A 120,028-nucleotide genomic window follows, 5' to 3' on the forward strand; every position below is an offset into this window, starting at 1 on the left:
TCTCTACCTGGGAGAAAGGAAATGGTGGGGGGGGCAGAATAGGGCACCCTGCTGATGAGGGGTGAGCCCCCTTCCAGTCAAGACCCCCCAAACTGCTCTTCTTGGCCCCAGTGGGGAATTGAGGATATTCTGAGCTGCAAAAGGCAGGGTATCCTGCCCCCTAGTATGCTGCAACCCCTTTCTTGGCCAACAGGGACATCCCCCCAGGGAGTTACTGAGGGGGGAGGTATGCAACTTTAGGGAGAATTGGGTTTCCAGTTACTCTGTGGGCCCCGACTTTTATTGTGAGCAGAGGAGGGATTGGGAAGAAAATCCGTAATGGGGCAATGGGTCTCAGGGATGGGGCTCAGAATGGTGCCTGTCCCTGGGATGTTGGGAGGCATCTACTGCCCTAGGAGTCCCATTGCCCCATGTTCTGGGGCCCTAGCAGCCTTTGGGGGGTCTAGGAGAGGAAGCCAGCAGAGGGGCAGGGGCTGGCTACTCCTCAGTTTCACTAGATGCAATGTAGTCTTTCAATGCCAGTTATTTCATATGAAACTGCTGCACTGCCTTGTATGGCATATGGAAAATAGGCACATTAACTGTGCTCACCACATTTAAATGAGGGATGGGGTTGAGCCTCGGCTTATGGAGCATAGCTTGTAAAGGTGCTTGGAACACTAGATCTACAGCAGCTCCTGGATTGTGGTTGCAGGCGTGTCCCAAGTAGGATTCTGCATCTCATCTTGTTCACTGACTGCAGCTGCGTCTTCTCAGAACTTGTTACAAGGCAATTATGGGTTGGGGAAACTAACTTCTGTACAAAGCAAATTTGCTGTGTACTTCTACTATTTGAATTTAAATGCTACATGGTGGGTTTCTTCGTAACTCCCAACCCCAGCCCTGCTGTTAAAATTAAGTACATTATGGTTGCTGCTACCAACCAATTCAGTTATATTCAGTGCTGGAACCAAATTATTTGTTCCACTTATCACTGAATCAAGAATTTTTTCTCTCCTTGCGCATTCCAGTACAAGCTGCTCCAACATTCAATCCAAGCTGGCGGCTGCCATTCCCCCAGCATGCGGGGGAGGGGGAGTGACGGTGCATAGTCACTTCCTGCACTACGAGGCAGAGCCTGTGGTCCAGGTCCTGGCCCTGCATTGCCAGGACCCTGTCCGCAAGGTATGGGGCTTCTCACCCCTGCAGCTAAGGTTATTCTCTCACTGCAGCTGAAAACCTGTGCCGTGGGTGACCATCCGGCCTGTTTTTACTGGGTGAGTCCCTTATTGAAGCTGCTTCACACACTGCGGGACTATTTTAAGAAATGGGCAAATTGTCCCCTATTTTGCAGGGCTCCCGTTCTCCAGCTGCAGGTCAGCTGCCCAGCTCCCTGGCACCTCAGGATGGCAGCTCCTGCTGCAGGGGAGCTCCTCCACAGGGAAGCTGCCCCCATTCCCCACCACCCCATAGTGGTACTCCCCGCTGCTGGGGAGCTCCACCCTGGTACGACTGCCTCATTCCCTGGCATCCCATGCCTAAGGGAGGCAGCTCCCGCTGTGAGGAAACTTCTCCTCAAGGAAGCTCCCCTGTTCCCCAGTGCAGCAGCCCCTACTGCCAGGGACCCTGCCATGGGGCAGCTGCCACATTCCCAGATGCCCCCTGCATAGGGTGATCATCTGTTGTCCCCTTTTCTCTGGGACAGTATTTTAGGCAGGCGTCCTGACTTTTTTTAACACAGGGGCTAATTGTCCCATATATTTACTCCCCCACCGCCTGGAGCTGCCCTGCTCCCAAGTCAACACAGCCACGGCTGCAGGTAAAATCAATCAGGGGCTGGCCAGACAGCATGTGCAGCACAGACTGACCAGCCAGGTGTGCAGGTAGCAGTAGGAGAGGGAGATGGGGCCCCTGCTTTACAGATAACGCAGGTTATGTTGGGCAGGGAGGGGGGTATTGTGTGTCCCCCCTCCTCCAAGATTTTAAGGGGGACTGCAGGAGGAAGGACCCCAGCAGGGACGTAGCTGCATCTCCCGTAGTGCAGGGCAACTAATCCCTCTCCAGCTGGCAGCTAAAGTGGAGTTGTGAATATCTGAAAATGGGCCACATCCTCCCTGACTGAACTGACTTTGTCAACTCGGGCCCTCCCCTTGACTGGGACTCCCACCTCTTCATGCGCCCATATATTTAAACCCTCCTCTGGAGCCCCCCACTCGCGTGTCTAATGAAGCAGGTCTTTACCCACGAAAGCTCATGCTCCACCTTGATCATTTTTTTCTGATTTGTCCTCCTTGATTACTGTCTTTGGTTCTCTGTGCCTTAAATATTGAGTCTGTTCTGGTTCAGCTATGGTCTGAAGCACTGGGTCTGTCCCACGCATCCCCTAATAAATTATTTTGCTTGTCTTTACAGTGCTACTGGCCTGCTTTTTGTTCCAAAATACCTGTTAAGTCTATAAGGTGCACAGGACTTCTGGCTGTTTTTGCAGACACAGACTGAGCGACCCCCTCTGACACTTGTGCCTTGTGGGCACCCTACCCGCGCCTGGCCTGCCCACTGAGGGGCTCTCTAGTTGTGAGCACCCCACCCAGGCCCGGGCTGGAGTCTGGGCTCTTGGCTGCTGGAGGCGCTCAGGCTACAGCCCAAGCTGGAATCCTCCCGAGCGCTACCCCGAGGCGGCGCTGTTGCAGCGGGCAGCTCACCTCGGGGCCGGGCCTTGCAGGGATGCATTTGCCCTTCCACCCCCAGCTGGAGGGCCTGATCCTGAGCGGGGGAGCGGCAGATGCAGGACAAAGCAACGCTCATCATGGCGGTACATGCCGAGGGTGGCAAAGGAACGCGGGGCAGCGGGAATGCTACATTCCGCCCCCCGCCGCCAGGCATCGCCCGGGCAAGGGCCACTGCAACCCGGGCTCGGCCAATGGCAGCGCGGGGCGGGAACCTGGCGCGAGCACTCTGCTTCCCCGGGGCCGCGGGGGGCCGCGCCGCTCAGTAAGTACCGCGGACCGGGGCGCCGGGCGGTGGCGGGAACCGGCTGGCTGCGCGCCACGTGGAGAGCCGCCGGCCCCGGCCCGGGAGCGCGGAACTGCGCCGCGGGGCCCGGCCGGGGCCAGCCCTGGTCTGGCTGCCGCCGGGTCGGGACTGAGTCTCCTGATCCCCAGGGCTGCCGCTGAGGTGCCGGGCATGGTGCGCTGCCCTGGGCGGGCCGGAGCCCCGCTAGGAGGGCGCTGGGGTCGGGGTGGGGCGGGCCAGTGTGAATAAGAGATGGCCCGTACCGCGCCCGGCCGGGGGGCGCACGTGTGCGGGGGCCGCCTGAGGGTGCGTCTGGCTGTGCGGAACCATGAAAGCTGCTTGGGATTGGAAGCAGGGCCGGGGCCCTGCAGGAAGGAAGGTCAGCTCAGCTCAGCGGTTTGAGCGGTCTCCCTGCTAAACCCAGGGCTGGGAGCTCAACCCTTGAGGGGATCATTTAAGGGTCTGGGGCAAATATATTTAAAAAGAAAAAGGCAGGGATGGTGCCTGGTCCTGTCCAGAGGACAGAGGACTGGACACAATGATCTTGGACTATCCCTTCCTGCTCTCAGAGAGGGGTGTAAGTGTGTATCTCCAACTCCAGATGAATCAGGGCTCTTCTGCGTATGCCAGAAAGGCCCATGGTGATCACCACCTTGTCTCACCTCCTGTATAACACAGGCCAGAGAACTGCTCCAGAACAATTCATCAGAAAAGGCCCTCTATGGAGAGTCCACCATGACCCTTGGTAAATTAGCCTGTTACAAATGTTTGCCTTATTTCCAGTCTGAATTTGTCCAGCTTCAGCTTCCAGCCAGTGGATTGTTAGATCAGTGATTTTTTTTTCCAGCTTTTTTTCATGCGCAGGGCCAGACTCAAAGGGAATTACTGACGTGATCCCTGAGGAATGGTGGACTGTATCTGCTACTAACTGGTCGGGTGTCTCAGGACAAGCTAAGGTTGCAATGTGTTGATGTTTGACATGTAACAGCTCAGTTTAGTTTTTAAATTGAATTGTAATCCAATAATCAGAGGATGTGGGAGGATGAGTAGGGAAAGGGGGCATTTGCCCCCAGGCCAAGCATTTCAAAGGGGCCCAGTTTCAGCCCATGCCACTGCAACTTTGGCAGTGGTAGCCAGAGCTCTGGGCTCCTTTTAAAGGCTGCCACAGGGCTGCTCCAGCTGTGTGCTGCTTGTCCCACCCATTCTGGAATATCAGAATATCTTTTAGAAAGACATTTCCAAACTTAAAGACTTCAAGTTACAGAGACTCCATCTCATCCTTAGGTAATTAGTTAAACTTTCGCATTTAATTTCTTTTCTGAATTTATCTACCTCCACCAAATCTTGTTTTGCCTTTGCAAGATTATAGAACTTTCTGCTACCAACAATCTTCTCCAGATAGGCACTTGTGACTATCGCACTCTCTGTTCTTTTCTTTCACAAACTGAATAGACTGAGCTTCTCTGTAAGGCATTTTCCCTCTGTTCTTGACTAGTTGTAGCTCTCCTCTGAATCTTCACTATTTTTCATTGTCCTTTTTAGTTAGCAGACACCACATCTGGACAGAGAATTCAGTTAGAGTGTCAAATTGATTGTTGCAAACCTTGGTCCAGCGTCAAGAATCACATGAAGTTTCCTTCATCCTCTTGCATTCTGGTTCCTGTATTTATTGTAGATTTTCAACGGTGGTAGGCATGGAACATCTCAGTGTTTGTAGTAGTAGTAGGCATCCTTCAGTTTACGTAGACTATGGATCGCGCCCTTCGTAGTTCCATTTGGAATCATCATTTGCAGCGTCGACTGTGACTGAAGGCCCACACGAGAGTGACAGTCCTTGCTGCATCTATTGCATGTGTAATGGGTGTCTGGCAGGTCCTTACTGTGCTTTCTGTGGGCTCACTTCTCCTCTACTAGCTGTCTGATCCTCATCTCACCCTTCTGAAGGCCCTTGTGTAGTTCCTGCCTCCATCTGCTGTGATCGTCTGCCAGCTCCTCCCAGCTGACCGGCTCGATATCTACCTCCCTGAGGTCCCTCTTGCAAACATCTTTGTAGCACAACTGGGGGCATCTGGGAGGTCTTTTGCCAGAGGCTAGCTCACCATACAGGATGTCTTTTGGGATCCTTGCATCATTCATCCTGTAGACATGGCCAAGCCAGCGGAGCCGCCGCTGCCTGAGGAGGGTGTGCGTGGATGGGATTCCAGCTTGCTCAAGGACAGCTGTGTTGGACACTGTCCTTCCACGATATTCCAAGGATGCGCCTGAGGCAGCGCAAGTGGAAGACGTTCAGCCTCTTTTCCTGGCGGGCGTACAGGGTCCAAGACTCACTGCCGTAAAGGAGGGTGCTGAGGATGCAGGCTCTGTAGACTTGCATTTTGGTGTGGGTGTACAACTTGATGTTATTCCACACTCTCTCTGAGTCTGGACAGAGTTGTGACTGCTTTTCCGATCCTCCTATTTAGCTCGGTGTCCAATGACAGGGTGTCAGTGATGGTGGACCCGAGGTAAACGAACTCGTGGACAACCTCTAACGTATAGTTGTCAATGCTGATTGATGGAGGTTCAGCAACATCGTGACCAAGTATGTTTGTCTTCTTTAGGCTGATGGAAAGCCCGAAGTCCTTGCATGCTTTGGAGAACTGATCCAGCAGTTTCTGAAACTGGTCTTCTGTGTGTGACATTAGAGCAGTGTCATCTGCGAACAGCATATCTCTGATGAGGACTTCCCGCACCTTAGATTTAGCTTTCAGCCTTGCAAGATTAAACAGTTCCCATCAGATCTTGTGTGCAAAAAGATGCCCTCTGTTGAAGATCCAAAGGCATGCTTCAGGAGGAGTGCGAAGAAGATCCCAAACAATGTCGGAGCAAGGACGCATCCTTGTTTGATGCCACTCCCGATGCTGAAAAAATCCGATAATGTGCCGTCATATTGGATGGTTCCTCTCATGTCTTCGTGGAAAGACTGGATCATCTTGAGTAACTGAGGAGGACAGCCTATCTTCTGGAGCAGTTTAAACAGTCCATTCCTGCCGGTCAGGTCAATGAAGGCAATATAGAGTGGCTTCCTCTGATCCCTGCATTTCTCCTGTAGCTGCCTCAGAGAGAAGACCATGTCAACGGTAGATCTCTCTGCGCGGAATCCGCACTGTGATTCGGAATACACCCTCTCAGCAATCTTCTGGAGTCTGCCAAGGATGACGCGAGCGAACAGTTTGCCAGTGATGCTTAGGAGGGAGATTCCACGGTAATTGTTGCAGTCGCTTCTGTCTCCTTTGTTCTTATACAAGGTTACGATGTTAGCATTGTGCATATCTTGTGGAACGTCTCCCTCTCTCCAGCAGAGGCACAGTAGCTCATGTAGAGGTTCCAGGAGGGTGTCCATGGCACACTTGATTACCTCTGGTGGTATACCATCCTGGCCTGGGGCCTTTCCTACTGCAGTGTTGTCCATGGCTTTCTTCAGTTTGTCCAGAGTTGGTTCCTGATCCAGTTCGTCCATTACTGGTAGGAGCTCGACGGCATCGAGGGCTGAATCAACCACAATGTTCTCGTGTGAGTACAGCTCGGAGTAGTGCTCGACCCAGCGCTCCATCTGTTTGGCTTTGTCAGCGATGGCTTCACCAGATTTGGATTTCAGAGGTGCCATCTTGTTCTGGGTGGGTCCTAATGCCTTCTTGATGCCCTTGTACATTCCCCTGAGATTACCAGAGTCAGCACTGGTCTGGATGCTGCTATATAGCTTGAGCCAGTAGTTGTTGGCACAGTGCCTGGCTGTCTGCTGTACTGTTTTTTTTCTCTGCTCTGAGTGCTTGCAGGGTACTCTGGCTCGGTGAGCGTTCATGCTCCAGGAGTGCAGCATGCTTCTTTTCGATGGCTGGAATCATCTCATCGGAGTTAGCTTCGAATCAGTCACTTGTGTTTCTAGCTCTTCTTCCAAACACCAACAAGGCCATGTTGTAAATTGTATCCCTCAGATGCTGCATTTGGATGTCACATTGGCATGCCCAGGGCTGCTGCACAGATTCTCCTTGAGGGTCACTCTGAACTTTTTGGCTCTCTGAGTTTGCTGTCTGTCTGGCATCAATGCGAGGCCTTCCAGTAGGTTTAGAGTGGTACAGTTTCTTGGGTCTCACGTTGAGTTTGGAGCAAACTAACGAGTGATCTGTATCACAGTCAGCACTATGATAGCTGTGTGTCAGAAGGACATTTTTGAGGTTATCGCATCTAGCGATGACCATGTCTAGTTGATGCCAGTGTTTCGAGTGTGGGTGTCTCCATGACACTCTGTGCTGTGGCTTAGTTTGGAAAAATGTGTTTGTGATGCACAGATCGTGGCATGTGCAAAGTTCGAGAAGACGCTGTCCATTTTCATTCATTTCTCCCACACTGAAGTGGCCTAAGCAGGAAGGCCATGGGTCACGATCGGCTCCAACTCTCGTATTGAAGTCACCCAAAATGTACAGTTGTTTGTGAGCAGGTATTTGCTCTAGGGCTGCACGAAGCATGTCATATAACTGGTGCAAGTTTGAAGTATGACCTGAAGAAGTCTTTCTGATCTGCCCATGACTAATTCCACCATTTGTAGAAGGGTGTTTCTGATGGCAAAGCCAACACCATGCTCCCTGGGTTCATCTTGGGCTTTACCCTGCCAGAAAAAGGTGTAGTCCTTTTCCTTTAGAGATCCCGAATCTGCGAGTCGCATCTCTTGCAGAGCAGCAATGTCAACTTGGAGCCTCTTCAGTTCCTCAGCGATGACAGCGGTCTTTTGGGTGTCGCTGATGTCCTGAAGATCTTCAGTCAAACCGGTCAGCATGGTCCTCACATTCCAGCAAGCAAGCTTAAAACTTTGATGCCTTTTCTTGTTGATTTTCTTATTGGTTTGCCTGGTGCTCAAATTTCAGTCACTTGTCAGGTTTGGGAACCTTAAGCCTCATGCACCCAGTGACGCAGGTGAACTGTGGCGGGACAGTACCCTTCTGGCTGGGGGCTGCCCAGCTTGAGGCGGGTGGTGACTGTCCAGTGAGATGCGATGATCTCTCACTGTCAAAGGCAACCCCGGCACTCGTTCTCTACGCCAATCGAGCAAGAGCTTATAACCGGTATCTCTTACTTCCCGTGTTGGTTCAACGCTGTTAAGCGATGCTGGAGTACCTCTCCAGGCACGAGCCTGGGCAATTTTTTGGGACCCTGGGCTGCCCAGACGCCAGTGTCGCCCTCTCGGCTTTACTGATATAGTCCAAAGGAGAGGACAACCTCTACGCCTGGTACCAGCTCAGCTGCAGGAGTTGCCGGGTCAATGCCAGAAGTTGGCACAGAACCGCCTTAGGACTCCCCTCTGGATTTTCTGTTATGGTTTACTCCCTTAGCCTTGCTCCTTCCCAGGATAACCCACAAGGCAGTGGGGCAAGGAGAATATGGGTAATGATCGCACTACCTCTTGCACCTCCCTGGCGCCACGTGTCCCCATAGCTCCCCGTGGCCTGATGGCCTCCTCCCCTCCCCAGGACCCTCCTCCCCACCCCTCTGCCTCCCATCAGCTACCATCACCCCTAGATCCCCCATCCACTCCCATGTCCCCCCACCTCACCACACTGCCCCCCCCACCCCATCAGCTCTCATCATCCCCAGGTCCCCCGTCCCCTGGCCTCTCTGCACCTGGCCATGTGCTCCTGCAGCCCCACGTGCTCCAGGAAGGTGCCGATCTCGTGGCCCAGCAGCGCCCTGGGTACCCGCCAAAGCTACCAACTCTTCTTCTGGCTGCAGCTGCCCACGGAGCCCCACGAAGCTGCTGTGGGATGCGTGTGCAGGGATTGCAGGACTGGGCCTGAAAGCCCAGGCAATCTGAGCCGGGCGTGCCACCACCAGCCTCTGTGGGCACCGCCATACACACAGCCAAACCACATGCCCACCACCGACACCCCTCAGTCTCGCCTCCCACACTCCCCCAAACCCACCTGTGTCCTGCTGCCCATGCTGCACCCTGGGGGCAGAGCGTCCCTCAGCTCCAGCCAGCAGTTGGGAACGCCGCCACCGTCCCCATCTTGCCACCCCTTACCCCTGTAGAAGTAACTAGCTCCCTCTAAACTCCCCTCTCAAAACTCTCTGCTGTTAGCAACCACCCTGTTTGCAGGCTCCCTGGTTGCTTGACAGCAGGGTTTAAAAAGCCCTGGGCTTCCTGAGAGCCCCTCCCTCTGCCTACTGCTCAGCCAATCGGCACGCAGAGTTTAGATTTCAAACCTAATCAAGGCTAACAGCTTCCAACTGACAGCCTGAGTGCACAGCCTTTCAAACAAACAGACCTCTCAGCATTCCAAACAAACAGACAAGCCCAGGCCCAGATACCCACACACTCCAGACAGCCACTTACCCGAAAGTGCTGTAGTTTGCCCCCTCCTTCCCCAGGAGAGCCCCTCTCAAAACTCCCTCCTGTTAGCAACCACCCTGTTCGCGAGCTCCCAGTGTTTGTATTGAGACATGTATTGTGCATTGTGGTTAACATTTCCAACTTCATGCTCTGTGATTTTGACACAGTGTTCTTTCTGCAGAGTCCCATTATGGGGATCCGTTTCATCTTGGTAATCTCAACACATTTTTACCTCAGGTGGGAAGTCGCCGGCCTTTTTTCATTTGAATTATGCACTTAGGCTACGTCTACACGTGACGCCTACATCGAAATAGCTTATTTCGATGTAGCAACATTGAAATAGGCTATTTCGATGAATAACGTCTACACGTCCTCCAGGGCTGGCAATGTCGATGTTCAACTTCGACGTTGCGCGGCACCACATCGACATAGGCGCTGCGAGGGAACGTCTACACGCCAAAGTAGCACACATCAAAATAAGGGTGCCAGGCACAGCTGCAGACAGGGTCACAGGGCGGACTCAACAGCAAGCCGCTCCCTTAAAGGGCCCCTCCCAGACACAGTTGCACTATACAACACAAGATACACAGAGCTTACAACTGGTTGCAGACCCTGTGCCTGCAGCATGGATCCCCAGCTGCCGCAGCAGCAGCCAGAAGCCCTGGGCTAAGGGCTGCTGCCCACAGTGACCATAGAGCCCCGCAGGGGCTGGAGAGAGAGCATCTCTCAACCCCCCAGCTGATGGCCGCCATGGAGGACCTGGCAATTTCGACGTTGCGGGACGTGGATCGTCTACACGGTCCCTACTTCGACGTTGAACGTCGAAGTAGGGCGCTATTCCGATCCCCTCATGAGGTTAGCGACTTCGACGTCTCGCCGCCTAACGTCGAAGTTAACTTCGAAATAGCGCCCGACGTGTGTAGCCGCGACGGGCGCTATTTCGAAGTTAGTGCCACTACTTCGAAGTAGCGTGCACGTGTAGACACAGCTTTAGACTACTGTAAGGTTGAGTTAGTTTGTGTTTCTTGTTTGAATTTGTGAACATTTACTTCAGAGGGTACTATTTGAGCCACACTTACTTTAGACGCGTGCTTCTCCAGTGCCTTTTTAATTGCCCACAGGCAGACTTAAGCCTTGGACCTATGGAGCTTAGTGCAGGTACCTCTACAGCTTGTGCTAAAGGCCAGCTGACTCTCAGCTCAGCTGTAGAGAACACTTGTTTTTTTCTCTGTGACTTGGTCTAGGTACCACTACATGGGACAGTGAACCACACATAGGTATGTGGGTTACACCTTCATTTCACTGGTTGTAGGGTCTCTGGCATAAAAGGCTCCATGCTATGGCTCTGTTTTGCACAGTGGTTTATGGTCCGTTTGTGCCTGGGCCATTTTTCTTCTTGCCAACCATGTCCTGCAGCACACAGCAAAAGCCAAATGACAAATCTCTTTTAGTAAATTGGGCAGAGTCCTTATATATTTGTATCTAAATCACTTGTATAACACTTCTATTCTCTGCATCACTCTGCAAGCCTTATGTAATTTCTCTCTAGCTATAGGAATGTAAGTTACTGTTAGTTTGCTGCCTAGGATAGGCTCTGTCTTTCCCTTATGCACTGTCAACAATTTGATGTTGTTGTTCCATGCCAGCCACCTTAGCAATCCTTTCTGCTACTCTTCTGCAGAACTTTTCCCATTGCCTGCCCTCGCTATCACATCTCCTTATCCAAAAGCCGGTTAAATGTGGCTGGATTTCACCATCAAGCACTGACTGTGCCCGTCTGTATCCATGGGTAATGATCTGGTTTTTCATGTTGTGGTCCTGTCAGGTTCTAAGTTGTAATCACTAAGATCTGGCAGCTCACCAGAAAAATACGTGCTGGCCTTGCTACACTGCCCAAATTGAAGACCAGCATCTCCCACAAGAAGAGGGAGGCTGCCAAAGCCTGCCTGTGGGTTGATGGTTCCCAGACCAAGGCCAGCAGACAATTGCAGGCTCAAAAAAGGAACAAACGAGCAGTCTTGGATTCAGTGATTTTTATGGGCTTGTTGGTTTTTTCAGCTTTACAAATAATTTTTTTTATGTGAAAAAAGTTTACTTTCCGGCCTTTTCATTCCTGATCATTTGTCCCCTACTTCCTGGACATGTCTGCGTTAAGTCAGATCTCCCTAGCTTTGCCTCTGTAACTGATTTTGGCTTATCCTCTCACCACAATAGGAGAATGAGAAAATCCTGTGATGTTGCCCCCCATGGTCATGTTGTTGCTGTGATGGAAGTTCTTTAGTTGTTCTCTTTCCCACCGAGGCACTGAGGGATAGCTGCTTGGGTTTGCCCAGGTGACACGGACACATTCAGGCAATGTAGTAGCCTAAATATGGCTTTGTGGTTCACACGTGGCTGGGCAGTGAAGAACGTTGCTAGGTTGACATAACTCCATTGTGTGCGTTGTTACTGGTGAGATGAGTGTATGATGAGCTGGCAGTCCTGCTAGTTTAGGTCTGACCTGAGGACATAGCTAAACCCAGAACATTTGACCTAATAAAACCTCCACATGGATGTGATGGAGCCTGGGTCTTTCCTGGCAGATGTGGGGCTTCAGGGGCAGTTTCCATAGCAGTAGGTTTCCCTGCTCAGCCCCTCTTATGGAAGATGCCAAAGCTGCCTTCTGATCCATTGTACCTTAAACTCCTAGACAGGCTCTGCTGGAGTAGAGGGGAGTATGGTGAGCCCAGGCTTGCCCACAAGGCCCTGTGTAGTCACGTCGCCTTAGAGCAACTCTGAATGGCAATGGGCTATGTGCTGTCAAGAGGAGCAGCTCACACTGGCTCCTAGCTCATTAGAGAAAGTGAGCCAGAGGGGAGGTCTGTTCCTAGCACTAGCGCTATCAGGCCACCTCCGCTGTGAGTTCTCTGATCTACTTTCAGGGATTGCTCCTGACCTAGAAGAAGTTAGAAGTGGCCCCTAAGGAATCTCACAGCTCAGGCCCTGGAGCTCATGGAGCCTAGTAAGCAGCGACGTTAGGGAGCCAGGGGTGTGTCAGCCTCAGAATCAGCCCAGCCAGCTGGAAAATTCCACTCTTCTTCTTAGAGCACATTTGCTCTGGGCTAGATGCATTTGGGAAAGGGGCCTTGAAAGCATCCCTTGCTGCTGCCCCACATTGTGCCACCTCTGTAAATTGTGTCCCATTTGTCCACTGACCCTGCCTCCCACCAGGCAGTGGGTTGCCTGTCTCCCGATGGCTTAGGCTGACACAGAGGAAAGAGTGAGCACTGTTAAAAGTGCTAGCTTCCCCTTAACCCTCTAGTGACTCAGCCCTGGTCAGGGTGTGCAGGCCCCATAGCCCACGCAGTCACTGTCTTCTCTGTTGAGGAGGTGTTTGTGAAGTGACACCTGGCGCACTAGAGCTGGACTGAGACCCATTAACACATTTTGAATTGGTCAACCAAGAGCTTCCAGATGGGAGCAGTGCTCCCAAACCTGGGCTGGAGCTGGATTTTTGGGTCTTCATTCCAGACCAATGAGTTCTCACGCCTCATCTCCAAGATCAGAGCAGCCAAGTGACAGTGGAGAAGAGGTTAATGTGGAAGCAGTCACCACAGCCAGGAGAGGGGCAGCAGTGTGTGCTGGAGCAGCCCAGGCCCAATGTGGGGAAGGCTGACCAAAGTATATGAAGAGTTAAAGCCTCCCCAGCTTGTTCCATCTCTGCCCAACGCTCAGATGGTTATGGGGTGAGTCCTGGGTGTGCAGGGTAAACCTGCTGCAATGGGTAAACACAAGGATGATGCCAACATCCTGAATTCCAGGTTTCACACATGGAGATTCCCCCTATACTTAAGCTCAGGGCAGGGCTGGGTGTCAGACTGCTGATTCCTTATGTCTCATCTCCATCCCACTGACCCCTGTCAAAGTGGAGGAGCTAATGGAAGAGGATGCAGATGCCTGGCATGGAGTGTGGGTGACTCCTGGGGTTATATAAGGGAAGGAGAGCTCCCTGCAGGTCTGTGGTTTGGTGCCCGTGCCCCAGAAACCCAAGAGGCTGGTGAGCCTGTGAGTGTGGAAAACCTAGTCAAGATGGATGAAATGTCACTGGTGCCTCTTCCTTGTCTCTCTGAGTACACCCATCTTTCAGGTCTCTGGCCTCAAACACACACCTGCTTAGGCTGGGATCACATGGTTCTCTCTCAGTGCTACCCAGGAGTTCTTCAGTAGGGATGCTAAAAGTTTCACTGGTTAACCAGTAAGTCCACTGCCGACAGGGGTCTGCTCCAGCCCCACCAGGCCTGCTCCAAGCGAGGGGTGCCCCAGAACGGCCAGAGCAGCCCTCATCTGAGGGGTTGCCAACCTGCAAGTGTTACAGGCAAGGGCACTCCAGCCAGGCCGGAGCAGCCCTTGTCTGTGGCAGCACAGCTGGGTGGGAGTGGGCCCTGCGGCCTCCCCTCTATTTAATCTGCTAACTGGTTCATTAATTAAATGGGATTTTACATTGCTATTCTTCAGCAGACCTAATTCAGCCCCTGCAGTTGAGTCCTCTGGAGCAATGACAGTGATAGGCAGTGATAAGAGAGCTTCCTGAAAGCAAAATATTGTTTTATGTAGAACCAAAGTATTTAAGCGAAAACAGATCTTAGTACAGTGACCAGCCCATCCAAATACCTGTCTGTCCCTAGGGATTACCATTCTCTGGTTGCTGCGGAGGCTAGCAAGCTGCTTCAGACTGTCTTGTTTCTATCTCAATCAACATTGTTCTACAGGGACTCACACTCCACCCCAACGGTCCTTTTAACTGGTTAAATATACAATATACTGGTTATGGCAATATACAAAAACCCGTAGGAGAGCACTTCAATCTCCTGGGCCACACAGTAGCAGACTTAAAAGTAGCTATCCTACAGCAAAAATATTTCAAGACCAGACTCCAAAGAGAAATTGTTGAGCTACAATTCATCTGCAAATTCGACACCCTCAGCTCAGGATTAAACAAAGACTGTGAATGGCTGGCTAAATACAAAAGCAGCTTCCCCTCCCTTGGTGTTCACACCTCCAGATCAACTACTGGTAGCAAGCCTCATGCTTCCTGACTGAGCTAACCTTGTTATCCCCAGCCTTGCTCTGTCTTATTTATACCTGGCCCTGCAGATTTCCATGACCAGCATCTGATGAAGTGAGTCTGTGCTCACGAAAGCTCATGCTCAAAACTTTTCTGTTAGTCTATAAGGTGCCACAGGACCCTCTGTTGCTGTTACAGATCCAGACTAACACGGCTACCCCTCTGATATTTAACTGGTTAGTGTCCCTTTGACTTCTAGGCTCTCCAGCTGCACAACTAATGGCTGGAGCAGGAAGTACCATCTTAATGGCTAATAGCAAAGCCATTGTCTTGGAATGGCCCCCGTGTGTGTTGAGAGTTAGGCTTACTGATCTGTAATTTCCAGGGTCACATCTGAGGCCTTTGTTTAAAGAAAAATCAAGGTTACATTAGCTACCGTCCAGTTATCTGGTACAGAGGCTGATAAAATATGTTCTGTGCCATGCTTTGTAGTTCAGCAATTTCATATTTGAGTTTCTTGAGAGCACCAGGGTGAATAACATCTGTTCCTGGTGACTTACGACAGTAAACATGTCATTTTGTTCCAAAACTTCCATATTGGCACCTTAATGTGGGACAGATCAAGGTGAGCAAATCAGAGAGTGGGGGGAGCAGGGAGTCAAGAATTAAATTAAGCCAAGTTTGCAACCTATTTTTGGTTCTGTATGCGTTAAATATTGAGTCTGTTCTGGTCTGGCTATCGTCTGAAGAAGTGGGTCTGTCCCATCAAAGCTCACCTAATAAATCATTTTGTTAGTCTTTAAGGTGCTACTTGACCGCTTTTTTGTTTTGATAGTATATAGACTAGCACAGCTTCCTCTCTGTTACTAATTTAATTTTGTTTTTGCTGTGTTTGTTGCTGGTTTTCGGGTTTTTTGTTTTTGGTCTGCCAACAGTTTTTTCTTTTGAAAAAAATTCATGGGTATTTCACACAAAAATATTGTTGTTTGGTGTTCTGTGGTCTCAAAAAGTTTAAGAAACACTGCTCTGGTGGATGTTGTGCTCACTCTCTTTGCATTTGGTTTTCATTATTCCTATCCAATGTCTTCATTATAGCCACAAGATCCTGCTTGTTTTGTGAAGGTTGCCAGGTTTTCTGTGGGTGAAGATCCTCCTACAATTTAGGTGATAAAATATGTTAGATACTTCACCAGTGTTTTTATATTGCATAATGGCAGCACAGTTTTGATCTTTGTGTCTGTTAAAAGATTCTTCCGTGAGTTCATGTTTCTTGGTTTGGTCAGTTCTGCATAAGGAGACTCCACATCACATATCACACATGTTTTTAGACCTTTGCGTGGATGTCTTTTGGGAACCTCTGACTTGGTTGCTTTTGTTCCTTCAGGAATCACAACTGCATTCCAGTCAAATCTGAAGGCAACTGAGGAAAAAATACATAAATCTTAGGTCACAGTGCCTTACCCTGCACAACAACAACCTAAGAGCTGGTTTTAAATTGAAAAATAGTTATGGTAATGCCTGCAGAATTAAAATATTTTTCCATGTGAAGAGTGACCCCCTGGTTTTTTGTTGCCATGGCAACAGTGATGCAAATGAGACTTTAACTAAAATTTATTATTTTTATGAGAAAGTAATTATCTAAAATTGGATGAAAATATTAATCAAAGTATGGTTCATATCCATTTTTAACCCATTGCCTGCTTTCACATGTACCGTTTCCATGGAAAAAGGCCTAGCTGCACCTTTAAGCTACTGTGCAGAAAAGTCCACCACATATATTTGTAATGTTATGCATGGACCTTTCAAAAAAAGATGGTTTATCTGTCTCTTTTTCTCCTCCAGAACGTTTATCCCAGATCTATGAGAAACCTTGACACCTGCTTTTCCAAAACCAATATATTTCCCAGAAAAGTTTCAGACAAATCACCACTTTTGAACAACAAAAAAAAGTGCAGAAAAATTCCCAGCCAGGTCCACTGTTGAGGGCCTTCTCCAGGACTCCCAAGACCTTGAAATTGACATAGGGAGCCAGCCTAGAGAGGGGAACTCAGATCTTCATTGTTTGTGATCTCTTGTATTGCTTGGGAGATGCACTGTCCTGCACTTGTGGAGTTTCCCAAGGACAGGTGGTGGCAGTCCAAGCCCAGGGGTTTGCCTTAGCCCAGACAGGATGGGACAAAAACATCCTTCTGTTCACCATGGGAAGGCACCACCCAGCTGGCACCCAGTGAAATGCAGAGTGCACGCCTGCTATTATCACTGTCAACTTGGATTCAGTTTAAAGAAACCGGAGGCCTGTTCTGTAACTTTGTGGTGTCCTCATATAGATCTGGTACAAAACTCAGTAGTAACTGAGTCTGGCTATCACAGGGCACAGCTGGTGTGAGGAAAGCCATTGTAAGTGAAATTTGTCTGGTGTCAGTCATTCTCTGCAGATGAGAGACAGTGTGACTGGGGGAAGTAAAACAGGTTATGAAGGGCTAAACTCAGAGTTAAATTTAAACTGAGCGGTGGGCGGTGGCAATGAACTGTTGTCTTATGTCAGTTAAAGGTTAATTACTAAGAATAAATGTATCCAGTCAAGTAGCTGGTGTTAGGTACTGCTTAGTGTAGATGTCGCCTCTCCCCACCCCTGCTGAATCAGAACTGCTCCCCTATCAAAATGAAAAAGCAGTCAAGTAGCACTTTAAAGACTAACAAAATAATTTATTAGGTGAGCTTTTGTGGGACTGACCCACTTCTTCAGACCATAGCCATACCAGAACAAACTGAAGACTATGATCTGAAGACATGGGTCTGTCTCACGAAAGATCACCTAATAAATTATTTTGTTAGTCTTTAAAGTGCTACTTGACTGCTTTTTCGTTTTGATAGGGGAGCAGTTCTGACTCGGCAGGGGTGGGGAGAGGCGATATCTACACTAAGCAGTACCTAACACCAGCTACTTGACTGGATACATTTATTCTTGGTAATTAACCTTTAACTGACATAGGACAACAGTTCATTGCCACCGCATATTTTACGCATTCTATTTCCTGACACTTTACATGTGTGCTTGTACTTGTCTTCTTGACTTTCACTCCCAAACCTTCTCTCTCTCTGGCGGATGCTGGATTCTGAACTGTTTCATTTTTGTTTTTGAAAGCACTGGACAGCTGCTATTATACTTCGATAAAGCACTCTTTTATATATTCGCCATCTGTGAATAGCTTTCCTTGTTTCATGGTCTCTTGAGTGGTCATAGAATCAGATACAGGTATGCTACTTGGGCTAGGTCTACACTCACCTGGAAGATTGACCCAGTCAGGGTCGACCTTCCAGGGTTTGATTTCGCACATCTAGTAGGACCCTTGAAATTGACCTCCCAGCTGTTGCAGTTGCTTTTAGGTGTTCACTGTTTATCAGAAATAATCAGGAGGTTTTTTTTTTTTCCCACTTTGCAATTTTAATGTTGGGGACCACAAAGGAGTCCTTAAAGAGCTGCATGTGGCTCCGGAGGGGCAGGTGGCAGACACCTGCTGTAGATGATCTCCTGTAGCTTCTGAAACATCACTGTTGTACTGTGTGTGTACCCCAGCTGGGACCCATTGGGCCACACCACTGATAGCTGTCTTTGCTCCTTTTACTGCAATGGTAAAGATGACTTCCCAGACCTAGAGTGTGTGTCTGGTTTCCTTTCTCCTAAGCATCTGTTTTTAAATCAAAATGGTGTTGATTTGTTAAAGTTTGAAACTTCAGTTTGTTAAAGTTTGAGACCTGCAGCTCTAGGCCAGTCTCTCTATGGTAGGCAGTGGGTGATGGAGGGCACCTGAGCTCCTATAGGGCATTGCGAAGGTGCCAGGGAACAAGTCCAGCTTCTTCACCAAGCGAAAAGTTAAAAAACTTCAGAGATTAGGCGAAATACCTGAAACCAAAGAAGGGAGATGGGGAGCGGAGGGGGAAAGGAGAGGGCAGTTCTGGGTGAGTTCTCGGAGCCTGGAAATGTCTAGGGTTTTGGTTTAGATGTTGCACTGGGCCAGTAACATGGCACTGCTGTAAGACAGCTTTAAGAGTTACTCAGGTCCGAGGGCCTGGGCCTGCCCCCAGGGGTGCAGTGTCCAGCAGAATTGCTCTCACAGAGGTGTGCTGCAGCCTACTGCTGCTTGGTGCTTGGTTAGTGTGATGCTGGCAGCTCAAGAGCCAACCGCGGGTTATTTTCATTGTTTGAGACCAGGTGGCTGTTGGGAGAAATGAGTCTGGAGCAGGAAGGTAGGTACAGGGCACAAAGTGGAGAGGCAGAGAGGTGACAGGACAAGCCCTTCAGCACCTCCACCTTAAGAGTACATAGTGGTCGTCAGCTGAGACAGGCCCTCCACCTCCAAGGCTGGAGATGGAGCATGCTTGGCATTTAATGCATTTCGACAGGCTGCTGGTGTTTCTGCTGAGTATGAAACCGCTGCACAGAGCGGAGCTGCTGGGGGTTAAACAGCTGCTCCATCAGAGAGATTTGTCTGTGGGGTTTGTTGAGTATGTGCCCCAGCAGTGGCAATAGATGCATGGAGCTGGGAGCCGCTGTCTTTCCATCAGTGCTAGGCATGCAGGAATGGCTCCCTGGGGTCTGTGCTGGTTCTGCTGCTGGAGCAGCGTGGGCGATGCCAGTGCGATTCTCTTGGGCAGGTGAAGCAACTCTTAGGTCTTGGCTCCTTCCTCACAGAGGGCAGTGTTGGGTAATTGCTTGGGATTGCGGGCTAGATATGTATATCCCGGCTGAGAACCGTTGGGCTAGACCACTGATTGCAGCAGTGGTAACAGAAAAGAGGCATAAACTGCTATGCCGGGGTGGCCATCCTTTTCTCACTGGGGGTCACATGGCAATTTTTTACGTATTCTAGTGGCCGAACACAAAATAGTCCCAAACTGCTCCCCCCTCAAGGCTTAAACCCCTCCCAGCCCTAACCCCCCCGCCCCTCTCAGCCCCAAACTGCCCCACACCACTCCCCAGGCTTAAACCCCTCTCAGCCCCAACCCCCCCGCCCGTCTCAGCCCCAAACCGCCCCACACCACTCCCCAGGCTTAAACCCCTCTCAGCCTGAAACCCAGGATTAATTTACATTACACAGGAACTCTGCATGTGGCCACCCCCTGCTGCTCCTTCATTGGGCTGCCATCTCCTCCTCACTGTGGCTGCATGGCTGCCAAAGCCCTTCTGCTCCCTTCCCCCACATACAGAACAGCAGGGGCAGCTCCCTGCCCTGCCGTGCTGAAATAATGGGAGTCAATTTAATTGGTTTAATGGCCAGATCCCTCCTGCTACCTCTTAAACTAATTAAACTGAGTTCTATTTTGTCAGCCGAGCAGGGCATGGAGCCAGAGGAGGAGTCCGGCCGCAGCAGCGGGAGCTGCAAATGGCTCCTTAAAGAGCCACATGTGGCTCAGAGCCACCCAGCCGGCTTTCAAAATGGCACCGCTGCCAGCTCTGTGGACCAGATGAAAACGCTCTGCAGGCCAGATTCTGGCCTGTGGCCCATGTGTTGGCCACCCCTGTGCTATGCCAAAGGTGTTTCTGAGATGTCTTCTTGCCTCCCTTCCTTCTCAGGGTTTACATGGAGCTGTAGAGGGGAAGGTGGGTGGGGAGCTGAAAAGTGGTCTGCAACTGGACTGTTGCGGTTCAGCTCAGCTCTCTTCCTTTCCAGTGAGCACAGACTATGGTATCGGTAACTGGCAATAATTGGATGGGCCTGGCTGGATCTCAGGTTGGGTGAGGTGCAGCTGGTGCTTGCTGACCCGGGAGTGGTGGGAAGTTAGGCCTTGGACACACACGCCAAGCCAGGGTTTTATCTCCTCTCCTCCAGACAATTCATGTTGCTCACACAAGCTCACCTCCCACCCAGGCTTTGTAACTACTTAACTTGTGGGTGTTGGACCCCAAGCATTCGGCACAAGCCACCAGGACTACAGGAAAAGTCCACTAGCAGTCCCAAGTCACTAGTAGTTTTTGTTTTTTTTTTTTCAAGAAAATTTTCATTGGTGTTCTGTATTCAAAGTATTATTGTTTGGTGTTCCGTTGTATGAAAAAATGTAAGAAACACTGATTTCGAGTGTCCAGTTCTCATGGGAAAGGGAGCTCTGGGAATCTGTATTTAACAAAGAAGTGATGAAAGGCAGTGGGAGCTGTGCCCATTTCCCTAAAGGCAATATCGTCCTACAGCTAAAATGCATTAAGGGTATATTTCGTTTGCAGAAGAATGCATACGTGACACCTGGCTAGTGACATAGCTGATACACTGCTTTAGATCCCACATTTGGACAAGGGCAGAACATTCACATTTCCAGTTTCCTGGGCTTAGGTGTGCAGGTGGAACTGGCCTTTGGAGGTGCTGATTGCAGAGATCAGGTTGATGACAGAAGAAAATCTGGGGTCCTGATCTGGTAACTCTCCAGCTGTGGGATCCAAGCAGCTTTCTGAATGCAAGGCAGCCTGAAGAAATGGGGTGGGATGGAGCTGGGGCCTCCTGGGGATGCCTTGCATTGTTCTCCTAGTCTTTTCTCTGTCGCTAACTCTTTGCTGCAGCTTGTGTGTGTGTGGAGGCAGAGGAGCTCAGCCAAGCACTGTCAGTGTTAATTGCCGTGTGGAATCGACGAAGCACCTTAGTGGCGGGTGCCTTGAGTCTCTGGCTCCCCCACAATCCGTTCAGATCCTCGCAGTCTCCTCCTCCCTGCTGCCCCCACCCCCACTGCCTTGTAGCTTAGGAATAACACAGCCATCCTTTCTGCTTTCAGAGTCGGCTGCTGAGAGCTCTGTGCTGGCGCCGAACCTTCCCAACAACCTTTTGCCACCTTCCTTTGTGCGGGAGGAGCGAAGGAGGGAAGAACAAACGGACTCAGACTAACCCCCAGGAGCACCGGCGTAGGTGAGTTGGCTTGCCGCTGGAAGCTGTGGTTTTCCCAAGTGCTTGGGGGGAAGCTGCAGGAGCCAGGCGGACACAATGGGGATGTGTGAAGGCAATAAGGGAAGGGGAGGATTTTCCGAGGCATGTGTGCGAGGGAACTTTGCTCTCCGTGCGCTTCAGAACGGGAACTAACCAGGACGGTGGTGTCAGGGAAATCAGCCGGCCTTGGCTCCATGGAGGGGTTGTACTGAGGTGTGTTTTGTGGGGCTGGAGGCTGGTGTGAAGCAGATTCCACTGGAGGCATCAGTCTGAAAGGGAGATAATTTTCTTTATGGAAGCCTGTCTCCTGGGAACTGGACTCGGACCCTGGATCAAAGCAGGATGGTCTGGATTGGAACCTAGCTCTCCAATCCATACAATTCCAGGGGGTTGTTTCTGTTCCCAGCTCTGCTACTACCTTGTTGTGTGACCTTGGGCAGATCCCTTACCCTCGTCTCTGTTTGTGGGGGACCAGAGCTAGCCAGGCCATACGTGTTGGGACAGGCCTGGGTGAGGTGGCTGCACAGTCCTGGCTTACAGGCAAACAGAAGGGGTGATTGTGTCTGGTATGGAGAAGAAAAAGTAAATGGGGGAAAGGAGGTGTTTCCCAGATCTTCGCAGAGAGCTGGGCAGGTACATTTCTAGCCCAGAGCCAGCTGAGCTCTTCCACCATTCTGCATGGAAAGGGGCTGCTCCATTCATCTCATAGCAGAGATACTGCTCTTTCCAGTGACCCTTGAGCTTGACCCCATAGAGCCCTCAGGCAAGTGTGGGAAGGCACTGGCTCAAGCCCAGCCCAGCAGTGCCCCTCCACCTCTTTTCTGGCACCCCAAGAAGGGCTGGGTTAGTGCCACAGCGTAGGAATTGCTTGTTGCTCACACCAGCTCCCAGGCAACTGACCAGAGCTCCAAGGGTGACGGTCTGCCTGTCTTCTCCTTGTGGGGCAGTGTTTCCTGTAATCTTTTCAATCCATGTGTGGAATAATTTTGATGTGCACTGAAGCATGTGGAAATGTGCACCACTAGTAGAAACAAAACCTGTGCTGTGGGCACTCTGCTAATCAGCTGGGCGACTTTTGAATCTGCTCTGAGCAGCCTCGCGAATGCACAACTTACAGGGAGCACAGCATGCAGGGACTACGGCACTCCTTCCCTTTGGTCAGCTGGCTGTGTAATCCCCGCCCACAGCCAACTGACTTTTTGCTCATGCTGTAGAGGCTCCTGCAGAGGTCCTATGTTTGAGTCTGGCTGTCGGGTGGTTACAAGTGGGGGCTTATCAGGGATTTTAATTGAGTCTCTGAAGCTTGGGATGTGGTTCCTCAGCTAAGGGAAGTTTGTAACCTGCACACCTCCTGGGTGTGGTTCACTTACACTGAGAAAGAATGGGTCTCCCTCTGCAGTCTCAGCTGAGAGCCAGATGGCTTTTAGCTCTTGCTGTAGACAGAAGCTCCTACACTAAGTTACAAAGGTCCCAGGTTCAGGTCCACCTGTGGGCGTTTACACCCGGAGAGCTCTTCTCTCCACTGCCCCCAGCACCAGAGAACTCCCCTCTTCTCTGGCCATGGCACTGGAGAACTCCCCTCTCTACTGTCCTCTGCCCGCAGCACTGGAGAAGTCCCATTTCCCCAAAGGAGTTGGTTCCCCCCTCCAGGGAGCAGCCAACACACATTCTCTCTGTCACCCACTCTTCCATGCTAAGGAGCCTCTCCCTTATTATCTGTCTAATATGTGCTAACCCCACTACCCTTTGGGGTCCCAGGTTCCACCTCCTACAAGGGCAGTTCAGTACTGCTGCCTGGGAGAGGGTTTGTGGCTTCCCCCACAGAACACACTGCTCCTACGTAGGGCACTGTAGCAGTGTCACCTGGAGATGAGAGAAGTGGTCTCAAATGGTGTTGACTGTTCCAAGATCTCTGGCTACTTCCTGGCTGCAAAGAAAGCCTGGGCAGAGGGAGCGGAGGGGAGAGGTTGGGAAGTGCTGTCTTGCTGAGGCGAGGTGGGGTCAGGTCCATCCCTAGCAATACTGGTGCCCTGCGTGGCCGACACGGGCAGCCTCCGACAGAAAGTGGCTGCTCCACAGGGGAAGGGAGCAGCGGGGGCAGAAGCTGTGGTGAGAAGGAGCTAGGAGAACTTTCCTTAACTGGATGGACCACGTGCCATTTGCTGCAGTGGTGTCCAGTCCATCTGGTCTGGGAGAGTTGGCCACCCTGGAGCAAGGCAGGCAGCCCCAGGGGAGCATTCAGGAGATACGGGGGGCAGCGTGAGTGCAGACAGGAGGGCTCAGGAGCAGCAGAGTTGTGGCCCAGCAGCTGACCAGAAAGAAGCAAAGCTTTCTAGGAGAAACTGCTGCTTCCCTCCTGCCGCCGGCTGCGTGGCTGCCTCTGCCTCTAGCTCTCACCACCACCTGATGAGCAGGGACTAGGGGCTGCTGGAGCCCATACATAGCATGTAGCTGCCCAGGGCACCATGACATTTGGGGCAATTTGGTGCCCCAAATCTTGTGGTGCCCCATGTGGCTGTGTTTTGCATATGGATAGGGAGAGCCCTGGATGGGGCTGGTGGCCTCAGTTGGCTCTGGGATCTGTTCCCAGGGCTGAGCTCTCTGGTGGCAAACCAGGCAGAGTGGAGGAGGGGAGGTTCCTTTCCTGGGCAGAGAGCACTGGTATGCCTGCTAGCCTCAAACAGATTAGACTAAAAGGTTGCTGCCTTAGGATGCTGAACCATTTCTTTCATTGAATCCCACCTGCTCTGATTATTGTGTTTTTTTGCAGTGGGCACTTCTAATTGAACTGGCTCTGGCAGGTCTTGGGGAGAGGCTGGGTGGTCTGCTAATTAGAGTGACGCCCCTATTGCTCTAGTTCAGGTTCACTCCTATGGGTGCTAGCAGTGATAGGAGGATGAGGGTATACCAGCCACCATCATATGGACCTGCTCTGAGTAAGAAGAGGGGCTCTTTTACTTTAGTGTTCCCATCACAGTGCTAGAGCTCACCAGGGAAAAGCTCCAGAGCTCCCCGGGTGCCCAAGCCTCCGGAAGGCCACAGTTCCTGAGTTTCAGTTTTGGCATTGCTGTAGACTCCTGGGAGACCTTACTTGAGACACGTCCTCTCCTGGTACCTCCTTTCCCCCGCTGTAAAATGGCAATGGTCCTTGTCTGCCTTTGTACAGCGCTTTGAGATGTAAATGGGAAGTCTACCAGCAGCGTGTCATTATAATTCATTGTCCCATTAAAATCCTACAACGAGCCCTTCTTGGTTATTCTGCAGTGTGGGAGAAGGGAGAGGCGCTGGGTGTCTCTCTAGCCTAAAGACCTCACGTGCACTTAGTTCAATATGTAACACAGGTCAAAGCTCTCAGCGATCCCTTCTTGCCCTGTGTCCCTGCATGCTCAGAACCAGCAGCTGGGCCTCTGGCCTTTACTTCCATCCGGACAAGACCACAGACCGGGATTTCACAGCTGAGGGCCCACAGGTTTGCAGGAGTCTTTTGCTGGCTCCCTTTAAGTCTCCATTTATTCCACATACTTCACCCCAGAGGGACTTTCGGGGCTCAGTCGCATGCTTCTTGATGGATTGAATTGCTGCCTCCTTTTGCTCATGTAGCTTGGTACTGGTCCTTTCTTGGAGATGCAGGGCAATGGGTCGGGTCTGGGATTTTGGGGTTTGTACTTGTGCCACAGCCTTGCTTTGGGCTTGGCATGTAACGTGTTGCTGCTGGGGTTGGGCTTGGTGACTGTACAACACAAAGCTACCTCCAGCAAGTGCCTCACTGGTGAGGTACCCAGTGATACGGACAAATGAAGTCTGGCATTCAGTGTGTCACTGCCATGAGAGTATTGTGGGGTGGGGTCAGGGAGAGAAATTGATCCCTCTCATTCACATTGCACCTTTCACAGGCCCTTCAAAGGGGCAAAGACAGCAGCAAACTCCTTGAGATTCTGTGTAAACCTTTCCTTGCAAGTAATGTTCTGAGCCTCTGAGCCATAGCCTGTCCGTCCCGCTCTCTGGACACCCACAGAAATGACCAAATGCTCTGCCTCCAAAGAGGCAGGGCTCGCTCCAGCCTGTGAGCTTTGATACAGAGCACTGAGATGGTTTATGATCAAACTAAGAGTAAGTTTACTTATAAAGAACATGGATTTAAATGGCACAAAGGTAGCACAATAGAGACAGACATGGTTACAGATAAAACAAGTACAACAAGCTTTGTAGAGTCTAAAATGTAACAGATTATGATCCTGGTCACCGGCAGTTTTTCCGCTATAGGCAGTGCTCCTCTGGCAGCCCCAGCCTCAGGGACCCAGCTGGGACTGGGGGAACCCCGGCAGCCCCAACCCCAAGGACCAAGCTGGGACTGGGGGAACCCTGGCAGCTCCAGCCCCAGGAACCCGGCCAGAGGAACCCCAGCAGCCTCAGGGCTGGAAGCCAGCTAGGGCAGAGCTCTGCTGGCAGCTCCAGCTCTGGGGATCTGGCCAGGGCTGGGGGAACTGGGAAGCCCTGGGGGCTGTGAGCTGGCTCTGGTGTGGAGCCCTCTCAGCAGCTTCAGTCATGGGACCCCTGGGGAATGGAGGGGGCGAGGAGCCGGCTGCGTACCGACTCCTCTTTTTTTACAAGACTGTATAGAGTTAGTTCTCACTGTCTTCAACCCACATGGCTGAAGGATCCAAAAGGATTCACAGATTCCAAAAGTGCTGGTCTGTTTATCCCTTAAATGATGGATAATCAAGGGATTCTCTCCCCTTCTTTTTATGGTCCAATAAACCTTTGACAGGAATTCTTCTTAAGTGTATCCCCAGCTGATGAGTTTTTCCCATGCTGCTAATGCTCCAGGAAGCTGGTGCCATGCTGTCTTCCTCACCCTCTGGACAATCTTCTTTTTAAATTGGCTTAATCACTTTGTTTACCTTAGGTGTAGATGTACTTTCATTCTCTTTGGCATCACCTTGCTCAGTTTACAATGGAGATGGAGGCAAATGGACAAAAGAATGTTCCTCTGTGTAGGACAGGGGTGAGCAAACTTTTTACATTGGGCCCCACTTTTCATCCCTTGAATTAGCAGAGCTTCCACGCCGCCCCCCCGTAACTTGTCTGATGTAATCCAAACTGATGAAAATTTTAGTTTTGCTCATATGAAAAAAAAACAAAACCCAACAACCTTTTGGAATGTGCAAGAAAATAAGTTTGTATAATACAAAAATGTTATTAATCAGTATGTAAATGTGAAGACACATACATAAAAAGTCATATATTTAAAAATTTTTTTTTAACAAGATGGTTAAGCCTGAGACCTAGCAGCCGATCATACAGTGCCCCCCTTACAAAATTTCATGCCCTTCCCCGAGGGAGCCTGCCCCCTACTTCACAGGCCCCTGGTCTAGGAGAGACTTGTTCATCAGCTCTGCTTGGATTGTGCTTAGACTAAACACATTAGTAGTGCTTAGTCGAAACACACTCATTTTTCTCCTATGTACATAATACTTTACACACAATTTGTATATATCCCATGTGATGATATTCATGATCTCTGTGTTAGTTTTTATATACTACTTTGCAAGATACTATTTGGATAAATATTACGACAGCAACATGTTACATGTAGTGAGTTTGTCAGGCCTGACCACAGTTGTCGTTACTGACAGTGAATCTTTTGCCAGGGGCAGTGAGACCCCCTGCTATGCTGGTTGTTCTGGGTTTTTGATCCCCCTGAACAACCTCTCTCTTTAAGGTGAAGCAGCTTCGGCCACTGGGGATTTACTTTTCTGGTTAGCAGCTCCCCTGTCCTGGTGGGGAAGAGGAGGAGTAAACAGGTTGAGGCACATTCTCTTCTGTCCCAGGACAACAAATGGAGGTGTGTTGTGTGCACAGAGCAACTGTTTTTCTCTGCCTGTGTTATCTAAGTGCTGCACAAAATTAAAAAGCAGGAGAGAAAAGGAGCATGGATTACAACACAGCCATGTGCCATTATAACTGGGCACCTATTCCTGCCAGCATGCTGTGTATCAGTACGTGCTGGAAAAATCTGGGCAGCTATCCCATAGTGCTGTTTCAAAGTGACTGCAGCTCATGCATACAGACTGGGATCAGAAAGTGCAGAGGAAAGATAATGAAAAGAGAACAGTAATCTGAATATCACTGTCACTGAGACTCTCACAAGCTTTGGCTTGAAAGTTGGGCCAAGATTTGAGATCTGGGGAAGCAGCATTGTCTTTTGGTCAGACTGGTTCATCTCAGTCTAAACTCTGCTTCATTCTCACCTTCTCCACTGGGCCCCTCTCCTGGTGTCCTAGTGCGGGCAGAGAAGAGGGACGCTCACTTCATGGTTACAGCTAGAGGCTGGATTTGAATGTGAATTTGGGCCGCAATGTGCAAAACAGGCAGATCGCATAAACTTTGGCTAAAATCGCTTTTCTTCCAGCCATGTCTAGCTCACCTCAGAATCCGTCTCTCTTCCTCTGTATCGTGGTAGCACCAAGAGTCCCCTTTGAGTGTCCAGGCTCCATTGTGCTCAGCACGGTACCAGCACTGGAGAATAGACAATCCCCACCCCGAAGAGACAGAGTTTTGTGAATTCCGTGTTTTATATCAGAGACTAAACTACAGGGATTATCGTTAAGGCCATTGATTTGCATAAGGCAGTGCAAATTGAGTCTGTTTTCCTAACTTGTATCCAGTGCCTTATCCTCAAAAGCAATGAGGAGTCCTATAGAGGTTGGGGTTCTGTGCATGAAAGATTATGCCCAATTAAATCTGTTAGTCTTTAAGGTGTCCCAGGACTTCTCATTGTTCTTGTGGATACAGACTAGTACGTCTGCCCCCCACCAATCTTTACCTTCAAAAGTACACTTGTTTCTCCAGCAGTGACTCGCCTGCCTTGCTTCCTCTGGGTGTTGCTAGGTTTGGACTGTGCAAATTCTGCTGATCACATCCTGCCGGCAATGTCTGCACCCCAGTCAGTGGAGAAAATTGCTTGGTCCTTTTTTAAAGAATCAGGTCTCTGTAAACTGCCTTCTGAATGGTCGAATCCTGAGGTTAACACCAACTGCCAGAGAGATTTCTGTTTGGCTTTTACCACAGAGCTCACAGAATGCATAAGACTCTGCTGACTACGTAGGTGTCACTCAGTCGTCTGTTGTAGCTGGAGTCATTCTGAGATCCGGAGAAGCAGGGCAGCTCAGTGAAATAAAACTTCAGTTTGTGAAATGGATTACGTAACAGGCCTCTCCCCGCTTGCATTGTCTGCAAAGCTCTTGGCCCTTCAAATGCTTGTGGACCTGGGCATGTGTTCATGCTTCTTGTGAAATTTATAGTGTTATCCTCGGATTGTATCTTAGCTTCCACCCTGGGCTGCAGGGGACCCACGGCGCACCAGAGCCTGCTCATTGCAGCTGCAGAATTCTGGGTGAGAAAGGAATTGCTGACCCCTCTTGTAGCAGCAGGTATGTTAGAGTTCTGCGAGGCATTTTGAATGGACTTATTTCTGAATCTTCCTTGACTCCTCAGGGAGCTTCTTGTGCTAGGAAGAAGCTGTGTCTGTTCTGTGGTACTTGTGGAAGAGGCTCCTCTCCAGTGGGGTTGGCAGAATTGCAGTGATTTCCTTGCTGTAGAGACAATTGAACGTTGTGCCCCAGAGTCATTCTTGTGCTGTTTTTCTCTCTCCAAATAGATCTGCTCTTGGAATGAGCCTGGGGAAGCTCTGTGGCCTGTGCTGTCTATGGGTTTGGTAGAGCTCCATTTGTTTCTGATTTTGACAATATGGATTGTTATCTTTTTAATATATTTCATTTTAACTCTTTTTATTTGTGCAACGGCTGGAAATAAGGGGCCAGGGCTGGGCTTAGGACAGTTCTGACAGCTTAGGACAGCATTTCTTAAACTTTTTGAGATCATGGAACACCAAACAATAATATTTTTATGTGGAAAGTTTGAAAATGTTCTTCAAAAAAATTGTTGTCAGACGTCCTCCCCCCCCAAAAAAAAACAAAAACAAAAAGCCCCCCCGCCCCCCGAATAGAAACATACACAGCAAAACCAAAATAAAATAATTTAATCGGATCCCATAGTAGTAAAGAAGTAACATTTGGTTCTGGTTTTAATAACAGAAAATGTAGACCATCAGTGTATGGTATCAAAAAAGTGTCAAATGCTCACGGCACACCTATGAGTTGTTCATGAACACTTGTGTTCCACGGAACATAGTTTAAGAAACACTAGCTTAGGGGAATCCCAGTGTTAAGAGCTGGGCTCCTGAGGGCTCCCTGCATAGGGCAGGGGCCTAGGAAAACCAGGCATGGGATGCCAAGGGGGCTGCAGAGCAGAGCCCCCAGCCAGGGCTGCAAGGAGAATGAGATCTTGCCCATAGGGAGCGATCCTGTTCCTCGACAGCTCCTGCCCAGGGATGGTTTCCATGCCTGTGACTGGTGAGTGAGCAGGGCCATCACATTGGAGCTGCCTGGTCACAAGACCCTGCTACACTGGATCTGTGAAGTCACAAGGGTGTAGGGAAGCCAGTAATCTTGAAAGGGCAGAGCAAGTAGGAAGAGTCCCTGCTGTGGAGGAGGCCTCTCTGCTGCTGAACAGGACAGAGCCACTCAGCAGTGGGAGTGAGGGGAGCTCTTCCTCTTAATCCTGGCTGCAAGTTCCTGCTTTGCTGGGCCAGGCTGCAGCCATCCTTGCATTTTGCACCTGTGGAGATTGGGTGCCACTGGCCCTGCAGCAACACAGGGGGGCTTTGCAGCTTTCAGAGTGAGGGCTGGGGCTGTGAAAATTGAACCAGGGACACTGGATCACTGCAGACCCACAGCATGGGCGGGCGGGGAAGGAGGGCGGCAGTCCTGTCCACTGTTACTGGGCAAGAATTCTTTTGTTGATTACAGTCACGGGAAAGCGATGTTTATGGACATCTGTCAATTAAAATCCAATCCTGCCAAGCCTACTTCTTTGGGGGCTTGGACAAGAGGATCACAGTGTTCCTGGCTGGACTTGCAAACTCGGGATCTGTGCTGGTTCCTGGACCAATAGCACGCCTCGGAGAGGTGACTGTTCTGCACTGTAGCTTTGAAACTAGTCTGAATCTAAGTCATTCAGCACCCACACTGGTAGATCCCAAAATGCTGTTCAGCCTGGGGCTTTCCAGAACAGCTTCCCAGTCAGCCTGAGCAGCGCTGGCTGGAGGGCTGGGGAGCACTGACAAGGGGAGGGCGATGATATGCTACCTTCTCTTTCTCCACTCTGCTTTTCCTTCCTAGCTTCTAGTGTCTCCTGGATCAGGGGCTCGATCTGATTATGAGTGAGCAGCAGAGCCGTGTGAACAGCCTCTTCCTGAAGGAGGGGTCTGCCAAGAGGCTCAGCTCCAACAGCCAGGTGCAGCGCTTCCGACAGGCAGTGCAGGAGCGGGCAGCACGGGCCAAGAAGCGGATGTACAGCATCACCAAAGACAGTGCCAAGGGCTTTCTCCGGAGAAATGCCTTCGTCCTCTTCACCATCACGGCTGTGCTACTAGGTAGGGAGCAGGGGCGCGCAGGGCAGCGCTGTGCTGCACAGAGAGATTCATTAAGCCAACCCAAAGGGTGATTACAGAAGTGCGCGGGGGAAATGGGGCTCTGCCACAAGCACACTCTGTGCCCTTGGGCAAGTCCCTTCATGGCTCGGTGCCTCCATTATCCGTTACACTACAGGAGCGTCCACAGACCCCATGACGGAGCAGGGCCCTGCTGTACGGCACGCGGTTCCCTCCTGGAATGGCAAGCCAGGCGTTGCCCCACAGACCTGACGCTCTTCGGCCAGCTCTGCGCTAGGCATGGTGGCTGATGTGAGCACGCTGGGCAGGAAGGTTTCTCTACAACATTAAATGCTCCTTTAGCTGCAGTTATTCCATCAAAGAGGCCCTTTGGCTGGAATTGATCGTGTTGCTGGGGAAATGCAGCGCGTTATTAGCTGCTCCATGCTGCCTCTCCTCTCAGAGGGTTTGCTGCCCTGGAAAAGTAAGGGTGAGATGAAAGTCTCAGGCACAAGGCCCTGCTGCCTATGTGCCAAGGAGCCCTGGCGTCAGCTCATAACAGCCAGCTCAGAAGGGAACCCTAACTTCTGCAGAACAAGGCTCCCCGAGAGCTTTGCAAACATGCAACGAGCCTCCCATCCCCCCGGGGCAAGTCTCCTTAACCACGCTGCCCATGGAGGAAACTGAGGCAGCGCGTGGTCCTGTGACTCTGCCAGGACATGGTAGAAACTCTGTCACTTGGATCCTTTGGCTCAAAACAGGACAAAGACTGACTTTGGCTCAGCACTTCAGCTGGCTCTCTGCAGGCTCACGGGATGACATCTCTGGCCTGTGCGTTGCAGGTCAGCTAGAACTGTTTGCACGGGTGAGCTGCATGGTGGGAAATCCAGCATGAGAGAAGTAGCCAAGTTAGTCTGTAGCTTCAAAAGCAACAGGAAGTCCTGTGGCACCTTATAGACTAACATATTGTGGAGCATAAGCTTTTGTGGGCAAAGCGAGTCTTTGCCCACGAAAGCTTATGCTCCAAAATGTCTGCAAGTCTGTAAGATGCCACAGGACTTCTTGTTATGCTTGGAAATGCAACCCCAGGAGTGCATCAGGGACGTTTAGAGCTGTGCTCTTCCCCCTTTGCGGAGGGCTGGCTGGTTCCCTCCCACACCCTCCTGGTGTGGCTCCTCTTTACCAGGGAGGGCCCCTGGAATTCCTACCCTTGGGCAAGGGCCATTCTCCAAGCCTGGAACGTTCCTTGTTCCTCAGGCAATGGCTCACAGGAGAGGCTGTGTTTAACCCTTTGATTGCACAAATTCAGCCCCCCCCCCCCCCCCCCCCCCCGCCAAGTCAGTCTCTCATTTCTGCTTTTAGTTTAGATGGGGTGGGAGCCCAGAACCTGATATCCACCAAGTTGGCTTGGAGCTCTCAGCCTCAGCTCAGAGCAAGAGCTGTGTTGCCCATGGCTGCACTAGGAAGCAAGAGGAAGCAGAGGAGGAGGAGGTGCCTCTCGTCCCTGTAGCCTCCCATAAGGAGCTAAAAGGCAGCTCAGCTGAGGAAACGGGACCCCACTTTTTGGGGGAAGTAATGGAGGGAACTGGGGGGACCCTGTCAAGCTTGGGGAGCTGGCTGGAGGCTCTGCTCCCATGGGGGGACACCCTGTAGTGCTGAACTCGTGAGGGAGGCTCATTGGGTTTGGCACCCCAGCACTTTCAGGCTGTGTTGCCCATTGCGGCTAGGGTCCCAGCTGCACCACGTCTCCAGAGGGCTTGTACCATGACGCTAACGGTATCCCCACATCTCTGCAAGAGCCAGCATGACTGAAGGACCTCCTGGTTCTGTGCCATTGCAGGGGGAGGGCCAGGAGCCCACCAAAGGTCCTACATGCATGGTGGTGGATGGGCCCAGGAGGGAGGACAAATAGACTGCAGGTGGCATTGTACACGTGGGGAACGGTTCGCAGGGGAGGCCAATCTCTCATTAAAGATTAGCTCATGTGATGAAACCTCCTGGAAGAGATCCAGCCAAAACTGGCAGCCCTAGGCTAGCAGAGACAGGTCCAGTACCTGCCCTAGACGCAGTGTGTGAGTGAGCAGCAGGGCCCGCCCTTGGGCCAGTGTGCCTGGGGAAGGCAGCAGGGCAGGATCCGCAACCCACACCGCAGGTGCTGTTGCTTTAGGTAGGATTTAAAGGTATTGCTGGGGCAGACACCATCTTGTTTCCCTTCTTTCCCAGGGATCGTTTTGGCCTTTGCCCTCCGACCCTACAAGATGACCTATCGCCAGATCAAGTATTTCTCCTTCCCAGGAGAGCTGTTGATGCGGATGCTCCAGATGCTGGTTCTTCCTCTCATTGTCTCCAGCCTGGTCACAGGTGAGGAATTTTCCTGCTGCTGGCAGCCGTCAGCATCCTACAGGCCATGGCAGCGCCCTGCCAAGGCACTGCCAGCCACAGACTCAGCTCTCGCTATAGTGGCTGCAGGTCCCTCACTGACCAAGGCTGTGGCTGTGCCCAGTGGGGCTGACTCATCTGTCCTCTGCCTGGCTTGGAGTGGAGGTCAGGGGAGCAGGAGGTCTCAGGCCTTTCTGGGAAGCGGGAGGAGGAAGCATGATGGTCCTTCCAGCCCCCAGTGCTGAGACCCCATGATCCAGGCCTTTCAGGTACATAGAGAAGGTGGCAGAGAGGGGCTGGGCGGGATTCATTTACCTTCATAAGCTTCCAGCATCAGGAGGACGTGCCCACAACCAAAGTGTGTGTGGACATTGCAGGGTCGCAGTGAATCTGAGATAATGGGGGTGGGGGGGACATGATAGCGGTTTTCAGGTATCTAAAAGGGTGTTACAAAGGGATAAAAGGGATAGGAGGGATAAAACTTGTTCTTCTTGGCCTCTGAGGATAGAACAAGAAGCAATGGGCTTAAACTGTAGCAAGGGAGGTTTAGGCTGGACATTAGGAAAAAGTTCCTAACTGACAGGGTGGTCAAACACTGGAATAAATTGCCAAGGGAGGTTGTGGAATCTCCATCTCTGGAGATATTTAAGAACAGGTCAGATAAATGTCTATCAGGGATGGTCTAGACAGTACTTGGTCCTGCCATGAGGGCAGGGGGCTCAACTCGATGACCTCTCAAGGTCCCTTCCAGTCCTAGTATTCTATGATTGTATGATTCTAGTATTCTATGAAAACTGGTTGTCCATAGGCTGTTCAGAGGGGCCTCTCTTTCCCTCTTACTAACAGCAGCCATTCCAGGCCCCTACCTCTTCCTGCAGCCAGGCCTCGCCCCCCATCCCATATCTCCTTGCATATCAAAACCTGCCTTACGCCCCGACATCTCCAAGCTTCCACTGCAGGCGACTAGTTCCTTCTTCAGTCGGTAGTCCCTGCACTCCCACGGGCTTTTTCCTCATCTTGCATCCCTGTAGAGCCCCACAGTCTGCTTCCTGCATCTCACATTCCCTTACATCCTCGAAGCCTCCCTTCAGGATTTCCCTTTAAGAGCTCTTACCTTTGTTCTGTGTGTGGCTGCCCAGGCATGGCCTCGCTGGATGGCAAAGCCTCTGGGAAGATGGGGATGCGGGCTGTAGTCTACTACATGGTGACCACCATCATAGCAGTCTTCATCGGCATCCTCATGGTGATCATCATTCATCCAGGCAAAGGGTCCAAGGAGAAGCTGCACCGAGAAGGCAAAATTGAGCAGGTGCATACAACTGATGCCTTCATGGACCTGGTCAGGTGAGTGAATATGTTAGTGTGTAGTAGGAACATGCCCCTGCGGTAAGGTCACCATCTGCACTGAAAGGCATTTAAACCCCTGCGCTGCTCTGCACATGGAGACCAGTCCCTGAATAAGCTATGAAAGCAGAGACGTCCAGCTGATGACGGGTCTTACTGGCTTGTTCAGAGGCAGGCTGCCTGACAGAGCTGCTGCCTGTGGTAAAGTGCAAGACACTCTGTTGTCTGAGGTATATTAATTACACTGATTATTTAAGAATTACTAATTTATGCTCTGAGGGTTGGTGGATTCTTTTCCCAGGATCAGACCCTGTGTTACTAAAACTCCTGTGAGGTCGGGAACCCTGCCATGGTTACAACTCTGACAGTTAAAAAAGACATTTTGAATTTGCAGTAGTTTTATTAAAACAATTAGTAAATTCATAAACACACCAACCCAGAAGGGAAGGTAGAAATAACATAGAATCACTGACTCGTACGGTTGGAAGAGACCTCAGGAGATCATGGAGTCCAACCCCCTGCTGAAAGCAGAACCAGACCCGACTAAATCATCCCAGCCAGGGCTTTGTCTAGGTAGCCCATTTCAGAGTTTCACCACTCTCCCGGTGAAATAGTTTTTCCTAATATCCAGCCTAGACCTCACCCATTGTAACTTGAAACCATTGCTCCTGTTCTGTCACTCCTGAGAACAGCCTTTCTCCAGCCTCTTTAGAACCCCCCGCTTCAGGTAGTTGAAGGCTGCTCTCAAATCCTCCCTCAGGCTTCTCTTCTCTAGACTAAATAAGCCCAGATCCCTCTGCCTCTCCCCATAAGTCATGTGCCCCAGCCTGCAAATCATTTTTGTCACCCTCCACTGGACTCTCCAGTACATCCACATCCTTCCTGTAATGGGGGACCCAGAACTGGATTCAGTATTCCCAGATGCAGCCTCACCAGTGCCAAATAAAGGGGAATAATCTCCCCCATAGATATGCTGTCGGTGCTCCTATTAATGCACGCCAGTCTGCCATTAGCTTTCTTGGCAACAAGGGCATACACTGGACTCATATCCAACTTCTCATCCACTGTAATCCCCAGATCCTTTTCTGCAGAACTGCTGTTTAGCCAGTTGGTCCCTAGCTTGTAGCGGTGCTTGGAATTCCTCCACACTACATGCAGGACTCTGCCCTTGTCCTTGTTGAACCTCATGAGATTTCTTTTGGCCCAATCCTCTGATTTGGCTAGGTCTCCTGGACCCTATCCCTACCCTCCACCATAATTATCTCTCCTCTTAGTTTAGTATCCTCAGCAAATGGCTGAGTATGCATTCCATCCCCTCGTCCAGGTCATTAATAAAGATGTTGAACAGAACTTGCCACAAAACCAACCCTTGGAGAACTCTGCTTAATACCTGCTGCCAACCAAATAAAGAGCCCTACATGTTAAGCCTGAAGATCACCAGCTTTCTATCCACCTTACAGTCCATTTATCCAATCCATGCTTCTTTAACTTGCTGGCAAGGATAGCATGGAGATCATATCAAAAGATTTGCTAAAATCAAGTTATTTTATGTTCTCTTACTTCCCTATATCCACAGAGCCAGTTACCTGTTAGAGAAGGCAATCTGGTTGGTCAGGCACGACTTGCCCTTGGTGAATCTGTTTTCCAAATAGTTCTTAACCTGTTCTTTCTCCACGGAGGGCTGCCCACCTCCTTCCCACACTGCGCTGCCTAATGCAGCATTCTGGGAGCCGACCTTCCCTGTGAGTACTTCAGCTTTTTCCACGTCATCTGTCACCAGGGTACCTCCTTCCTCCAAGAAGGGTCTCACACCGTTTAATTTATCAGTTTGTTTCGAAAGCGCCCAAACCGACCCTGTAACAGGGTGTGGGACTTAGCCCTGCAGCACCTCCTGCCGGTCACGCTGGGGATCAGCTCTTCTCCTCAGCAGGGGGGCTTCTCCTGGCCAGTGTGCTGCCCACTGTCTTTCTGCTCTGTCTCTGCACTCTGTTCTGGACCCACCTCGCTCTGTGGACCATGGCAGCCTATTCTGGACACTGTGCTCTGGCAGTGCCGTCCATGCCGATCTCTTGCCCCCCTTCCGGGGGGTATCAGCAGTCCTGCACCTGCCACTGTGACCAGCTGCAGTCAGGGCCTAGCCCCTCACCTCAGGGTGGGTTGGAGTCTATAAAGGCCATGCCTCAGTGTGGCTAGATGCCATGCAAGGGGGAATGGGGGCCCAGGCCCGCCCACTACTCTGGGTCCTGGCCCAAGGACCCTCTGACGACAGCCTTGTCATGCCTTCCTTCTGTCCCCCTCTAACTGCCTCTTGCTCCTGGGGCGACTGATCAGGCCTCGGGCTGGAGCCTCTCTCCCGCTCCCTTGAGCCTGCCCAGCACTGCTCTCTCCAGGTGCTTCCTCTCTTACTGGGAGCTCGCCCTGCACCTTCCCTTGTCAGACCCCCAACTGCCTCCCGTCTGCTGAGCAGCTCATTAAATACAGAGCTGCCCCAGCACCACTCTCATTGGCTACTTATAAGCCCTTTCCTGACTGGTCAGAGCTCTGTGCGGACTCTCTACAGCTTGCTTTTCAGCTGGAGCAGGGCAGCCGCCCCATGATGGACACCTTAGTATGGGACAGTTCCTAAACTTGTCACCTAACATGGATGGCTCGTGTGTGAGGATCAGCCCTATGTCTTTTGCAGTCAAGACTGATGCAAAGAATTCACTTATCTTCTCTGTAATGGCTTGGTTTTCCTCGAGTGCTTCCTTAGCACCTTCATCAGTCAGTGGCTGCACTGACTGTTTGGCAGACTTTGTGCCTCTGATGTGCTCTTATTTGAAGCCCACAACCAGCTGTCCTTTAAATTTGTGTTTGGATGGCCTACTTGTACTTTTATAGTTGACTTGCCAGAGTTTGTGTTCATTTCTCTTTTCCTCAGTAGGTTATGACCCCAATTTTTAAAAGATGTCTGTCTCTGATCACCTCTTTTGCTCTCTTATTTAGCCATGGTGGCATGTTTTGGTCCACTTTCTATTTTTTTTTTTTTAATTTAGAGTTGCAGTAGTCAGATGGCACCGTTGGGGTGTCCTGACAGGTCTCCTGTTCTGTCAGTGATGGTAGCCATTTGGCTACATGTTTGGTCCCTCTGTGTGTGGTGTTGGCTTGCTCAAGAAGCTACCACAGCAGACTCCAAGAGAGCCCCCCCTAAGACCACCAGATCCCATTAGGCTCAAAGAACCAGGTCAGGTTTATTGTAAACGAAGCACAGTAATAGGTCCCCCAAATCAAATGTGTACAGCTAGGCTAAGAATTTGCATCCATGACAACGGACACAACTCAGTCAGTGACATGAGGTCAGAGCAAGACAACTGTTTGGGGTACACTTTTATACACAGGTACAAGCAAGTTTACATATCACTGCTGCCGTGTCAGGTTGCCACCTCCTGTTGCTTAGTTACTGCTCTTTACCTCGTACATGCGGGTTCAATCTCTATCTATCACAATGTCAGTTTGGACCCTGCCCTGAACTGGGATTACAGCAGTCCCTTGAGTTACGTGCACCCTCGAATTTTGCATAAGTCGGGGGCGACTTTTTTTCCCTGGCAGAACACACATTCTGCAGCTGAGGAAGCAGCAGGAGCACCTGGAGCTCCTTCTGAAAGGTAAGTCCTGGGGTTGGCAGGGGCAGCTGGGGAGGGTTAAGCCTCGCATGGGCTGGGGCTGTGGGAGTGGGGGTGGGTGGGTTAGGGCTGTGTTGGGGTGGAGTTGAGCTGGGGCCACTCGGTCCTGCAGGGGGTTGAGCCGGAGCCACGTTGGGGGGTGGAGGGTGTGAGCTGAAGGCGTGCGTGCGGTGGGAGGGGTGAGCCAGACCTGTGCTCATGGGTGGGGAGGGAGAGCCGGAACTGCATGTGAGCGGTGTGGGGCTGAGTGGGGGTGTTTGAACCGGGGCCGTGCCGGGCTGCGGGGTTGAGACAGGGCTGGGGGGAGCGTGATTTTGTGTCGCGCTTGCCTCACAATGCAAGTTAAGTGCAACTCAGAGCCGTGCATTTCAAGGGATTACTGTATATGTCTGTTATTTGTGGGCAATGTTGACACCAAGATGTTTTTTCATGAGGTGTTCTGTTACCACTGCTCTGGAAGGTACTCCCAGTTTGTGGCTTGCACCTTTTGGTGTTTTATACCACTAGCCCTGTTTGTACCAGATTCTGTTAGCAAAGCCTGACTCTCGCTCACAGCTTTAGCATTAGCAAAGTCTTGACCATTATGGCTTGGGCTGTGGCCCTCATAGCAGGCACGTGCATGTAGGCAGAACTCATCTCGCAGGCAGCAGTGAAAGCTGCACAGCTTGGAACACTTAAAACTGGACTGTGCCAGAGAATGGGCCTCTGGGAACATTCCTGCTCTGGCCACAGGGAGATGGAGAGGATGGTCTAATAGGGTTTTTTTCCTTCTCTCACTTGGCTGATCCTAGGACACTGGGTAGCCACAGTTGCGTAAAACCTAATTCACACAGATAAGCCTCCCAAGGCTGTCCCATGGGAGCACAGCCATGTTTTCATAATGCAAGTCCAGAGACAGGGAAATTTGTCACTTGGAGGTATGTGGAAAAGTGCTGAAGAACCTGAAAGGAGACTTGCTGCTGTTGGCACTGAGTTCTTACTAACCTTGACTGTCTTGCCTAGAGCCAGTGCTTAACCATGAGAATCAGGCTGGACCTCCTGACCTGGCTCTCAGCTAGATGGTAACGCAACTTTCTCCTTGTTTTTTTCTCCTGCAGGAACATGTTCCCACCGAACCTAGTTGAAGCTTGCTTCAAACAGGTATGGACACCAGTTTCCCTGGCCTGCTTCCGCCTGCCCAGCACTCTGTGTTGTGCTTTATGCTTCTGCACAATAGACTACTTCCTGAATTGCCCCCTTCTGGAGAAGCAGCCCAGGGCCATCTTTGCACCTCCCAGCATGCAGTGCTTCAGTGACCGCTGCCGCCACCAATACAAATGAGATCAGCTCCCAGGCAGCCTTACCCCTTTGTCTGTAGATTGGTCAGCAGCCTGGAATTGCTGGAACACAAACTGCTCTGGCCACTATCTGTCCTACTCTTGGCTTGCTCCTCTCTAGGGCTTGTCCGGGGCAATGTGGGGCCCTGTATGCCAGCTCTGTGCTGTCTGTGAACTAGGGGAGCTCCCTGGGGGCTGCTCCCCTACCTCTTTAAAGCACCTGTGCACTCAGGAGCAGTATAAAGGGTCCATAGCAGGAGCCTGTTTATCTGGCCCAATGGTGCCATTTGGGTGTAAAGTGACAACAAATGGGATGCCCCACTCCAACTGCTTGCCATTGCGTTATCCCCAGGTGAGCTGTAGAAGAGCCTTCTTTCCCTGAGGGTAAGTAGCACAGCATCTGGGTTACATGGTGAGCGGGTCCCATTCAGACGAAATGGGTTGTAATACTGTCAAATGCAAAGTCAGATGTCTAGGAACAGGAATGCAGGCCACGCCTCTGGAACAGGGGGCCTGATCTTGGATCCAGGGGTCATAGTAGACAAGCACCAGAACCTAAGCTTCTTGTGCAAAGCTGTGGCAGGGATGACTCATGCGACCCTTGGGTGGGATAAATGGATGCAGTGAATTGGAGCAGGGAGATGTTTCCATCTCTGTAACCAGCAGTGGGGAATGCTGCATCCCGTTTTGGGACTTACATTTGAAAAAGGGTGTTTTGAGAGTCTGGAACAAATGATTTGAGCCCGCAGAAGATGTTTAACAGTAAGAGACTTAAGAATTTTGAGCAGCTACCTAAGGAAATGGTGAATTCTCCTTGTTTAATTGTCTTCAGATCCAAAGCAGAGGCTTCCTGGAAGTTCTGCATTGGCTAAACCCAAGTTATTGCTCTTAACACAGAAGAAACTGGGGGTGTGTCTACACAGTAAAGTTATTTAGAAATAACAGCCACCCTTTCGAAATAACTGTGTCTACACAACGCACCCGCTATTTCGAAATAGAGGTTGGCTTATTTTAGAATTGGTAAACCTCATTTCACAAGGAATAGTGCATATTTCAGAAGAGGTGTTTTGTAATAGAGGCTGTGTAGACAGGGGCCGTGTCTACACTTATGAAAAAGTTGGAAATGGCCATGCTAATGGCCAAATCAAAGAATACTAACGAGGCGCTGAAATGAATATTCAGTGCCTCATTAGCATGCCGCTGGCCGCAGCACTTCAAAAGTCCCACCTTTTGCTCGCCCTTTTCAAAAGGACCCTGCAAACATCAGCTGATAGGAATAAGGGGATTTTGATGAGTGCAGGGTCCTTTCGAAAAGGACCCCAGTGTAAATGAGCCATGGGTGAGCAAAACACGACACTTTTGGAATAATTACTCCAGAATAAGTTATTTCTGACTAACTCTTTAGTGTAGACATACCCTGAGTGAATATAAGGGCTTGTGCTATACAGGAAGTGAGGCCCAATGATTTGAGGGTCCCTTCTAGCCTTACCTGGTAGATTCTAGACACCTGTGAATCCTTGCATTGAGCCAAGGAATTAGGCAGGCCCAAGCAGTTATCAGTTAAGTCCCTGGGAGTTCAGTTCAATTCTTTGCCTCTTTCTAGCTCTGGCACTAAATGTTGCTCAGCAGCTGTGGAGAGGTGCAGGGTTATTGTTCAGAGGCTTGTGGGCACAGCTCATAATTGTGTATCATTTCAGTACAAGACACAGTACAGCACCAGGGTCTTCACCAGAACCATCCTCCACAGCAGCAATATCACCGCTGGGACCACTGCCAACCTGCAGGTTTCTGTGCCCGAGAATGTCACTGGCACCCTAGAGAACGTCACACGAATCCCTGGGAGCCTTCAGGAAGTGCTGAGCTTTGAGGAGACCATTCCCGTCCCTGGCTCGGCCAATGGAGTGAATGCACTGGGGCTGGTGGTGTTCTCCGTGTGCTTTGGCCTGGTGATTGGCAGCATGCAGCAGAAGGGACGGGCCCTGCAGGAGTTCTTCAACTGCCTCAATGAAGCTATCATGAGACTGGTGGCCATTATCATCTGGTGAGGAGCGGGGTGGGTGGGGCAAGGAGATCTGATGAGAGATGGGAGGGAGTTTTAAAGGTGACGTGCACAGGGAAAAGAAATGGAGAAGGAGGGAGAAGCCTGGATAAGATTTTCATTCACAAGTGGGAGCTGGGTTTTGTTTGTTTGTTGTTATATCAGGGAGCCAGCACATGCCTGCCTTGACGCTGCTTGAGGCCTCCTTAGAGGACCAGAGAGCTGCTGTTGGGGGGTCCCATAGCTGTTACCATATGGGGCAGGCTGCGAGCGTGAAACACACAACTTTCCTCCTACCTCTGTTCCAGGTGTTTTCGTTAATGGTGAACGGTGTTGGGCCAGGTACCAAACCTTTCTGGAAATATCCCCATTTAATGAATTCCCCATTGACAGCTACTCTCTGAGATTGTCATAAGAACATAAGAATGGCCATACTGGATCAGACCAAAGGTCCATCCAGCCCAGCATCCCATCTGCCGATGGTGGCCAATGCCAGGTGCCCCAGAGAAGGAGAACAGAAGACAATGATCAAGTGATTTATCTCCTGCCATCCATCTCCTGCCCTTGTTCTGAAGGCTAGGGGCACCATACTTTATCCCTGGCTAATAGCCATTTATGGACCTAACCTGCAAAAATTTATCAAGCTCTTTTTTAAACCCTAATAGAGTCCTGGCCTTCACAGCCTCCTCGGGCAAGGAGTTCCACAGGGTGACTGTGCGCTGTGTGAAGAAAAATTTCCTTTTATTAGTTTTGAACCTACTACCCATCAATTTCATTTGGTGTCCCCTAGTTCTTGTATTATGGGAAAAGGTAAATAATTTTTCTATATTCACTTTCTCCACACCATTCATGATTTTATATACCTCTATCATATCGCCCCTCAATCGCCTCTTTTCCAAACTGAAAAGTCCCAGTCTCTCTAGCCTCTCCCCATATGGAACCCGTTCCAAGCCCCTAATCATCTTAGTCACCCTTTTCTGAACCTTTTCTAATGCCAATATATCTTTTTTGAGGTGAGGAGACCAGATCTGCACGCAGTACTCAAGATGTGGGCATACCATAGTTTTATATAGGGGAAGTATGATATCTTTTGTCTTATTATCGATCCCTTTTTTAATAATTCCTAACATCCTATTTGCCTTACTAACTGCCGCTGTACACTGCGTGGATGTCTTCAGAGAACTATCCACTATAACTCCAAGATCCCTTTCCTGATCTGTCGTAGCTAAATTTGACCCCATCATGTAGTACGTGTAATTTGGGTTATTTTTTCCAACATGCATTACCTTACACTTAGCCACATTAAATTTCATTTGCCATTTTGCCATTTTGCTGCCCAATCACTCAGTTTGCTGAGATCTTTTTGTAGTCCATTAGCCAGTTTTTTTTTTTTAATCAATTTAACATGTGTTCTGTTGATATTTTATAGTGCTAATTTTTTAATTAGAATGCCACGTGGCACTAATTCAGATGTCTTACCAGTTTTGTAACATCTGCAGATACTTTTATTAACCAAGCTGTAATCACATCAAAGAATGAAATCACTTTTGTTAAGAAGATAAATTTTCTATTGAACTATGTTGGCTTCCATTAATTGGATTCCCCTGTACTTGGATTCTTTTTTGATTGACTCCTGTATTAGTTTTCTATTCTTTTGCCTTCTTGAAAGGCTAACTTGTCTACAGTTATTCTTCCACTGATTTGGATTTGTCCTGGTTTTCCAAAATAATGCATTACGTGCCATACAGAAGTAGAATGTTTGGTATCAGGACCCCTGGGTGCTGTTTCTGAGCCTGAGACAGGAGAGTTTAGAGCAGCTCTTTCAGAGCAGAGAGGCTCATCAGACTCTGGTTTTAAGGATGACTGAATCTTGGATCTAGATATTAGCAATCTGGCATCTTTTCCTAATTGCCAGGAGTCCTGTTAGCTTTAAAATGTGGGAATGGTACTGGCCTCCAGGCTGTGAACAAAGACAGAGAGAGAGCCATGTTAGTTTGTATTCTACCAAAACAAAAAAGCAGTCACGTAGCACTTTAAAGACTAACAAAACAATTTATTAGGTGATCATGAAGACGTGTGTCTGTCCCATGAAAGCTCATCACCTAATAATTATGTTGTTAGTCTTTAATATGCTACATGACTGTTTTTGTTTTGGCTGTGAACGAAAAAAGTGTTACATCCAGCATGAAGGATTTTTCCCTAACAGCTGAACAGGGAACAGAGCACAGAAGTAAAGATGAATGGTAGCTGAGGTAAAAGTCATTGTGACGAACCACATTTATAATATGCAGACAGAATAGAGGCCAAACAGGTGGTAGAAATACTTGGTGCTTTTAAAAGGGACAGTTTTATAATTGTTTTCAGCTTTGTGAGCCATGTCAGGTGGGAGGAAAAATGGAATCTGAACAATGTGAATGCCTGTGAAATCAGAATATTTCTCTAGGCTATTTCTACAATAAAGGCCTGTCAGTGGCACAGCCGTACCACTGCAGCTGTGCTGTTGTAAGGCTCACCGCATGGCTGCTCTGTGCTGACAGGACGAAACCCTACCTTTGGCATAATTACACCACCCTTAAGGAGTGGCACTAGTTGTATGGGCAGGAGCTTCTCTTGCTGACACAGCACTGTCAACACCAGCATTTTTGTTGATGTAATGTATTTTTCACGACCCCCCACCGCACCCATGACCATCAAAAGTGCTAGGGCAGATGTAGACCTGATTAGTCCAAAAGGCCTGACTCCACAATTAAGGAAGAAGACCATAGAATTATAGAACACTAGGGCCGTGTCTACACTAACCCCAAACTTCGAAATGGCCATGCAAATGGCCATTTCGAAGTTTACTAATGAAGTGATGAAATACATATTCAGCGCCTCATTAGCATGCGGGCGGCTGCGGCACTTCGAAATTGACGCGGCTCATGCCGACAGGGCTCCTTTTTGAAAGGACCCTGCCTACTTCGAAGTCCTCTTATTCCCATCTGCTCATAGGAATAAGGGGATTTCGAAGTAGGCGGGGTCCTTTCGAAAAGGAGCCCCGTCGGGATGAGCCACGCGGCGACGAGCCACATCAATTTCGAAGTGCCGTGGCCACCCGCATGCTAATGAGGCGCTGAATATGTATTTTGGCGCTTCATTAGTAAACTTCGAAATGGCCATTTGCATGGCCATTTCGAAGTTTGGGGCTAGTGTAGACATAGCCTAGAACTGGAAGGGACCTTGAAACATCATTGAGTCCAGTCCCCTGCCCTCATAGCAGGACCAAATACTGTCTTAGACCATCCCTGATAGGTGTCTGTCTAAACTGCTCTTTAATTTCTCCAGTGATGGAGATTTCACAACGTGCCTAGGTAATTTATTCCAGTGTTTAACTCCCCGACAGGAAGTATTTCCTCATGTCCATCCTAAACCTCCCTTGCTGCAGTTTAAGCCCATTGCTTCTTGTCCTGTCCTCAGAGGCTGAGAAGAACAACTTTCTCCCCCTCCTCCTTGTAACACACTTCTAGGTACTTGTAGACGGCTATCATGTCCCCTCTCAGTCTTCTCTATTCTAAACTAAACAAGCCCACTTCTTTCAGTCTTTCCTCATAGCTGATGTTCTCTAGACCTTTAATCATTCTTGTTTTTCTTCTCTGGACCTTCTGCAATTTCTCCACATCCCTTTTGAAATTTGATGCCCAAAACTGGACACAGTACTCCAAATGAGGCCTAATCAGTGCAGAGTAGAGCAGAATGACTACTTGGGTCTTGCTCACAACACTCTTGTTAATGCCTCCCAGAATCATGTTTGCTTTTTTTCCAACAGACTCATATTTAGCTTGTGGTCCATTATGATCCCTAGATCCCTTTCTGCAGTACTCCTTGCTGAATGGTCGCTTCCTGCTCTGTATGTGTGAAACTGATTATTCCTTCCCAAGTGGAGCACTTTGCATTTGTCCTTATTGACCTTCACCCTACGTACCTCAGACCATTGCTCCAGTTTGCCCGATTCATTTTGAATTATGACCCTATCCTTCAAAGCATCTGCAACGCCTCCCAGCTTGGTATCATCTGCGGATTTACTAAGTGTACTCTCTATGCCATTATCTAAAACGTTGAAGATATTGAACAGAACCAGTCCCAAAACAGACCCCTGCGGAACCCCATTTGTTATGCCCTTCCAGAATGATTGCGAACTGTTATCCAGCCAGTTATGCACCCACTTTATAGTAGCCCCAGTTTATTGATAAGATCATCATGTGAGACCGTATCAAATACCTTACTAATGTCTAGGTATACCATGTCCACCGCTTCTCCCTTTATCCACAAGACTTGTTATCCTGTCAAAGGAAGGTATCAGAATTGTTTGGTATGATATGTTCTTTACAAATCCGTGCTGGCTGTTACCTATGACCTTATTTTCTTCCAGATGTTTGCAAATGAATTCCTTAATTACTTGCTCCATTATCTTTCCTGGCACAGAAGTTAAACTGACTGGTCTGTAAGTCTCTGGTTTGCTCTTATTCCCCTTTCTGTAGATGGGAGCTATATTTGCCCTTTTTCCAGTTTTCTGGAATCTCTCCAGACTTCCAGGACTTTCCAGATACTTACTTTATCAGCTCCTTCAGTGTCCTAGAGTGCGTTTCATCAGGCCCTGGTGACTTGCAGAAATCTAACTTTTCTAAGTAATTTTTAACTTGTTCTTTTTTTTTTTTATTTTATCTTCTAAACCTACCCTCTTCCCCCTAGCACTCACTGTGTTAGGCATTTTTTCATCGTATTTCTTGGTGAAGACCAAAAGAAAGAAGCCATATTTGGTAACAAATGACCTTTTGGATAAACTTTTAGATAGCTGTATAATGAACATGGCATACACTAAACAGTTTAAAAACTGACAACCAGCAGGTTTAAAACTAATAAAAAAAAGTTCTTTTTCACACAGCGCACAGATGAGGCTGTGAAGGCTAGAACTCTAAGAGAGTTCAAAGAAAAGCAAGATAAATTCATGGTGGTTAGGGCCATAAAAGGCTGTTAGGGTGTCTCTGGGCTCTGTTTGTCAGAGGCTGAAGATGGATGGCAGGAGACATGTCGCTTGATCATTGTCTTCATTCCACCCCCTCTGGGACACCTGGCATTGGCTACTGTTGGTAGATGGGATGCTGGGCTAGATGGCACTTTGGTCTGACCCAGCAGTGGCTGTTCTTATGTACCTGATAGGTCTTGATATGTAACTGTAAATGCAGAATATTTGAGTGGGTATGTTTCTAGTGGGAGTCCCACAGGGATCAGTTCTTGGCCCTACACTCCTTAATATTTGTGTCAATGACTTAGGAGAAAACAAAATCATCAATAATAAAGTTTGCAGGTGACATGCAAATCGGGGAGAACAGACTTGGATCACTTGGGAAGCTGTGTGCAAGCCAAATATATGTCTAATACAGTGGTTCCCAAACTTTTTGGCATCACAACCCCTTTTGATTTTTGAGAAACTGTCAAACCCCCCCGGGAATTTCTTCATCCCCCACCCCCAGTTTGGGAAACCATGGTCTAATACAACTAAATATAAAAGTATACATCTGGAAACAAGGCCTGCAGGCTAGAGCTAAAGGATGAGGAACATTATCCTGGGAAGCAGTGCCTCTAAAAATGATTTGGGGGATCATGATAGAAGTGGACAATCAGCTGAACATGAGTCACTTACACACTGTGGTGAGAAGATCTGATGCGATCCTTAGGTACATGAAAAGGAAAGTTTCACGTAGGAGCAGAGAGGTTATTTTACCTCTGTTTTTGGCACTGGTGTGACAGCTGATGAAATAGGGTATCCAGTTCTGGCGTCTACAATTCAAGAAAGATGTTGCTAAATTGGAGAGGGTTCAGAGAAGAGCCATGAAAATGATCGAAGGGTCAGAACACTTGCCTAGTAGTGACAGACGCAAGGAGCTCCATCTGTTTTGTATAACAAGGAGAAGATTAAGTGGCAACTTGGTTACACTCTGTAAGTATTTACATGGGGAACAAATATCTGAGAATGGGCTCTTCATTTGAGTAGAGAATATCTAACACAAGCCAATGGCTGGACACTGAAAACATCGAAATTCAGACTGAAAATAAGGATGTTTAATGGTGCGAGTAATTAACAATGGGAACAATACACGCTGCAGGTGACTGTGAGGGATTCTGTATCATAAACCATTTCTAAATCAAGGCTGGATTTTTTTCTAAGTGATCTGCTGTGGAAGTTATCTTGGGGCAAGTCTCTGGCCTGTGCTATGCAAGGGCTAGGGTGAGTGGGACAGAGCCATGGCTGAGAGCGCTGCCATGGAGCATGGGGCAAATCAGGTCAAAATCTCCGCAGGACAGGCTTTGTAGGGGTGCCCTAGCTGTTGCCTCCTGTGGGGAATGTGCTTTCACAGGGAGGCCGGAAGGGACAGGACAGCAAGGTGCCAGAACACTTGGCTGAGCGGGAGCCCTGAGCCTCCTGATTGTGAGCACTTGAGTGCCGTGAGGACAGGCTGCCTCCATCTGCACTTGTCGTCGAAGGGGCGTTATGCACCTGGCTGGGAAGAAGAGTGGTGGGGTCTCAGCCACTGGCTCTGGACTTCCTGAGCTCATGTACTACTGGCCTGGCCTAGGGGTGCCTGCTTAGCCTGCCCTGTCCTTTCTCCACCCCCACCACACCAGTGTTCACACTCGCACACGTGTACACACTCACGTATACTCACACTTACACATACTCTCCAACATGAGCTTGTCGGAGTGTGAGTACAGGTGAGTGTGCGCGTGTGCATGGGTGAGTGTGTACATTGGTGTGGGGGGCAGGCTAAGCAGGCTCTCACACACCTGCCCTCTCACTCATATGCACATTCCCAGAGGCACTCTCACTTGTATACACTCACAGGCTCTCTCATACATGCTCATATACAAGCACACAATCACATCGGCTCTCACACATTCACATATACTCCCCCACTGGCTCTCAAGCGTGCATTCACCCACGTGCTCACATGTCCTCCTGAATGGGAGGCCCTGGGGTGAGTCTTCAACCCTGCGTGTGAGCCCCTGAGCCACAGGCCAAGCACTGAGTGGGAACCAGGAGTTCTGAGAGGAACACTGAGCACCTTAAGTCTGTGCCCATACAGCCATAATTCTCTTATCACAGAATCATAGAACAATAGAGCTGGAAGAGACTTAAAAAAGCCATCGAGTCCAGCCCCCTGCTCTAAGCAGGACCAAACTCTTCTCTCTGATACTTCCCTCATTTCACCTGTCTGTCATCTCCCCCGTCTAGGGGCTAGGGCACCTCTTCCATTGAGGCAGCTCTGTGTTCACAGGATAGATGAGAGTCCTGTGGCCATGGGACAGGCTGAGAGCCTGGCTCCTGTGAGACTGCCTGCAGGAAGGGCTGGGAGCCAGGAGTCCTAGCAAGGAAGCCCGGTCGGTTGAGATGGGAATGGAGGAGCAGAGGAGACAGGGCCCAATGCAGGATGAAGGTGGAAGGGCTGATGCAAACTAATTCAGTCAAAATGTTTTCTGACCAGCCCCTCCTTTTGACTTCTCTGCTTGGACCTGACTGCAGCCTCTCTAGCAATGCTGGCACCTCCGAGTCCCACAGATATGTCAACAAGTGTTTACATACAAATATCTGTGTAGCCAGTGTTTGGCCGGTGCTCCTACCTGTACCTTGCCAGAGCTCCTGCTGCCTTCAGGGGTGCGGGGAGTGCGGGTGGGGCGGGGGGAGAGACACTGGGCCCTCATGGAAGACACTGGGTCCTCATGGGCCTGGGTGGGAGGGGACAGGAAGGGATTTGAGGAGCTCATGCTGCAGAAATTATTGCCCTCCCCCAGAGTGGATTTTGGTGGAGGAAGAGTCCAAGAGTCCCTGTACGGTCAGCAGAGGACTGAGGCCGCTGCCAGACCAGTAGACATTGCGTGGTCATTTGAATCCACAGGCCAGCTCTCTGCTCTCCCTGCAGCTTCCCGGAGGGGTCAGCCATCACCCCGTCGGGTGTCTCCATGACTGGCCAGTGTCTATGGATGCCCCAGCCGCTTGTGACTTTGTCCCACGACGGGGAGCCCATTAAGTTATGTGCGAGTTCGGGGGCCAGTCCTGAGCTCCGGTCCCTGTATCCTGTGACAGGTACGCGCCAGTCGGAATCTTGTTCTTAATCGCTGGCAAGATTCTGGAGATGGACGACTTAGCCGTGATGGGAGGCCAGCTGGGCATGTACACCCTCACCGTCATCGTGGGGCTGCTCATACACTCCCTGTGCGTCCTACCACTGCTGTACTTCATCGTCACTCACAAGAACCCCTGGGTGTTCATCGTAGGCCTCCTGCAGGCCCTCATTACTGCACTGGGCACCTCTTCCAGGTATGTCGGGCTGTGCTGGGCAAGGCACAGCCGCCGCGGGGGCGGGCTGGGGAGCTAATTAGATACCATCGGCCGCATGCTGAGAAGCTCCCACTGTTCTCAGTGGATGCTGAACTCTTGTCACCACCAGGCCATGGTGTGGGAGTCCCACCCAGCTCCTTGCCCTAGGACACAGGCACAAGCCCAGCATGGGTTTCCCTGGGCTCGGGGCTGTGACTGGGAGGGCAGGCTGCCTCCACCTGCACCTCTTGTATGTCCCAACTGTCCAAGGGGCGTTACGCACCTGGCTGGGAAGATGAGTGGTGGGGACTGTGCCACTGGCTCTGGACTGCCTGAGCTCAGGGGCGGAACTTGTGTACTACTGGCCTGGCCTAGGGGAGCCTGCTTAGCCTGCCCTGTCCTTTCTCCACCCCCACCACACCAGTGTTCACATTCACACGTGTACATGCACTCATGTATACTCACCCTCACATGTGCACTCCAACACAAGCGCGTGTCAGAGTGCATGTGTGAGTGCGAGTATACGTGAGCGTGTATGCCTGTGCGAGTGTGAACGTTGAGGGTGGGGAGGGCGGGGACAGGGCAGGCTCACACACACATGCTTTCACATGCACACGTACACATTCCAGAGGCACTTTCACATATACACTTGCACACAATCACATGTACACACTCTCACCCACAGGCTCTCAAACGTGCATTCGCCTGCGTTCTCACATGCCCTCATGGGCTTGCCCAGTCTCCTACACCTGTTGTGACACAATCGCATATGTACACTCAGACACATGCACGATCAAGTGTGCTAGCACACGCTTTCCCCCACTCGTGTGCACTCACACAAGGCTGTCTGGCCCTTCTCAGTGATGGAGAATGTCCTCATGACCTTTGTGCAGGACAAGAAGCTCAGGGTGTCAGCACCCTCCTGCATTACAGAGGTTCTTGGAGGCACCAGGCCAGGACACACCCTTTGTCCTGTCCGGAAGCCTTCTGGGCTTGTTGCTGAGGGGAGTCTCCATGGCGCAGAGCTTGGGCTCATTCGCAGTGTTTGGGGTTTCCTTCCAGCTCGGCCACGCTCCCCATTACGTTCAGGTGCTTAGAAGAGAACATAGGGGTGGACAGGCGTATCACCAGGTTCGTTCTGCCTGTGGGCGCGACCATTAACATGGACGGCACAGCTCTGTATGAGGCCCTGGCAGCCATCTTCATTGCACAAGTCAACAACTATGAGCTTGACTTTGGGCAGATCATTACAATCAGGTGAGTGGGCCCGTGAGTGGGAATCTGTGCCGCAGAGAAGTTGTCAGGCATCAGGGGACCTGGAGGGCTTGGATCTGGCACTTGTTCTGCTTTGAAATGGGATAGAGAAAAGACAGAAACAAGTTCAGTCTAGAGAGGGGCCTGCTGGTGCCAGCCATGTGCTGGGAGGGAGTTCTACCCCAGGCCAGAGGTCAATCTGCGCTTTTCAGACGTGAGGGCTCTCCCTGCGGTGAGCAGAGTGAGCCCTACGAAAGCCAAGCAACAGAATGTTTGCAGGGGACAAGGGCTAGTAGCGTTGTGGCTCCCCACTTCCTCAGGTTCTGGGGTTCATTGTGAGAGGGGGCTGCCAGGAAGTGGGCTTGGGGTGTGGGGTCTGGGTGGGAGGGAGGTTGCAGGAGCAGGCTGGAGGTCTGGGAGAGTGGTAGGGTGCAGGAGTGAGCTGGGGAGGGGGTCTGGGTGGAAGTGGGGTGCAGGAGAGGGCTGGGGAAGGGGGGGTCTGGGTGGAAGTGGGGTGCGGGAGTGACCTGGGAGTAGAAGGTGGGGATAGGAACAGGGTTCAGGAGCGGGCTGGGGGTGGGAGGTGGGGATAGGAGTGGGGTGCAGGAGAGGTCTGGGGACGGGGTCTGGGTGGAAGTGGGGTGCAGGAGTGGGCTGGGGTGGAAGGTGGGGATAGGAGCAGGGTGAAGGAGGGGGCTGGGAAGGGGGTCTGGGTGGAGCTGGGGTGCAGGAGCAGGCTGGGGGTGGGAGGTGGGCATAGGAGTGGGGTGCAGGAGTGGGGTGGGGGTGGAGAGTCTGGGCAGTGGGGGTGGGGTGCTTACCTGACACAACTCCCTGAGGGCTCATGTGGCTCCATGTCCCCTGCTGCTTCCAGGCACTGTCCTCTCGTACTTTGATTGGCCACAATTCCACCCAATCAGAGCAGCAGGGGGGAAACCATCTCCAGACAGTGCTGCTTAGCACTGCCATTCTCCCAGCTGAGGGATGGGGAGGCAGAGCAGCAGCTGCGACTGCAGCATTAACATGTGAATCTGCTTCTTCCCCACCCTCCCCCAGGCTCCTGGGGGCCGGATCTGGCCCCAGCTGGCCTTACTGCAGTCTGCGAGGTTTGGGGCTCCACACACCCTACCCTGCAGTGGGTCAGATGCTAGGAAGGGGAGCTGCATCCTGGCAACCCTTGGACTGGGTCCAGACCGCAGACCATAGGTTCCCTACTCCTTACCTAGCCCGTCCCTGACTTGTGTTTGTCCAACCCCCCTAAAAACTTCAGTGACAGAGATTCTGCAACCACCCTGAGCACTTTATTCCAGCGCTTAACCATCTCTGCAGTTAAGGAGTTTTTCCTAGTGTCCTAAACCTCCTTTGCTGCAATTTAATCCCATTGTTTCTTGTCCTATCATCAGGGGTTAAGGAGAATTATTTTTCTCTCTCCTCTTTGTAACAACCTTTTAGGTACTTGAGAGCTGTTGTCATGTCCCATCTCAGGCTTCTCTTTGGAGTTTGTTTACTCTGGAATTCTTTCAGTTCTCACTCACAGGTCATGTTTTCTAGCTCTTTAATCATTTTTGTTGTCCTTCTATAGACCTCCCATTTGTCCACATCATTCCTGAAATGTGCACAATACTCCAACTGAAGCCTAATCAGCACAGAATAGAGCAGAAGGATTACTTCCCTTGTCTTGCTTACAACACTTTTATTGCTAAATTCCAGAATGATATTTGGTTTTTTTTCTTTTGCAATAGTGTCGCACTGTTGACTAATATTTAGCTTGTGGTCCACTATGACCACTAGATGCCTTTCTGCAGTGCTCCTTCCTAAACAGTCATTTCCTATGTTGCATGTGTGAAACACGTTGTTCCAAAGTGGAGCCTTTCCGTTTATCTTTGTTGAACTTCAGCCTAAATAGCTTTTCTCCAGTTTGTTCAGATTGTTTTGTATTATAATCCTATTCTCCGAAGCACTTGTCACCCCTCACAGTCTGCTGTCATTCTCAAACTTTATAAGCATACTCTCTGTGCTATTTTCTGAACTGTTGATGAAGGTATTGAAGAGGACCAGTCCCAAAACTGATCCCTGCCGATCCCCACTTGTTAAGCCTTTCCAGCATGACTGTGAACCATTGATAATTACTCTCTGGGAATGGTTAGCCAATCAGTGTTGCACCCATCTTAGGTTGTATTTCCCTATTTTACTAATGAGAAAGTCATGTGAGATTGTATGAAATGCTTTACTAAAGTCTAGATATATCATATCTACCACTTCCCCCTTGTCCACTAGGTTTGTAATCCTATCAAAGAAAGCTGTTAGGTTGGTTTGACATGAATTGTTTCTTACAAGTCCAAGTTGGCTGGTAATAACTAATTGCTCAGATATCCTTTCACTCGACTCTTTGAGTATTCTAGGATGCATTTCATCAAGCCCTGGGGACTTGAAGACATCTGAGCTGGCTAAATAATCTTTAAATTAATGAAGCAGCAAAAATGTAGCACTTTAAAGACTAACGATTTATTCAGTGATGAGCTTTTGTGGGACAGACCCACTTCTTCAGATCCATCATCACTGAATAAATCATTTTGTTAGTCTTTAAAATGCTACGTTTCTGCTGCTTTGTTTTGTTGGAGTACACACTAACACAGCTACTTCTCTGTTACAAATTTTTAACTTGCTCTTTTCCTATTTTAACTTCTGAACCTACCTCATTTTTACCAGCATTAACTATTTTAGGTATCCAATCACAACCAACCTTTTCAGTGAAAACCAAAACAAAGAAGTCTTCAAGCACCTCCATCATTTCCACATTTTCTGTTTATTGTTTTTCCTGCTTCATTAAGTAATAGTCCTATTCTGTCCTTGGCCTTTCTCTTATTTCTAATATATTTATAGAATGTATTCTTGTTGCCCTTTATGTCTTCAGCTAATTTGAGCTCATTTTGTGCCTTGTTCTTTGTAATTTTGCCCCTTCATAAGTCTGTTATTCATCTGGAGGCTCTGGTGTGGGGCTGGGGATGATGGGTTTTGAGTGCAGGGGAGCTCCAGGCTTGGTCCAAGGGGTCAGAGTGTAGAAGGGGTAGTGGTCTCCAGCTGGGAGTGGAGCCAGGGATGAGGGGTTTAGAGCATGGGGGGTTCTGTGTTGGGGCCAAGGGGTTCAGTGCATAGGTGCTGGCTTCCCCTCTAGCTGGACATGCTGTAGCCCTCGCCACCCCTTCCCCCAAGACCTCACCCTTGCTCTGTTTCTTGCCTCCCTGCTCCATCCCAAGTCCACTCCTTCCCCAAAGACCCCACTCTGCCTCCTTCCTCGCTCTCCCGGAGCTTTTGGAATACAGTGAATCAGCTGGTCAGAGCATTCTGGAAAGGCTAGGAGGGCAGAGGGTGAGTTGGTTATCAGGGTCACTAGTGGGCAAGAGGCATAGAGCAAAGGGGGCAGAGTGGGAGCTTGGTACTGGTGGGTGCTCCATGCCTACTAATTTTCCCCCTTGGGGCGCCAGTGCCAGAGTGCCCACAGAGTCAGCACCTATGATTGAGAGTGCAGAAGGTGGTGTGGGCTCTGGCTGGGGGTGGTGCCAGTGGGCTCAGGGCTGGGCTGCAGGGTTGAGGTCATGGCGGCACTTACTGCGCCTCCCCAGAAGTGGACGCCAGATCTCTGCAGCCTCTAGGTGCCCAAAGAAACGCCACATGCTGTACTTGCACCCAGAGTCCCTGCCCCCCACAACTCCCATTGATCACAGTTCCCAGCCAATGGGAACTGCAGAGCTGACATGAGGGATAAGGAGCAGCATGTTGGAGTCTCTGAGTCCCTGGCTGTTCATGTGCCTAGGGAGCCACAGGGACCTGGCAGCTGCTTCTGGGACCAGTGAGAAGCCAGGGCAGGCAAGGAGCCACCAGCTGGACTTTTAATGGCTGACTGGAGCTGAAAGAATCCCTTTTTGGTCGGACACCTGGCAATCCTGTGACAGTGAGTCTGCCACAGAGACCACCCCCATTCTCAGCTCACATTCAGCACAGGGCTTGATGGCAACAGTGAATGAAGCAGGGGCTAAACACTGAATATAGAAGGTGCCTGAGCCTCACCCATCCTTTGCACTGGCTGCAGTGCACTCCTGGGAAAGACATAGTGCATGGCTATGTAATTAGAGTTTATCATGCTAATAGACACAGGGGCAGAGCTGGGCCACCAGCAAGCAGGCATTTCCTACCCTTTCAGCGTGTAACTTTCCAGCTGGAATGGCTGACCATTGGGTTTTTTCATGCAGTTAAAAAAGACAGATTAAAAAAAGTAATTGTGGAACCAAGTTTGGGGCTCGAACCTGTTCCATTGATGCCAAAGGTAAAGATCTCACTCGGTTCCAGGGCGGCAGGAGTGGTGCTGACTAAATGCAGACCTGACGCTTTGGCAGGGCATGTCCTACACCTTTCTTTGTCTTGCTGATAACTGTGCTTTCCTGCCTCTCCCCCTTCCCACACAGCATCACTGCCACTGCAGCCAGCATTGGAGCAGCAGGCATCCCACAGGCCGGCCTGGTGACCATGGTGATTGTGCTGACATCCGTGGGGCTGCCAACCGAGGACATCACACTCATCATTGCGGTGGACTGGTTTCTGTAAGTGCCTTGCTCAAGGCAGCATTGATGTAGCTGCAGAGTGGGAACCTCCCTGCTATGTGCAAGAGTTTGCCGTGCTCAGTCCTGTTCCAAGCTGAGCAAAGACTGTAGGGCAGGGATTCCCAACTTATGGGAAGGGACCCAAACATGGTTGTCATTAGTTTTCTAAGGGTGGCTCAGAGCCACATGTGGCTCTTTAAGGAGCCATTTGCAGCTCCAACTGCTGCTGCTGACTCCTCTGGCTCCTAGTCTCTGCCCTGCCACGCTGAAATGGAACTCAATTAAATTGGCTTAGTGGCTGGCAGGAGGGATCCCGCCATTAAACCAATTAAACTGAGTCCCATTTCAGTGTGGCAGGGCAGGCAACTGCTCGTGCTGCTGATGGGGGAAGGGAGTAGGAGGGCTGGGGGAGCCACACGGAGGAGGCAGTGGTGGTGGCGGCGCCCTGGTGAAGGAGCAGTAGGGGGGCAGCAGTGGCACTCCTGTGAGGTATGGGGGTGAAGTTTGGGGCTGTGACGGGTTTGAGCCTGGGGGTGGGGGAAGGGGGAGAATCAAGACTGATTAAAAAAAAAAATTCCCGGGGAGAACCATCCCTCCCCCCACTGTTTTTGACTTGTCTTGGGACACAAAGTCTTACTGAATTGTCAAAATGGGTGACTGTCTCGAAAAGGTTGGGAACCGCTGCTCTAGGGTCACCCTGGAGCACTAGCCTCACAACCTACATCTGTATTCGTGGGCTCCTCAGCCCATGTGCTAGTGACCTTACTCAGGTAGGCCATTTGCTCTAAGCTGGCTGAGTCCTAAGGTCTCTTCCTAGAGTATCAGGGCCAGGGTGTCCCCAGAAGGTGCAGGCTGGCTCTGGGGCAATACTGCACAAAGGGAACATGGGGAGAGATTGTGCCTTGAGGAGGCACAGGGCCTTCTGAGGACAGGTGCGTGGCATCAGTGCTGGAACATGGAGAGCTGGGGGATCAGGGGACCAGCCACCCACCAGATTTTCACCATGAGCCTCCCCTGCCCCCACCTCTTTGCTTCCCCCAGGCTGGCAGCTGGAGCCCAGCTTGGGAGCCCAGACAGCAGGGAATGTCCCTCAACAGACCAGCCACCTGTCTTGGGTGGAGGGACCAAGAGCAGCCCCTGGCTTGTGTTCCTGCCCTCAACCCCTCTCCCAGGGCAGGGATCCGCAGCTCTTCACAGCTACCTGGCCACGTGGCTTTTCCCATGGCTAGGCTGTGCTTCTGAGGCCCCATCTCCCAGCAGGAGCTGGACTGGCCTAAGAGCTGCATGCATGGGCAGCTGTTGGAAGCTACGATCCCTCCAGCTGTTGTGGGCAGGGGTCCCGCAGGGCAGGAACACCGGCCATTGGCTGCTCTCAGTCCCCATCCTGGATAAGTAGGTCTACAGCTCCCAGCTTGCTCTGGCTTTTTGCTTGGCCAGGGAGGAGGCTCAGATGGGAGGGGCGTGACCGAGGAGGGGGCAGGCACTGGTGTATGGCCCCACCAGACAGCAGCAATATTTTGTAAATTCTGCATTCACTGTGACATAGACCAGAGTGGGTCACGCTAACTGTGAGCCCTATAAATGAACATCTCAATAGACTGATGGAGCAGCTTCCAGTCCAAGGAGTGCATTGGTCAGAAGGGAGCTGGCCATCTGCCTGTGGCCCTGGCCATGGGTGCATGGCAGAAAGTGCATCCCTGCAACTGCGAGCTGGGGACGGAGGCTGGCTGAGGGCCTTGGGGCTGGAGTTTGGCTGAGGAAAGTGAAAAATAAGGACCTGGTGAAATTCTGTTGGCCGTTTCAAAGTTCGTGCTGTGTAACAGCTCAGTTGCCTCCTGAGTGCCCCCCACCCCTATGGCTGGAGATCATGCCTCAGCCCCTGCCTCCCCTTCTTTCCTCAGGGCCCTTCAGTCACTCGCTCAGTTAAACTGATGCTCAGATGTTTTCTGCTCTCTGCTTCAGAGGGATGACTTAGAGCAAGAGGGGGGTGGGCTTGTGCTAGGGTGTTTGTAGTGGCCACTCCGGAACTGTGTTAGTGCAGCTTGGGGGTCTTTTGCCAGTGAAGCCCCAGCACCCTCCTGCCTGCACCCCCTCTGCCACAGATCTAGCACGCCTCTGGTCCCCTCTTAGCCTGGCACACAAGCACTTCAGCCTTCAGAATGAGGCGGTTCACTCACAAACCCCTTTGTTGGAAAGCTGTTCCAGCTGCCACACATGCAACTTAGCTGACAACCCACAAAGCACAGAAATTAAAAGTCATGGCACCAGGCAGCACGCACTTCCTTTTCTCTACGCCATTTACCGTACCCCCACATGCGTCCCACAGAGGCATCCCTCCCTTTTACCCCCACCCCCCATTTTTCAATGTGTAACATATAGTGTCATCTTTATAGCAGTGTGTAGTCATGAGAATGGCCCTAATGGGTCAGACCAGAGGTCCATCTTGCCCTGTATCCTGTCTCTCGACAGAGGTCAGTGCCAGGTGCCCCAGAGGGAATGAACAGAATAGGTAACCATCAAGTGATCCCTCCCCTGTTACTATTCCCAGCTTCTGACAAGCAGAGGGTAGATACGCAGCCCTGCCCATTCTGGTTAATAACCACTGATAGAGCTGTCCTGCTGGACCTTATCTCCAGTAAACACTTTTGTATCTGGCAGCCCCAGGACTGGGAGGTTGCTGATACTCCAATATTCTGGATAATAGAGAGGTACATCTAGCCATGCCTAACACTAAAGAAAAACAAGATTAGATACTAAGAAACAATTAAAATGTATTCAGAGTAATTTATTTACCAACAACAGTCGTATTGTACTCTGTAAACTCACACTGTGTTTACTGTATTTATTTCTATTTACTTTCTCTGTACTGTACTTACGGAAAATGTAACTAAAATTTCCTCTTCGAGTGGTGTCCCTGTGGGTGCTCCACTCTGGGCATCAGTGCGTCCTCGTGCCAGTGCTTAGAGATTCTTCCATAGCTCTAGTTCCTGTACCGCACATGTGTAGTAGCACCTCCTCGTGCTCTCTGGCTTGTACACGGCATGGACTCCTCAGTTCCTTTTCTACTGTGCTCAGCTGCAGACGGAACGTCGTGTCTCTCTGCAAAGCAAGTTGGAGTGAGTTAGTTTACAGTTAGGTTAGCCCTTAAGCAGACCCAGTGCTTTGCCCTGTTAGAGTTAGTTTAGCTGCTGCGTCACGGCGAAGCTGGGCTCCCCGGGCTTCAAGTGGTGTGAATCCCCCAAGGACGCCATGCTGGTTTCTCAGGACCATGCGTCCTGTATTAAGCATCTAGGCAGAGGCCGTCAGACGCAATTCTGTGTTCACTGCTCCAGCCTCACAGTGAGAGCCCGCAGGGACCGAGCCAGTCGGCTCAAAACATTTCTCTACGAGAAGTCCCTACAGCTGGCGGTCCCTGACAAGCCACCTGCTAAAGAGCCAATGGCTAAGTCTAAGGGTCTGGACTCTAAGTGCCTCCAGGTTTCTTTGGGATTTCCTGCCACAGAGCTAGGCTCATCCACCACCCATTCCTGGCTTCCACTGTCGTCTTCATGTGCCATGCCAGAAGGCAAGGCCACTGTGTGCTCACCGGCCCCGTCTTTAGTGGCACTGCTCAAACGAGCACTCTTGGAGCCGAGATGCAAACGCTTGGCACCGGCACCAGCATCGGCACCATTGGCTATACTGAGCCCAAGCAATGGCTAAGGTGACGTGCTACACGCACAAGGACAACGGCTCTGCCCTCGGCACCCAGCAGCACTGATCGTGATCCCTGCACTGCTCGGCGTCGCCTCGTAAATCCAGAGTCAAAATGCCACCCACTCCTGGGCGCAGACTACCACAACACTGCAACGACACCAGGCTAGTGACTCCCCAGTACCCTCTGCACCAAAGCGTGTGGCACCAAAGAGAATGGCCAAAGCGGTACCATACATCCATGCACCGGGTCCTCTTGGCACCGACTTCTTTTCAAGGCTGCCAACTTTCCTGTGCCTCTTCTGTTGCTTGGCATCATTGTGCACCTCCTGCACCAAGCCCCCAACACATGGTGAACATGGCTCTGAGTGCCCAAGCATGTTCTTTTCGCAGCGCTCCAGTCCGGTGCACCCCGGGTGGCAGGATATGCTGTCCACCATGCCATATCCACCGCCATCGCTACCATCATTTGCTCATCACTGTTCTCACCCAGAGCAACAGTACCTGTCTCATCCCAGCGACTCTCCAAGTGGATTTCTTCCTGCATCCACACCTGTTATGCAACTCATCATAGTGAGCTGCCAGGTGCCATGACCACCCACTCAACCTGGACAGTGTCTTCTACTACCGCCTTTCTCAAGAACGTACCCCTCATGGACATTTGCAGGGCGGCTACGTGCTCTTCCAGTAACATGTTTGCTTGGCACTATGCTCTCTCGTCCTACCATTGCTTCTTCCATCCGAGTGGGCCAAGCTGTGCTGTCTACTGTAGTAGTGACTGAGCTCCAAACCCACCTCCGTTCTGTGACTACTGCTTGCTAGTCACCCAGAGTGGAGCACCCATGGGGACACTACTTGAAGAGGAAGAGGAAGTTACTCACCTTGCGCAGTAATGATGGTTCTTCGAGATGTGTGTCCTCATGGGTGCTCCACTTCCCTCGTCCTTCCCCTGCTTCAGAACATCCTGCTCCTATTGTCAGGTAGGGAAGGAATGGAGGAGCCTGCACCATGCGTGTGCCAGAGAGCATGAGGAGGTGCTACTGTGCACGGACAGCGTGGGAAACTACGGTTGTGGAAGAATTTCTGAGTGCTGGAGCAAGGATGCAACCGACATCCAGAGTGGAGCACCTATGGGGACACACATCTCAAAGAACCATTGTTACCGCACAATGTTACTTCCTCTTACTTGATTTTTAATTTGAACAATACCATATAATGTGTTTATTTTAACTTTCACTATACACATATGGTTCTTATATAAAAACAATGCTTTTTTTCTGTGTGAAAAGGAACTCAAGCCCCAAACCGCCTCCACTGCAGCCCCAAATCATCCCCATACAATCCCACCCCCCCTCAACCCACCCATACGGCCCCAGCTCAACCCTCTGCACAGCCGTGCAGCCCTGGCTCAACACGCAACACGTCTCCGGCTCAACCCACCCCCTCCCCTGGCTCAGCCCCCTGCATGGCCATGTGTCCCCAGCTCAACTCAACCTCCCCAGCCCCAGAGCCCTAATGCACCCCAGGCTTAACCCCCTGCCTGCCTCCCATGGTCCCAACCCACCGCCAGAATTCCAGCCCTAACCCACCCTCCCCAACTACCCACCAAACCCAGGACTTACATTTCAAAAGGAGCTCCTCATGCTCCTGCTGCTTTGCTGACTGCCCAGCTCCTCCCACGTACAGCCACAGAAGCAGTTCCCTGACCTGTGTGCTGAAAGAGCACGAGCCAGTTTAATTGGTTTAATGGTCTGACTGGTCATTAAACCAATTAAATCGAGTCGTGCTCTTTCCTCTGCAGGCAGGGGGCTGGAGCCAGAGGTGAAGCGGCGGCAGCGGCACCTTTTAAAAATGGCGCTGGGGAAAAAAGGTGGCAGAACGTTCTGCTGCATTCCACTGGGGAAAAAAGCCCTGTATACAACTTAATTAAAATGGACTTTAACGTCAACTCTGCTTTTGATGCCGGGAGATGAAGTAATGAAATGTGATGTGTCTTATGGTTAAAATACCAGTTATATGAGAGTTCCAGATAATAGAATGCTAGATATGAAAGAGTTTACTACAGTTCTTTTTTAAAACCAGTTCAAGTCTTGGCTTTCACAAGAACCTCTACTCAATTCAGAATATGACAAAGCTGGGCTCTGCTAGTCAAGTAGCAGTTTTCACCCCTTTTTCTTCCAGAACTGGTGCTAGGCTAGCTGGCCATTCTACATAGCGGGCCCACCTTGCACACAGATACCCACCTGCATCAGCTGATTTTCCTTAGGCAGCTGCCTTCCCTGAGAACAACTCTAAGGTTTTGGGGGAGATATGGCAGTCAGACATGTGCCCATGGGTGAGAGTGGGTGTAGTAGTTTGTGGCACCAGACCTCCCTCCGCAGCTTTGTGTCAGGAGTGTTTTGTGTGTGGCCACCTTAACTATTTCACAGTGACCTTGTTGTGTGTGTATCCATAGTAGAATGGTGACATAACCAGTTCCAGGAGTGAAATCAGAGCCCTTGGGTGGATGTTTAATGAGTATGTCAAAGCCTTGGTGGGGGACGCGTTGGCTGGTTGGTTTTGTTCAGCTTATTTCAAGCACAGCTCTGCCCAGAGAGCTTTGTGGGCGATGTCCTTGTTTGTCTTTCAGTGGATGCGAACCCAAAGCTGGCTGCCAGCCCAGGGCCCTGCAAGTCAGGCTTTCATGTACTATCCTAGTGGAAAAGGGCGTGAAGGCCAGATTACCCCTCCCACTCAGCCATACAGCCCAGTGCTTGAAGTGGGATTGCACAAATGCGAAGTGCCAGGAAGTGCTGCTGATGCCAGATGGCAGTTCTGTTTCCTCTCTCTCACCCCCGCTGGTCTGGCAAATGAAAAACAGCAAGTTATTGGAGACACCCAAGCTGGCAGAACTGAGACCAATACCTAGAGCCTGATTTCCCCCTCACACCAGTTGTAAACTGAGAGCATCTCCTTTGAAATCGGTGGTGTTATAGTGATGCAAGGGAAAGGCGGGAGTGGATGAGCTGAGTGATAAGGAACCACTTTAAAATCACTTTTCTGAGTCAAACCAAACTTCAGGTGTCTCAAGTTGGTGAGGCCATTCCACAGTGGCCTAGATCTGCATTAGAGATTTTCAGCACTGTTTCATTTTCACCCTGTCTGTAAAGCGCTAGGCAGGAGAGCTGCTTGAGAAAGGGGGAACGTTTCCCAGAAATTGTGAAAAATGTGCCCCTTTAGTGTTGAAATTCTGACGTTTTTCAGCCCAAAAAGGGACAACAAACTTCATGGTCACTCTTCTCTGCTGCTTTCCAGGGACCGTCTGAGAACCGCCACCAATGTGCTGGGAGACTCCTTGGGAGCTGGGATTGTGGAGCACCTGTCCCGGCATGAGTTGGACGCACAAGATAGTGAACTTGGGAACTCTGTGATTGAGGAGAACGAGAAGCCCTACCACCTGATCTACCAAGCAAACGAGGCCCACAAGCATCGCAGCAGCGAGACCATCATGTGATGACAGGGAGCCCGATTCAGACTGAGCCTTTAAAAAGGTCAAGGCTGGAAGACTAACCTCTCAGCAGTGGGGGTTGGAGAAAGAGCCAAGCAGAAGCAAATTCTCCTTCGTCCCCCATTTCCCCATGTAGCCTCCCTGCCCCGTCTCTTTAAGCCTAAGCTAAAGAGAAAATGACTTATTCCTTTTCTTGCCCAGAGAGCTGGATGTTCCTTGTGACACCCTTCCCCCATTAGAGAAGCAGGATCAAGAGGTCCTTGCTTTGTGACCCACTGCCTCCCCACTCTCTGGACTAGAGTAGCCCATCTCACATTTCTAAACATTGCCTGTGGCACCATGTTTCATAAGCATCTTACATCAAAATTGTACCTGCCTTTCTTGCGTGCTTGGCATATGAAGGATTAAGGATCAAGACAATAGGCACCTCCCTAGAATTAGTTGGCATTTTGTAGTAATGAGCTAGGTTCTGGTTGCTACCATGGTACATCCCTGCCTCTATACAACATCATTCGTATTGTGAAGTTCTGGCTTTCCAGTGTCTGTTGGGATCCAGGAATCAGGCTTAAGTATGTTATATTCAAAGGTAGAGTGGGGCTAGAAACCACCCTGGCTCTAAGCTAAAGCATTACCCAACTAATAACGGGTTAGCTCAGTGATTTGATTCTCACTGTGGCTGCACAGAAGCATCATCACAATACCCTTAATGGTAATAGAGAGATAGCCGGGCTAGTCTATGTACTATCAAAACAAAAAAGCAGTCCACTAGCACTTTAAAAAAATACTTTATTAGGTGATGAGCTTTCGTGGGACAGACCCACTTCTTCAGACCATAGCCAGACCAGAACAATCACAATATTCAAGGCACAGAGAACCAAAAACAGTAATCAAGTTTGACAAATCAGAAAAATATTATCAAGGTGAGCAAATCAGAGAGTAGAGGGGCAGGAGGAGGAGGGGAGTCAAGAATTAGATAAAGCCAAGAATGCATAAGAGCCCCTGTAATGACCTAGAAAATTCCCATCCCAGTTCAAACCATGTGTTAATGTGTCGAATTTGAATATAAAAAAGAGTTCAGCTGCTTCTCTTTCCAAACTTTTTGTTTTAATACTCTTAATGATTTGTCATGTAGAGATGCAAAGCCAACCTGTAGTTCAGGCTCTACAGGTCACAGGATCACCACAGGGAAGCCAATTTACATTAGCAAAGGGCGCACAAAGAATCACTGGGGAGATCCCAGGAGAGCTGCCCAACTGCACAAGTGACACTTATATTTATGTTGTGATATCAGGAGTTCCTGAGCACCTGTGTTGTTGTGACAGGAGGCTCTTAGGACCACGTGGCTTTCAAGGGGCTGGGAGATGGGGAACAATATGGACATTTTTGCCTCTCTTTTATTCTTTATTTGGGAACAAAATATCGTTACATGTTGGCCTCGGCAAATATGGGCTGGGCTGGCAAAACTAGGAAGGGGCGCAGTGACTCCTCTTCATTTGAAAAGCTGCTAGCGGAGGGTGCACAAGCACAAAGAACTGATTGGAGCCTTCATTCCAACCTCTTCCCAACTTTCACTTTCACTGAGCTTTGCCAGATACAAGGAATCTTGTTTTTCTTTTCATGAAACTCTTTGCCAGCGGAAGTCTGAAATGGGGGGTGGGACAAAGAGAGAGAGAGAAAGCAGGAGAAATCAGGGCGTTGTTGTGCAGTCATGAAGCGTTTGTTCTTATTAGAGTTTCACTTGTTCTGACTAAAAGAATTCAGAGACATTCAGGTGCTGCACTACTATCTGAAGTGAGGAAAACTTTGTAACCTATTGAGGTTTGAACATCAGTAGAAGCAACTGGTTTGCCCAAGGATGTCCTAGCCCTAGCTGGGGAGAATTAAGGGTCTTCCAGGATTTCTTTGAGCTTTTCAGTGGATTATTACTGAGGAACAGACTGACAAAGTTAAAATTGAGTCACTCGGGAAATTAGGGGAGGGGTGAGCTGGAGCATTTACTCTGCAGAAAGTAACCAGAGAGGCAACCATCGGTGGCTTCTCCCGAAGAATGTTGGTTATTACAGGAAAGCAGTGACAGCAGAAAACCTGCACAGCTTGCAGCCCTGGGGGGTGGAGCATCCCCTCCCTCCCACACCATACAGTCATGGCCGAGCCCTCTCTCAAATCTCTGTGCAGCGGAAGGGGAAGCTTATCTGGAAGTTGTGCCTCTGTTCAACAGGGACTAAAGTGGATTAAATGGGGGCTGCACATGACCACATGGGGTGGGAATGTCAGTCTGGACTTTTACACAACATCTTAAAGTCCTGGCTTTAAAAAAAAATGGTTTTCCCCTTGTGGGGGAAATGGGAAGTCCCAAGCTTGGAAACAGATTTTTTTGGGGTAAAGAGGGGCACCATCTTTTCCGGCAGATGGAGTTATAGCTGCGATAATTGTTCCAGCTGCCCAGTTCACCAAACCCCGAGGGTGCCCAGAGCATGTCAGGTGTACTGCAACTTTGAGACAAGAACTGTGGGTGCTTCAGCAATGAGGCCTTATGCACATTAGTCCTGGTGGGTATCAGTGACTGGGATGTGGCAGTCATGCCGACTGGATGGAGCACGACTCAGGCCTAGTGGTTAGGAACTAGTACTCAGGAGTTGCAGCCCAGGGTCAGAAGCCAGATGCCAGAGCAAGGATCAGAGCTCAAATGCGAAGTCAGGAACTGGACCAGGTTACCTGGAGTGGACAAGGCCAGGAACAGGGTAGGAGCTATCACTGACTAATGCTTTGAGCTGCCCCTGAACTGCTGCTGCAGGACTTACAGGCTGTTTTGCTGGATCTTCCAATCAATCAGGCAGTGCATCCCCAGACGGCTCCTCTGGACCATAGCCTACCCCCACCCACCAGGAGTCAATGATTTGGGGGAACCAAGAATGCCTCTTGCCTGCAGACTGCTATGGGTGATGGGTCAGAGCAATGTGGGTAGAGGTTCTCAGTGTAGGGTTTTAAACGTGAAAGACGGTTGATTTTTCAGGCCTTTGGCAGCTGTAATCTGAAGGCCACTGGGTTCACCCATTCTGTAATCCTGAAGGGGTCCAGTACTAATAGTTCAGTTTGGCTCCGTTTAAACTTCTGGGCACAGGACCACACCTTGTGCCCTATGGCCAGATTGGAGCAGCCTGACATTCTTGGTCCACATGGCATTTATAGGTGTTTTTGGTGGACTGACGGTGTTCCTGGTGTATCTGGAGTAGATGGGAGACATAATGCAGTGGCGTTCCTGGCAGGTTCACAGGTGAGCTGAGTGGAAGCTGGCTGAAAGCCATAGTTTGCAAAGAATGGCAATGCTGGGTTGAAGTGTGGATTGCATTGTTAATTGCCAAGTTGGTGTAGCACGGCAGCGAAGCCTGTCATCCTGGTGATTAGTCAAAAAGCAGTGAAGGTAGTGCTCCAAGATTTGATTGACTCCCTTGGTTTGCACAGCAGTCTGCAGGCGATAGGTAGATGAGGAAGGGACTCAATGTCTAGGAGTCTCGGAAATCCCCACCAGAATCAGAAAATGAAGTCAGGACTTTAGTGTAATGCAATCCCCATTCGTAAACTGTGCTATCAAAACACATTTTTCCAGGAAGACCTGAGCTGTAGGAACTAAATGGGATGAGATGAAGTGCACCATCTTTGTTAGGAGATCAGTAACAATCTGGATTGTTGAGCATCCCAGGACATATGGCAGTTCTAGAATGAAGTCCATTGATACAGCAGACAAAGGCTGCAGAGTCTGAAGGAGACCTAATGTCTTTGATCAGGAGTTCTTGGTGCAGGCGCTAAGGATTATGTAATCCTTGATGTAAATTCATAGCCTTGGCCACCTGAAGTCCCTCAAAACCAGATTCCAAGTCTGGAATTGGTCGGAGTGGCTTGCAAGCATGGATTTGTCTCATAGTTTCAATGCCTGAAGACTAGGTTGCCCCTCTGGAATATAAATACCTTTGTGACAGACGAGGCCATTTTGTGGCAGAAATTCAGAGTTGGGTTGGGAAGTACATGGGCACAGGGAGTGCATGGAAGATATCAGACTCCTGTCAAATGTCCTGTTGACAAAGTTGGACACCTAGGGAATGGTAGCACTGGGCTCTGCACCAGGTTTGAGATGTTTATCTTGGCAAAGTAAGGCACTGGCTTTTCTGTTTCTCATCCCTGGATGATAGTCCCATCCCAAATTAATGTGAGTGAAGGAGTGTGACCAACAGCTCTGGCTTTGCTTGGCTGAAGCATTTAGGAGACCGTAAGCATTCTGGGTTCTTGTGGTCCATTAGGACTTAGATGGCAGCTCCTTGCAGGGGATGTTGTTGCTTCTCAGAATTTGCCTTGAAAGCCATTAGCTCTTTGCCCTAAATATCACAGCTTTTGTCTGTCAGGGTTGACTTCTGAGAATATAAGCACAAAGGTGGAGTAGGTGCAGGGAGATGCGTGGGGAGGTGTTGAGATAATAGCATATGTATGGCAAAGTTTGAGGTGTGGTCTTGATTGTAAATGGTTTACTTGTAAATGGTTTAATAGGATCTGGTTGAATTAGGATGAGTGCCAAAGAAAATTCTTTTCAACCAAACACCAACTGACCCTCTGTGAACCAGATAAACCAGGGCTCCCCTTTGCAGGAGCACCATTAACCATACAACCAGGAGTGAGAATCCTTTAATAAATTTCTTGTAGAAACTGGTGAAGCCCAGAAATTGCTGCACTTTGCTACCACCTTGGGCACAGCCCAGTTGGATAGTACCACCACCTGACACAAGTCCATGATGAGTCCCTCAGGCAAGATGATACATCCCTAGATGTCTTTATGGAACTCAGTTCTCCATGTTGCAGAGGCAGGGCCAGATCTGATCAGCTTGCCTGAGTTTGGGCAATGGAGAAAGGGCAGGTGATGGCGCTGGAGCCAGTGGGCTGACGGATGCTGAGAGGACCGTCTTCTTGGCAGCATATGGTCTTGTAGTCCTTGATCATGAAGCATAGGTCGACTAGCACATCCACGTGGGACGAGGATCCATCTTTTATACTGGCATTTAAGCCAGGCTGGAAATGATGACACTGGGCAGCTTCATTCCACTCAGTATCTGCTACCAAACATTCACACTCTAGCAACTGGCCAGCATCACTGCTAACCTCTGAACTGCAGCTTCAGCCACATACTCCAAGACCTCTGCCATAGCTTGAACCAAGCCTGGAATGGCTCCAGGAATGGAGGCACCACACCAGCACCTCTCCAGTAAGCAGGCTCAGGATTGGTCAGTGGGGTATATCTCTGAGTGCATCCGAAAGAGGAAACTGTGAAATTTGTCATGGCCGTTAAACTTGTCAGAGGAAGGAGCTTGGACTGCAGGGGAACGGGGCAGAGCTGGAGGTGGAGTTGCTCAAGTCTGTAGCACAACCCAGTGGTGATCCCTGGTGGAAAAATATTGGCTTTGGAGTTTCTGCCCTCTCTGGCTCAGCTCTTATGGTTTGTGCTCGGCTGTGCACAGTGTCAGAGATCAGAGCACGACAGGCTATGATTAGTGGAGGAGGGAGTGGCCTGGAGCAGGAGTGAGCAGTGAGAAATCACAGCCCAGGGTCAGAGCTGGGTTATGTGGAGAGGCAGGAACAGGATGGGCCATGACAGGTGCAGGGCTGGGAACACTATTGCTGAATGCGTGAGCAGCCACCGACCTGCTGCTGCTGGGCATAAGAATCAGTCTACTGCCTTCTCCAATTCAGTAGGGCAGACAGAGCAGCAGCCTACTACAGGCCAGCTGCACTCATCAGGTGGCCTGGAGACTGGCTCAGCTGCAGGCCTTGCTTGCAGACTGTGGGTCCTGATAACTCAGACACATGGCTGAGCAAAGGGGCATTTCTCTTAGGTCCACGGATACTCTACACAATACAGAGGCTTAAGCAGCTACAGTTCAAGATGTGTACTAGCAGTGCCTGCTGGGTTCCTGGGGAGTGTAGTTCAGATCAAGGCTCTTCCAGCCTTTGACACTCACTTCCCTCAAGGCAGCGGGGTGCTTGACTTCCACTCCCTCCAGCTCTCTTCCTGCCCTGCCTCTGCCTCTTCCCTGCTTTTCCCTCTTCCTTCGGGAGCATCTTGTGTGCTGTGAAACAGCTGTTTGTGGTGGGTGGGCAGGCAGTGCTGGGAGGGAGGGGGAAAAATTGATCAGCGGGGGCTACAGGTAGGCACTGGGGAGATTGGGTGCTGAGCACCTGGCATTTTATCTCAGTGAGTGCTCCGTGCCCAGAACACCCAGAGGCAGCTCTCATGCTTCCAGTTCAGTCCCTTGGGTGCCCTCTCCAGTCCAGGCTCTGCTCCAGCAAACAGGTATGTGTAGGGTTCCAGGCCAGGCTCAGTTAGTGTCTCTCATTGAGGCCTCTGCACTGGCTCCCTGCCCTTCCACTGCTGCCCCCAGAGCCTCACACAGACCTACCCCAACCCATGATGTTCAGCAGTCACGGCCTGCTCGACGTGTGGCTGTCCACAATTCCTGGGGCATTTCCCCAGCTCCTGCTGCCATGCAGCTTCCTCACCCAAACAAAGCCTGGCCAGGAGGAAGGGGATGTATGGTGATCAGGGGTCTGATGGGATTTGTAGGTCCCCCCTTCTCCTCTCCCTGCCCCCGCCCCCGCCCCCCCCCCGATCCAGCACACTGCCTTTTACAGAAGCTGTGTGCTCTCAGCACCTTGGGCCAGGCTTGGAAGCATTGGCAGCTCCAGACCATTGCGTGGTCTTTGTTTTCTGACTGATCTTTGGAAGTGAAATAGCTGCATTCTTCTAGCATTCGGATCAGGCTGCTGCTCCCCCGGTAGGAACTTCAGGTCCTGCTGGTGCAATTCTATACTGCAGACCAGTCTCTCATGACAGTGACAGAATGGCACAGTGCAGGCTGCCAGGCTCCCATGCCATCTTCTAAATCAGCACCTAAGTAAGGGGAGAGCAGAACAACTCTGTCCAAGAATCAGGTGCATTATATACGTCTGCTATTCACATGGTGTGGTGGAGTGAATATCCCTCACCGAACAGTCTCTTGGTGGCTGTCTCAGAACTGTGGACTCCCATTTAACACAGTACAGACCCAAGTTAAGGAAACTAGAATGTAACCCCCCAAGCTCCAACGAAGTCAGTTTGACAAGCTCAGGGAGCGAGGAAAGTAGGAGTTACAGTAACATCCTCTTCATAACTTCTCCAGTGCAGGTACCCAGAGGGTAGATTCGTCATGGATGTGGGACGGGGTAGGGTGCCAGACCAGATCGGCAACTGACTTCAGTGCAAGAGCTGGTGCCGATCGTGACTCATGGCCTTCCTACTTCAAACGTGCGCCGGTTCAGTCCGCCTGATCAGTGCTTACACTCCAACCCTGTATGCCACACCAGAAGTAAAAGACAAGTTCTATGACGTGCTTAGTGCTGCCATAGCGCAAATACCTGCTCGCAAACAACTGTACATTTTGGGTGACCTACCACATGTCCTGGAAAGCATCACTTAGGTAACAGAGATTAACCAGTCATGATACCCTCAGGTACCTGTTAACAATAGGATTTTAACCCCAAATACTTTCAAAATCACAATGTCACATTTTCAATGACTGGAGCAAAGTGAGATCTTTAGGGTTGGAGGGAGTTGTTCAAAGTCCTTTGTTTTCTTGGCTGGAGACTTCTGATGGCAAAGCCAACACCATGCTCCCTGGGTTCATTTTGGGCTTTACCCTGCCAGAAAAAGATGTAGTCCTTTTCCTTTAGAGATCCCAAATCTGCAAGTCACGTCTCTTGCAGAGCAGGAATGTCAACTTGGAGCCTCTTCAGTTCCTCATCAATGACAGCGGTCTTTCGGGTGTCGCTGATGTCCTGAAGATCTTCAGTCAAACCGGTCAGCATGGTCCGCACATTCCAGCAAGCAGGCTTAAAACTTCGATGGTTTCCTTTTCTTGTTGATTTTCTTATTGGTTTGTCTGGTGCTCAAATTTCAGTCACTTGTCAGGTTTGGGAACCTTAAGCCTCACACACCCAGTGAGGCAGGTGAACTGTGGCAGGACAGTACCCTACTGCCTGGGGGCTGCCCAGTGTGAGGCGGGCGGTGACTGTCCAGTGAGATGTGATGATCTCCCCCACCGTCGAAGGCAGCCCCTGGCGCTCGTTCTCTACGCCAATCGAGCAAGAGCTTATAAGTGGTATCTCTTACCTCCCATGTTGGTTCAACGCTGTTAAGCGATGCTGGAGTACCTCTCCAGGCACGAGCCTGGGCAATTTTTTTTTTTTTGGGATCCTGGGCTGCCCAGACGCCAGTGTACCCCTCTCGGCTTTACTGATATAGTCCAAAGGAGAGGACAGCCTCTACGTCTGGTACCAGCTCAGCTGCAGGAGTTGCCGGGTCAATGCCAGAAGTTGGCACAGAATCGCCTTAGGACTCCCCTCCAGATTTTCTGTCAGGGTTTACTCCCTTAGCCTTACTGCTTCCCAGGATAACCCACAAGGCAGTGGGGCATGGAGAATATGGGTAATGATCCCACTACCTCTTGCACCTCCCTGGCACCACGTTTCCCCACAGCTCCCCAGGACCCTCCTTCCCACCCCTCTGCCTCCCATCAGCTACCATCACCCCTAGATCCCCCCTCCTCACCCTCTTACCCCCCATCCACTCCCATGTCCCCCCACCTCACCACACTGCCCCCCATCAGCTCCCATCACCCCCAGGTCCCCCCTCCCCTGGCCTCTCTGCACCCGGCCACACGCTGCTGCAGCCCCACGTCCTCCAGGAAGGTGCTGATCTCATGGCCCAGCTGTGCCCTGGGTCCCCGCCAAAGCTACCAACTCTTCTTCTGGCTGCGGCTGCCCCCGGAGCCCTACAGAGCTGCTGCGGGCCGCGCGTGCAGGGATCGCAGGACTGGGTCTGAAATCCCAGGCAATCTGAACCAGGCACATCACCACCAGCCTCCGTGGGCGCTGCCATCCGCACAGCAGTACCACACGCCCCCAAACCACATGCCCACCACCAACACCCCTCAGTCTCGCCCCCTGCCCCCCACACTTCCCCAAGCCCACCTGCATCCTGCTGCCCGCACTGCACCCTGGGGGTGGCAGATCTCTCAGCTCCGGCCAGCAGTTGGGAACGCCGCTGCCACCACCGTCTTGCTGCCCCGACCCCTGTAGAATTAACTAGCTCCCTCTAAGCTCCCTCTCAAAACTCCCTCCTGTTTGCAAGCTCCCTGGTCGCTTGCCAGCAGGATTTAAAAAGCTCTGGCCTTCCTGAGAGCCCCTCCCTCTGACTACTGCTCAGCCAATAAGCACGCAGAGTTTAGATTTCAAACCTAACCAAGGCTAACAGCTTCCAACTGCCAGCCTGAGCACACGGCCTTTCAGACAAAGACAGCTCAGCACTCCAAACACCAAACAGACAAACACAGACCCAGAACCCCCAAACCCAGACACCCACACACTCCAGAGAGCCACTTACCAGGTAGGCCTTTGAGAGCTGCAGGGGTCATGTGCTGTTCTGAATTGTGGGAGCCAAGGTGAGCTGGAAACTGGCCAACTGGGGCTGCAAGACTGTGTGCTGCCCTGTTCTCAGCACAGCACCTTTCCCCTCCTTTCCCTGGGTTCGGCACATTCAGAGAAGCACACATGGCCTCCGCAGATGGCTGCTTTGAGTGCTGCGTGGGGGCGGGCAGGTAGGGAACCTGGCTGAGGCTCTAGCTGGGCCATGGACTGGATCCTACGTCGTTTTGTAAACAAGATACTGACTCCCTGCCCCAGGGACACCTCTCTTCTGCACAACTCACATGCCCCACTAATCCCCAGGCTGCTGTTAGGCGCTCTGCCTGGGAGCAGGGCCATCCCTACCAGTAGGCAAAATACGCAGCTGCAGAGGGCACCACAAAATGCCAGCTCCAGCAGCCAGCCACGTCCCCTGCCACCCGGGTTGGCAGGCTGTGCACTTAAGGGTCATCCCTTAGGATGATTTGGGACAGGGGACCCCCCCCACACATATACTATGCACCTATTCCACCAGAGTGCATACCAGCAGCAGCAGCAGGGCTGCCCTTCACCACCCCATACTTACTGGAAGCAGGGGGAACAAAGTGACCTGGCCCTAGTCCATTGTGCTCGACTGGTTCGCAGCTGTGCCGCTCTGCTTCCCATTATTGGTGGGAGTAGGGGGTGGTTTCACCATTTCACCCCTCCCTGAAGTGACACAGCTGCAGCCCAGGGAAATAAGTCACCCCACTTCCTGCTGATGGAGATGAGTGGGAGGGGGAATGCACCACATCCCTCCTGCCCCCACAGCTCTTCCCTGGAGGGCACCACAAGCTCCCAAGTCTCAGAGGAGTAGCAATGTTAGTCTGTATCCGCAAAGTAACAGAGAGGTAGGCGTGTTAGTCTGTATTCTAACAAACAAACCAGCAGTCACTGAGTACGTTATAAATGTTTCTATAAACATTTCCAGTACAGCACTGATGGTTTTATAATACAGAGATCCAATTTGTTCTGTTAAGGACCTGAGAACATACATCCTACAACAGAGACTCTAACAGCAGATTACAAAGGGAGATATGTGAACTGGAGTTCATGCTCAAATTCAATACATTAAATCTTGACCTTAATAGAGATAGTAATTACCTCACCTATTACAATGACAGTTTGCCTACCTTAAATAGTTGTACTGATCTCAGGCAGGACACTTAGTATTTTGCACCCCTCACCCACTGCCTCACCTTCAGTTCTGTATACCTGATCTCAGTTTTTATTTCAATTTTTTTTTAAATCTCTGTTTTACAAAACTGTCAGTTCTGTACTGGACATGTCCAGATCTGAGGAAGTGAATCTGCCACACGAAAGCTCATCACCTATCAAATTATTTTGTTAATCTTTAAAGTGCGATATGACTGCTGGTTTGTTTTGTATCCGCAAAAACAGCAAGACATCCTGGGGCACCGTAGAGACTAACAGATTTTTTGGCATGTAAGCTTTCGTGGGCAAATCTGTTAGTTTGTAACGTGCCACAGGACTTCTCATTGCTTTCAGAAGCTCTCCGTCCCCTGCAGAAGGGCTGGCACTATTTGCATAGCACAGGTGCTGAGAGCCGTTGAACCAAACTGTAAACCCCATATAGAACAGAAACCACTTCAAACCAGAGGGTGCTGCAGCTCCCCCCGTACCCCCACTTCCAGCGCCAACGGGCCTGTATGGAAATGGGGGGGTGCTGCAGCCCCCCCGTACCCCCACTTCCAGCACCACCGGGCCTGTATGGAAACAGGGGGTGCTGTAGTCCCCCCCGCCACTTGCAGCGCCAACGGGCCCGTATGGAAACGGGCGTCCTGCAGCCCCGCCTACCCACCAATGTCGCCCCGGCCTGAGGGCGCTGTGGGGCGGCGGTTGAAGCCAGGATCCCACCCGCCGGTAGGAGCGCAGCTGTCCCAGCCCGGTGTCCACGCCCCTGAGTTCACCCCTCACCCACACGCGGCCTCCCTCCCTGCGCTTGCGCACTAGGGCCCAGTCCTCCGTCGCGCCCATCTCTGCGTCAGAGGTGCGACGCCGGCGGGGCCGAGGTCAGAGGTCAGTCCGTGCGGCTGGGCACGCGCCGGCGGGATGGCGGCTGCCCGCTACCTGCGCTTGTGGCGCTGCTGGCGGCCGGGGCTGCCCGGGGGCCTCTCCCCGCTCGGTCCCGCGCGGCGGCGGGTGTACGCGGCTTGCTCCGCCGGCCCGTGGGCTGCGGGCCCTCCCAGGGGCCCGGCTCCATCCCCATCCCCGCTCGCCGGCTTCAGCCTCGCCCCCCGACGGTACCTGCGCGGCCCGGGCAGCCTGGGCGCGGGCGGGGACGGGCTGGAGGGCGGCGGGGCCGAGGATGGGGAGGGCGGCGGGGCCGATCCCGGCGGGGCGCCCCCGGTCATGACGGCGCTCACCCCGCTGCTCGTCCCCGAGCGCTTCCCCAACGTGCCGCTCATCGCCGTGACGCGCAACCCCGTCTTCCCGCGCTTCATCAAGATCATCGAGGTAACGGGTCCGGCCTGGGCGGCCGCCCTCCTGCCCCCCTCTGCCCCCGTTCGAGAGCTGCTCCTCCCCGCCCCGCGCCTCGGGGCTCCGTAACCCCTGCCCGCTCACCCTCCCGTCGTTCTCCATCCCCCTTCTGTACCTGGGGTACGAGCCGCCTCCTGTTCCCGGCGGAGACATGGACTCTTTCTCCCTGCGCTGGGCCGGCCCCAGTTCATCTCGAACCCTTAGTCTGATGCATGGGGGCCCTGCTGCGGGGCATAGACTCTCCCATCTCTTTCGCACTGCCAGCTGTGAAAGACCGACTGGCCCTGAAACCTACGCCCCTGCAACCTGACTTAGACCCGGGCCCCACATTGGGCGAGAGGCGGTCTTCTGCTGGCCTGGAATTGGGATGGTGGGTAGGGGAGTTGATTGGCAAAGTAATATTAAAATGATGTCAAGTGATTTAAAAACTAATGAAAGAGTTAAACTGTAATACAGTAAACTCTTTTTTTATTTGGCATTCTATTATCTGGAACGCTCAAACAACCAGCATTTTAACCACAAGTATGTTTTAGTTACATTTGCCATAAATGTAGTATAATGAAAGTAAAGGCAAATAAATACAGCAAATACAATATAAGTTTACAGTGTCCAATACTTCTGTTGGTAAATAAAGTACATTTTTGTTTGTTTCTTAATATTTAACCTTGTTTTTCTTTAGTTTTATGCGTTGCTGGGTATACCTCTCTACTATTCAGAATAATTGATTGTCCGGTAACCTCTTGGTCTGGGGACTGCCGAATATGAAAGAATTTGCCATAGAAGGCCCTTTATTTAAATATTTCGCATGCTGTCTATATTTTCAAATATATTGATTTCAGTTACAACAGAATAAAAAGTGTACAATGGTCACTTAATTTTAAATTACAAATATTTGCACTGTAAAAACTGAAATAGTATAATTTCAGTTCACATGGTACAAGGACTGTTGTGCAATCTTTTTGTATTGGAAATTGACCTTAAAAATCTTACTTACAAAAAACTGCATTGAAAAATAATAAAATAATAATAAAACTGCAAGTCCCCTCACAGTCCTATTTCTTGTTAAGTCAGTTGCTCAGACAGAAGATAATGCTGCTGCCTCCTTGTTTACAGTGTCACCTTAAAGTGAAAGCAGGCTACTGTCTCAAGATATTTACCTTCCAGTTTGGCTAAATGACTGTGTGCCCTGTTTGTGCTTTGGCCACCATTCTAGAGGACATGCATCTATGCTGATCGGTTCTGCTGAATTGGACTGATGTTTGTGAATAACTGCCTGGTGTTGCTTTTCTCAGTTCTGAAAGCACTTCCTGGAGAATAACTTATCTGACTTGGATTTTGGAAGAAACTGCAGTCTTAAACCTTGGGTCAAGTTCCATAGTTCTCTCACGATGGCTGTGTCTACACTGCTCATAGGAATAAGGGGATTTCGAAGTTCCCGGGGTCCTTTCAAAAAGGACCCCTGTCTGGATGAGCCACGCAGCAGCGAAAAGCGGCAATTTCGAAGAGCCGTGGCTGCCAGCATGCTAATGATGTGCTGAATATGTATTTCAGTGCCTCATTAGTAATCTTTGAAATGCCATTTGCATGGCCATTTCAAAGATTTGGGCTAGTGTAGACATGGCCATTGTGTTTTGTGAAATCTGTGGTGAAAGTGTTCTTAAAATGAACAACATCCAAGACTGCTATAACGTGAAATATATATAAAATGTGGGAAAACAGAAAAGGAGACATACAATTCTCCCAAAAAGAGTTAAGTCACAAATTGAATTAATGCATTCTTTTTAATGAGTGTCCTCAATGTTGAAGCGTGTCCTCCAAAATGGTGGCGAAAGCATGAAGGAGTGGACAAATGTTTAGCATATCTGGTGTGTAAATACTTTGCAAAAATGCTGTGCAAATGCCTGTTGCCATTTTCTCATGATATTGCAAATAAGATAAGTAGTATCACAGCCTGTAAATGTGAGCAAACTTGGTTGTCTTAGTGATTGGCTGAACAAGAAGTAGGAGTGAATGGACTTGTGGGCTGTGAACTTTTACGTTGTTTTTGAGTGTAGTTATGTATCAAAAAACGTCCCTTTATAAGTTGCACTTTCAGAACAAGGAGATTGTACTACAGTACTTGTGCACGATGAATTGAAAAATACTGTTTTTGTTTATCATTTTTACAGTGTACATTTTTGTAATAAATAATATGCCTTTTGATTTTGGTTATACCACAGGCTACAGTAGGTATAACAATATTTAATACATTTCAGTTAGTAATCTATTTTTTAACTGTGATTAAAATTGCGATTTAACTTTTACAGTTGCAATTAACTTTTTATAGTTAATTGCATGAGTTAATTGTGATTAATCAGTAGCCCTAATTAAAACTCAGCCATTGCTGCATTCCAGTTATATAGAAGGTAATTGCATCCTTCTGGAGCCCACATGCTATAGATGCTGTAGCCTGGTCTGTGCACAGTTTTGGTGGTGGAGTAACTTTCAGGGTTGCTTTTTCAGGGTTGTGATTCTTTAGTATAACAGCTACCCTGGTACATCCCCCAATATGTCTGGAGTAATGGTGGAATGATGAGTCGTCATAGGGGTTCGAATACCTTATTTACCATCCCATGTGTAGTTAAAGCAGGACAACTTTTGTCTATAGGCAACCTCAGGACTGGAAGTGTTAGTGTGTATAGGCTAGTGGTGAGAGCCAGGACAACAATGAGCAGGATTTTTGGGTTCTCTTAGCAAGTTTGTGGCAGAGCAACAATGTGGTTTTAAGTAAGCCACTTCACTTCTCAGTGCCTCAATTTACTAATCTGTAAATGGGCATCAGGTGGCTAATGTCTGTAAAAGACTTTGGAATTCAAAATAAGGATAAAGTATTATTAGTACTGGAAGCCAGTTGTTCCATCGACGACATCTCTCATCTGTGTTTGTGATAGGAAGGGGATGTGTATGCATGGTCCCTATGAATGGGACATAAAAACAGGAGGCAGAGGACTTACATGGCGGTTTTTAACAATGATGGTAACTCTTCCCAGTTCCAGCTGCGCATCTTGTTTACCACTATGTAAAACCTTCACTTTGTGGCAGTCAGAGATTGCACTGTGGCTAGATCTGCCAAGTAAATTTAGGCTGCCCTTGAATGTTGGTGCTTACACTGACAATAAATCTTCTTTTCATTGTTTTCTTATTACATTAGTGATTGTGTCCTTGATTCATCCTTGGGTGCGTATGTTCAGATGACCATGATGTATTCCTGATGTCCTTAAAGAGACAGTGATTCGCATTTCCACAATTTATTGCTTTTATGTATTTAATAGAGTACACAAGTCACAGAAGTGCTCTGTGCACTTGGAGTGGAAGGTGAAGAGGTTTGCCGTGGCCCTTCGTTCCCAAGGGACTTCGTTCTGCAGCTTTGGACTGGGCCCCAAGAAAGCTCAGTTACTTCACTTTGTCTTTGCCATTTGAATTTCATCTGCCATCGTGTTGCCCAGTCATGTATCTTAGTTATGTCTCTCTGATATTCTAACTACAGAAATTTGTCATCTTTAAAATTTGCCACCTTGCTGCTCATTCCTTTTTTCAGAATTTTAGTAATATTTAAAAAGCCTGGACCTAGTATGAAACCATGTAGTACTACCCACTATTCATCTTTAACCAGGGTAAAAATCAACCAATTATTTCTATTCTTGGAAATCCAGGTTCTAGTTCAGAAGTCTCCCAACATTTTCTAAACCCCCCAAAAGCCTAGTTTATTGCAGTGTTGCCCAGCAGCCATGCTTCACGGCTGTGTGCGTTAAGCTGGTGGACCAGGAAGGACCGGAGTGGCTTGCTGGAGGTCGCAGGAAGTCTGTAGTAGAATTGGGAAGTTAGCTCAGATTAGATTTCCTAACTCAGCCCTAGTCTGTAACCACAAGACCATCCTTATTTTGTGACAGGAATGGAAAGCTTCTGGGAAGTCGGCTTCTGAATTTTTATCTAAAATTTACTGTCATCCTAGGTGAAAAATAAAAAGCTGGTGGAGCTGCTGAGGAGAAAAGTTCTGCTTTTTCAGTGAGAAAGCACCAGAGAAACCTGAGAGGGGGTGTCACTCTTGATAGTGACTCTTTTAGTTACATGCCTAGCCCTGTTCACTTTGTAATATGCCCTATTTTTGGTACAAGGCTGCTGTAGCTAGGAGAGAGGCATTTCAGCCCAACCCGTCCTCCCTGGAGCCCCCATGGTTGACAAAGAGGTGCCTCTCACCTGGCCCAGAGCTGCTGCTGTGAGACAGACCTGGGGCAACATGCCTGTTCTCCAAATCCTTCATCCCCAACCCACTCCCAGATCCTTCAGTCACAGCCTGCACCACCATCGCTGCCTCAGCCCTGAGCTGCCTCCTGCACCTCAGGCCCCTAATCCCCAGGTCCATCCCAGAGCCTGCACTCCCAGCCATTGCCTTCATCCCCCACAACCCTGAGCTCCCTTCCACGCTTCAAACACAGCCTCACCCTGGGCACAGATTGTCAGTGGGCAGAATGAATATTACGATCGGCACCAGTATGCAAGTGATGTGCAGGTCCATAAAATGTCATCCCTCTTTTCTCTTATTGGTCTGTCTCTCCTAGAAAACTAAGGGCCCACAACTTTCTGTAGTCCAAGTTCCCTTTGTTCTTCTTAGCATTGAGCTGTGTCCTCTTGTTGACATGTCTCAGACAGATATGTCTTCACAGTATTTTTATGATCTAATATTAACCTTCTGGATAACTTTGTGCAATAGTACCACTTGGCACATCTTTTCCCATAATCTTAGGACGTTAAGTTATTTCTCCGTCATTGATTTTATGTCCTCAATATTCCCTCGGTTTTTTTCAATTCCGTCTGCAGAACAAATGTTGTTACGTGCGGCAAGACGTGTGCGTGAGCACCACCAGTAGAAACACACGTTGCTGGTCATGAGTGCTCTGCTAATCAGCTGGGCAGCATTTGAATCTCTCCTGGATGGCTGCCCAAATACTCAGTTTACAGGAAACGCTGATTTCATTCCTTTTCTTCAAGGCCTAAAATAGCATAAGCAGAATCTAGTGGACCTCAGCCTATAAGCCTTGCTCTCCAGCTTGTCTTACTCATGTCTAATACTTGGTTCATCTATATACTAATTGATTAAATGCCAAATACTTACATAATCCAACAAATTAACTCTAGCGTAAAATGAATATATATTATGTAACTGATTAATCATAATACAACACAATAAATGAAGAAGAATGGGCTACACCATCTTAGTACACTCTTGCTCTGTTTTGTACAAACCTTTAAACTTTAGAACACATGAAACAGAGCTGCTCCAAACTGTCTCAGTCATTACAGAGTTGATTTAATTCACATGGCATGTTCCATCTGGCTAATGAAACTTTAATTTTTATCTAAATACTCATGTTTTCTTTCATATTTTCTCTTACTTCCTTAGAATTTGTACCTAGCTTGAAGCTGAATTTACACACCCAGACAAAAATTCCCAGCTTTGCTGTGGATCTCAATATTCGTCAATACACACTGTTCCTGATGTGTGTCTAGGAGGGACAAATATATTCAGAATACCCAAGTGAACAGATTTGCTTTAAAGATGTCTGTTCTTCCAGTCTCTATGGAATCTTACATAGTACACGTCTGTGTCATATTTGAGTGTCATTCAACAATGCATTAAGCACCCTGACTAGCATATGTCACGTATTTGTTCTCTTCCTCATCCCAGAGGGAGAAGTGTGTGCAGGGAGAATGTTCATTTTAAAATGTGTGTGTATGTACGTACGTGTTGCTATGTATTTAATAGAGTACACAAGTCACAGAAGTGCTCTGTGCACTTGGAGTGGAAGGTGAAGAGGTTTGCCGTGGCCCTTCGTTCCCAAGGGACTTCGTTCTGCAGCTTTGGACTGGGCCCCAAGAAAGCTCAGTTACTTTACTTTGTCTTTGCCATTTGAATTTCATCTGCCATCATGTTGCCCAGTCATGTATCTTAGTTATGTCTCTCTGATATTCTAACTACAAAAATTTGTCATCTTTAAAATTTGCCACCTTGCTGCTCATTCCTTTTTTCAGAATTTTAGTAATATTTAAAAAGCCTGGACCTAGTATGAAACCATGTAGTACTACCCACTATTCATCTTTAACCAGGGTAAAAATCAACCAATTACTTCTATTCTTGGATATCCAGGTTCTAGTTCAGAAGTCTCCCAACATTTTCTAACCCCCCCGCAAAAGCCTAGTTTATTGCAGTGTTGCCCAGCAGCCATGCTTCACGGCTGTGTGCGTTAAGCTGGTGGACCAGGAAGGACCGGAGTGGCTTGCTGGAGGTCACAGGAAGTCTGTAGTAGAATTGGGAAGTTAGCTCAGATTAGATTTCCTAACTCAGCCCTAGTCTGTAACCACAAGCCCATCCTTATTTTGTGACAGGAATAGAAAGCTTCTGGGAAGTCGGCTTCTGAATTTTTATCTAAAATTTACTGTCATCCTAGGTGAAAAATAAAAAGCTGGTGGAGCTGCTGAGGAGAAAAGTTCGCCTTGCCCAGCCTTATGCTGGTGTCTTTATGAGGAAAGATGACAAGTAAGTGATATACTGGTGACATGACATTGCTGGGAATGCAAGTGGAAAGGTGGATTCTTTAGCTCACTCAATGGTGACTATGGTGTAAGATGTAGGAGAGTGGTAAAAAGGGCTTAATTCTGCCTGCTACCTTTTTGCCATCTTCCATCATTGCTGCTACTGGTAGAAAATCATGGCTTTCCTTCTGTAGAAAAGGCCATAACTGTTGATCAAAGGTTCTGTGTATTCATTAGGACTTTGAGTGAAAACCACATAGTAGTTGTTCTTTTCACACCGTTATTTATCAGACACGAGGGACAAGGAGTTTGAGGGGGTCACTGTTGCCCCACTCTGTGTCTCTTTCACCAAATTCTCCAGTCTGCATGTCTCAGAGCCAGATTCTGAATATCCTAGGCTATATCTACATGGTGACTTGAATGGTTATGCCAGAGCCCACTGCCAATCACATCTAAACCAAAGAAACACTAGTTTTGGGGTGGGTTGGGAGCAAGAATATGCACACGCCTGAGGGATATTTACAGTGTGAACAGGGTCATGGGGGTAGGTACCAGATCTTAGTCATCCCATTCCATTCCCACAGTGTGGAGGGGATTTCTTATCCACTTGGAAGGGAAATATTAAAAAAAATACTGGTCTTGGATTGGCTTGGCAGAACCCCCATTCCTCTGGGGGCCAGGATCAGCAGCAGCCCAGGGGCATTAGGAGCAGATGGAGGAAGATCAACAGAAGGAGCCAGGAGAGGTTTTAACTGTGTGGGAAAAGGAGAAACAGGGTGTTGCGCAGGAGAAATGCTTTCTTCTGGAGGCAAGACTACAAGGACCTTGTCCAAAGGGAACAGGAGCATGTTCTATTGCAATCACTGGCATGAGAAGTATAGAAGGGATTTGGGTCTTATCAGCCACAATAGCCACTGCCAGTGTCCAGGAACTGACACCTCCCTCTTCATCCTCCAGCCAGGCCTATCGGGGGGGGTGTGGCAAAGGGACAGTTGCCCCGAGGCCTGGGGATTCTCAAGGGCCCATGGCTCCTGTCCACTGGTGCAGCATCAGTGGTTAGAGCCATGGGCCCTTCAGAATTGTCACAGCAGCACTGTGCGGCATGCTCCAGAGCCCTGAGCTCTCAGTGCTCGGGGTGGGGGGAGGGCTGTACATGATCTGTATGGTGCTGAGGGCTGGCCATTGGCCATCTCTTCCAGGAGTGCAGAGCTGACAGAAGCTGTCCCCCCACCCTCATTGGCCAGGGGCCTGGCAATCCTGTCAGCCCCCAGCCTCCAGCTGCTACTGCTCCTTCAGGCTCGAGATCCAAACAGGCTCCTATCCTCCCAGTGGTGAGGGAGAGACTGAAAGACGTCAACAACAGCTTGCTGCACCAAGACCTCTCTCTCTCTCTCTGTGCGTGCACGCACACAGTGATCCCTGATTTTTTTCCATCCATGGGCAGAATAAATTTTATTTGCACTGAGGTGTGTACAGATTCAAACACATGCTGCCCACTGTGGGTATCTGTGGGTTGTCTGATCAGGTGACTGGCACCTGAATCTCTCCTGAGTGACCTTATGTACTAAATGATATTTTGGAGCATAAGCTTTCGTCGGCAAAGACCTGCATCTGTTAACAGTCTATAAGGTGCCACAGAACTTCTTGTTGGTTTGGGAGATACAGACTAACACAGCTACCCCTCTGATACTCTTCTGAGTGACTGCCCAAGGGCTCCGCTTTCGGTGAATGCTGGGTGTGTGTGTTCTACCCTTTCTAGGGGAGGAGGAAATCAAGGCAAAGGACACAAGGTCATAGGCTTTAAAGTGTCAGTGTTCTTGATCCACTCAGCTGTCTCAGAATGATGCTACCTGTACTGTTTTCAATAAATGTTATTTTCCTTTACCTATATGTGGACCCTTCAGTTGAGCTGTGACGAAAGGTTAAAATTATTTTGTGTGTTTCCTGCTCCCTTTGCCTTACCAGTTGTCTCTTTCGGATCTGTGTCTTTCCCCGGGCAGAACACTGCCAGGTCCTCTGCCCCTTCAGACCTCCCCACTCTGCTCCATCCACGTGTATGTGAATGTAACGTTATGAACCAGAGACAGGGCAAGTGCAATGTGCACAGAAATAATGTAACTTTGTTAACTGGGGAAAGAGGAGCTAAAGCTCCCTGTGCATTTGACAAAGCAGAGTAGGAAAAACAAAGGGCAGTGACTGAGTCAACAGTGGTAAAATGGTCCCTCCGCAACCCTTGTCTCTCATAACATAACCACTCTGAACCATGGAGTTGCTGATAGCAGGCTCTAAATGCCCTTATCTCCCCTCCCCCCTTCCCCACCAGACCAATACCAGTTGTGAAAGCTCCTCCCAATCTCTCCCTTACCTATTCTCTGGGTTCTGGGAGCGTTGAGTGGATCCTCCTTCGTGTGAACGTTAACGTGAAATGAGAGAGGAGTAAATGTGATTTAACAGGCAAACACGCTCCACAGAACAGTCACAAAGCAGATGTTACACTGTGGAGGCGCCCTGCCCCAACTAGCCACAACAGGACTTTACACAAATAACAGGCAAATGACCCTCCACAGCAGAGAAACTAGATGGCTCATTGGAACACAAGTGAGTGGGAACATTCCATAGTTTTTCACAGAACCTGCACGGGATGGGATGCTTAGGTTTGGACCAGGCTCAGGCGAATTATCTGCCAGCTGTTCCAAGAGATGGGCATGAATTGCATCCTGGATTTCCCTGGCTTGCCGTCATCCAGCCCCAGCATGAATATTAATCGGATCCTGCTGTCTGTGAAGGTGCTGCAGGCCAGTTCTGTCCTGTACGTTCTGTCCTCCGTGTTACTCTCACAGATGTTATGAATCACATAGCAGTCCACGTAATGTTGGTAACATTGGCTGCTTTGGCATCCAAATCGGTTGTGTAGACGTAGCTAATAAGTCTTCAGCCACCCAAAGGTGCACTCCTGTATCCAGCGGTGCTTAGTTTGAAGTTGAATTCATTGCTTGCTGGATTGTTTAGGGTAGGAGTTCGTTGGCCTGGGCAGGAGCAGTACACAAGATCCTCCAGAATAACTCTGGGTTTGGAAATACCATATTAAACCCATATCATTTCTGGGGAATAGAGTCCTATCCTACCCTATTCCCAGTGTCCTCAACACCTTCGTGTCATGACCCTCTCTGGGTGTATCTAATTTTCATATTCATGACCCTGCTGTGGTGGTCTACCAAGCCGGAAAGAATGACCGAATATTAATCTTTTCAATTGACATTTTTACTCCCTTCATTGTGAAAAGTTTCAAGAGCTCAGTGCTATCCGTGGCTGCCACGCAGTTCAGAAACTCCATTTTCTGACCATGGGGTTAAGTGTTGATAGCTACCCAAACCTGCATCAGAACAAGCCTGACAGTGGACTTGCTCACTCCAAAGTGGTTTGTGACTGGTAACTGTCCAGCATGGATTGTTTTGCCCTCTGGAAGCTGGCACTTGCTTCCAGATTGGGATGGATCACTGAAACAGTGTTCTGCCACTGTAGGTTTGGGTCCAGCTCTTGGGGGGCTCCATGAATGTCTGCTTCTTCATTCCAAAGTTCTGGTCATGGTCCCAAGTTTTCAAGATAATTTTATCCCACTGCACTTTGCCTGTTCTTCTGGTCCAGAGGAGGCAGTCTACATACAGTCATAACATGGTCAGTTTCCTTCCTTGTCTCATGAGGTGGCAGAGCATAAGTGACTCTGCTGGTCACCCATCTTTGGCTTGTGCGAGAAAACTGAGTACATTCGCTTCAGAGTCTTGTAAGTCCATGCTGTAGAGCTTGTGTTTGCCCTGAAAAAAGGACCAGGAGCAGAAACAAATTGTCAGTCACTTGTTCCATCTCTTCCAAGTGAGAGAAGGATTAATGGGCACTGGCATCAACAAGTGACTGAAAGTAGCAGGGTGGACCACTGCCGGGTGGTTCATAGAGGGTTTCTTGTGATGCACGTAACCCTGTGATCCCACTACTGAAATCTAATGCTAAAGGCATGTGGAAAAAGGGTCAGAGTGGAAATAAATATACATGTGTAATAGCCCATACCAGTATCCAGCATAGCATAAGGGAGTATATGTGTGAGCATACAAATGGATAAATCCACAAGTCCGTGCACCAGTGTAAACAATAGTAATAGAGATTATGGCTGGAAAGGGCTGCTAGATCCTCTAGTCTGATCTCAGTATATCACAGGCCACCAGCATTAGACCTTGTATCTAAAAATAGACAAGCGTTAACATCCCACAGAAGACTTGTCTATCACTGGAAGAGAAAACACAAGACCAAGGGCCACCAGTTCCCATGGCCTCTGTAATGGCAGACTGAAGTGAGATGTGCTTAGGTAATCCCAGCAAGTAGCCTTGCTCATCTGATCTGGGGTATATGGCAATCAGTAAGGCCTGAGCATGTGAGCAGGAACTTGCCAGCTAGCACTTGGGAGAAACTGCTCAGTGGAAGCTCAAAGGTCTGGCTTGTCCCACCTGGTGTCTCAACACACTGTTTCAGATGGACCCACACACCCAAAATCAAAACAAAATAGACCATATGGGGACAAGGTGCTGGGTTCTGGGAGGGCAACACTATCACCTGTGGGTAAATGCTGTTTACAAAGCAATTGCTCCACATCTGATCTTTCAAAACTTCTCCCGGGATAACTGTGCAACACCTTCAAAAGGTGACTTGGGAATGGGATTTTATGGTTCACTACAAGAATTTCTACTATACTGCACTGCCTGGTACCCTTAATTGCCCACTCAGACCTTTTTGGGCTTATCATGACTTCTTTCAACGTTACCCCTTCTGCTTAGGTCTGTCCCATGTTTGTTTAGCTCGGACACACTGCTTTCTTATCCCACACCGGAAGAGCTCGTAGCTCAGAAACTTGTGCCTTCGAGCTACAAAAGTGGAACCAAAAACATTACTTCACCTACCTTGTCTGTCTCATGATTATATAATGTTTATCTTTTCATCTTCTCAGCAATGAATCTGATGTGGTGGAAAATCTGAATGAAATCTACCAGACTGGAACTTTTGTCCAGATCCATGAAATGCAGGATCTTGGAGACAAGCTGCGTATGATTGTCATGGGGCACCGAAGGTAACTGCATCTGCTACAGAGCCCAGGCACATGTCTGCCATTCTTCATGGGCAGGCACATTCTTCTGCTCTCGCCATCTGACATACCTTACTGCACATGTAATGAGAGAAACAGGGTCCATGGGGTGCTATCTGACATGGCTTTGGGGAACTTGCCATTGTCAGCTGAATGTACTTGAAACTGAAATTTACAAGCTGTGCTGCACTTTGCCACTCGCTCCTCCAGCAGTTCCTGGTGGAACAGGGGTACACGTCCCCAACAGAACTCCCAGTCCTGGGACTTGAAGCTTGTGGTCTGGAGTTAGCATCTGAGGAAGCAGTCTGGCAAGTATAGTGGGGCCCTTGATGTGGGCTATAATCCCACTGGTGTTATATTCGTAGTGCTGTAAGTAAGGGTTGCACTTTAGATAAATTCTAGACAACTGCTTGCTAACAGGAGTTTTGTAAGGTAGGCAGCTAAATTGTAAAACCTTTGGGGCTTTCACATCTAAAGTTACTTGTTTACTGATATGCATTGTGATGGCACCTGCTCTTTTGCGCTGAGCATTGCGAAGACATAGCAGAGACGAACAACAAGAAGTCCTGTGGCATCTTATAGGCTAACAGATATTTTGGAGCATAAGCTTGCGTGGACAAAGACCTGCTTCGTCAGATGCATGAGTGGGGGCCACTCATGCATCTGATGAAGCGGGTCTTTGACCACAAAAGCTTATGCTCCAACATATCTGTTAGTTTATAAGGTGCCACCGGACTCCTTGTTGTTCTTGAAGATACAGACTAACATGGCTCCCTCTCTGATACATAGCAGAGATGGTCGCCCAAATGAAGAGGTTTCAGTCAAAATGTGTCCATCCTTCTGGTTAGGTGAGGATCTGATGGGGAGCCCAGAGTCACAGATTCAAATCCAGCTGTTTTGTTTACAGATAAAAGTACGTGCTTTCTTTATGGCTTTGGTTCTTCAGAAAAAAGTGTTAAAATCTAATTTCACTAAGATGTGGGATAAAATACACATGAGCTAATTGAGCAGCCAGTTTACTTCTTTCATGCTCCAATTTATTCTTTTTAGCATCTGCAAACCTCATGACTTTCACAGATGCCTGATTCTTACTTATGCTAAATCAGTCCCCAGTGTTCCTGACAGAGACTTTAGAAAGAGTTGTACCTAAGTATCATTGTATCCAGAAGCTGTTTGTGTCACCACTTGATGGTGATCACAAGTAGCCCTACCCTCTCCTCATTCTAGCAGGGTAGTTGCAGTTACCAGTGTTTGACTTGCAGTGCTTGCTATAACTGTCTTCTCTTGGTCTTCAGAATTCGTATAAACAAGCAACTAGAGGTTGACCCTGAGGATCCTGAGCTTGAGAACAAGCAGAAAGCACGAAGGAAGCTGAAGCGCTCCAAGAGAGAGGCTGAAGAGGAGCAGGGACCAAAAGACCCAACTGTGGAGCTGGTGCTGGAGCCTGTGGTTGCATCGCCAGAAGAAGTGCTCATGGTAGAAGTGGACAATGTTGTGCATGAAGATTTTCAGGTCACAGAAGAAGTTAAAGTAAGTGAAGGCAAGCCTAGTTCTGCAAAACAAAAAGTAGTCAAGTAGCACTTTAAAGACTAGCAAAATAGTTTATTCGGTGAGCTTTTGTGGGACAGACCCACTTCTTCAGACCACTTTGGTCTGAAGAAGTGGGTCTGTCCCACGAAAGCTCACCGAATAAACTATTTTGCTAGTCTTTAAAGTGCTACTTGACTGCTTTTTGTTTTGATAGTGTATAGACTAGCACAGCTTCCTCTCTGTTACTAGTTCTGCAAGCGTGTGTATCCAGAGGGGGGCCTGAGCTATCGATGATATCCCACATGTGCTATCTCTTACACTGTCTGTTCGTTTAATCTCACCCCATGGAAAGTGCCTGGTTCTCCTTGCCCTAATATATACATCGCATTATAATGATGCTTATTGCAACAGCTCTGTTGCTCAGAATGTCTGCCCCTTAAATAACATCACTGCAAGGGTGGATTGTCTCATGTCTGTGTGCCTATATAATAGCTTGTATGCTGCTGTGCATTTCTTTTCACTAGTTTGGCTAAAAATGACAACTTTCTGAAGGGCCAGCCTCGGGCTATGAGAGAATTCAGTCTGTGCCAAATCCCAGTCTGTGCCTCCTCTCCCTACTTCCTGAACTCGCAGGAAATGGAGCAGGGCGAGCTTCCTTAACGACAACCAGAGTTAAATAGACACATGCATCAGGACTCCTGTCCAGCTTGGTCATGTTTCTGAGTCCTGACGTGGGAGGAGGGAGCAAGGTCGTGCTTGCGTTTTCACTCAGGACTTGGGGGTTTCAGACTCTGCTGTTTTGTTTAATAGGCGCTTACTGCAGAAATTGTCAAAACAATCCGGGACATCATTGCCTTGAACCCCCTCTACAGGTACGTTTATCTCTCACTTTGAGCAGGTCTCGGGCGTGGTTGGCACTTTGAAGCCATTCCTTCTAGGCTCCGTCAAGTCTGTGTGCCTGACCATTGCACAGCGGTAACTGAAGAGTTTCCCACACAGGATTTAGCTCTAGGTGAAAGTCAGTTTACTGGACAAGATGATAAAGGGCAGCTTTGAAAATATAATTGGAAACAAATGTTTGGGAAGGTGGGCTCAGAAGTACGTGGCCTAGAAACACTAACCTTCGCTGGGGCCATGGGTTGAAATGTGGCTTAGTCTTAGTCTAACACATGTTACAACAAAAGTTTGTCACATCAGCCAAAGTAGGCTTAGGGTTCCTGAGTTGCAGAGTTGCTGCACAGCTGGGTGGGGGACGCTTCCATAGCACCTGCCTGCATTAAGGCTGGTGTAGCCCCTATGAATTCCTTACGTTAGTTGCTCTCTGAGCGCTGGGTGAGCTGGATTGAAAAGTGACGTTATTTCACTTTGAAATGCTGAACTGCTGTTTCGTCTCTCCTGTCTTGTGGGCTGTGTTGATGATTTTTATGAATTATATGTAATTATTATGGTTCTTTGAAGCCACGGTGTTTCCACGTAACCCTGTGTTGCGTCGGAAGTATTAAAATAGCATGCCTGTTTAGTCAAAGGCCCAATTATCCAAAAGTTTCAGCTATTCCCTAGGTCAGGGGTCTGCAACCTGCAGCTCTGGAGCCACATGCAGCTCTTTAAGGACTTTTGCAGCTTTCGACACTATGACTGCAAAGTATCAGAGAGGTAGCTGAGTTAGTCTGTATCTTCAAAAACAACAAGAAGTCCTGTGGCATCTGTTGCCGCAAGACTTCTTGTTATAATTGCAAAGTAAACCACCTCCCCTCCAGCTTATTTTTGAAAATTGGTGAATGTCTGAAAGCCTAACAATGAACAACTCATATCTGAATAGCAAACGATATGCGATCTCGAAACGTTGGAGAACTCCCCCTTTAATATGTGCAGTACATTGTGGATTATGATACTGTGTTTGCATTTTGATCATGTTGTTAATAAAGTTCTTGATTTCAAAAAGGAAAAGGAACCTTGCAGCCTTCCTGCTGTGAAGGGCAACATGCATTTTATGAAAGAAAACTGAAATTTGGCACAAGTGAAGTGGGTTCAGAAATGAAAGTCAGGAGGATAGTGGTACAAACACACACAGAGCGTGAGGAAATAGAATATGTAAAAAGTTTGTGAATGTCCTGCAGTAAACATATGTCATATTACAAATCATTCTGTGTGCACCATTCTTGAAATAGGGGTTACAAAAAGTAGGGTTTGACATTATTGATTAAGGACCATCTCATATTCAAATGCGTTGTGAGTTATTGAGTTTTTACCAAATTCAAAAACCAAATGGCTCTTCTTGCTGCTTTGGTTGCTAGGTCATGGGGGAAGACGGGAGAATACTCTATTCTTAGACTGTTAAATCAAGGAAATGGTTTGCTTGTTATTAGACATTTCACTTTTTCTTCTTCATTGACCTTTCAGAGAGTCCGTTCTTCAGATGATGCAGGCCGGTCAGCGAGTGGTAGATAATCCAATCTATCTGAGTGACATGGGTGCAGCATTAACGGGGGCGGAGTCGCATGAGTTACAGGACGTCCTGGAAGAAACCAATGTAAGTTGAAGAAACTTGTAACTGATGAAGAGGTCTCTTTCAAAGTAGATACATCATTATGCGTCATGACTTCTCTGGTGTTCTCTGCACAGAGGATATGTTAGCTCTGCATTTGGTGGTGATTTGATTTTAGTGGACAATGAAATCTGTATTTTGCACACAGATGGTCTCTTTTGTGAGCTAAATTTGAACAGTAAAGGGTATCTCATGACACTTATATTAGGTGCGTGAAACAACACGTGTGAAATGAATCACAGATTGGAATAATCCAGTTGTATCACTAATTGTTAAAACCGTAAGAAATTTTTCCTTTTTATCACGTTTTATCCTTATGGAAGGGGTGGAACAGAGCAGTCAGACATTAGCTCTGTCTCTTCCTTGAAAATACATCCCTTGTTATCAGCCTGACTTATCTAAGAGAGGTAAAACAGAGCTTTATCTTCTTTCCTGTATTTGAATGGCAGTTGAATCAGCGAGGGTGGTTTGTCCGCTTGGTTGGGAGAGATACTGCGTCTGGTTTGATGGCAAACAGCTTATTTTTCCATCAGTTCCATCTTGCTAGATGTTGGCTGTCCAGGCTGATTATGCCACATTATGGCTACGTCTACACTAGCCCCAAACTTCGAAATGGCTGATGGGAATAAGGGGACTTCGAGGTAGGCGGGGTCCTTTCGAAAAGGAGCCCCGTCGGGACGAGCCGCGTGGCGGTGAGGCGCGTCAATTTCAAAGTGCCGCAGCCGCCCGCATGCTAATGAAGCGCTGAATATGCATTTCAGCGCTTCATTAGTAAACTTCGAAATGGCCATTTGCTTGGCCATTTCGAAGTTTGGGGCTAGTGTAGACACGGTCTATGTGCTGAAGCCATTAGATGTGCTTCTGTGCAGGCTTATATCTGGCCAGTAAGTGCAGAAACTATTTTGCTGTGGATGCTGGAGAGCTGTAGATTCATGGAAGAACATTGTAACGGTTCATCAGCCCACATTCGTGCCTCTGTCGTCGGACAATAACCTTCTTCTCCAAGTGCTGATGGGCCTGTGATGATTCTGAAGAATGATTTGTTGCTTTTTTGTTTGTGTATGTGTTTTTTTTAGATTCCCAAACGGCTTTATAAAGCCCTCTCACTACTGAAGAAAGAATATGAACTGAGCAAACTCCAGCAACGTCTTGGACGGGAGGTGAGGCTCTAACGGAACAGGGAACATGCCCTGTCTAACAAGTTCTTATACTGCACTCATCACTGCAAGAGAGATGGACACAGATAGATGGATAGCCGTTAATGTGGTGGTATTTCATGGCTCGCTGCTGAACATTGTCATCTGTATTTAGTCTTGTGAAATAGAAGCCACCCTGATTTGCATTAATTGCTTGGGCATGCGTGTTAGGTTGTGAGACAGTGGACAGAAATTGAAGAAACTGCAGTACTTTTGACAATTATGCTTCATCTTTCATTTACAAAACCTTCATATTGCATATGTCAGTGTTTCGTGGCTTTAAATATTAGTGAAGAATTGTACTCATGGATGGAAAACAATAAAATTGTTTTAAAAATAATATACGATCAAGGGAGGATGCCTATATAGAGTGCTAATGCTTTTTTTTAAAGAATAAAATAATAGAATTAAAGTAATGTAATGCCATCCACTGAAAAAATCATCATCTATTTAACACCTGAGCTACAGAGCCAATATTTGTGTCCTTGCTGGTTAAAGTGAATTATGTTTGACTGGCTTTTACTAAATTTGCAAGAAAGGTCAGATGAGGATGTGAGCTCGATGTTGGGGTTTGAAATGGCCTCAGTATTATTTCCAAGAGCGGGGAAGTAAATGATGCCATATGAAGTTGCTGGAGCCACCTTTGCTTTTAAACTGAGTGCTTGCGACAAAGGGAAAACTAAAAGGCAAAAAAGCTGTTGAGTAGCACTTTAAAGACTAACAAAATAATTTATTAGGTGATGAGCTTTTGTGGGACAGACCCACTTCTTCAGCCCACAGCCATACCAGACCAGACTCAATATTTAAGGCACAGAGAACCAAAAACAGTAATCAAGGTTGACAAATCAGAAAAATGATTATCAAGGTGAGCAAATCAGGGTTGACATATCAGAAAAAGGCAATAAATGTGAGACTCCATGGTGCTACTTTTGGTCACTTCTTCAAATCATAAAATAGAACCACACTGTAAATGATTTCTGAAGAGGTATTTGTAGCTTTTCTTGCTGGCGAACTCCCAATCCGCTGAGATCTCTTGTGGAGTCTTATGTAGTGGGTCAAGGGAGCAAGGGGGAGCATTGAGTGGAACAGGTTAAAGTTACCATACGCGTTGTGTCTAGGTTGAGGAGAAGATCAAACAGACTCATCGCAAGTATCTTCTCCAAGAGCAACTGAAGATTATCAAGAAAGAGCTGGGCCTTGAGAAGGAGGACAAAGATGCCATAGAGGAGAAATTCCGAGAGCGGCTAAAGGACCTGGTAGTGCCCAAACACGTCATGGATGTGATTGATGAAGAACTAAACAAACTTGGTTTGCTGGACAATCACTCCTCGGAGTTCAGGTGAGTGCATGCTGATGCCCGGTGCAATGAGGATGAGTTAGAGCCGTGTGTGAAATGTCTGCAGTGCTACAAGGCGGTGGTTCCCAGTGTTCTTGCAAATGACTCCTCCAATGGCCTTTTGTGTCTTGTTGTAACCCACCAACACGTAGCGTGCGCGCGTGCCGCTCCCGCATTTCCCTCTCTTGAAGTCCTAGAGGCACCATTTTAGATTTTAGGAGTGTGTGTAAGAACCTTAACCGGCAGCAGGAGAAGGCTGCTATCCCGGAGGGAGTGGGGAGTACCATTGGAGGCAGGAGCTAGGTTAGAGGATAGATGGGGATGTAACGGTGCATGACCAGTCCTACATTCTTCGGTGCTGGTTGCCTTCCCAAATCAGGCTCAGAAATACCTCAGGGCTGTGCAATACTTGAGTCTTTGTTCCCCTTCGCTTGCTGCACCACCAGTGCCAAATTATACACAGTCTTGCTGGAGGTTTCTCTTTTTCCTGGCAGTCAGTCTTCACCCAGCTCTGCCCCTGACTGACCGCTCTGCCTCTGCGGGCTCCCACGTCTGGCTCCTCCCCAGCCTACATAGTTCTTGGCTTGTCAGGCTGGCAGGTGTTGCCAGCCCTTAGGCCAGAATCAGGGCTTTTCATCAGCCCCAATCTCTTCCCTGTGATGGGTGCTGACAGGACAGCGGCTAGTTAGGTGTTCTTGCACCAGCGCCCTGCTGCAGGAGAGTTTGTGTGTCTTTCTCACCTCCCCTTGGGCACTTGATGAGGGGAAGTTCAGCCTGGAAACTGTTTCCTGTGACTGCCTGCTGCTCTTGCTGCTCTGGTGGCTGTATCAGCCCAACCTTGGAATGTTTATGTACAGTTGTTACTTGGGATGGCTGCCAGAATCTCCCTGTATACTCTCCCCTCGTTAAATGAGTACTTTACCTATGAGTACTCTCTAAAACCCTCCCCACCACAGCCTGAAACCCCACTGGTGCTGCAGACCCAACCTGCAGCAGCCTGAACCCTGCCTCCCCCCCCGCGGACCCAACCTGCAGCAGCCTGAACCCCTCCCCCCCACCCATTGCCCCAACCCGCAGCAGCCTGAACCCTGCCTCCCCCGCCCGCGGACCCAACCTGCAGCAGCCTGAACCCCTGCCCCCCACCCACCCATTGCCCCAACCCGCAGCAGCCTGAACTCCCCCGTCCGCTCCACGGACCCAACCTGCAGCAGCATGAACCTCCCCGTGAACCCAACCTGCTGCAGCCTTAACACTTCCCTCCTCTGCCTGCCCGCCCCATGGATCCAACCCACCACCAGGTTTTAACCCTCCCTCCCTCTCATAGCACCAAACTGCCCCCAGCTTTTAACCCTCCCCAACACTCCCCCCAAAGTTCACTTACCTTTCAAAAGCAGCGCCGCACGCTGCCACTCCATCGCTGAGTTACGAGCACTTGGAACGAATCAGAGACCTTTACATTTATTTTAATGGGAATTTAGTGTCCCTCTTACAAGTTTTCACCTAAGAGCAGAAATTTAGGCACTAACGGTGGTGGTATAGAGAGGGATGGGTGTACAACACAAACAGAAGAGAGGCAGTTTTCAAGTTTGTTTCAATCATACCAGAACAGAATTTTGAGAAACAAAGAAAGGGCACTTCTTAGTCAAAGGGCTTGTATTTGGGAGAGGGATAAGTCAGTGGTGTGAGCACTGGCTGGCTAAACTCAGGATTGTGAGTTCAATCCTTGATGGGGCCATTTAGGGATGTGGGGTAAATAAATTGAAAACAAACAAACAAAAAAATTTCTGGTGCTTGGTCTTGCTTTGATTGCAGGGGATTGGACTTGTTGACCTCCCAACATCCCTTCCATTTCTATGAGACTGGTATATCTCCATATACTATTATTACTACTCTGCCAGACGTTCAGCAAACGGAGGCACTTGTATATTTCAAAACAATGCTGCAAAAATCTACTGGTCTTGGGGGCTCATTCTCCCTACGAGAAAGCTCTATGACATTCCATCTGGTTTGCCCTGTGCCCCCAGGAGTACACTTGAAATCCCACTGCTCTTAGTGAAGCTTTCTCTTTTGGGTGGGTGTTGGGTTTTTGCAATGTTGACTTTTTTGATTGTCTTGCTACCAGTGTTACCCGGAACTATTTGGACTGGCTGACGTCCATGCCATGGGGGAAATGCAGCGAGGAGAACCTGGAACTGAGCAGAGCCCGGGCAGTGCTGGAGGAGGATCACTATGGGATGGATGATGTCAAGAAGCGTATTCTGGTAAGGCGGAGTATGCCATTCTAGGTGGCAGTGTACAGTCAGGTGGAACATTTGGCTCGCGGCCGTGCGTACAGTTTGTTTCCTTGTGTGTCTCAGAGGGGGATGCACAAGCCTTTTGGTGGTGCACGGTGGGTGGTGATGTATTTTAGTGTCTCTGTCTGCTTAAGGGAAGAGTTGCTTATTACTGTTGGTGAATCTCAACCTAGCGCCCCCCTCTATTTCTTTACTTGTCATTGAGAACCACTATTTTAGAGGTCCATGTGAAGTGGGGCCCCCTCCCGGGTGCAGAGGAAGGTTTGGCAGGGAGGCTTTTGGCAGGACTGAGGCCAGCCCCTAGAGGGGTGGGGAGAAATGCCAAACTTCCAGCCTGCCTCTGTCCCCAGACCAGCTCCACTTCTAACCCCATTCAGCTGCTAGTTCTGCTCCATCTCCAGACCCACCTCCACCTTCTCCGTACTCAAACCAGCTCCATCATCATCTCACCCACAGCTCCACTGTCCTCCTTGCCTCTCAGCAGCTACACTAGGCCCACCCACAGCCTTCAACCCTGGCTCCACTGCAGAGAAAGCCTTGGCTAAGCAGTGATGGAAGGGGGATGTGAACAGATTCCATCACAGCAGAGGCATGGCACTGTGAGATGGGTGTGTGGGTATGTCGGGTGTGTTCACTCTCTCTGACAACGGGGAAGTAGCTCAGGAACGCTCACCAGTAGAGGAGGCGTGCACACTGGCTGGGGGAAGGCAGGTAAAAACAAATCAAGGTAGGAGAGAGGCATAGAATCCTGCTCCCTAAGTCATAGGACCGTGTTTCACAAAGTGTGGTACTTAACACTGGTGGATTTCAGGGGGTACATGGTACCAGGGCTCAGCAGCCCATCTGCATGCGTGCCATGATCGCCAGACTGGCTGCTTTACAGTGGCCTGTGAAGGGAGATCAGCCCCACCCCACCTCCCCCCATGCAGCTGGGGAGCAGAGGGGGATGGGCCAGCCCTGTCCTGGAGCCAGGTGGAGGGGTAGGTACAATGTCTGAGCCACCCCTCTCACTTCCTGCTCCCTCCCTGTGGAGCAGAAAGCCAGTAAGTCAGGGCAAGGGGGTGTGGGGTTGCTGGCAGCGGGAGAGTTCTGGGGGCACAGCTGCGGGGCTGCTCACAGGGTGGGGAGGGGTTTTGGGGCAGTATGGCTCAAGGCGGCAGGGGGGGTGCAGGTAGGGGGCTTCCTGGCACATGGAGGGGGGCAGGCTTTGAGTATGGGATGTGGGGCTGCAGTGGCTGGAGTTCCAGGCTAGCATCCCGCAGCTTGCAGGATCGCTCTGGCTGGCGTCTCTGACTCCAGCTGGCTGCCAGCAGGGCAGCCCTGGCTCCAGACGGCTTCCTGGTGGGGGGCTGCCTGTGCAGGGGGATGGGGGCATTTTGCGGAGGCAGGGGGCATGGCCAGGGTTGCCCTTCCTCTCCATCTCAGCCAGCTTTCCCTCCCCCCAGCTGGCTTCCTGCAGCTTGAGGCCACCTCCAGCCCAGCCAGGGTCATCAGGGATCTAAGTGGCAGGGCTCCATCATATGCAGCCTCTGCCTGTGGGACTACTGGCCAGGGGCTCCGTAACCCAACTAGCTCCCTGCTGTGCCTCAGGGAGGCTGCTCGCTCCATACCACAGCCTGGCTCCCCGCTCACTCCCCAGCTCCCATCTAGTGCGGAGCTCCTCATAGTGGAGCTCCCCACCTGGCTCTCTGCCCTGGGACCCCAGAGCGGGCTTCTAGTGAGGCTGCCTGCCATCAGCAGGGCTCTGCTGTGCCCTGTACAACCGGCGCGCTCTGGTCCAGGTGCCCTCTGGGCCGGCAACATTCATTGTCCTGCTGGATGAAGGACGTTGCTGGATGAGAGTTACAACCTGTACTTTAGCAATGGGCACGTCCCTGCTGCTCATTCACTCAGTCCAGTTGGCAAACAGTAAGAAAGAGTGAGTGGGGTTGGGGCTGGCCAAGAGGGACCCCTGGCGGGGTGGGGCGGGGGCTGGCCCAAGAGAGATCTTGTTGGGGGCTGGCTCGGCAACTCCACCTGGGCTCTGGGCCTGCCTTGCCCTTCTCATTCCCGCTCTGCGTGTCTCCACACCACCCAGAGTTTGAGGGGCAGGTATGTCTCTTGACCACCCCCTTCTCCTATGGAGACATGGGGGCAGCCTGGCTTGGGGGGCTGGGATGTGTCACCATCCCTACAAAGAGGGATGTTGCTGGAGCAGAGAATCCAGGGTAAGAGAGTCTCAGCCTGTATTAAAATTCCAGACACTTACAGATATTTTAAAAAACCCATCCCAACGGAGATTTAACGGCAGAAACAGTAGAGAGCCGCATCTTTATTTATTAATGAAGCTGTTGTAAGTAGGACAATTAGTGACTTTAAAAAGTATCACTGGCACTTGGACTGGAGTTCTCCCAGGGCTGTCCTCCAACGACAGTGGGAGAGGGGGTAGGCCGATAAGGCCCAAGTCTGGAAAGGGGATACACAAATGTTTTAAGTTTGGGAAACGTTGTCATCGGAGGAAGGTGGCTCCATCCCAGAAGGCAGCTGAGCTCCAGATATCACCTCGTTGCCCCATGAGAGCCTGGTGTGCCCTGATACTCCCTAAAGTCTTTACCAGCCCTCTCCTTCTAGGCTCATCTGAGGAACTATTTTTTTGAGTATCATTCGTGTCCAGTAAGGTCTTCCAGTTCTGCATTATTGAAAAACATAGAATCATGGAATCCCAGGGCTGGAAGGGACCTCAGAAGGTCATCAAGTCCAGCTCCCTGCCCAAAGCAGGATCAACCCCAACTCAGTCATCCCAGCCAGGACTTAAAAACCTCTAGGGATGGAGATTCCACCACCTCTCTAGGTAACACATTCCAGTGTTCCACCACCCTCCTGGTGAAATAGTTTTCCCTAATGTCCAACCTGGACCTTGTGCACTGTAACTTGAGACCATTGCCCTTTGTGTTGCCATTAGTCACTACTGAGAACAGCCCCTCTCCATCCTGTCTAGAGCCCCCTTCAGGAAGTTGAAGGCTGCTGTCAAATCATCCCTCACTCTTCCCTTCTGCAAACTAAAGAAGCCCAAATTCCTCAGCATCTCCTCATAAGTCATGTGCTCCAGCCCCCTGAATACCAATGCAGTTTTGCATTGTATGTTGGAACTGGTTGTGAATTATTCAGCTGTCAAGGTTCAAGTCCATACTCTATTGACTTCAACCTATTTCTCTTAGATCCCAGCTGAGCGCCCTAACCGCCAAACTATCTTCAATGTAACTGTGATGCTGGAGGCAGTGGTGCATGCCTGTAATCCCAGATACAGGCAGATCACTCAGGGGTTCTATGCTGCGTTGCCCTATGTCAGTCAGGTGTGTGTTGCCCCTGGCAGCCTGGCCTCGGGATGGCTGAGGGACTGACTAGAAGAACGCAAACAATATGTTGTGATTCATGATCATGATCTGTGAAGGCTGGTGGACCAGTCAAACAAGATGATACAACTGTGATGTTCCTTTTCTCCTGGCCGAATTGGAGGCTGTGCTGTCCTTACCTGTAATGCATCTTCTGTTTGTCAGGAATTCATAGCAGTCAGCCAGCTGCGAGGATCAACCCAAGGGAAGATCCTTTGTTTTTATGGCCCTCCAGGGGTTGGCAAGACCAGTATTGCCCGTTCCATTGCTAGAGCCTTAAATCGAGAGTATTTCCGTTTCAGCGTTGGAGGAATGACTGATGTTGCAGAAATCAAAGGACACAGGTCAGTTTCACTCAGGTCTTTCCCACCCAGCTGTCTTTTATCAGCCTTTATAGTGACATAGTTGATGATGAAATGTGCATATAATTTTAATTCCTGTAGCCAAGAGAGGGATCCGATGTATGTAGCAGAAGATTTGTCTTTGGGACAATTCAAATGATGGCCAGGGCAGGATTTTAAAATAAACAGATATATTAAAAATGTTTCTCTGCTGCTCCTCTCTGTTTGTTGTATAACTTTGTCCCAAAGATGTTTTCAATTATCCTATGCAAAGTGCTAGGGATGTAGCCAATTGTTGGACTAAGTTTGTAGTTCAGACCTAAGAAGTGACCAAACATAGCCAAATGTAGTGTATAAAGACAAAACAGTACAATACGAAATGGAGACATACAGACCCTCCTTTGGTAAGCAAATTCTTGCAGTGTGTTCACCTTACGCAGAAGGTGAACATGTGAGGCATGGATTGGACCAGCTTCTGAAAGCTTGTATCTCTTACCAACAGAAGTTGGACCAACAAGTTATTTCCTCATCCACCCTTCTCCATAGGTAGGAATTTAATTACTAATATTTCTAACATGACTTTATCAGCCACTAAAATCCAGCCCACCAGTTCATAACAGGCCCTTAATTTATTTTGTTTTGTACTTTCTTATCTCGGGTTTGGACACTACACTCCAAACCAGCTGGGTGTAGAGGTGCAGTCCCCACCCTGTGCTAGGACACAGCGTTCGTGCACTTGGCTGTGACAGGGTTCCTGTCCTCTACTACCAAAACTGACTGCCTCTTTGCAAAGTGTTGTGGGGTAAATAACATGGGTGAACAGAATTGTGGGACGAGGACAATAAATATAAAATATTAAAATAGCTTCCCAACCCCTATAATATATTATAAAATATGTATGATACTCACACAAGCGCGGAATACCTGCTAGCATGGTGTGTGGTATGCATAATATATGTGCATGGGCTAAGAGTCTCCAGACACTCACTATATGGTTTTAAAAACGTACACACCTGTCTTCAGTATCGTCAATTAGTAGGCGACATTTGAACATGCCACACAAAGTCAACGGCATTTCTCAAACGTATGAAACCCAACAGTTTACATTTCAAACATGACATAGCTCAAAGACCTCAGCCCCCGATGCTTGTTTGCAGCGGAGCTAGCAAGCTCCCCACAATAAGTGTAGGCAGCACTGAATTTCCAGTAAGATGAGTGGTGCTGTTCTGGTGTGTTGCAATGTGGTTGCCTGCTGTGCAGAAGTGGCTTCTCCCATCCAGCTTTGGTGTCCGTTTTCTCTCATGTGAGGCTAAATGAGGCTCTTTCTTCCTGAGCGTGCTGGTTATTGTAACAGTCCAGCCCTCTAGTCGCATTGAGTTGTCCAGTCTTCTGGGAATTACAACAAAGATCCAGCCAAACTAAATGTTCTCCCAATACCTCCCTCCCAGCACTCTGGCCTCTCTTGGACCTGAGTGTGTTACAGAGCTCTAAACAGTTTTTCCCTTGGTTGGGGGGTTTCTGCCCCACCTCTCTTTGGTGTTGTAGGGGGAATTTGTACCCCTGTCTCCACTGTGGGCCCCAGCTTTGGCCCCTTGACCTTGGGTAATTTTGTCACAGAGGTCACAGTTTCTGGGACGTCCCAGGACCTCTGACTTTTTCCACGGTGACAGTGCTGGAACACCAGGCTGCTGTCAGGCCACTGGAGGAGCAGCCCCAGGATGAAGGAGTGTCTGCAGTTGGGCCGGCTCCCCTGGCCTTAGAGCAGTGACAGTCAGCTCCTGCTGCAGGCTGAACAGCTGTCAAAGGTCAGGGCCTGGCAGGTACTGACTGTCAGTGCCCTTCCCTCCCCTGGAATTTTTGGCAAGTGATGGACAGGTGATCTTTTTTGTTTATTGTCCGTGTGAGACTGAGCCCCAGCTCTCCAAGGCTGTGTCTACACGTGCCCCAAACTTCGAAGTTTACTAATGAAGCGCTGAAATGCATATTCAGCGCTTCATTAGCATGTGGGCGGCAGCCGCGCTTCGAAATTGACGCTCCTTGCCGCCGTGCGGCGCGTCCAGACGGGGCTCCTTTTCGAAAGGATGCCGCCTACTTCGAAGTCCCCTTATTCCCATGAGCTCATTGGAATAAGGGGACTTCGAAGTAGGCGGCGTCCTTTCAAAAAGGAGCCCCGTCTGGACGCGCCGCGCGGCGGCAAGGTGCGTCAATTTCGAAGCGCGGCTGCTGCCCGCATGCTAATGAAGCGTTGAATATGCATTTCAGTGCTTCATTAGTAAACTTCGAAATGGCCATTTGCATGGCCATTTCGAAGTTTGGGGCACGTGTAGACACAGCCCAAAAGGGCTAGTGTAACATCTTGCTGTGGGCTGAGAGTGGATCCCCCAACTGAGAAAATAAAAAAAAAATCCCCTGCTCTACCCTCTTGGCCCCTGTCGAAAAACACCTTGAGATTCTCCACTAAATACAAGGCAATAAAAACCACTTGTCCCAAAATACAAAGCAAACTTAAGAAATAAAACGTCAGTCCAAGCGATGTCTCCATACGTGTATCTGTTGGACCAACACTGGAGCTAGGTGGGATGGGGCTTTGATGGGGATATGTGAGATATGCAATTAGTGAGAATGTACTCACAGAGGAACACATGAAAAGCTATCTGGTCCCGTTTTTTTTCATTTTACTTCTTCATTATTGTTCCCCCAGTACATTATTCTCTCAACTGTATGATGCATTGTCCGATAAGCGGGCTCTCATCAAACAGTCTGAATATGGTCTCTTACCAAACAGGAGGACGTATGTTGGAGCAATGCCAGGGAAAATCATCCAGTGCCTGAAAAAGACCAAGACCGAGAACCCCCTGGTCCTGATTGATGAGGTGATATAGCTAATCGTTCTCTGGGCTCTTCCATTTAAAAAGGTTCAATATCAGCCCCCAGGCTAGAGGGAAACTGTAAGGATAACTTTTCCAAAGCTCTGAAGTCCCACTGCCTTTCAGTGGGGTTTGGGCTCCTAAGTCTCTTAGGCACCAAGCCAGTTCATCTAAATGTTATGTCTTCTGTCATGCACATGTCAGTTTAGATTGCAGCACTGAGGCCTTTCAGATCAAAATCTGGCTCGTTATTGCTCCCTGGGCCTTATGCACCAGTGTAATCAGCCAGCACCCATGCAGGCACACGCTTGCTGGCAAACTCAGCGTAAGTGAAGAAGGAGGTGAATGAGCACAAAACCCCAATTTTCCTTTTTCCCTATGTGGGAGTCCCTCTCGGTTGGAGTAGAGGCAGTGGCCTGTGGGGTAAGAAACTTACCTTGTCACCATCTGTGATTTCAGAGTCAGTGAGAGGACTCGAGGCTGTTACCCCAAAACTCTCCACTAGCGTGAAAAAATATTTCAAGCAAGTAAAGTGTATTAAGATGCAGTAAAATAAAATCGAGAGAAACCCCTCACAGACCCCGAGGGTGTTTCAGCTGTGCAGATGGCATGTCCAGCCTTTGGCAGTGCAACATTGCATTAGCCCATCAACACAGGCACCTCACTTTCAAAGAAAGAAACAGAACAACTCTGGCAGCTCTTGGGGTGTTGCTGCTGCTGCTCATTTTTGTTCCTGATACCCTAGAATCCCACCTGCCACCTCCCTATAACTTTTTTCCTGTGAGTACTAACAATCCCCCCATTTCCTGCCAAGAGCACTAGCGCCTAGCACCCACATGGGTGCTGTTTAGGTGCAGCTGAGTGAAGTGGTGTTTGTGAAGAAGCACACTCGGGGGGGGAGCTGGAGCAAGGGTAGGAAATGGTTGCTTGTCATGACCAAATGCAGTCAGACTTCTGCAGTATAAAAGACACTTCTCCTGCTACTATTCTGTCGCAGGTGGATAAAATCGGGCGAGGCTATCAGGGAGACCCGTCCTCGGCCCTTCTCGAGCTGCTGGACCCAGAACAGAACTCTAACTTCTTGGACCATTACCTTGATGTTCCCGTAGATTTATCAAAGGTATAGTACAATTGGGAGTCTACGATGGAAGCTTCCAGATACATTCAGATGTCCTAACAGTGAAAACCACTGAGGATCCAGTGAACAAGGTTGTAGGGCAGAGTAGAACGCACTCCTTGTGCCCAGGGAGATGTAATCGACCCTCACTGGTCAGCGGGAGTTGATTGTGGATCCAAATTGATACACACCCTGCTGAAAACATTCCACCTGACCGAGTACTTCCTATCCCTATGGACACCTGAGCCTTGGGCTGGGAGCCAGCTACCTGCACACCGCTGTTGTAACATCCCCAGCCAGCTAGTGAGCACAAGGTGACCTCTTTCACTTCTAATGGGTCTTGCTGTCAGCAACAGAATGCCAGTACCTTGCTATGTAAGCGCTTTCAGAATTGCTGCAGGAGAGACTCCCCAGAGGGTTAGTCATCCGGGTGTCTTCCACATTGCTGTTGCTGGGCTTCATGTTCTCTCGTTACAGTGGTGAGGTAGCTGTCAGACCCTTCTGACTTCCCACTTCCAGTGTGTGAGCAGAGAACAGCTCGCTCTGACTTCCCTACAGGAGGGGCTTAGAACTTGAGACAGAGTAAAGTGAAGCAGCTCATGAGAATTATCTAACCAGGACTGTCTTGCCATATTCAGGTGCTTTTTATTTGTACCGCCAATGTGACGGACACGATCCCAGAGCCGCTGCGGGACAGAATGGAAATGATCAATGTGTCGGGATATGTTGCACAAGAGAAACTTGCAATTGCAGAGGTGAGACACTACCTTGCTTAGTAACTCACTAGGGGAACACAAATGGCATCAAATAAAAGAAATGGTCTTTTAGCAGAGTAAACCTGAAGATCAGTGATCTGCCCCGCCAGGCAGCTTAGATACTATTTTCAAGGGAACTAGACCTGTGCTCCCAACTGGATAATACTGGAGACAGTCCTAGGCATCCACGGAAAACACTAATTGAGCTAATGGCAGAGTGAAGTTGGGTGAAATGGGATGACCAAGTATTCCGTTGTGAGGATTAACAGGAACATGCGGTTGTTGATTTCTTTCAGAGGTACTTGGTACCTCAAGCACGTGTCTTGTGTGGTTTGGATGAAATCAAGGCGAAGATCTCATCTGATGTGCTGACTGTTCTCATCAAGCAATACTGCCGAGAGAGTGGAGTAAGGAACCTGCAGAAGCAGGTGGAGAAGGTGAGGATGCTTGAATGTTAAGTCCTCTTCTGTGTGCTTTGTTCCACTGCAGCTTCCTGCAGAGACTAACCACTCTCTTGCACAGGTGTTAAGGAAATCGGCCTATAAGATTGTCAGTGGTGAAGCAGAGGCGGTTGAAGTTACCCCAGAAAACTTGCAGGACTTTGTTGGCAAACCAGTCTTCACTGTGGATCGGATGTACGACGTCACTCCTCCCGGCGTGGTGATGGGCCTAGCCTGGACAGCTATGGGTAAGCTATAGCTGCAACAGAGTCAGAGGGCGATTAGCAAGATGGGCATTTTTCATGGATGCTCGTGTTGTGAGGAGAAATTCATTCCTTTGACCCATTCAGCAGTGTTACTGGTGCTCAATGGAGAGCGGTGGCTGGAGAGCTGAATTACTGCTCCTGAAAGCAGCTGCGTGGGAGGGGAATTAAAACGCCCTACTAGCCGAATGGGACAATCTGACTAGCATTAGTGAAACTACCAGCTGTGGCCACGTTAGCTCCTGACTTGTTCTCTGCTGAAAGCCAAGGCTCATATCAGACCCCTCTCCAAGGCTCCATACTTGGGGGGGACTAGCTCTGACTTTAAAGGCTTTTGTAAGTGTGCCTACACAAGCCCAATATTTTCCAACAGCACCAAAGACGTGGGGCTGTGCTGCCGCACCAGGGTGCTGTTGGAGAGGGCTCCCCATAGCCCCGAGTGCTTGGTTGCATGCAAAGGGAAATATTCACCTCAATGAATATGTAGTGGTGGGCGTAAGCTGTTCTGGGGACCCAGAAAGTTTGTTTCTGGCCCAGTGTGTCCCCTGATGGACAGAGGGTAAGGGGGCTGAATCTCCGAGAAGGGCTAAGCTGGAAAGATTGTGAGTGTGGTGTGAAGGTGCTTTAGACATGGGCTGTCCGGATCTGTCCTGGGGCATGAACTCCTCAGGGCAGTGTTTCCCCAAGTGTGGTACATGTCCCACTGGTGGTATGCAAAAGAATTTCAAGGGGTGCCAGACAGAAAAATAAATGACTAAAAACAGGAGATAAGCACTGGGATGGCCCTGGAGAGAGGCTGCGCCGATAAGGCTGGAGTCCCAAAAGAGCTATGCGAATGTTTTACGTTTGAGAAACACTGCTCAGAGGAAGACACAGGCAATGTCTGTGCAGTAACAAATAGACCGATGGGTTCAAAACTAAATGGGTTTTTTAGAAAAGCATTTTAGACCAAAGCATTTTGCATTGTAAGGGAAAAACTCCTCAGCTGTCGGCTCTTGTTCCTGTCGGCTCCAGACCATGTGAGCACATCATTAACAATGCTGTCTACGTTGGCTAGGAGTTGCAAGTGTTCCGGTAGCTTAACGGGTCCTACAGAACAGCTAACGGGGGACTGTCAGTAAAGTGGGAGTCTGATTTTTAACCTGACTTACCCAAGCAATTAACAGCACTCTGGTCTGGTCCTTGTTGGACTTTTTTAAAGCTTTCTGTATTCATTTTTCTTAGGAGGTTCCACTCTGTTTATTGAAACGTCCCTGCGGCGACCCAAAGACAAGGAAAATAAGGATGGGTCCCTTGAAGTAACAGGCCAGCTGGGAGATGTGATGAAAGAGAGCGCCAAAATAGCTTACACGTTTGCTCGAGGTTTCCTGATGCAGAAGGATCCCACCATTGACTTTCTGTTGACCTCCCACCTCCACTTGCATGTGCCAGAGGTAAAGAGACCTGGGCCCATGGTGGCTGTGGGAAGGTAGAGCTGGTATGTTCTCCTTAGAGCCATTAGGTGGAAGAAGCCTTGGCCCATGCTTTCAGCAGCAATAGCTGAGTCCTGTGTCAGACCACAGACTGCACAAAGTAAGAGCCTGACAGAGGGCAAGTATTTTGGGAGCGGGGTAAACATTTGTAGCCCAGCAGCCCAGGCAAACACCTGGCGCTCCTTAGAAGTCAGCCTGCATCAGGGGCTAATCAAGCCCCTGTTGCCAGTAAGGCCTCCTGGCTCCCCACAAAAGGTTTCCCCCTCAAGGCAGAAAGGGGGAGGAGTTGAGAGAGCCACAAGGAAGAGAGACGAGAGGTTCAGAAGAGGAAGGTGGTGCAGCAAGGTACAGGATTAAGCTGCCGGAGGGAAGTGGTGGAGAGCAGTGTCCCAGGGAAAAGGCCACTTGTTTGGGGCCGGGGTAAAGCTCCATTGGCTGCTTCTCACTTGTTGTCCCTGGGCTGGAGCCCAGAGTAGTGGGTGGGTCTGGGCTCCTTCTACCCTTCCCCCAGAGCGTTGCCCTACTGAAAAGACAGGAGCATTCAGACCTGCTGAAGGGGGCTGTCTTCACCGCCGTACTTGGGACTTGCCCATCATGAGAATGGCTCAGTAAGTGGAGATCCTTGCCTTTGAAATGACCCAAGGCAACGAAAGGGGCCACCGAGAGTCTGAGGCATGCTAGAATCCACCAGGAAGCGCGGGACCTGAAGGGGGCCTAACAAGAGTCTTGTCACAATACATTGAGAAGGCATTTTCCAGACAACTCCTGAAGACATTCACTTGAGCTTTGCTGACAGCATCTTTCCTCAGCAATCATGTGGTGAGGTGATTCAATGCATGCTGCTCTTCAGCTTGGCTCCTGGGGCACTTTCTGGGGCAGTATTTGCCCTCTAGGGTATCTGGAGAAACCCAGGCACACAGATGAAATGATCAGTCCTTTGGATGAGAGATCATCAGAGAACTAGGAGACCTGGTTTCAATTCCCTACACCACCAGAGTGCCTGGAAAAGGTCACATTGATAAAACTTTCAGCAGTGACATAGGCCTCTAACTCACCCCAGATGTGTAACCACCACCTGCCAGGGGGACACTCAGGCTCATGGGATTCATGCAGGTAGTCTTAAAATTAGCTGTGTGGACATTGCAGCACAGAGGCTCTGAAGCATGGGGCAGGGCTAGGCCTGAGCTAGGACTTCAAAGCACTCTCTTCACAGTGGGTTTTAGAGCCCTAGTCCAACATCTGCTGCCAGAGGCTGATGACCTGGGCTGGGAAGCTCACTGCCATGGGCTGTGTACCTGTGCCTTCAGTGTTAGCCCACGTCTCTGTGCTGCCTCCTCGTTCCCAGTCTGTACAGTGGGATACGAGCACTTCCTGCTTCCAAGGCAGGGGGTGGAAAATGTGAAGTGCCCAGGACTGTGCTTGTGAAAGAAGAGATATGTGCCACCAATAGATCTGAACTCTGCTTGCAAAGGGTCAGACTTAACCAAGGGATGAGGTGTGCACTGTGTCTTTGGAGGCCCCAAACTTCACAATTGTTTGTGGGTGTCCAGTCAGGGGGCCTGGCTGCTGCAGAGAGCTGGTCCTTGGGAACTGAGATTCACTGAGGTTTACTTGCAAGGCAAGGCTTTTACTGGTAGTCTTGAGTTGGCTGGGGAGGCACACAGACCAGGATGGGCCAGGAGCTGTCTCTCAATGGCTAAGGCACAGAGATCGCACAGTGGCTCATGGTTCTGGGTTTTCTGAGGAGAATGTCACACAAGGACACTCAAATACCAGAAAAAACTTGCTTCAGCATGTTGACCACACCACTTTCCACCTGCCACCCCACAGATTGCCCTTGGCCTTGGAGAAGTGCCATATCCTGCCTGCACAGTGATATGAAAGGTTCTATTTCCATCCACCCCCAAACTCCTCAGTGATGTGGCAGTGAATGACAGAGCTGGAGAGGGGCAGGTTCAAGGCCCTCCTGCTTCCCCTGGTGGGAGACGCTGAGAGTGTGAATACTCCCCACGCCCTCAATTTGCATGTTACACCAACAAAAACACTCATGTGCATACCGTTGTTGGGAATGCTCTTCCTGCTGACCCAGCTTCTGCTGTTTGCAGAGGTGGTTCTCTTGTGCTGGTGGGAGAGAGCTCCCTGTTGGCAGAGAGAAACTTCACTAGAACTGCTGCAGTAGTGGAGCTGCAGCGCTGTATGTGTAGATGTGCCTTAAGAGTTGTATCTCTTGAGCAGTGCTACACATGAGAATTGCTCCTTGGCACGCTTTGTTGGCCAAAGATGACCACTTGAGTTGGCCAGCTGTGTCTTCCCTGAAACCCCTTGTGAGGAGTTTTGGGCATGAGGCCCTGAAGGCTGCTTGGTGGCTAAGGTGTTGCTGCAGATGGTCCTTGATGTTGCAGATACCTGAGTCAGGGTTCTGGTCTCTGCAGTTCCTAGGAGAAGGGCTTCCTGGCCCTAGGACCTGTGGATCATGTCAATGTCCAGCCAGATATTGAGGACTTACCTGTTGATGGTCAGACATTATTTTCAAACCAAATTGATGAAACCACGCGCTGCGTTAAGGATTCTACCTCATGCTCCTTGGGGCAGATACATGCTACCCACGCAGACGTGCTACTGTGGGGTACAGTAACAGCAGCAGTAGGGGCTGCATCCTTCTGCATATTCCTTCTCCTATCCTCTGATTCTCTCTCCCCCTGCCCCCAGCCAGATTATCCCAGGGGGCAGAGAGGGGGCTCACAAGAGGAAGCACCCATATTGATTTCCTGGTCCAGAGCACCATCCCAGTTGCCATTCTCCCCCCATTCCTTTGGGGACTGGTAGCCCACTTTAACAAGAGGTTCTCTGACACCTCTGACGACTGGTCCTAGACACTGTTGGATTGGGCTACTCTGTCCAGTTCCTCTCCAGACACCCCTGTCCACAAACTCTTTTGTAGGAGCCTTTTGCAAGACGCTGCTCACTGAGCAGGTCAACTCTCTGATAGCACTGGGAGCAGTGGAGGAGGTTTCATGGGAACACTGAGGTAGCAGCTTCTATCCCGCCATATGTTGGATGATCGCTACGTCTGAACAGGGTTGAACTGTCCTATGCTTCATCTCACCTGTTCATATCCTAAACGCAGTCAAGCAGCACTTTAAAGACTAGCAAAATAGTTTATTAGGTGAGCTTTCGTGGGACAGACCCACTTCTTCAGACCATAGCCAGATGTTCTGCTCTGGCTATGGTCTGAAGAAGTGGGTCTGTCCCACGAAAGCTCACCTAATAAACTATTTTGCTAGTCTTTAAAGTGCTGCTTGACTGCTTTTTGTTTTGATAGTGTATAGACTAGCACGGCTTCCTCTCTGTTACTGTTCATATCCTGTGCAGATCGCGTGAAAGGATGAGTGATATGTCAAGAGGGATAATATCTTGTATTAAGACTGTATAACATTGGCAACACCGCCTCAGCAGATCCATATTTGACACAGTAGTGCTCCTTAGTGTCATTTCCATACTACATGTTGTCAGGGCAGTCACATGGTCATCCATCCATGCATTTTACGGGCCATTAGGCTATTACTGCATCTTCCGGAGCAGATGCTAGGGTTGGAGAAGTGGTCCTGCAACGAACTCTGTCACCTCAACAAGGAGCACTGGTTGTGAGTCACCTACTTGAAATATGTCTGCGTCTCCTCAAAAATGAAACAGTTACTTCATGTGTCTGGCTCTTTGAGATGTGCTATAGATGTATATTTCATGACCCGCCCACCAGCCCCTCCAAAGCTAGAGACCTACTGTAGTGTGGACCTGGGCTTTCTGGTCATGTGCTTGAGATCTGTGTTACCATCATGGTAGTAATAAGTGTTTACACACAGCCTCTGATTTGAACGATTGTCAGTGTGGCTTTTTTTTCTCCCCAGGGAGCCACGCCCAAGGATGGCCCAAGTGCAGGATGTACAATAGTAACAGCCTTACTGTCCCTTGCCATGAATCGTTCAGTGAGGCAAAATGTGGCCATGACTGGAGAGGTGTCATTAACTGGAAAGATTCTCCCTGTTGGTGGAATCAAGGAGAAGACTATTGCAGTAAGCACTTTCCCATTGCCTTCAATCATGTGCTAATGCATGACCATGGAGAGGACCCTTAGGGTGCTTGCCATGTGGGTATTAGCAGATCGTGGAGATGAGGAAGAGGTGGTGGTAATATCTTTTATTGGCCTCATTTCTGTTGTGGAAAGAGACAAGTTAGCTAAAGAGGTGGTGGAATCTCCACCCCTGGAGGTTTTTAAGTCCCAGCTTGATACAGTCACAGCTGGGATGACTTAGTTGGGGTTGATCTTCCTTGGAGTAAGGGGATGGACTTGACGACCTCCTGAGGTCCCTTCCAGCTCTGTAAGTCTATAATTCTAAGTGTTTCGAGGCTAAGACCAATCACAGTAGCCTTACTTTCCATTTCAGTTGTTCTTGGCATGTCATAATGTGGAGGAAAACTTTTGGGTAATGACAAAAATTAAGATGAAGGCATTAGTCTGGAAAATCCAGGCCCATGCTACGTGAAGGGACCTACTTTTTCTAACAAAGTAGTTTACACAGATGACTTGCTATCATGGTTCAAATAACTGTGTTCTTTCTTCCCTAGGCAAAGCGAGCTGGTGTTACCTGTATCATTCTCCCAGCAGAGAACAAGAAGGATTTCTATGACCTGGCTGAATTTATTACAGAAGGACTAGAAGTGCATTTTGTTGATCACTACAACAGAATATTTAACATAGTTTTTCCAGAATTCGCTCCTTCAGGAGGCTGACACATGTGACCGAGTTGTGCCAAGAAGAGGGCGGTAAGATGGCCTGGGGCAGTTAACACCTGGAGCATAAATATTGCTGCTGCGCAGCCACTGAAATTGATCATGGCTTCACATACTGCTGCCTTGGTTAGTATGAGGCATGTCCTACTTTTGTTTACTAAGTAATTTGAATTATGACCTGATTAAAATATTTCTCATCAGATGTGTGAGTGATGAGCTTTGGCACTAGTCTGCTGTGCCTCATCTGTTGAAGATGGGACTGCCTGTGCATAAAGTGATTACAAACCCACTTTCCCTAGGAAGCTAGGAACAGTGCTGGCCTCTGTGCAGCGGGGTCAGCTGCTACAGTTGTGTTTTTCCTACTTGAAGAAAATTGTGGGTGCCTGGGACCCAACAGATCTTTTTGGCTAGAGGTCTCCTGGTTCAGGGCTAGCTCCTGCCAGGATAGAGTGTAGCCTGCAAGGCTTGGCTGGGCAGGAAGCCTGCCTTAGCACCTTCGTCCACTGTGTAAGCTGGACAGCTGCTCCAGGCACTTGTTCAACAAGGGAGGACACCCCACCTCCAGCATTGTGGCTGGTAGAAGGAGTCTCAGGCAGGTATTTCCCCCACCCCAAAGGCAACCATGGCCTGGTCCCAGCACCCTGCTGCTGGGCTGGAGTGCACCTAGCCCTGGTGCTCAGTTATGGTGGCGTGGATCCCCCATCATGTGAATTCTATGTGCACCAGTCGTGTTGCATCTCACCTTCCTATGGGTGCATGTAACAACATTCATTCAGGGGGGAGAATTAAAGGGAACACAGCAAAACACCCTAATATTCTGCAAGCTGGTACTAGGCCCCAGCCTGTACGTTGCAAACCTCAATGCTGACTGCCTGTACACGCGACTGCCTTATGCAATGAAACAGGTATTCAACATCCCTCTCCCTACCCTTTCCTCTTATTCCCCTGTCTGAGTTAATGACATGGGGGTCCTTCACACAGACAAAAGGGCCCTGTTGCAGCAGCCATGTTGGTCCTAGCAGAGACAAGGGGATGAGGTAAGAGTGTATTCCAGCGTTTCTCAACCAGGGGTATACTGAGGTCTTCCAGGAGGTACATCAACTCAGCTTGCCCTTTGCTTTGTTTGACAACAGATTACATAAACACTAGTAAAGTCAGGATCATCTAAAAGTTCATTCAGACGGTGACTTGTTTCTACCGCTTCATATGCCTTATGCTGAAACAATATGTGTGTTCCAATTAATTTATTTGATATGATGGCAAAAGGCCAGCAAGCTTGCAGTAGTAGCCTTCTGTGTTATTTTAAGTGAGGTGTGACTTGGTAGCATTCAAAACGAATCTGGCTCCTGAAAAGGGTCCAGTAACCTGGAAAGGTTGAATGGCACTTGTTTCAAGACCTCAGATTACCTTAGGGCCATGTTTCTCAACAGGTGGTATATGGACACTTAGGGATACACAAGAAGTCTAGGGTATACTTATTTTTCATCAGGCCTAGAGCTAAGCTGGTCTAATAGAAGCTAATTAACTGAATTTGACTTGGCTCTTCCTCTGGCTAAATGTTAACCCTTTGTTACGCCCTGAAAGTATTTCATCACTCAGATCTGTCCCTTCTCCTCCACTCCCCCCCCCTAATCAAATCTTCCCCAGCTGTCAGTTACACCATCACACTCCTAGAGTCTGAACACACTTTTAATGAGTTTGTGCAGCTTAATCCTTCTTGGCAGCTGCCTTCCTCATGGCAGCCAGAACATTGCTGAGCTCTTCTCGTTTTCGCTTGGCCCGAATGTGAGTACCAACCTGTGTGAAAGAAAGCATCAGTGAGCAGTTACCCCACTACTGCACAGGCCTGAAGTGCTGGGATGGTCCCTTTTTTCTGCCTCTCATGGGCCGACAAAGGAAATACACAATCATGGTCAAAAGCCTGTACGAGGGATCACACAGCAAACACAGGCTTGGAGAATGGTCCTTCCGTTTGATGGAACTCCAGCCAGCTCCTGCCCCAATCCCAGCAGAGCTCCTGAATGCGGTGCTCACATCTCCAAAGCCATTTTCAGAGCACTTTTGTTTCCTTCTGGGCTGAGTCACTGGATTAGCTCCAATTTTGCAATCCGAGATAAACTATTTCTGCATCACCCCTCACAGAGTTCTCTCCTTCAACTGATCTCAAGTAAGGACAGACATGGCTGTAATGACTCTCATACACCTTACCTCCCCCAGGCTCTTGATAGCTTCAAGCCCAGAATAAGAGCACAACCAAGCTGGCTGTAGGGGGGGAGGGGGAGAAGCGAGCAAAGCTGGATACTCCTCCTCTGCCGGAAGATGTTACATTCACTTACCCTTTTCTTTATGAACTTCAGAGCACGTTTGTCCTTTGAAACTTTCAGCAATTCCATGGCACGTTTCTCGTAGGGGGCAAAGCCACAGACCTCTCTGATCATGTCTCGCACAAACTTTGTGTGTTTGGTCAAGCGCTGCAGAGAGACAATGGTTCACAGTGAGAGAATGTAACTTGCCTAAAGACTTGCTAAGTTGATGGTTGGGCGATATGCTGCAGGCAACTAGAAGTAGCTGAAGAGCCAGAACAGCTGTGATTTTGGTACTAGTTACACAGCTGATGCATCCTTAACCCCCAGCAAGACTTGCATTCAGTTTGGAAGTCAGGACTGAATTGTTTAGCAGGTGCTCTACAGTGAGCACAGCAGAAGACTGCACAGGTCTGACGCTGTAGTTCCCATATTGCTGGTAAGCATCATGGCTCTACACTGTATTCTTGCCTGATAGGGAAAATCCCTGAACTTTACCAGCCCAACACCCTTGTAGGACACACGAACTCCCCATTCCAACTAGGAGATCCCAACTCCTGAAGGAAAGCAGACTCTCCTGGGGAAATTCTTCATTTCCCATAGCTCGGGATGTTAACGTTTAACCTGCTTACCAGTTACAATTGGGATGGAGCATCCCCCATCCACTGTGGGCAGGGGTGCTCCAGTCACACCAAAGGAACCTCATCCACAGTGGCTCCCTGGGGAGGGGTGGCTAAGAAGTGGGGAGGGGCATCTTGCAGAGGCTGTTCCAGACCAACCAGGCTGCATCAGGTCCCCTGCCACCCATAGGGCCTACTCCAGCTGGGCTGGAATGCTCTGCCTGACTCCTGGATCTGGTTGGAGCAGTTCTGCTCCCCAGCACATCACAGGCAGGGGCACTCCAGCCTGACTGGAGCAATCCCTGACTGCCTCCCCACCCATTTAATTGATTAACCAATTAAATGGGATTTTACACCCCTAATTAAAACAGCAGTAATCTGACATTTCAGATACAGCTGGCAAGGTCTGAGAATCCCATGTGCATAAGCAAAAGCTGTATAACTGCTGTAAAGCTGCGTAAATAAGCAGCATTCCTACATGAAACACTGCCACCTTGTGCACTGTTGGCACTATGAGAATCCAAAAAATAAAGCACAGGTTAACCCAGCTTAACAAATCTCAGTATAGCAAGTATGCCTCCCCTGCAGCTGTGTATGGTAGGGATGGCTGAGGAGCAGGACAAAGTATGCTAGTAAAGAAGGAGACTTAAGAATGTTAAGAGGGGACATATGGATCAGACCAATGGTCTATGTAGCCCAATGATCCATCCTGTGTCCATTCCCAGCTTCATCCCAGTCAGAGGCCAGCAACAGCTTGAGCATGGGGCTGCATCTCTGCCTCCCCTTGCTAAAAACCATTGATGGCCATCTGCCACAAGAATTTTTTTTAACCCTGTTATAGTCTTGGCCTTCACAACATTCTCTGGCAATCACCTACAGGTTGACTTTGTGTTAGGAGAAGAAATGCTTCTTTTTGTTTATTTTAAATCTGCTGCCAGTTAAGTTCAGCAGGTGACCCTGGAGGATCTTCCTTGGTCACTTTCTCCAAGAATTCTTATTGAAGGCACAGGAACAAAACATCTGGATGCACAGTAAGAGAAGCAAATATGGTAGGCAACCTGCTCAGCTTACCAGGAAAATCCTTGTTGTGCTTAAACTCAAAAAGGATGCATATAAGAAGTGGAAATTTGGACCGATGACTAAAGAGGAGTATAAATATATGGCTGGAGAATGATGGCGTGTAATCAGAAAAGCAAAAGCACCACTGAACTGCAGCTAGGAAAGAATGTGAAGGACAACAAGAAGGGTTTCTACAGGCTCCTTAATAATAATAATAATAATAATAATAATAAGCGGGTTATCAGGGAGGGGGTGGGGCTGTTACTGGATGAGGGAGGTAACCTGGTCACAGATAATGTGGGAAAGGCTGAAGTACTCAATGCTTTTTTGCTTCAGTCTTCGCAGATGAGGTCAGCTCCCAGACTATAGCACTAGCCAATGCAGTATGAGAAGGAGATGGGCAGCCCTTGGCGGGGAAAGAACAGGTTAAGAGCTATTTAGAAAAGCTAGATGCACACAAATCCCTGGGTCCGGATTTAAATGCATCCAAGGGCACTGAGGGAGTTGGCAGATGTCACTGCAGAACCTTTGGCTATTATCTTTGAAAACTCGTGGGGATTGGGAGAGGTGCTGGATGATGAGAAAAAGGCAAATGTGGTGCCTATCTTGAGAAAGAGGAAGGGACAATCCAGGGAACTATAAACCAGTCAGCCTTGCCTCAGTCCCCAGGAAAATCAGGTCAAAAATCTTCCTCACTTTTGCAGGCCAAGTGACAAGCAGGGGAAGAGGGAGCAATGCAGTCTAGCCTGAACTCTGCCAGTGGTCATTCACTCCCTCCACTAATGGTGCCTTGGTCACTCTCCCCCAGCAGGGCCCATCTCATAAGGCCTCCACCTGCAGCATCACAAACCACATTTTTGATTGGCAAAGATAATGGTTTCACCGGAGGCTAAGGAAATAAAATCCCAAACCAGGGTGCAGCAGCTGGGAATGTCACTCCAGGCCAAACAGGCCTGGAATGGCCTCCAGAGTCACCTGCTTCCCTTCCCTACCCACAGACCTCATGGGGCTTGAGCAACCCCCTTCCCAAAACAGGTGCTGCTCTAGTCCCTACCTGTTAACATAACTGTTAAGCCTCATCTATGCAGGTTAACCATTAACATCCCTACTAGAGGCAGACAGCAAGATTCTCCAGCCCCACTGCAGCTCAGGCCATACAGCTCATGGTTTGAAGCAGATCTCTCTTTTCAAGTCCTGAATCCCCAGGCCCCCAACTCTGTCAAAACTCCTCATTCCTGACCTTCAAGCAGAGAAACACCACTGAGTTGAGTGTCAGGCCTCACTGTTCAGCAGTTCTCAATTAAACATAACATCAGCAGGCAAATATTCATTCCACTGTTTGGGAACTCCTCATTTAAATCAGCAGTCTTCACACTTTTTCTCACAGCCCGGGTGAAGAAAACTGTCAATGCCTGTGGCCAAACAATTATATCTTTTGAGTAGAGTGCAGGCTTGGACCAGAGATGAGGGGTTGGACTCAAGTCTGGGACAGGAGATTCGGGTTTACCTCTGGTGGCTCCCGGTCAGCAGTACACCAGGGGTGCTAAGCTATGTTTCCTGTCCTGGTACTGCTGGCTACATCATGCCTTAGAAGTGGCCAACAGCAGGTCCACTTCACAAACAGCTCCATGTCCTGCTTCACCCCACACCTCCTGGGAGTGTGCAGCAGATACACAGTTTGGAGGTAGTGCACAAAGTCGTAGGGCCACCACCTAGAAACCAGGCCTGCTGCTGCCACTTCCAGGGTGATCAGTTGACAGGGCTAGGACAGATAAGAGGCCTGCCTTAGCACACCAGCTGCTCACCCTACAACTTTAAAAACCACTGGTGCAGAGAATACTTAGTCCTGCCTTAACTGAAGCAGACTGAATTAGATGTCCTTTTGAAGTCTCTTCCAGTCCTACAAATCTGTATTATATCCTCTCTCACCACACTCTCCCTCCATCTATGTTTTATGGGAAAGAGTTAACTATTCAGGGTGAATAACTTGCCTTAATGAGTTTTGTTGTGTGTTCAGCACACCTTTGTCACCAGACAAAACCTCATGATGTAATGGCAAAGAATGGCCATTCTGAATTGTGCAGTCAATTGTTTTCTCATTCCACACTATACATTTCATCCCATCTTTATATGTAGCCTACACACTGAAAACCTCCCAACTGGCACAGGATCCATTACCAGAACAATAATCAGCACAACTGATAAGGACTTAGCCAAGAGAGCTGTGTCAAGCTCTGCATGAATTAAGCATCCATGGGTTTCTGCAATGACTACTTTGAGCAAATAATAACTTTCTGACTGTCTCAACAGCTACAAGCCATTGTCTGGCCTGTTGCAGGCCCCCATCAAACATCAGCCTGCAATTCTAAAGCCAGCTTGTACTTCCCAAGCACCATGACAACGTCTCACTCAACCACTGCTCTCCACGCAAGAATGCAACACAGCCGGGCACGAGCGAGCTAGCTCCAGAGTTCACCCCGCCCTGCTCAAGTGCATGCGGCTGGCACTGGGCGCTGTATCACCAGGCAACCGAGCAACTTCTAGGCCAGGCCACGGTTCCGGGCCACCCGGCCCAACACTCACTCACCCCTCTGCGGCGACACTGTCGGGGCTTTGACACGTTCTTCGTCACCTTGTGGCCCTTGCCGAGGCCAACGGCCATGGGGTAGCGGATCGCCATGGTCTGTGGGGCGAGGGGAACGGGGTCAGCTCTAGGCCTCGCTCGGCCACCCTTCGAGCTTCTCCAACCCACGCCAAGCATCAGCCAGCACCGGGCGGTACCGCCAGTCCCCCATTCGTTATCTCCCGGCCCAGCGCCAGCCCCCCCTTTTCCCCTCCCCAGCCCGGCCTCAGCCCCCCCCACATCCCGCTCCTTCTCCCAACAGGCCCCCGCAGCCCTTCCCGGCAGTCGATGGAGGCGGATTCTCCCGAGCGGCCAGAGCCACCCTCACCGACTCCTAGCCGAACGGCTCCACACCGGAAGGAAAAGGAAGAAAACCGCGCGCGGCCTTCTGGGATATCAAACACTCTTCCGGTCCTCCTCTGCTGAGGAGAGAGACTCGCTCACTGGGCGTAGGAGCTTGGGCGGAAGCAGCGCGGCGCACGTGTGAGCGCGCCCGCCGCTTGCCCCTCCCCCCCCCCGCGGAGCTCGCACGTGGCGGGGGCTTGTCGTGAGTCCTGCCTGGCGCAGGGTCTGGCCTCGGTGGGTTCCCGGCTGGCAGCGGTGCCCCGCCTGGCGGTACCCGTGTGGTGCTGGTGATGGCTGCCAGCAGCACCCTGTGCCCCAGCAGGGTAAGGCCTGGCCCCCACCGTGCCCTGGCTGCCAGCAGCATCTGGTGGTGGCTCTGCTGACAGTGCCGCAACTGCGGGTAGGACCCAGCTCCCTGTCTCGCATTGGGGGCCTGGTGTAGCACTGGCCCCCACTGCTGTGGGTGACAGTGGCATCTGGTCAGACAGTGGCCCAGTGCTGTCTGCCAGAAGGCTCATATGTGCGTGCAGCATTCAGCATCCCTGTCTGCTGCTGGCAGCCTGGCTGGGCCTTGTCAGCAAGTCTGTGTGCCTGCAGCACCCATGTCCTGAGTGCTGACAGTACCCTGTCTGCTGGTGAGGCCGTGTTGGTCAGTGACCCCCTCAGTCCTGCTTGCCACCGCTGCCCAGGGGCCTGCGTGCCAGCAGTGGCTGCTGTCCTCTTTGCCGGTGCATTCTGTGCACTGTCTGCTAGCTACTCAGTTCCCAGTATCGGAGGGGTAGCTGTGTTAGTCTGGAGCTGTAACAGCAACGAAGGGTCCTGTGGCACATTACAGACTAACAGAAAAGTTTTGAGCATGAGCTTTCGTGAGCACAGACTCTCTTCATCAGATGCTGATGTTAGTTCCCAGGACACTGCCCAGGCACGAATACTAGTCTGCTGCCAGTACCCTGGCAAAGTCCTAGGGGTTGACCACACCTTGCTTGTCAGCAATGGCCAGTATACTGCCAGTAGGCAGGCCCCTAGCTCGTAGGGTACTGCTGGCTAATAGGGCAATGGATGGTACTGGCATACAGGTTCTAGCTGCAGCCTGAGCACTTGGCCCAACCTCTGTCTCAGTTTTATAATCCCAGATTGTAGCCCAGCCTGAACAGCTATGCTGCAATTAAACACTGTGTGGGGTGGAGTTGGGGAGGAATGGCTCACTGTTTAGAGCATTGTTGTTAACCCAGGGTTCTGTGTTCACTCGAGGGGAGCTCTCTCTTGGGCAGGTTAGTTAAAAAAGAGAGTCAGGAATGGCGATAGGGTCTGCTGTGAATGCAGGGGACTCTTGAGGTCCCTTCCAGTTCTCATATATTCATCTCCTTGAATCTATTGAGGGAACTGGCATGGGCACCAGAACCTGAAGGGGGTCTTACACTCATGAAAGCCCATTACCTAATAAAGTTGTTAGTTGGTGCTACAAGATTGCTTTTATTAAAAACCACCACAATAAGGCAAACTTAATTGCAGTGCTGACCTAGTGGGAGGGGCTTAGAGGATAGATGAGTTAACCATTGTGGCAGATCATAGTCTGCAGCTGACAGGTGCCTGGTGGGGAGGGAAGAACATTTTGGGCAGTGGAGGAACCCTTTTGCCCAGAGGGCACAGTCCTGCAGGCTGCATATGTAGCTAGGGCTCACCAAGGGTCACCTAGCATCAGACTAATTGAAGCACCTGGGACCAGTAAAAGGTATTCAGGCTTTTCTATAAGAGGCTTTGCCCAGGCAGCAGGAGGGGAGGGGCATAGTGCCCAGTGAGAATGAGGCTGGAGGTGTAGAGACCAGACCAGGGTATTGGGGAAAGATCCCAGAAGGCAGGCGTGGGGGGAAGAGGCCAGGGAACATGAGCTGGTATAGGGCAGGGGCAAAAAGCTCCACTGGCTCCCTCCTTGCCCAGGGTCCCTGGGCTGGAGTCCCTACCACTACAGCTGGCCAACTGGGGTAGGGCTGGAGCAGCTTGAAGTGAAAGGGAACCTCCTTCACCCCAAATTCAGACTGGCCTAGGATGAACATGACTTGGTAAAGGGAGACCCTTGCCTTCATCAAGTCCTATGGCAATAAGGGCCTCCCTCACTCTGA

The 120,028-nt window shown here is 49.6% G+C and overlaps 3 protein-coding genes across 3 annotated transcripts; 2 read left to right on the top strand and 1 right to left on the bottom strand.

Moving 5' to 3' along the window:
* Positions 1 to 3,012: 3,012 nt before the first annotated feature.
* On the top strand, positions 3,013 to 62,947 carry LOC142002177 (excitatory amino acid transporter 1-like). The gene is made up of 11 exons (XM_074978065.1): positions 3,013 to 3,165; positions 21,159 to 21,289; positions 30,550 to 30,803; positions 33,024 to 33,161; positions 34,319 to 34,523; positions 39,283 to 39,325; positions 41,199 to 41,542; positions 49,659 to 49,892; positions 50,955 to 51,149; positions 55,610 to 55,744; positions 62,732 to 62,947. The coding sequence occupies exons 3-11, from the start codon at positions 30,587 to 30,589 to the stop codon at positions 62,928 to 62,930; spliced, it is 1,710 nt and encodes a 569-aa protein (XP_074834166.1). The 5' UTR covers positions 3,013 to 3,165; positions 21,159 to 21,289; positions 30,550 to 30,586; the 3' UTR covers positions 62,931 to 62,947.
* An 11,529-nt stretch (positions 62,948 to 74,476) lies between these two features.
* On the top strand, positions 74,477 to 112,510 carry LONP1 (lon peptidase 1, mitochondrial). Its single transcript, XM_074978252.1, has 18 exons — positions 74,477 to 74,921; positions 81,431 to 81,519; positions 86,509 to 86,628; positions 87,939 to 88,173; positions 88,984 to 89,045; positions 90,574 to 90,703; positions 91,795 to 91,878; positions 93,033 to 93,253; positions 95,373 to 95,511; positions 99,081 to 99,259; positions 102,042 to 102,129; positions 103,121 to 103,243; positions 103,879 to 103,995; positions 104,292 to 104,432; positions 104,518 to 104,683; positions 105,923 to 106,131; positions 110,076 to 110,240; positions 110,794 to 112,510. Exons 1-18 carry the CDS (start codon positions 74,517 to 74,519, stop codon positions 110,956 to 110,958), a joined length of 2,838 nt encoding a protein of 945 aa, XP_074834353.1. The 5' UTR covers positions 74,477 to 74,516; the 3' UTR covers positions 110,959 to 112,510.
* Positions 112,511 to 112,629: 119 nt separating this feature from the next.
* On the bottom strand, positions 112,630 to 117,953 carry RPL36 (ribosomal protein L36). The gene is made up of 4 exons (XM_074978253.1): positions 117,892 to 117,953; positions 117,528 to 117,623; positions 113,295 to 113,429; positions 112,630 to 112,755 (listed from the first exon to the last, which is right to left on the bottom strand). The coding sequence occupies exons 2-4, from the start codon at positions 117,618 to 117,620 to the stop codon at positions 112,666 to 112,668; spliced, it is 318 nt and encodes a 105-aa protein (XP_074834354.1). The 5' UTR covers positions 117,621 to 117,623; positions 117,892 to 117,953; the 3' UTR covers positions 112,630 to 112,665.
* Positions 117,954 to 120,028: the final 2,075 nt, after the last annotated feature.

The sequence above is a fragment of the Carettochelys insculpta genome, chromosome 27 (assembly GCF_033958435.1).
Source record: "Carettochelys insculpta isolate YL-2023 chromosome 27, ASM3395843v1, whole genome shotgun sequence".
NCBI lineage: Eukaryota > Metazoa > Chordata > Testudines > Carettochelyidae > Carettochelys > Carettochelys insculpta.

Excerpts from the sequence above, each read along its gene's own strand:
- LOC142002177 (XM_074978065.1), top strand. The coding sequence starts at position 30,587 with ATGAGTGAGCAGCAGAGCCGTGTGAACAGCCTCTTCCTGAAGGAGGGG. Across the intron at positions 51,150-55,609 it reads GGGCAGATCATTACAATCAG|CATCACTGCCACTGCAGCCA; the intron begins GTGAGTGGGCCC and ends CTTCCCACACAG. Across the intron at positions 55,745-62,731 it reads ATTGCGGTGGACTGGTTTCT|GGACCGTCTGAGAACCGCCA; the intron begins GTAAGTGCCTTG and ends GCTGCTTTCCAG.
- LONP1 (XM_074978252.1), top strand. The coding sequence starts at position 74,517 with ATGGCGGCTGCCCGCTACCTGCGCTTGTGGCGCTGCTGGCGGCCGGGG. Across the intron at positions 102,130-103,120 it reads CCCTGGTCCTGATTGATGAG|GTGGATAAAATCGGGCGAGG; the intron begins GTGATATAGCTA and ends ATTCTGTCGCAG. Across the intron at positions 103,244-103,878 it reads TTCCCGTAGATTTATCAAAG|GTGCTTTTTATTTGTACCGC; the intron begins GTATAGTACAAT and ends TGCCATATTCAG.
- RPL36 (XM_074978253.1), bottom strand. The coding sequence starts at position 117,620 with ATGGCGATCCGCTACCCCATGGCCGTTGGCCTCGGCAAGGGCCACAAG. Across the intron at positions 113,430-117,527 it reads GACAGTGTCGCCGCAGAGGG|CGCTTGACCAAACACACAAA; the intron begins GTGAGTGAGTGT and ends GTCTCTCTGCAG. Across the intron at positions 112,756-113,294 it reads TGAAGTTCATAAAGAAAAGG|GTTGGTACTCACATTCGGGC; the intron begins GTAAGTGAATGT and ends TCTTTCACACAG.